Source organism: Homarus americanus, unplaced genomic scaffold (genome assembly GCF_018991925.1).
Source record: "Homarus americanus isolate GMGI-L3 unplaced genomic scaffold, GMGI_Hamer_2.0 scaffold46625, whole genome shotgun sequence".
Lineage (NCBI taxonomy): Eukaryota > Metazoa > Arthropoda > Malacostraca > Decapoda > Nephropidae > Homarus > Homarus americanus.
In genome coordinates, this window is record NW_024751849.1 from 216,836 (window position 1) to 342,839 (window position 126,004).

Below are 126,004 nucleotides of genomic sequence, written 5' to 3' on the forward strand. Positions count from 1 at the left end.
GAGTATGCTAATCAAATTTGGTGCCAATATCCTACAACAGCTTACAGCCCATATTTTGTCCAGAATATTTGCCTTGCACTCATTTCATACTTTTGCATTAATATTACTTAATACTATTCTTTCATTGTTTTCTTTTCTGTCTTGAGCTGCAGTTACAGTATTTAATTTATCTCAAAACTTTCTAATTTTCGTCTTTGATTTATCTTACTCCCTGGGGCATTGCTCACTTATAAAAACATGTTTATTCCTCCTTTACATTCAACCGATATCATTCTAATTTTTGCTTCCATATCCCGTTAATTTTTTTTTTTTTTTATTATCAGTGTTATAAGAATCACCCAACTTCTTTTCCCTTTTATAATTCTCACCCAATACACACCACACCACATCACATCTGCCCGTACATTGTTTATCTCTCTACGAGTCCTAACACATCTAGCCTAATATCTCTAAAATTTTACATTACACCTCCTATATTGCTAACCATTGAGAATAGGGCCCCAATTTGGTTAGGTTGACCGTGACATTGGGTAACTGGACTAAGGGTAAGAAGGCTGTGCAATTGTAATATATAAAGAAAAAGAGATGATAGTGTCAAACAAGCAAAGGCTGAACAACTGGGCTAGCACAACACAAACTGAACTAACTGGAACCTACTTAGCTACAGACTACCTTAAAGAAAATGGAGGTGGGGTGATCTTCTGTAACTCTCAAAGTGCTTTGAAATCATTGAACAGCCCGTCAGGTTCTATGTCTAAAGTTGTGTGTTATATTAAAAGAAATGTGATAACTGCCAATGAGAACAACTCTCGTATCGAATTTGTGTGGATTCCGTCCCATGTTGGAATTAGGTATCATGACCGTGCTGATAGACTGGCCAATGAGGCATGTAAGAAAGAAAATGTTGACCGTGACCTTGGCCTGTCCAATGCTGTACTTAAAAACATTCAAGTCAGAATCATGAACTCTGATCTAGAAGAACTGAGAAATGCAGAGACCTGGCAGTTGTAGCATGAGTAAATATGACAAATTTTGTGACGAGAGGTACCGGTATGGCCAGCATAAGGACAGAACCAGACAATGTGATGTAGCCGTGTCCAGAATTAGGCGAGGATACAGACACATCTGGCAAATTAGTAACGCTGTACCCATACCGGAACACACAGCATGTAAACTTTGTGATAAACCTTTAAAGCATACACTTGAACACTATATTATTGAATGTGACGCTGTCAAAGACTTCAGGCCATGTGGATTATTGTATCATGAACTTTGTAATTACTACATTGAATCGGGGGTGCTTGAGGACATTCTTGCTGTTTATCCCAAATTAGCTAGCCCACATTGATTAGTCTTCAATTAGAATATGACGTCCAATGTATATGAACCAATGTCTTGCATGGCAGCGTACAGTGACACCACCTACATGACTCTGACCTATATACACTGCTAATGAATATGATATATTTCTTTGTGTATGAACCTCCGTCCTGCGTGGCAGTGAGAAGTGATACCACCCTCAGTGTCAAGACCTGACTGAATTACTCACAATAGGCAAACTGTACTCCAAGCTTTGCCAATAAATTTGATTAACTAAAAAAAATCTACTATGGGGTGAGGGCAGGGTGCGAGGGCCCGTGCTGGATAGGGGTTAGGGGCGCGGTGACGGGTGGTGGGGACGGTGGGGGATGAGGGGTTAGGGGGAGGGGTCAGTGATCACCGCCTGACCCTGAGTAAGACTCCCGCCGTCTTTCCTTCAAGCCACAAGCCATAGCCGCACCACCCACCGCACTCCCGCCCACCCAAAAAAAACTCTAGCTTAGTGCGTTTAATCTACTTAATAAAAGGAGCTAACCCACTTACAAGATCAAAATTTATACAGTATATATCTGTATTTAAGTAAAGTCAGTAATGATACACATATTGGGAATTTTTGGGATATCATATTGAGTGCGTCGACATTGGTTTTATGTGTGTAATGAGCACAGAGATATTAGGTGCCGTGCACTGCCATGCACATATCTCCCTCCCGCACCAACCCTCCCTCTCTCCCTCCCTCCCACACCCACGCCTCCACCACCACCAACACTCCAATCAATACTTTGTAATCAAAAGTATTGTATGAATTAGTAGCTGGAGCCCAAACTGTCCCCGTCAATGCCTGGCCAAAGCTTAGGTTAGCTGCTCAATTCTCCCTTTGGCCTTATTTGTGTTCCGAAATGTTTAGTTCGTCAGTTGTTAATGGAAAACTTTTTCCTAAGTAAATTTTTATGAAGCACATCAGTAAATATATTCGGCAGTGTCACAAATGAGCAATAATGTTAACATATTGTCATAATGGGGAAAGGTAAGCTACACAAGCAAAATAATCTACACATGGAGCAGTGTTCTGGGCGCCAGTGAGCGACGGTGGTCGGTTGGCGGCCAGGTTGTGGTGGTAGGAGAGGGAGAGGAGAGGGAGAGGAGAGGGAGGGGAGGAGGAGGGTTACGATCATCGAGAAGATGCTTTGCCCCCATCCCACCCTCAAGATGTTCACCTCCAACACTCACACTCCTCACTAACCTTCCCTTCAATGAATGACTAAACCCTTATATTCTCCCCATTCTGTACGCTGACAATATAAAAATCATGTTACAATCACTTGAACATTTTTGTGTACTTCACTCTCCCGCTCGTTGCTGCGGCCGTCGACACATTTGTAAATGTTCCGGATTTCTGTCTCTTTGGGGCTATGCTTACACAGAAATGTTACATTTAGTGATGAAGCGATGATTGTAGCATGCTCTGAGACTACTCATTAATATACTAGCTAAGATCAGTTATTAACCGTTGATCACATTAGAACATTGCTAGAAATGGTGTAAACCCGTAATAAATGTTATCTAATTAATGCAATCATGATTTCTGGAAGCCCCGACCAGCTGCGACCGCGAGCCTCCCGCGAACATTTGACGCGTCAAACCAAAGACGGAAATGAATATTGGTAGGTTTTTATTTCGCGCGTCACCTCGCATGGTACACTAGATGGGAGTGTCATTGATCCGTCCATGTAGATGTCACTCAATATAAATTAGTGTTTCTAGAGTCTTATCAATGAACTGTCTCAATAAAACCCGGAGCCAAGACTGATCATGTCATTAATCTACTCATAATTTCCTGATATTCCTCACATAATAAGGGTTATTAGATATTTTAACAACCAGGAGAATAAACAATAAACGCATATCGAATTCAAATATACAATTAGCTGTATTTAATAATAAGATTTAGCAAATATAGAGGATAAAGTGGTAATGGCTTTGTCTGGCGCGAGGGATAAATGTGACGTCACGAAATTTATGTTCTGAACACCTCGAAGTCTCCCAAAACAAACCAACTCTTCTAAAAAATTATTACCTCCCCATTTAACCCACTAATACCAAATGATTCCCAACAAAATTACAATCACAGAACAATAATATTATATAAAAACAAAATACAGTAACTCAAACCATGAAGAATAGTTTTAATAAGATATAAAATAATTAAAACTATCTACTTAGGTTATTGTTGGAACGCGTCTACGGAAAGTGAGAAAATGGCGTATTGTCAGAGGCACCCATCACGTTGATTGTTTTAGGAATAGTAATGAAAACTCGGGATAACAAACAACTGTGATGTTTATTTGTTAAAAGAAGTGTTTATGTAGTGAACTGGGGTCAAGATGGCTAACAATATGTACCGTGTTGGAGGTGAGTTAGAGGTGATGGTGGTGTGTGTGTGGAGGCCAGGTCTCTTACCCTCTCGCCGGTCCCTCATAACAAACAACTATTACAACTAATGTAGATAATTGGAAGACTAGTTATTTTGATGCTTAATGACCACTGACCTTGTGAGAGACGAGGGATAGGGGCCTTAAGGACATGTATCACACTGGAGAGGTGGAATAAGACTGTTTGTCAATGTAAACAATCGGAAAAGTGGAAGGGTTAGATGAACGTGTGTATGTGTGTGTACATGTGTGTGTATATGTGTGTGTATATGTTTGTGTGTTCATGTGTATGTGTGTGTACATGTTTGTGTATTCATGTGTATGTGTGTGTACATGTTTGTGTATTCATGTGTATGTGTGTGTACGTGTGTGTATTCATGTGTATGTGTGTGTACATGTTTGTGTATTCATGTGTATGTGTGTGTACATGTTTGTGTATTCATGTGTATGTGTGTGTACATGTTTGTGTATTCATGTGTATGTGTGTACATGTGTGTGTATGGTGTATTGTATATTCATATGTGTGTGTGTTATTTGTGTATATATTAAAGTGGGGCTTATTAAACATTACCTCAGTGGCACAATTTGGTTCTTATAAATATGTTAAATGATTTATCAAATTGGCTAAACAATACTATCTTGTTTTAGCCTCAGTATCACCTCTCATGTCAAAAAGCATAAACACATTTAATTTTTCAACGTTTTTAATTATTTTTTGATTGATGTCACAGTTGATGAAGTCAGATGATTTATTTTGGGCATCTAAAGTTATGAGACTGACAGACAGTGTGAGCTGGGGCAACATGAGGTCAAGATGGCTTAATCCAGTCATCCTAGGGCAGGCTCAACTGTTCCACAAGCTGGTGAAACAAGTTAATGGCTTATTTTGGTGTAACATTTTCATTAAGCAGTTGGCATTTATGGAGGTCCATGACTATCGCCGCTGTAACCAACATAATGGGTTTGCTCAGTGCCATCTTGATCATCATATATAAGAACATAAGAATAGAGGAAACTGCAGCGGGCCTATTGGCCCATACTGGGCAGTCCCGTTTACACCCGACACCTATCGCTCATATATCCATCTAACCTATGTTATGAAGCTATCCAGTGTATTTGAGTTAATGATGATATTAGGTAACTTGTTCCACTCATCCACTACTCTATTTTCAAACCAATGTTTACCTATCTCGCATCTAAAGCTAAATTTGTCTCAATTTAAAAATCATTGTTATGAGTTCGCTCCTGGTTGGATAGTTTGAGTACCTTTGTTATATCGCATTTGTTAAGCCCCGACTTACATGTCATCGTGCTACACCGTGTTGAGAGGAGATGTGTATGTGAATTTTAACACACATGTCATGCCACAAATAGGTTTCACTGAGTAATTCTCAACTGCATGTAAATATGACTAGGAATCACATACTGGTTCACATTATTAGTACAGTACAATGTGGTAATTTCCTCCAGTTCTATATAAATAATTGTTGTTAATCCAGGGCTTCTATTGTCAACACTTAACACCTACAGTACGCTGCTACCTCAGACTCGTGTGTCTCACTTAATAGGGGAACTGTAGAATACGCCTTAAAACACAGTTTATGTTTATACTAAATTCGGGAATTTTGTTTAGTTTATTGAAATCACTTGTTAGAAATTAGTTCATTACTTCGTGTGGTAAAATTTGCCCTCTTAATTGAAGGTGTTTACAGTCTGTACTATCATAACCAAACTGTACCTTAATATAAACTATGCTGTATAGTACAGTACAGTATATATAATTGGAGATAAGTGTAGATTTGTTTTTGATTTATTTTTGTTTTAATTCAAGGTGAGCTTTATACAGTACTGTACAGGTATATGGATGATAATGTGGGTAATTGTGTTTTCAAATGTTTTCATTCGTTCTCTTCATCATTTGTTGCTATAAATTTAAAGGGCGACATTAGTGAAGATCAATGTTTACAAAATGCTGTGCTGTGCCAGTACTGTGGTGCATGATGTACTGTACAGGTATTATGTTGTACAGTGATATCTCCGTTAGCCGGAACAATTGGTGCAGAGCACTTCCGGGAATGAGAGATTTCCGGGTAACGAGACGACTCTGTCAAAGCCGGAAAAAATCCCACGTCCCCGGAATTTTCCGGGTCACGGAAAATTTTCTCGTAATTTTCCGAAAAATTCCGGCTTTGGGAACGATTTGCCGAGAAAATTTCAATTTCGGCTATTGGAGAGTTCTGAGTTTGAGGGGTTCCGGCTAATGGAGATATCACTGTACAATATAATAAAGATGCTTCTTATTGATATAGAAAGTTCATTAGCTAAAACATTCTGAACATTGACTGTAAATGAGACTGAGGAGCTAAACTTGCTTGATATTTACTGTACCCTGGTACATACAGTAGGTATTACAGTGCTGTACAGCAGATATGGGCAACCTGTGGCCTGAACCATGTCTTTGTGTGGCCCGCGGAGTGATTGAAAATTCTCTTATATGTGGCCTGCAGTTCAGGTAGATGCAGCCAGTTTATGGTGAGTAAAACATTTACTAAAAGAATAATTTTCAAACACAATTCATTACTGTTTCATCACATAAGAGTAAGTAACTGCAAAAATGTAGCAGTGAAATAAGTATAGATAGTCAACAATATAAACATTTTAACTTGTGTGAGTTTAAGGGCCAAGCTCGGCACTTTAACTGCTATGTGGCAATGGGTCACTTGGGAATTAACTAAGGTTGGGTAAGCCCAAGTGGGGTTACGGGTCAAAGGTAAAGGTCTCTTGTTGACAGTCTGTCTCTCTGCATAGTACCTCATCCTTCGTGCCTGTTTTATCTTTATTCTTGTCCCATTAGGTCTCTCCATGGGTTGTTTCATTGTAGGTCCTCATGCGCCAAGATTAACATTGACATTATTCTGGTGGGTGTCTCTCATAAGTAAGAAAAAAACTGTAACTGTAGGTAAATTAACATTAACATTTTACTTAAAAAATTATAACGATGGATTTGTTACATAAATGGGTAAAAGACTGATTGTAAATTGAAAATATCTTAAGGTGGACATGCAGGGGATGATTCAGGAGGGGTCCAGGGTCCGGATCCTCCCCTTTTCATAAAAAAATGCCAATACTTTTTCTTTAAAGCAGTATTGTACTCGGACATTTTTGTATAGTAAAAATTAATAAGTATTGACTTTATCCTTTTGATATTTCTGGATCTGCCCTGACGTTATGATAAACTGTTCCACTGTCCATGCTAACACAATATTACTTTTGGGTTAGGTTGGATATAAATTTTGATGAGTTGGCCCACAGAAAAATACCTAAATTGTAATGTGGCCCATGACTGAGGAAAGGTTGCCCATGCTTGCTGTATAGTATAGTATAGCTATTAATTATCTTTAAAACGGAGAAAGAAACAAAGAGCTCTTAAAAACTAGTAAAATACACCAGTTTATCTACAGTATAAGGTACCGTATATACCAATGCTGTACGTACATTATATATAATTTTGTAAAGTTATAATCAAATTAGATGTGCGAGTGAGCGGCCACCCATGGTTGGGAGTGTTGGAACATGGCCAGAGAAACACAAGTAAGAGGGAGGGACAAGGAAGCTGATGAGGGTTTTTTTTGTATGTATATTTTTTGTTAGCTATGGTACTGTACTTCTGTTTTGGATGGTCCTCTGAAGATGTATTAGTACATTATACATTACAGTACAAGTACCTGTACTGTACTGTATGTTTTTTTTTCTGTTTTTTTGTTCCCTGGACATTAACTTCTCATGGATTAACACAGTATTACCTATTTCTTCTCTTTTTTAATTTTTTTCTGTTCAAATTTTTTCGCCCCCTAGGCCCCGTTTTGGGTCGTCTGACCTGTTCTTTGGTGGGCTAATTCCCGTAAAAAAAAAATCTTCTCATGGCTGTGATCAAAGTTTATGTTTGTGCAAATAATGACAATTAACACTTCAGATTGTGGTGGACTTTGGTTAATTTTTTCACATCCTCATGAGTTTAATCTGTCGTTACATTTTATCATTTTTAGGTTTGTCTTTACTGTCCTGCTGTTCATTTTGATGTACTACAGTACAGTAGGTCTTAACATGCTGAATCATCGAAACTCCCCAATCTTTCTGGATGATCATCTTCAGTTTTTATGACATTTTACCCATGTGCACATCTCATCTATGGTTATGATGACTTCACATAAAAGTTCTGTCCAAATCACCAGTTACTTTACTTATGAAATTATTGTTAATTGAATATTGTCATTTTTCACACATGACTGGTTGGTAGTTTTGGTAGATATTTTAATGCAAATAATTTTTCTTTGAATATTCTAAGTTGCAATTTGGAACTACTGTACTGTACCTAATTCCTACTTGGAGAACCTGGGGCTTAACCTGTGTTTTGCATATACACTGTAGTGCAGTATACTGCACCTGTGATTGTTATAGTGGTAGAGACACTATGTTGGGCTGTTGTTCATTCTTCAGATTTACAGTTATCAATACTGTACTGTACTACCCTATCTCTTCATTAATCACAGACTATATGTAATCACACTTGTAGTACATTATATATGAAAGATTATCTGGATCATGTCCAATATTAAAGTGTGTGTTAGGTTCAAGTGAGAGAAGAGAACTGAAAATGCAAAAATTGTGTCCTTCCAGGGATGGATTAACTGTCTGATCAGTTACCAAGTATCATGAGATTTTACTGTGAATAATAAACTGTACAATAAAGTACTTATATTAACTGATACTGTACTGTACCAGGGCCTTCTGTTTAGCACAATTTATTCTTGTTTCTACCACATTTACTGTGCAATACCTGACTGCTTTGCATCGTGGCATATAGGAGGAACAACTGTTGTATTATTTTGCCCATTTACAAATAGTAAAAGCTAATGTTTTCTATAATTTAAAAACTACAATATTTGGACCCCAGCTACACTTTATTATTGGCTTTGATTAACACAAGCTCTATTTTAATTTAAAGTAGCACCTACTGGTACTGTACAGTACTGTACTTGAGATCACATTATATTTAGTGTCTTGTATAGTTAAGCTGGTAATAATGGTATCATCAATATGAGAGAATCTCCAAAATCAGATATTTCCACTTGTAAAGCTGTCAGAGATGTGAAAAAACCCAGTTCAGCTTCCCATGGTATAAAGTACCGGGGTATGTAACTATAAAAGTAAATTACAACTAAATATCTTCAATATAAAGAACTCCAAAGCCACCTTCACAGGTGCTCTTATGTGTCAAGTGTCACAAGAACTGGAGATGATCATCCAGGGACCATTGGGCAAGTAAGTTCAGATATTAACCTTATATTTTACAACAAATACAGTATACAGATTGGAAAAATAAGGAGACTGGGTAAAAAATTTCATTCCAAGTTCTGGTAAATTCTGTAAGTACAGTATAATACAGAGGAACACGAGGTTTGGGTAATACCCTAGATCCACAGGTTCTCCTACAGTACAGTACAGTACAGTACAGTAATTGGTGGAAACAAAATTTTGAAATTAGCGATGTATACTGTATATTCTTTGATTCTACTTTCTGACTCCAGAGCTTCCCTGGAGTAATTACAGGCTGAATAAAAAGTGCTATCACTTGAAGGTGGAGCATATTTGAAGCACTGTACTGTACCTACAATATGTGTTCTATATGAGATTGACACCTCCATCCAGGCATACAGTACAGTAGTCGCCATACTTGTTAAATCTCCTATATTTTGTCCAGCCTACCGTCCTATGCTGCATTTTATCTTTACTGCAGGGAGTTAAACCATAAGATATCTTTTTTAGCTACAGTTCAACACTGCACAGTATGACAGTACTGTACTGTACTTTAATCTGCTAGTCTGAGTCAGACTTGTCCTCAGTTATTGATTGAAAATAATGAAAAATAATTTTTTAGGTAATTTGAAAAATATAGAATAAAAATTTCTTGACACGGTTAACTTTACGGTATCATATTGTACACGCTCACATAAATACAGATTGTGATATTGTCTTGTGGTTTATTTAGTCAGTCTTTTATAGCTGTTAGCATGTCCTTTGAAACATGATTCTTAAGTAACTGGGAACAGAATGTGGGGAGAACTTATGCTGGGTCAATGCAACAACCAGGCAAGTTGAACATATTACCATCTGAGTACAGCACAGCACAGTACAGTACAATACAATACAGTACAGTACAATACAATACAGTATTCCTGTTTGAACCTTCAGATGGTCACACTTGAAAGTTCTGTCATTTTGTCTCTAAATACTTTACAGTAGAGTGCTGTACTCTATAGGTTGTCTTGTAAACAGTAGAGAGCCTTTTACTTAATACAATTTATTAAAGTCAGAGCAGTAGAATAGCAGTTGAGATGACACATAAAGGTACCATGTTAAAACATGGAAGCTTCTTTCTTAATTTTTTTCCCATTACTTTTTTATACCTGTAAATTTATTTCTGTAAAAGATTCACAATTAACACACTGCTATCCACCATGACTTGGTGGATATGTGATACCGAGACAGACTAAGCTGATATTAACTACTGTACTGACCTTTAAACCTGAGAACAGTCTTGTAGCTAGTATACATATAATTGTACAATAAATTATGCTGCATTAATTTCTTTCACTTTTTTTAGTCTTTTGTTTTTTTGCTATAGTGCATGATGGTAAAATTTAAGAACAAATGTACAGTACTGTACTGCATTTATTTTTCCTTTTGTCATTCATTCATTGATTCTTACCACTGCCATAGATGTGTTTTGTCATGGTACTCCCCAACCACAACATGGCACCAAATATGGATTACCCAGTGCTTGACACCCTGTACAGTACAGTACATCCTTTCCCCCAAATCATCTGATGCCTTGCTGTCTGTTCATTCATGCACATTTCTTCTGTACTGTACTTCTTTGATATCCATTCTCTCACATCTACTGCAACATTCCTTCTCCTCCTTGGCTATCTCCTTCCCAACTACCATCTGGCATCAAATAATTGCAACTGACCTACACAAGTGTGGAAAATGATAATGGCCTACCTGTGAATTATACAAATGCCTGTACAGTACCGTACTGTATATACTGTACACGCTTAACTTTATGAAATGCCTTAGACATGGTCCATTTCAGGTACTGTACTGTGGTGTATTTGAGAGATTCCTTTTATTTAAACCATTGGTAAAGAACATTCTGGTTCTTGTAACTTGGCTGACAGGAAATGGTTTCAATATTACTTGTATATTTTATTATTTTTTTACTTTCTTGCTATGAATATCAGTAGTCACTCACCAGGAAGCTTATTATGATGCCTCCCTCTAACATTTTAACTATTGTACATATCTTCATCTTTTATCTTCCAGACCTAAGTGGCCCATCTCTGTTCATCCATTTGTTGTTATAATTTATCTGAATAATTAATTCAGTTCTTTGGGCATCTCTGTACAGTACAAAGAAGTTTTATAGACAGGATAAAGTCATTAAATTTTGAGTCATGAGGTCAGAGGTCAAGGTTACCACAACACTATCATGAAAAATTGTGTTTGGCATCTTAGGTTTTACATTTTTTTTTGTCTGAGTTGTGTATGACCTATCCTGTTGCTCAAGGGTTTGTGATCTCACTTGGTCTCTCACTCTCCTATGAATGCTGATAATGTTGACACAAGGTGTATCATTACTGCTGATAGTGATCCTGTCTCTCACTGTATTAGTAGTGGTGACAGGTGTCCGCATTAGACATCATTGTTACCAAGGCCTTTCTTCCACTGACATGGGTGTTCATAATAACTCCAGGTGACTAACAGTTGATCTTAGTAACTTTGGTTCACAGTTGTTCACGATAATGTCAAGTGACTAAGGAACTCTTAATGACTGACCCCATGTGAATCACAGATGTTTGTCTTATCAAATGATTCGCAGGTGCTGATAACAACCTCGAGTAACTAATAGATCCAGTCGTGTACTGATAATAACCCCAGGTGTCTCACAGGTACTTTTAATTATCTCAGTTGTTTCACAGGTGTTCATAATAATGTTAGGTTTGTCCTCACAGTAACTTTATTTCTCCTTTTGTCATTTTCACAAAACTTCACACACAGCCTTTATTGGTCGAGGTAAAAGCCTGAAGATAATGTTAGTCCTTAGGTTATATACGTACAGCACAGTACAGTATATAAAACATCAGTGTCTTGTTGGTTTAGGTCTTCTGTGTATTCGGTTAATTTCTGTATTTTAACTATAGTACTGTATGAGATACACAGGATGTGTTTTATTTGTTAAACAGTGCATCACACAATACCAACCCTACCAAATTAACATCACCTCAGTCACAATGGTATGCATGGCTGTCTGACACACCGATCCTACTACATCTGGTAACCGAACATCATATTAATTACGCCCAAATAAATACACATCACATTACTTATGTTAAACTATATACAGGTTGACAACCCTTTATCCGAAAACCGAAAAGCTCTGAAAACTGAAAGTTTTTTTTGTGGGGCAATATTTTTTATTTATTTTTTATTTTTTTTATTTATTTTTTTAACAGGGATTAGCCCACCCGGGCATAGATCACTGACCCACATCAGGGCCTGGGGGGCGAGAATGTAATAGTAATGATAATTATAATAATAATTATTCATAGTAAATAAAAATTTCAATAAAAATACACCAAAATAAAATAATATAACATTAATAATAATAATAAAATTAATAAAAATAACAATAATACAGGAGTACTGTAATAATAAAATAATAATAATACTGTAATAATAAAGAAATACAAGAATGAAAAAAAGATCAAAAGTGAGAAACACGGCCTAGACCTAAGAATTATTATTATTATTATTATTATTAGTATTATTATTATTATTATTATTATTATTATTATAATAATAATAATATTATATTTTCGCCCCCCAGGCCCTGATGTGGGTCAATGATCTATGCCTGGGTGGGCTAATACACATTAAAAAAAAAAAAAACTAACCATTCTGAAAACAGAAAAATTCCGAAATGCCTCTGGCCCCAAGGATTTCGGATAAGGAATTGTCAACCTGTACCAAAGTAAATGCATGTCCCAATATCTAATATCTGTGGTCTCATAATGTTTCACACAGAGTGGACAGATACTTGTTTGAGATAGTGTACTGTACAGTAGTGATACATCCGTTAGCTGGAATGATTGGTGCAGAGCTGTTCCAGGAGTGAGAGATTTCTGGGTATGGAGACGAATTTTCTCTTCCAGGAAATTTTACCAATAACTGGGAAAAAGCATATTTACTAAAATAATAATCTTCACACACTGCGGTTGGCCCGCAGTAAAATGCCTATATTGTAATGCGGCCTGTGACTAAGTATAGGTTGCCCATGCCTGCTGTACTGTATGCTTTATATATTTCAACCCTTTCCTGTTGCTGTCTACACTTATCCTGCATGGATTTTGTTTCCCATTTTCAGGTCTCCCCCTTTTGTAATTTGTATTGTGTTATCCATCTCTCTCAAAAGCAGTCTATAGATATATATTTCTCTACTGGCCTGACCTAACCTAACTAACCTTGTCCAAACACTTTATATTCCTGCTAGTTATAAAAGTGGTAATTACTCAGTTGAAGTAGAAAATCCATTAAGATTTTAGGTTTGGGTGTAAAACCCACACATGGCATGATTGTATCTCACTGTAAAACTTTGAACTTGTGCACTAGGGAGTTACCCTGTTGAGCAGTCCAAGGAGACATAAAACCTTTTCCTGGGTACTGTACATGTATCAGCTGACTACTGTACTGTATGAACACTGTTATGACAATAAGTGACAGGTCACTTGAGGTCATTGACATTTGTCTTTTGCAGTACTGTAGTGGCCCTATGACGTGATCGTCTTCATATCAGACTCATGAATATGGACTTAATGTATGTTTGTCTGCACTTGTGTTTCAGTATTATGACAGTTTAAAAACAAAGGTGGGTCTTTTGCTCAGTGATGAAAGTGATATCTGTTAGCCGGAACAATTGGTGCAGAGCACTTCCGGGAATGAGAAATTTCCGGGTAACGAGATGACTCTCAAAGCCGGAAAAATATCCCCCATCCCCGGAATTTTCCAGGTAACGGAAATATATTCTCGAACGTTCCAGAAATTGCCCTGCTCCTCAAACTTGGAAAAAACTTCCCAATCCCGAGAATTTTCCGGCAACTGGGAAAATTTTCTCAGATTTTTCCGGAAAATTGGAGAGTTCCGGGTTTGACGGATTCCCGCTAATGGAGATATTACTACTTGCATCACAAGTGAAAGACCCTGGGTTTGATTGTGGCTAGAGTGGAAGATTTACTGTACCAGACTGTAAAGTGATTGTATGAAGAATGTCCTTGCTGGAGTTAGAACAATCTATTGGTGGACCAGTATTGTGTCTTGTCAAGGGGGATGGAAAACTCCCTGACAAATCCCTCAAAGTCCATAGCGTCACTGTCACTGGCTTGGGCTGGCTGTGGTGGGTTGCGGGCGAAGAAGTCCATGATGTTATGCTGACGGCTAGTGTTGATGTTGTCGTGATACACCTTGATGTACGGCTCCGTAGCTTGCAACAGCTGGTTATTGAAGACTTCATAGCAGTGATCGTCAGGGTCGTTGGAAAGGATGAGCTTGAGTTTCTCTGCACACTCGATGGCATCCTTAACATTACCATGCGTGAACCTGTGTTCTTCTCGGGATGACGCACCACCTGCATCTTCACTAACATCTTCGTCTTCTAACATCTCGTCGGCAGTCACCTCAGGATCCCTTACCACCTCCATAATGTCATCGTTGGTGGTCTCGGAGAAGCCTGCAGCTGTAACACTCTGCGCAGCTTCTCTTGCAAGGTCCACTGCAACAGACTGGACCTCACCAGTCACAGGTTTACTCTGCCTCCCACCTGGGATACCTTGCAACACATGCCGCCATGCGTGACAAGTCGTTGCTACAGACAGCTGCTCCCATGCCTCCACCAAGAAATCAACAGCTTTCCTGACGTTAAATTTCTTCCAAAACTGTTTGACGCGAACTTCTTTATCCGCCAACTCTTATTCCTCGTCCTCGTCGCTCTCGGTGTCACCCAGGTTACGCAACTCATCCTTGGTGTTGTTACAGTCGTTCACGAGCATAAACTTCTTTGGAGAGAATGCAGCCTTAATGTTGCATATCAAATCCTGGTCCATGGGCTGGATTAACAACGTAGTGTTGGGAGGAAGGAAGACCACTTTTACGTTGGGGTGACGATCCAACAGTAGGGGCGAGTGTCCTGGTGCGTTGTCAAGGAGCAACAAAATGTTGAATGGAACATTCTGTTGCTCGCAGAATTTCTTGACGTCGGAAACGAAACAGTCGTCAAACCAGGAGAGGGACAGAGCAGAGAACATCCACACCTTACGTGCGGTTAGCCAGTGGACATTTAGCTTGGTCATGTCCATGTTCTTGTAGGCGTGCGGCTTGTGGGCTGTGTGGATCACCGATAACTTGAGTTTACTGGTACCGGAGGCATTGGTGGTAAACAGGACGGTGATGTGCTCCTTCTGCAAATTCCGGCCCCGACACTTGCAGGCAGACTTGACAACGAAGGTCTTGGAAGGTAGCTTTTTCCAAAACAGACTGGATTCATCCATGTTGAACACCTGGTCGTCGGTGTACTGTCCTTCCTCCATAACTTCTCGAAAGAATGGAGGAAAATCACTAGCCGCAGCTTGGTCAGCACTGGCTCCTTCACCAACAATGTTAATGTTGGTGATCTTGTTCCTCTTCTTAAACCCTTGCAGCCACCCAGAGGAAGCATTGAAGGGTTTGGGCTCTGCAATTCCCATCTTACGTGCCACTGCTACGTACAGTTCACGTGCGTACTCTTGAACCGACCGCGTGTCCACCGCCATGTTCCGTCTTGCCTGACGAATCAAGTTGCTCACAAGTAAATTCTCCGTCTTGAGCAGCACCCTGTTCTGGCAGTACTTCACCATTGAAGCACCTGCAGACTTTGTGATGTTCATGTGTTCTATTTTCTTGGCTGCATCCTTCTTGATCGTCCTGATCATAGATTCATTCACGCCATGCTGGCGCGCCAAATCAACCTGTCTCAGTCCTTTTTCTAAATCTTGTATGATCTTGTACTTCACTTCGTAACTTAGGGCACGTCGTATCTTCTTTGGCTTAGGGCAGCTGGGTCCAGGTAATGCAAGGTTTTTCTGTGGTGGTGGGGGTCCAGTGGAAGCCATTCTTACGAGATTAGCGGGCACAATAGAACACAGTTTACACGGAGTGACTGGGAGGAGAGCAACTGATGCTGCTAGGTCAAGCGGCTTCTTCCCTCCCGTGGCAGGGCACGTCATATTACATTAAACCAATCACAGCTAGCGGCAGAAGGAGGTGAGGATGCGTGGCCCAATCACATTCCGATACGTCATATGACGTCACCGATAACGCAACAGGGACATACACTGCACAATCTACTCGCGCCGCTTACCCAAGCATGGCGGGAGGTTTGAATCCAAAAATGGCGCGGCGCGGCAGGACCGCCAGATGCTGTCTGCGAAAATGACCAAATTTACCGCTTAAATCAAGCATTTCAATTTTGGCAAGGCGCCGCGTAAATGACCAAACGCGTAAACCAAAACCGCGTAAATCCAGACTCAACTGACTGTAGTGTATGGTATTAAACTCTGGTTTGTGAAGTAATGTGGAACAGATTACCGTGTGTGTGCATGCATGTGTGTGTAATAATAATAATTAACGGTTTATAGAGATAACTTGACAGCCCGAAGGCTGAAAATATACAATGAACAGAGATGATAAGTTACAGTACATATGGTGAAATTGGGGAGTGTCTCATTTGATTGACAAAAGCTTTCAATTAATAAAATATAAGAAAGTCAACATATAGATTAACAATAGATCTGGTATTGTGGGAGCTGGTCTTGTAGACATTCTTGTGACCTGATATTGGTGCCACTGTTTGGAAGGCCGTCGTACCTGGGTGCTAAGCCGCTCCCTCACTACAGCTTCAGATGTTTAGCACATCCACCACGTGTTGGAGATGGTTCTTGTTCCTCGTGTTATGTGGTTAGGAATTCATAATATCTCACCTGGGTGGAGTAGGGAGTCCTCATTTCTCTCCTGATGTAGTTTGGAGTCTTTCTTGGCTTCTCATCCAGTGTCAGGTCTGCGTCAGGTCAACACTGACCGCTAAGCACTGGTTGTCACTCTTAACAGTTGTTTCTTTCTTTCGAGTGTGATCGTCAATCTTTGCACTGTGCTGTTGGTGGGAGGATGTTGATAAATCCAGATGGGGAAGGCCCGACAGACCAGGCTGGCAGTTGTCTCAATGGCCTAAAAGGCCACGGCTACCTTGGCGGGCAGCGCCGACTACACACTTTCCCACCCCATGAAGGCTGAAGATGGTGTGTGTAATAATAATAGTAACAATAATAATAATAATTATTAACGGTTTATTGAAATGTTTTGCAGCCCGAAAGCTGAAAATATACATTGGACAAAAATGACTTACTACATAAAAAGACATGGGGTGGTTGGGTCGTTTAACAAAAGCTTTCATTACTGAAAGGAGAAGGAACATGAATTGAACATACAAATTATTATAGTTTACAGTTGATGGCCCGGGCTGGTCATGGGGACACCAGGTGGTGAGGAGTCCACGTGGTGTAGTAACTCATCCTCTGGTGTTGATGTGAAGGACCTCACGTGGTCATGGAGACACCAGGTGGTGAGGAGTCCACGTGGTGTAGTAACTCATCTTCAGGTGTTGATGTGAAGAACCTCACGTGGTCATGGAGACACCAGGTGGTGAGGTGTTCACGGTGTTCACGTGGTGTAGTAACTCATCCTCAGGTGTTGATGTGAAGGACCTCACGTGGTCATGGAGACACCAGGTGGTGAGGTGTTCACGTGGTGTAGTAACTCATCCTCAGGTGTTGATGTGAAGGACCTCACGTGGTCATGGAGACACCAGATGGTGAGGTGTTCAGGTGGTGTTGATGTGAAGGACGTGGTCATGGAGACACCAAGTAACTCATCTTCAGGTGTTGATGTGAAGGACCTCACGTGGTCATGGAGACACCAGGTGGTGGTGTTCACGTGGTGTGTAACTCATCTTCAGGTGTTGATGTGAAGGACCTCACGTGGTCATGGAGACACCAGGTGGTGAGGTGTTCACGTGGTGTAGTAACTCATCTTCAGGTGTTGATGTGAAGGACCTCACGTGGTCATGGAGACACCAGGTGGTGAGGTGTTCACGTGGTGTAGTAACTCATCTTCAGGTGTTGATGTGAAGGACCTCACGTGGTCATGGAGACACCAGGTGGTGAGGTGTTCACGTGGTGTAGTAACTCATCTTCAGGTGTTGATGTGAAGAACCTCACGTGGTCATGGAGACACCAGGTGGTGAGGTGTTCACGTGGTGTAGTAACTCATCTTCAGGTGTTGATGTGAAGGACCTCACGTGGTCATGGAGACACCAGGTGGTGAGGTGTTCACGGTGTTCACGTGGTGTAGTAACTCATCCTCAGGTGTTGATGTGAAGGACCTCACGTGGTCATGGAGCCACAGTGTGTGTGTGTGTGTGGGATAAAATTGAATATGGACAAATTTTTGGATAAATTAGTCCTTTGTACAGTCTGTAGTTGAAAAGGGGGACATTAGGCTTTAGCAGAGTTAGTAAAATATAGATAAAATTTAGATGAAGTACTGTATGTGGTGAACACTAAAATGTTGTAAAATATTAAAAGATGGTGTCCAGTAGTGAAGAGTTTAATGAATTTGGTTTTCATATTTAAGTCCACTAACCTTAACTGCCTCGTCTTCACACCACAAGTTAATATCATCAGGGAATTCACACACAAAAGATGAATGTAATTGTCATTCATTAAATTACAGTACAGTCTAAAGCCTTTTCTTAGGTATGTTTGTCTTAAGTATGATACAGTATTGTTCTTGTATTAAAGTAATAATCTCTTTTTCAGATTATGTATATTTTGAAACGTCATCTACATCACCATATCAAATTAGAAGAATAGAAGAGTTAAATAAGGTAAGTGGTGTGTGACAATAAATAATGGACTGTTTTCATGTTTTACATAATTTTTAATTGTGTTTTGTAGAATATAAAAGTAAATTGATTACAATATTGGGTTTAATTTATGTTTTTACAAAAATGTATAAATGTATTTTATTTCCTCATTGGGCTGTAGCTTTTATTCAGACATCAAAATCGGAATTGGGTAGATGGAATTATACCAGGTGTTTTGGTGGTGTAATTACCGTGGCACAAGGTCTGGGTATAGCCCACTAATGTCTGGCCACCACTTCATCTAATTGGGTTTTGTTCCTGATTGCTTTCTGTTACTGATTGGTTTCAGCCTTTTGTTTCATGCCCATACAGCACAGTATAGTATATTGTTGGTTGGCTGTTAAAGTGGGTAATTTATTTGTTTCTTATTTTCTATAGTACAGTATTGTGGTTAAAAATATTTAATTGGCCTTTTTTTATGCTTTATGACTAATGTGAAGGATGTTTATGGTGTTGGATTTATAGGTGTGCATGTTGTTTTGTTGTGTAGGTACAGTACAGTGCAGTACACTACAGTATGGTACAGTGCAGTATAGTACAGTGCAGAGCAGTACAGTATAGTACAATATACAGTACAGTATAGTACAGTGCAGTATAGTACAGTGCAGTATAGTCCAGTACAGTACACTACAGTACAGTACACTACAGTACAGTATAGTACAGTACAGTGCAGTACAGTACAGTACAGTGCAGTACAGTGCAGTATAGTACAGTACAGTACACTACAGTACAGTACAATACAGTATAGTACAGTACAGTACAGTACAGTGCAGTACAGTACAGTGCAGTATAGTACAGTACAGTACAGTACAGTGCAGTATAGTACAGTATAGTACACTACAGTACAGTACAGTACAATACAGTACAGTATAGTACAGTACAGTGCAGTATAGTACAGTACAGTGCAGTATAGTACAGTACAGTACAATACAGTATAGTACAGTGCAGTATAGTACAGTACAGTGCAGTATAGTACAGTATAGTACACTACAGTACAGTGCAGTACAGTGCAGCACAGTACAGTGTACAGTGCAGTACAGTACACTACAGTACAGTGCAGTGCAGTACACTACAGTACAGTATAGTACAGTACAGTGCAGTATAGTACAGTACAGTGCAGTACACTACAGTATAGTACAGTACAGTGCAGTATAGTACAGTTCAATGCAGTACAGTATAGTACAGTATACAGTACAGTATAGTACAGTACAGTACACTACAGTACAGTACAGTATAGTACAGTGCAGTACAGTGCAGTATAATACAGTACAGTGCAGTATAGTACAGTATAGTACAGTGCAGTACAGTACAGTATAATACAGTACAGTGCAGTATAGTACAGTATAGTACAGTGCAGTACAGTACAGTATAATACAGTACAGTGCAGTATAGTACAGTATAGTACAGTGCAGTATAGTACAGTGCAGTGCAGTATAGTACAGTGCAGTACAGTATGGTGCAGTATAGTATAGTACAGTGCAGTATAGTGCAGTACAGTACATACAGTGCAGTACAGTATAATACAGTACAGTGCAGTATAGTGCAGTACAGTTCATACAGTGCAGTATAGTACAGTACAGTGCAGTATAATACAGTACAGTGCAGTATAGTACACTGCGGTATAGTACAGTGCAGTATAGTACAGTACAGTACAGTGCAGTATAATACAGTACAGTACAGTGCAATATAGTACACTGCAGTATAGTGCAGTACAGTGCAGTACAGTGCAGTATAGTACAGTATTGTACAGTACAGTATAGTACAGTATAATACAGTACAGTACAGTGCAATACAGTACAGTGCAGTATAGTACAGTGCAGTATAGTACAGTACAGTATAGTGCAGTGAAGTATAGTACAGTGCAGTATAGTACAGTGCAGTATAGTCCAGTACAGTATAGTACAGTGCAGTATAGTACAGTACAGTACAGTACAGTGTAGTATAGTACAGTGCAGTATAGTACAGTACAGTATGGTACAGTGCAGTCAAGTACAGTGAAGTATAGTACAGTGCAGTATAGTACAGTGCAGTATAGTCCAGTACAGTACAGTATAATACAGTACAGTGCAGTATAATACAGTACAGTGCAGTATAGTTCAGTACAGTGCAGTATAGTACAGTGCAGTACAGTACAGTATAATTCAGTACAGTATAGTACAGTACAGTGCAGTATAGTACTGTGCAGTACAATGCAGTACAGTGCAGTATAGTACATTATAATTCAGTACAGTATAGTACAGTGCAGTATAGTACAGTATAGTACAGTGCAGTATAGTACAGTATAGTACAGTGCAGTATAGTACAGTGCAGTATAGTACAGTATAATTCAGTACAGTATAGTACAGTGCAGTATAGTACAGTATAATTCAGTACAGTATAGTACAGTGCAGTATAGTACAGTATAGTACAGTGCAGTATAGTACAGTATAGTACAGTGCAGTATAGTATAGTGCAATACAGTATAGTAGTGGAGTATAGTACAGTGCAGTATAGTACAGTACAGTGCAATATAGTACAGTGCAGTATAGTACAGTACAGTGCAGCACTGTACAGTATAGTACAGTGCAGTATAGTACAGTGCATCACAGTACAGTATAGTACAGTGCATTATAGTACAGTGCAGCACAGTACAGTGCAGTATAGTACAGTACAGTGCAGTATAGTACAGTACAGTGCAGTATAGTACAGTACAGTGCATTATAGTACAGTGCAGCACAGTACAGTGGAGTGCAGTACAGTACAGTATAGTACAGTATATAGTACAGTGGAGTACAGTACAGTACAGTGACTTCCTGGACACTTGGAGTTAAGAGCCTCCACAGATGTACTGTATCTTTATGGTGAATGAATCCTCTTGTATTGTGATGGTTTATTCACTTTTTGGCTCAGTGTGAAACAATGGGACTACAGTACAAAGGTTGAGCCATCATATGATATACACTATGACCTTCTTGAATGTTGACAACTTTGATACCGTCTCATTTAATACAATGAATTGCTGACTCTTTTAAGACATAATTCTAATTTAACACTTAAATGTTATAAAGGAGATGTTGCAATACGTAGGTCATTTTAATGAACATTAAAATGTTTATTTTTTTATTTTTTTATTTATTTATTATTTTTCTTTTTATTTCACAGAAGACAGACATTCATTGCATGGTCCAATGCTCACTACAGTATATAATTTTCTTTGCCATTTAGCTGTTGTACTTTTTGGTCGTCCAATACAATACCTGTACTGTACAGTATTGTACTTTAAGTGAGTCTTCTTGATACTGTACAGTATCTTCCTGTTACAGTACATAGTTGATATTTCCATTTAATTTTTATTGCTAATAATCACTACTACTTTATTGCCAAAAGTATTTAACATCAGCTAGTACAGTATCTTTGTCATATACAGTAACGTATTTATACTAGGTGAGGGGTGTCATCGCCCATTACTGTAATGCCACAGTAAACCATCGTTAATACGCACTGTTGTGACTTGCTTCTCTCGTAAAAGATGATCGAATATATATTAAATTTTTTATATATAATAACTGAAAGGGTCTTTAAACTATACAGTACAGTACATGAGTGCATTTGTGAGCCAAACATTCGTGTTAATCACTGGTTGGTCGATTCAAGTGTCCCAGCCCAGTGATTGTGTCATACTGCACCTGCAGATATTTTTGTTCAAGAAGTCTTGTGTGTAATACTGTACTGTATTTTGAAAAGAAATTAACTCATAATTAATGTTGTACAGTACAGTGCAGTATAGTGAATAAAGGTCTACTGTACAGTATAAGGTATTAGTGTAAATACACTTACCCAAAATAACTTATCCTTGTTATGCACCAAGATGATTTATACAATTTGTTGTTACTAATTGGCAGGTGTTTTACTTAATATATGTTGGCAGAACAAGTTGAAGTCACTAGTACAGTAAATGCACACATAGCCTAGCCTAACTATACACAGTAGACAGAGAGGTACAGTACAGTATATCAGGAGGTTGAAGCTGACTTGTCAAGTTGGTTACTCTTATCACTTGGACATATTTCACTTCCCCAGGTGACAGGTTATGTTTATTGCCATAGAAAATTTTGCTTTTTCATAAATTCATCTGAAATCAATATTTTTGTTGACATTTTGCTTGGAATTTGAAGATGATCTGATAATGTTGGGACATTATCCAGTTAAGTTTGGCACCACTGGCCTCCAAGAACCCAACACTCAGCTGACAGCCACGGTGAAAAATATTGATTTTTTTTTAATAGAAACAAAGTGACTATTGAAGTCTTTTACCTTTGATTTTGCATTTTAGTGTTTATTTGCTGCTATAAAAGGACCTGTGGTGTAATGGTCAGCATGCTGAGTTGACCCGGGCAGGGTGAAACTATGGGCAAGTTTCTTTACACCATTTGCCTCTGTCTACCCAGCAGTTGGCGAGTTGTCCGGTCTTCTCGGACTATTTCTTGACACTGAGTCGTGCAACTCGTTAACTTAGGGTGTGGTTATTGTCTTGGCGACAGCTTCTACACCTTAAACAAATTCACGCTTAAGGGTAAATATTGCTTTATTAGGCAGTGCCCTAAGGCAAGTTAATATTTTCCCATTACTGTATTGAGAGAAAATGCTTGATAATGAATAATAAAGCTTTTTTATGCTTTATTATGCATAGTAGTGGACAGCTGATGTTCAACTATGGTTTATTGGGGGTAAAAATAATTAAATGGTGGTCTTGGCAGCTTTTAGAGGCCAGCCATTATTTTCACATTACAGTACAGTACTTAATGGATGTCCAGTTTAGCATCTCCACATTCCCTTGAGAGACACATCCCTGCATGATAATAAGGGTTTATTCTTTTAGTCACTTGTAGCATACTGCAGACTTGTATCTGTTCCATAGGTTATAGGTTGCTAGCAGTCATTATCCTAATTTATTGTACTGTGTTAGGTACTGTACAGTATGTTAACATAAAAGTGCTTGTTTTGACTCATCATCATGTGGGTTAGCCATGGCTGCCTGATAACAGCTCTCCATGCTGTGTGGTCTCTTGCAGTCTCCCTTGTCAAGTTCATAACACTTAATGTCATTTCTTACAACCTCATTCTGTATCATTCTTGGCCTGCTCCTCAGTCTCCTTTCCTCCACATTTAGACTCATGCTCCTCTTGATCCAGTTGGTCTCATCCATTCTCTGTGTATGCCCAAACCACCTCAGTCTGCCTCTACACATAATTTTGCCAATACTGTATAGTACGTACAGTACAGTACTCTTAATACCCTCTTAGCTCTAAACAGAATTTCTTGTCTTTCAGTTTCATGTTGCATATCCACTTCACCATTCTCACATTAGCTCACTCAAGCCTGCATATTCTAAGAAAATAAGTTCCCAAGGGATTTTCCGTGCATTTCTTGGAGATTTTATTTGTACTGTACATGTACTAAAAAATTTTATCAGCATGTTACAGCTTGCTTGCTTCTGTCTTATTTTTTAGTGTAAAAGAGCTATGCTTTTATGAATAAGGGTTTTTAAAATTTTTTTTTTACTTTTGTAGAACTGCAAAAGTGGCATATTACATAAATATATATTATGTACATGTATTTAATATTTACTGTATGCAGTACGGTACTGTAATTGTTTTCTCACTTCAGCTTTGTAGCTTAAATCACTACTGTACAGTGGTCTCTCGATTAACGAACGGTTCAATTAAAAAAAATTTGGTTAATAACGAATTAGCTCCCATAAGGATTTTCAGTTCCATTAACGAACAAAACTTTGATTAACGACAGCCTTATGGAAAACACACTTTGTTGTGAGCATCAGCTGATTGGCTAGTCTGCCAATACAGTAATCGGTTCTATGTTTACATTCGTTTCCAGTGGAGTAAATATCAAAAAAGTTGTGCTCTTGAATATTTTTTCATTTTTTATACAGTGGTCCTTCGGTTAACGAACACAATTCGTTCCAGAAGTTTGTTCGTTAACCGAAAATTTCGTTAATCGAAACCATTGTTTCAATGGGTTTTTGGTTAATTGGTTCCAGCTCACTGAAACTTACCTAAAGTAAAAAAATGCAGTAAAGTACACTTACTTTGAGGTGTGTATGTAGAAGGCTCCTGGATGATGATGCTGATGTGAATTTGAAGTGGGAGGTGGAGGAGGAGAAGGGAGAAGAGAAGGAAGTGGGGGTGGAGGAGAAGGGAGAAGAGAAGGCATTGGGGTGGAAAAGAAGTCACCCCATGCCGCCATTTCACCCATAAAATTTTAGTTCACTTGGTGTAATTCAAGATTATTTTCTTTACATCAACACTGCACTGTATTAAATATTGTCAATATGTAAAATAAACTTCAGAATGACCAATAATTTGACTGGAAACACAGAAAAAAGGCGTTTATGTTAAAGAGTCTCAAACATCTCAAACAAGATGTTCCTTCCTCTGAACTGATAAACAAACTGACGCCAAGTTTGGTGTGTTGAGTGGCTGTTTGGCGCGCAAAAAACTAGTTTCCTGTACTGTATACTTGTACTTCAATTATGTTCAATAATTGTTAAAATGACTAAACAAATTAATATAAAACTTTTAAATTGATTGAATAGTACAACCTTCTTGATATTTACTAAATTGGTAACGAATTTAAGCCCTAGAGCTGATTACTGTATTGGCGGACTAATACTACAGCTGGTGAACAGCCAAATGCAAGCGAAAACATGTTGGGAAAAATTTGTAAGGAATTCGTTAACCGAAATTTGTTCGTTAACAGAAGTGAAGAATCTTATGGAAGGTAATTCGTGAACCGAAATTCCAATAACCGAGGGATCACACTGTATTAAAATTATTGGTCATTCTGAAATTTAGTTAACATATTGATAATATATACAGTACAGGGAACAGTTTTTGTGTGCCCGTCAGCTGATCGGATCACCCACCAACGCTTCTCAGTTTAACTTTGTTTACAGTGGAGTGAACATTGAGTTTGTTGGTTTCTTGAATATTTTTGCATTTTTACGTTAAAATTATTGGTCATTCTGAAATTTAGTTAGTATATTGATAATGTGCAGTGCAGAAATTATTATGAAACTTGAAGAAGGCATTAGAACCAATGCACTGTAAAGAATATGGCATGTCATCATCAACTGCCTCTACAATCAGCTGTTTGATATGTAAACAAAGCTGTCGGGAATACGACATACACACCTCAGAATAAGTTAAAATACAGTATTCTATTGTTTTTTATTTATTATTGTACAGTATACAGTACAGTACTGTATATAGTTTATATTTAATGTTTTGTTAATTCTATTACCGGTATACAGTACTTTGTATGTACAGTGGTCCCTCGGTTAACGAACACAATTCATTCCACAGTCGTACGTTAACCGAATCTATTATTTCAATGGGATATTGGGTAAATGGTTCCAACTCACAGAAAAGTACATACAAAGTATAAACAAAATACAGTACAGTACACTTACCTTGAGGTGTGTATGTAGAATGTTGTTGGTTGATGATGATGATGGGAATTAGAAGTGGGGGTGGAGGATAAGGGAGAAGAGAAGCATTTTAATGCTTCTTGGAATGCGAGTCACCTTCCACAATAATGTCAGGGACGTCTGGACTGACAGATTCTCTAACATGAAAATCCTCTCTCCTTTTTGGAGAGGAACACTGAGGGGAATCATCTTTCTCACCTATGCTTGATGCAGTAATTTCACCAATAAAATTTTAACTTCACTGGCTGTATTTAAAGATTATTTTATTTAAATCAACACTGCACTGCGCTAAATATTATCAATATGTTAACTAAATTTCAGAATGACCAATAATTTTATTGTAAAAATGTAAAAATACTCTTGTCTCACTTTATACCTTAACATACATACTGTTCTGTACTGGAGGTAGTTTACCAGTCTTGTCTCACTTTATACCTTAACATACATACTGTTCTGTAGGTAGTTTACCAGTCTTGTCTCACTTTATACCTTAACATACATAGGTAGTTTACCAGTCTTGTCTCACTTTATACCTTAACATACATACTGTTCTGTACTGTTGTGGATTGATTTAAATGTTTCTCTCTTTTCTCTCAAAATCATAAGGTCATTAGTGTAGCTCTGAGGCCCTCCCTTTGATGATGTGTACAATATTTTCAGATGGAAAACTTATGAGATTTAACCAGATATGATAATATACCTGTAATGTTGATGCCACAAAATGTAGTGTAAGGCTGTAACATTGTACTGTACTGTATGGTCCAAAATTATGTGGGTACAGTATTATTAATTTTGCGGGATTGATAAATTATGTGATCAGTAAGCAGCATATATAACCCTTGAAGCTTTTCAAGTCTTGGGTTCTTTCTTTCATGGAGCTTTTTGGTACAGTATTTGAACATTGGCTTAACAAACTGGTGGTATAGAATACTGGGCTCTACTGTACCCTATGAAACATTCCTTTTTGTGGTGTGGCATTTTTCTCACAGTATCTGTCCTCATGTGGATTTTTAAGTCAGGTGATTACTGTACTGTACTATGTTACTTAATTAAAATCTTAAGATGATTGTATTCCTTCAAACAGTTTTCAGTTTAATCATGTTGTCTCAGAAGTTTCAATTAGTGCTGTGTTAAAGTGTCCTCCTGTCAACCACACCGTGCTGCTGAGCATATCTTGTCTTTTCAAGGTATCTTATGTTCCCTCATATTGAGTGTGTCAAAACACTCACACTGAGCACAAGTATAGGGGACTCATATCAACATTATGGAATAATTCTTTCAGGCGTGATTGTAATTGTAGAATAAAAACTACAGTACTGTAGTACAGTACAGTATATACTATATACAGTATATTATAATTTTAAGAGTTAACGTCTGGGACCCAATCTCTCGTGCACATAGCCAGTAAGTACAGAGCAGTACAAGAAACACTGAAGAGACCAGTGGATGCTGACAAGGAATAATTTAAGAAACCCATTCAGAGCACATGTGAACAACCCAGCCTGTGATGAACATGCAGGGCTGTACGTTGCAAGCATCAGCAGAATACTTGATCGGGTCATCACTTGGAGACCTTGGTCTCAGGCTTTGCCACAAAGGAGGGGGGTGGAAATACTGTACCCACCAGATAATTTAACTCATATTAAGCAATGCAATGATGAACATCAATTATCTCAAACATCTTGTAATTCCAATTTTCTATGCACAGTACAGTACACTAGAGAAGTCTTGTGTAATGGACTGTAATGTGCTTCCAGTAGGTAGACAACAAAACAGACCAAATTGTCCTCTTTGCATACTGGAAAGAGTGTGTTTGGTCACTATTGAGCGTTAGTAATGGTTCAACAGATTATGGTTGTAGGAGTGGAGGGTAGGTAATTTACTGTATAGTACAGCAAGATGATAAAATATAATTTTTTATTATTTATTGTAGCAGTACACTGTTTACCATCATGCTTTAGGAACAACTGTACTGTACAGTACCTGTAAAAAGTTAGGGTCATATATTAGATACAGAGTCTCTCTCTCTCTCTCTCTCTCTCATGTGTGGGGGAAGCTGGCCACTATCATTTCTTCCGGTGTATCAGTGAGGTGAGGTGGGACTTACTTCTGGAGGCGGTGATAATAGAGCTGGTGGTGGTGGTAGCTTGGGGGAGGGGGGCACACCTCATGTTTCCAAGTCATGCATTATTCTGTACTGATATACTTGTCATGGTGGCCTGGGTTAAGTGAGTTAGAAGAGTGGCCCACTTACTACCACCACCACCAATAATAATAATAATATCAGCAAAGATTTAAAAGAAGGAACAAGGGAGAGAGAGAGAGCGAGAGAGAGAGCAACTCCGAATATGAAGACTTGAGTAACCAAAAATATCAACCAATTCAGTATCATGACATAACTGAAACAACAGCTCTCAACACAATATATTATGTAAAGAATATAATGTGATAAGTTTGGCGTCAACAAAGAGTAACACTGTGTATGGTTGGGTGAGTAAGTAACAAAGAGTAACACTGTGTATGGTTGGGTGAGTAAGTAACAAAGAGTAACACTGTGTATGGTTGGGTGAGTAAGTAACAAAGAGTAACACTGTGTATGGTTGGGTGAGTGAGTAACAAAGAGTTACACTGTGTATGGTTGGGTGAGTAAGTAACAAAGAGTAACACTGTGTATGGTTGGGTGAGTAAGTAACAAAGAGTAACACTGTGTATGGTTGGGTGAGTAAGTAACAAAGAGTAACACTGTATGGTTGGGTGAGTAAGTAACAAAGAGTAACACTGTGTATGGTTGGGTGAGTAAGTAACAAAGAGTAACACTGTGTATGGTTGAGTAACAAAAGTAACAAAGAGTAACACTGTGTATGGTTGGGTGAGTAAGTAACAAAGAGTAACACTGTGTATGGTTGGGTGAGTAAGTAACAAAGAGTAACACTGTGTATGGTTGGGTGAGTAAGTAACAAAGAGTAACACTGTGTATGGTTGGGTGAGTGAGTAACAAAGAGTGACACTGTATGGTTGGCTGAGTAAGGAACAAAGTAACACTGTATGGTTGGCTGAGTAAGTAACAAAGAGTAACACTGTGTATGGTTGGGTGAGTAATTAACAAAGAGTAACACTGTGTATGGTTGGGTGAGTAATTAACAAAGAGTAACACTGTGTATGGTTGGGTGAGTAAGTAACAAAGAGTAACACTGTATGGTTGGGTGAGTAACAAAGTAACAGTAAGTAACAAAGTAACACTGTATGGTTGGGTGTGTATGGTTGGCTGAGTAAGTAACAAAGAGTAACAGTGTGTATGGTTGGGTGAGTAAGTAACAAAGAGTAACACTATGGTTGGCTGAGTAAGGAACAAAGTAACTGTGTATGGTTGGCTGAGTAAGGAACAAGAGTAACAGTGTATGGTTGGCTGAGTAAGTAACAAACAGTAACAGTGTGTATGGTTGGGTGAGTAAGTAACAAAGAGTAACAGTGTGTATGGTTGGGTGAGTAAGGAACAAAGAGTAACACTGGTTGGCTGAGTAAGGAACAAAGTAACTGTGTATGGTTGGCTGAGTAAGGAACAAAGAGTAACAGTGTGTATGGTTGGGTGAGTAAGTAACAAAGAGTAACAGTATGGTTGGGTGAGTAAGTAACAGTAAATGTGTATGGTTGGGTGAGTAAGTAACAAAGAGTAACTGTATGGTTGGCTGAGTAAGTAACAAAGTAACTGTGTTGTTGGGTGAGTAACAAAGTAACACTATATGGTTGGGTGAGTAAGTAACAAAGAGTAACACTGGTTGGGTAAGTAACAGTGTGTATGTTGGGTGAGTAAGTAACAAAGTAACACTGTATGGTTGGGTGAGTAAGTAACAAAGAGTAACACTGTATGGTTGGGTAAGTAACACTGTGTATGGTTGGGTAAGTAACACTGTGTATGGTTGGGTAAGTAACAAAGAGTAACACTGTGTGGTTGGGTGAGTAACAAAGAGTAACACTGTGTGGTTGGGTAAGTAACACTGTATGGTTGGGTAAGTAACACTGTGTATGGTTGGGTAAGTAACACTGTGTATGGTTGGGTGAGTAACACTGTGTATGGTTGGGTGAGTAACAAAGAGTAACACTGTGTGGTTGGGTGAGTAACAAAGAGTAACACTGTGTGGTTGGGTGAGTAAGTAACAGGTGTTGTTGTCCCCCGACAGACCCCCAGCGGTAACGTGGAAGCCAAGGTGATGTGTTTCTACAGACGCCGGGACATCTCCTCCTCCCTCATCATGCTGGCAGACAAACATCAGAGTGAGTACACTACAATACTCTGTGTTCTTTTGTTGATAACCGCGTTGTCTTGTGTCCAATCTACCTCTTGATTTGATATCATCCACTAAAACACACACACGCACGCAAACACACACGCAAACACACATACACACGCAAACACACATACACACGCAAACACACATACACACGCAAACACACACACACACATGCGCGCGCACACACACACACACACGCGCACACACACACACACACACACACACACACACATACACACACACACGCAAACAAACACATACACACACACACGCAAACACATATACACACGCAAACACATATACACACACACAGTCGCACGCGCGCGCACACACACTCACACACAGAGTTAAGGTTTGCAACATATAGTAGATTTAATGTTTGTTATATTCTCAACATGTTCCACACGATACCTCGACGCTTGTGTCTGGCGGTGTTGATATACCGTAGGGTGTCCATTATGCTCCCGATGTAAATCATACGTGTGTTCATTATGCTCCCGATGTAAATCATACGTGTGTTCATTATGCTCCCGATGTAAATCATACGTGTGTTCATTATGCTCCCGATGTTAATCATACGTGTGTTCATTATGCTCCCGATGTAAATCATACGTGTGTTCATTATGCTCCCGATGTTAATCATACTTGTGTTCATTATGCTCCCGATGTAAATCATACGTGTGTTCATTATGCTCCCGATGTTAATCATACTTGTGTTCATTATGCTCCCGATGTAAATCATACGTGTGTTCATTATGCTCCCGATGTAAATCATACGTGTGTTCATTATGCTCCCGATGTTAATCATACTTGTGTTCATTATGCTCCCGATGTTAATCATACTTGTGTTCATTATGCTCCCGATGTAAATCATACGTGTGTTCATTATGCTCCCGATGTAAATCATACGTGTGTTCATTATGCTCCCGATGTAAATCATACTTGTGTTCATTATGCTCCCGATGTTAACCATGCTTGTTTTCATTATGCTCCCGATGTAAATCATACGTGTGTTCATTATGCTCCCGATGTAAATCATACTTGTGTTCATTATGCTCCCGATGTAAATCATACTTGTGTTCATTATGCTCCCGATGTAAATCATACTTCTTGAAAATCTCAAGTTTTCAATTTTTCACTTAATGCTCCACACTATTAAAATGCTCCACGTGATAGTAAACCACTTGAAAATATCAGACGATGTAAATGTATGTTGTTATGTGTACAGTATAATGTTTCACACACACACACACACACACACACACACACAGCCTGATATACGTTACTGTACACAGCAGATGTCATTGCATTCACTAAGCCTCATATATACAGCACCACGCACAGTACTCTTACCACAACTCAAGGCAAAAAAAAAGTTAAAAAAAAATCATCCCCATATCCTCTGTGTACTAATGATGGAATCGCAAACACGTCCAGGCAGTTTATTCCCTCTGCCTCGTACAGCGGTGCTGGGGTGTGTGGTCCTCTCCGCCTCAGGGTATCTCGCCTCGCAACACACTAGTGCCACGTGTTCCTGTCCCTTAACCCCGCCATGCCTTCTGCGGCCCCGGCTCTTCCTTCTGACCCTCTCGCCCCGACACACCACACCCACACCCTGCCCCACACACCACACCCTGCCCTGCCACACCACACCCCTGCCCTGCCACACACCACCCCTGCCCTGCCACACCACACCCTGCCCGCCACATTCTCACCAATAATTACTAATGACCATCTCCACCATTTTCCGCCATACACCATCTAATGTCCCTCCTCCCTGCCCCTCAATGTTTGACTATATCTACTGGCCACGTGCTCCTCCTCCCTCCGCCATACACCGCATAGTTCCTCCCCGCCTCGCTTCCCCACTCACCTCACTTTCATCTGTAGCTTGATATGCACCTCCAACACACACACACACACACACACACACACACATACATACATACATATACACACAGTTCCCTTCACTCCCTTTCCTCCCCGCCTCGCTTCCTCCACCCACCCTGACGCCTAACCTTCGACAACATGTCCACCATTACCACCCACCCCCCAGCCCCACCACCACCCTTCCCAGCCCTGCCACCACCTGCCAGCCCCCCCACCACCAGTCCTGCCACCACCCTGCCCCCGCCACCAGCCCCCGCCACCACCCTGCCCCCCCGCCACCAGCCCCGCCACCACCCTGCCCAGCCCTGCCACCACCCTGCCCAGTCCTGCCACCACCCCTGCCCAGCCCTGCCACCACCCCTGCGAGCCCGCCAGCCCTGCCACCACCCCTCCACCAGCCTGCCACCACCCCTGCCCAGCCCCGCCACCACCCAGCCGAGTCCGCCACCACCCGCCCAGTCCTGCCCAGCCCGCCACCACCCTGCCCAGTCCTGCCACCCCTGCCCAGCCCTGCCACCACCCAGCCGAGTCCTGCCACCACCTGCCCAATCCCGCCCAGCCACCACCCCTGCCCAGTCCTGCCACCACCCCTGCGAGCCCCGCCACCACCCCGCTATTGATACCCTCACTAACTGCCACTACCTGCCCTGCCCCTCATGGCACCCTCCCTTCTCCCCTGTCGTCAGTGTCTCCCATAGTTTGTGTATCACCATTATCGCCAGTCCCCACCCCTTACACCTCCCACTGCCTGGCCTTACCTCACTGCCTGGCCCCACTGCCTTGCCTCACTGCCTGGCCCCACCTCACTGCCTGGCCCCACCTGCCTTGCCTCACTGCCTGGCCTGCCCCCACCTCACTGCCTGGACCCACCTGCCTTACCTCACAACCTGGCCCCACCTCACTGCCTGGCCCCACCTCACTGCCTGGCTCCCACCTCACTGCCTGGACCCACCTGCCTTACCTCCATCTGGCCCCACCCGCCTTACCTCACTGCCTGGGCCCCACCTCACTGCCTGGCCCCACCTGCCTTACCTCACTACCTGGCCCCACCTGCCTCACTACCCCCCACCTCCCCCCCGCTCCTCACCACACTGCTGCATCACCATCATTACCCCTCACCATACACCGCCCCTCACCACACTGCTGCATCACCATCATTACCCTCACCATACAGCGCCCATCACCACACTGCTGCATCACCATACACCGCCCCTCACCATACACCGCCCCTCACCATACCGCCCATCACCATGCACCGCCTATCACAGCCCATCATACACCGCCCATCACCATACACCGCCCATCACTATCCTCACCATACACCGCCCATCACCATACACCGCCTATCACCGTCATTACCCCCACCATACACCACCCCTCACCATACACCGCCTATCACCGTCATTACCTCACCATACACCGCCCCTCACCATACACCGCCCATCACCGTCACCCTCACCATACACCGCCTATCACCGTCACCCTCACCATACATTCACCCTCACCATACATATCACCGCCTATCACCGTCATTACCTCACCATACACCGCCTATCACCGTCATTACCCTCACCATACACCGCCCATCACCGTCATTACCTCACCATCATTCTCACCATACACCGCCCATCACCGTCATTACCCCTCACCATACACCGCCTATCACCGTCATTACCCTCACCATACACCGCCCCTCACCCACCCCTACACCGCCTATCACCGTCATTACCCTCACCATACACCGCTTCGTGGATGACATTTGGAGCGGCGCGTCAGTCATGTTTGGTGGTTTTTACCGGCCTAAAGTTGAACACTTATTCCCTGTGGGGTGTTACCGCCTCGCTGATTGGCTGCCCCCGCCGGATAACTTTCCCGTGTGTGCGTGTGTGTATGCGTGCGTGTGTGCGTGTGTGTGCGTGTGCGTGCGTGCGTGTGCGTGCTTTCTGAGTGTAACTGTATTGTGCACGTTGGTGTATTATGTTTTGTTGTGTTCGGGGAGGCGGGACTGTAGGTCTCTATGTTGACTGGCTAACAGGTCGAGTCGGTTGACTGGTTATATAGTTGTGCTTAACTTGGGGTGTGTGTGTGTGTGTGTGTGTGTGTGTGTGTGTGTGTGTGTGTGTGTGTGTGTGTGTGGCACTGGATCAATCAAGACCAACCTTGAGCAGCTGCAGTTTTAATGACTCGCGTGGCAGGCGGGTGTGTGTGGTGGAGACAGGTCACCACCCATATTAATGGAGAAGCCCACCCTGTAGGTCATCCTTACCTTGACCTCTTAATTCTGCCTTTCATTCCCAAGTCAGAGGTCTTCCAACGTGACCTCGCCGCGACCTCTTTTTTCACATTTCCCTCCCGACCTCTCACCTCACGTTACCTCTGATCCATCTTCCACTACGTAAGTTAACGTCATCCAGGTGGAACCTCTTCACCCAAGCGTAGACCTCACCGTCACTTCACCACCACCTGGAAACCTTAACACATTATCTGGATATTGTGATCCAGAGTCCCGGGTAACTTTAACGTACTGTATGGTAGTATCGGTACACTGACACAATAAAGCATCCTCTCAGCTTTGGCCCAAGTGTAATGAAACCTGACCAACCAACACAGTCACTTACCAAGGTACTGTACTGAACCACAGCTGTTTATGGGGGTCACACGTGCCAGTGTCCAATGTCGCAACCGTTATGTGATGTATTCGTCAAAACCTCGGGAAGGTACATCATTCTCTCACTGTAAATAGTACATACATACATACATACATACATACATTCATTATATGTATCTATTTATGTCGACATACGGGGATCAACTGAACTGGGGGAAAATTGTTTAGGTGGATCTGTGGGGCTGAGGCGTTTACGGTTAACAAATTTATTGGCAAAGCTTGAAGTACAGTTTGCCTATTGTGAGTAATTCAGTCAGATCTTGACACTGAGGATGCTATCACTTGTCACTGCCACGCACGACAGTGGCTCAGATACAGTAGAACTCAGCGAGGGCAGAGCCATACAGTACAAAGGAGGATGTTGAGGTTGTCCACTTACAGTGTTTGTTTTATGTAAGAGTGAAGAACACGGGGTGAAAAATATGGCATTTTGTGACTGGACCAAACCTCTCCTTACAATGTTCCCTGACGTAGGTAGTAAGTCCCTGTAGCCCTACCTCTACCTCCTGACTACAGTATAATGGTGCCTTGTTAGTGACCCCTTTGTGATGTTAATACTGTATAGTGATGCTCTACTGTTACCTTCTAGTTGTGCCAGTTTAATAGTTCGCTGTAGTGATGCCCTAAAGCCATGACTGACTCTAAGGGGTGACAGGCGGACTGACATGAAGGTTTACGACTGACTGACTGGCTGGGGGAGTGTACAGGCAGGGGGGTGTATGGTAGGTGGTGTGGTAGTGTGGGGTAGTGTACAGGCAGGGGTGTATGGTAGGCGGCGTGGTAGTGAGGGGTAGTGTACAGGCTGGGGGTGTATGGTAGGCGGCGTGGTAGTGAGGGGTAGTTACAGTGATGGCATGATGGTGAGCGGTCGTGGTGGTGGTGACGGGTGCTGTTGGGGTCAGTGTGAGTTACAAATGCGTGGGTTTGGTTACTAGGCTTTTGTAGCGGCGCGTGAGAGAGGTGATGTTAGGGGATAGGTGGTGGGGAAGACCGCATTGTGTGGGCAGATACTGTCTGTGTGGGCGTGGGGTATACGAGAGAGAGAGAGATTAAAAATAAAAACAGGGGATGTATGCATATACTATATGTAGGCGGGGTGAGGGGGAAGGCCATGATGCAGCTCTGTATTTTGCAATATATATATATATATATATATATATATATATATATATATATATATATATATATATATATATATATATATATATATATATATATATATATATGCAAGTAAATCACTGTAGGTGTGTGTGTGTTTTAATTGTTTTAGGTGTATGTAATTTATTTCCTTTATTTTGTTTGGTGTAATTTTTTACTTATTATTATTATTGTTGTGTATTTTTGTGAGGCAGGATGGAGAAGCTGGGGGGTGATGATGGGGGGTTGGTGGGGGTGTGAAGCGGGGAGTCAATTACCAGTGTTGCGGATCAATATGACAGTGAACGCTGGGCCCACCACCGGCGAGCTCTGTAGGGACAACAACCCCTCCCCCTCCCTGACCCCTACCCAGCCTATCCCCAAAACACCTTTCACCTCCCCCAACCTATTCCCAAAATGCGTTCGTCACCTCCCGGCCCACTGTACCCTGCCACACTACCGACCTGTCCTCTTCTACCACCCAGATGTGTCCCCGGAACCTTGTGGCACCATATGCTTACCCTCCAGGCCTCCCCTGTACCGTACTGCAGGAGCCTTCCTTCCCTCCTCGTCCAGGCTCTCACCACAGTGAAAATATTTCAAGTGCTTCTTTCTACCAAATGCTCGTATCACCACCACCACCACCACCTCTACCATGACACCACCACCTTACCATGACACACCACCACCACCACCTCTACCATGACACCACCACCACCACCTCTACCATGACACCACCACCACCACCACCTCTACCATGACACCACCACCACCACCTCTACCATGACACCACCACCACCACCACCCTACCATGACACCACCACCACCACCACCTCTACCATGACACCACCACACCACCACCACCTCCTACCATGACACCACCACCTCTACCATGACACCACCACCCTACCATGACACCACCACCACCTCTACCATGACACCACCACCTCTACCATGACACCACCACCACCACCACCTCCCTACCATGACACCACCACCCCCACCATGACACCACACCTCTACCATGACACCACCACCCCTACCATGACACCACCACCACCACCTCTACCATGACACCACCACCACCTCTACCATGACACCACCACCACCACTCTACCATGACACCACCACCACCTCTACCATGACACCACCAACCCTACCATGACACCACCACCACCATCCCACCATGACACCACCATCACCACCTGTACCATGACACCACCACCACCACCCTACCATGACACCACCATCACCACCATCTACCATGACACCACCACCACCACTTACCATGACACCACCACCACCACCTCTACCATGACACCACCATCACCACCTGTACCATGACACCACCACCACCACCCCACCATGACACCACCACCAACATCTGTACCATCACACCACCCCCACCTGTACCATGACACCACCACCAACACTGCAACATCACACCACCCCAATGTCCAACCACCACCACATTCTACCATCCACCACCATGACACCACCTCGCTATTGTACTATTCCAGATGATACTAAATGTTACATAATTCTTCCTTGAGATAAATGTATAGTATATATCAGGTGCCTCAAAAAGCTCAGGTTCTCAACTGGCTCAGCCATGTTAATATTGTTATTATTATCCACTTTGTATATATTTTCTGGCTAAATATCATCTTTCATCTAACCATCAAACTCTCCACCCCACCTGTACCGCACCACCACCTCCCTGTCACCCCCACCTCTACCGACACCACCACCACCCATGACACCACCACCACCACCCCACCACCACATGACACCACCACCACCACCGCCTGCAAGCACCACCACCTGTACCATGACACCACCCCATGTACTGTACTGCACCACCACCTCTACCATGACACCACCACCACCTGTACCATGCCCATACCACCTGTACCATGACCCACCACCACCAGACACACACCTCTCTCCATGACACCACCACCACCACCACACCACATGACACCTACCACACCACCTTTACCACTGACACCACCACCATCTTTACAATGACACCACACCACCTCTACTGACACCACCACCACTTGCGACACCACCACCACCTGTACCATGACCACCTACCTGTACCATGACTACCACACCACCTGTGCATCACCCCACCACCTCTACCAGCAACCCACCACCACCACTGCACCACCATCACACGCCCCCATCACCACCTACACGCGACACCCCACCACCACCTCTGACACCACCACCCTCTACCATGACACCACCACCACCTCTACACCCACCACCACCACCACCTGTACCATGACACCACCACCACCTGTCTGCACCACCACACCTGCCATGACACCACCACCACCTACTGCACCACCCACCCTACCCATCACCACCTGTACCATGACACCACCAACCCCACACACTGAGCCACCACCACCACCACCCTGGCTACCAACATACCACCTGTCCCATGACACCACCACCACCTCTACCATGACACCACACCACCACACACCACCACCACCACGACACCACCACCACCCACCGCCAGCACCACCATCACCACCTGTACCGTGACACACCACACCACCACCACACTCCACCACCACACCTCCTGCACCACCACCACACACCTGTACCTGACCACCACCTGAACACCACCACCACCACCACCACCTGTGCATGACACCACCACCACACTTCTACCATGACACCACCACCACCTCACCACACCATGACACCACCACCTCTACTGCAATACCACCACTCACACACCACAGCACACACACCACCACCACACCTCCCCTCTACCCGCCCCATCACCACCTGTACCATGACACCACCACCACCATGACACCACCACCACCTGCAACACACCTCTGCCCAACACCACCACCTCTACCATGACACCACCCTCTCTATGACAGTGGGTGGGGGGAGAGCTGTGGTGGGTATACAGTGGTGGAGGCGAGAGGTTGTGGGGAGGTGAGCTGTGGTGGGTGTAGTGGGTGGAGGTGAGGCTGTGGTGGGTGTAACAGTGGTGGGTGTGGCTGTGGTGGGTGTAAAGTGGGTGGAGGTGAAGGTGTGGTGGAGGTGTGACGTGGGTAGAGTGAGCTGTGGGTAACAGTGGTGGAGGTGAGAGGCTGTGGTGGGTGTAACAGTGGGTGAGCAGAGAGTGAGGCTGTGGTGGGTGTGACAGTGGTGGGTGTGAGGCTGTGGTGGGTGTAACAGTGGGTGGGAGGCTGTGGTGGGTGTGGCTGGTGGATGGGTGTGGCTGTGGTGGGTGTGGGTGGGTGAGAGGCTGTGGTGGGTGTGGTGGGGGTGACTGTGGTGGGTGTGTGAGCAGGGTGGCTGTGGTGGGTGACAGTGGGTGGTGTGAGCTGTGGTGGGTGTGGTGGTGGTGGGTGAAAGCTGGTGGGTGTAACAGTGGGTGGGGTGAGAGCTGTGGTGGGTGTAACAGTGGTGGAGGTGAGCTGTGGGTACTAGGGTATGCAGATCAATAGGGGTGCAGGCCTGGCTCGTCTTGGGGATGCTCCGTGGCTCTCACCGCCCTCTAGTGACCACACGCGTGTGTCTGCGTTCTCCCCGTCCTTCCGGTTTTTGTGTTTGTGCTCGACTCGTTCAGTTTCTTACTTCGACCTCTCCCCCCCTTTTTCCTCATTACGAATAATATATAACTGGCTTTCATTGTTTACAAACACACACACAGAGGTGAACCCCCACATCTCCCAGGACACATCTAAATATGCAAATCCTCGCCCACTAGACACAGGGGGTCAAACACACAAGCCACCACACTAACGCTGGTCTGCCCTGAGCTCTTGATAAGTGTGTGTGTGTTGTGTGTGTGTGTGTGTGTGTTGTGGTGGTTTGTTGTGGTGTGTGTGTGTGTGTGTGTGTGTGTGTTGTGTGGTGTGTGTTTGGTGTGTGTGTGTGTGTGTGTGTGTGTGTGTGTGTGTGTGTGTGTGTGTGTTATGTGTGTGTGTGGTGTGTGTTATGGTGTGTGTGTGGTGTGTGTTAATGTGTGTGTTGTGTTGGTGTGGTGTGTTGTGGTATGTGTTAATGGTGTGTGGTGTGTTGTGGTGTGAACGAGTCTGCCGTCACACTAGGGATCTTGCACCACTACTGCACAAGCTTGACTCATGGTAATAATCCACCAATGTTGTTCTCAGGTGATGGGGCTTCGTCTTGGACTGTTTCACTTTAAGTTTCTCAACATTTCAGTAAATTTGTTGGAGAATAATATTGTGTTGGTTGGTGGGAATGTGTTGAGATGTGTGTCTCTCTCTCAGGTCGTTTACTACCATCTGTGGGCTCGCACGCACGCACACGCACACACACACACACACCCACACTCTCTCTCTCTCTCTCTCTCTCTCTCTGGGTCGTGGTCCAGGAAAGCCCTGTACAGTAGACTTCTATTGTCCTTGACCTTTTATGTGTCATTCGCGTGGCATCCGTCCGCGTGTGTGTGTCGGTCTTCACTGGTTTGGAGGGGCGGGGCGGGGCGGGAGGCTAGAGGTCCAGGTGTGTCTCCTCGAGGAACAAGCCTCTTGCTGTACCAAGAGGTGTAAGCCAGAACCCTGACTCAGAGGTGTACAGTGAATAGTCTTGGTTAATACTTGTAACTGGTCAACTACAGTAGACAATTACTGACTTAATTACTGTAAGGACGGGCGCCCAAGAGGAGGAAAAGATCCAATACCTTAATGTTATCTCTGAAAGTCGTGTTAAATGAAGGTGTATAGTATAGTTAAGGTTAGAGTCTTAGTCTAATTTTAATGATTTATTTTTGGTAGATATTTTCATGCTAAAGCATCATTCAACCAGTACAGTATTAGGTGTATTGTTGTATCATATTTTATGATAACTTGGTTTATTAATTTTACCATCCGAGAGAGAAAGAATGTGTATATGGCTTCTCACTCTGGTGACAGAGGTGCCCTCAGACCTAGGTTGACAGAAGGTGCCCTCCAGACCCTGGGTTGACAGAGGTGCCTCAGACCTGGGTTGACAGAGGTGCCCTCCAGACCTAGGTTGACAGGGTGCCCTCAGACCTAGGTTGACAGAGGTGCCCTCAGACCTGGTTGACAGGGTGCCCTGGTGCAGTTGGCGGATGCCCTCAGACCTAGGTTGACAGGGTGCCCTCCAGGCCGGTTGACAGAGGTGCCCTCCAGACCTAGGGCAGGGTGCCCTCCAGACCTAGGGCAAGTGCCCTCCAGACCTAGGTTGACAGGGGCCCCAGACCTAGGTTGACAGGTGCCTCAGACCTAGGGTGTGAAGGTCCCCTCCAGACCTAGGTGTGGAGGTGCCTCCAGACCTGGGGTGACAGAGGTGCCCTCGAGCTGGTTGACGGTGCCCTCCGACCTAGGGTGACAGAGTGCCCTCCAGACCTCAGGTTGACAGGGGCCCTCAGACTAGGGTGACAGATCAGACCTGGGTTGACGGTGCCTCCAGACCTAGGTTGAGAGTGCCCTCCAGACCCTGGGTGACAGAGGTGCCTCCAGACCTAGGTTGACAGAGGTGCCCTCCAGACCTAGGTTGACAGAGGTGCCCTCCAGACCTAGGTTGACAGAGGTGCCCTCCAGACCTAGGTTGCAGAGGTGCCTCAGACAGGTTGACAGAGGTGCCTCCAGACCTAGGTGACAGGGCCCTCCAGACCTAGGTTGACAGAGGTGCCCTCAGACCTAGGTTGACAGAGGTGCCCTCCAGACCTAGGTTGACAGAGGTGCCCTCCAGACCTAGGGTGACAGAGGTGCCCTCCAGACCTAGGTTGACAGAGGTGCCCTCCAGACCTAGGTTGACAGAGGTGCCCTCAGACCCTGGGTTGACGGTGCCCTCCAGACTGAGGTTGACAGTGCCCTCCAGACCTGGGGTGACAGAACCTCCAGACCCAGGTGGACAGGGGCCTCCAGACCTAGGCTGACAGAGGTGCTCAGACCTGGGTTGACAGAGGTGCCCTCCAGACCTAGGTTGACAGAGGTGCCTCAGGCTGGGTTGACCTCCAGACCTAGGGTGACAGAGGCCCTCCAACCCTGGGGCGGTGCCTCCAGACCTAGGGTGACAGGGGTGCCTCCAGACCTAGGTTGACAGAGAGGTGCCCTCCAGACCTAGGGTGAGAGGTGCCCTCCAGACCTGGGTTGACAGTGCCCCCAGACCTCAGGGTTGACAGTGCCCCCAGGACCTAGGGTGACAGGAGGTGCCCTCCAGACCTGGTTGACAGAGGTGCCCTCAGACCTAGGTTGACAGAGGTGCCCTCCAGACCTAGGTTGACAGATGCCCTCAGACTGGGGTGACAGAGGTGCCTCCAGACCTAGGTTGACAGAGGTGCCCTCCAGACCTGGGGTTGACAGAGTTCCTCAAGACCTGGGTTGAGGGTGCCCTCCAGACTAGGGTTGACAGAGGTGCCCTCCAGACCTAGGGTGACAGGGGCCCTAGACCTAGGGTGACAGAGGTGCCTCAGACCTGGGTTGACAGGGGTGCCCTCCAGACCTAGGTTGACAGAGGTGCCTCCAGACCTAGGGTGACAGAGGTGCCTCCAGACCTAGGGTGACAGAGGTGCCCTCCAGACCTAGGGTGCAGAGGTGCCCTCCAGACCTAGGTTGACAGAGGTGCCTCCAGACTCTGGGGTGACAGAGGTCCTCCAGACCTAGGTTGACAGAGGTGCCCTCCAGACCTGGGGTGACAGTGCCTGACCTGGTTGACAGAGCCCTCCAGACCTGGGTTGACAGAGGTGCCCAGACCTAGGACGGCAGGTGCCCCCAGACCTAGGGTGAGAAGTGCCTCCGTAGTGAGTGCCTCATGTAGGATGTGTGACCTTTCCTCTTAGGTTACAGTAGGTAACACTAATGACTAGGGGCAGTATGCTCAGGCCGGAGCCACACGTTAAACTTCTAGAGTATCGATCTGTGGCGCCGATTGCTACCATCCCCCCCTCCACACACACATCCTTTCCGGATTTTTTCGCTGACCACCTAGTGTACTGTACTGTTAAGAGGGACGATGGAGGTGGTAGAGCCATTCTTGCTCCTATCATTTCCACTGCCTTACTCCTACCCAATTCTTCTTCACCATCCCTACCTCATACCCATACCCTTATCCTGCACGCCATACCCTTATCCCTCACGCCACCCTTATCCCTCACGCCACACCCTTATCCCTCACCCTGACACTCAGCCACCTACTGTACAGTAGATGTGTGTCGACGCTTTCTATAAATAACTCGCATTTGAAAGTGTGTGATAACCATTATAATACTTGTTATTTTTTTTTAATTTATTGGGAATACCTTGTTGTTTATTTACCCGTGAGAACTTTCCATGTTCCGGTGTACAATGGTTGTGGTATTAGAATAGTTTTATTGGTCGAGTTTTGGGGATTTGATTAAATTTCGTCTCGGCAGTTGAGGTGGGATCCTTCCACGTCAGCAGATCCGCTGCAGAAAATGAGCGCTTCATGGCATACTGTTGAAGTTTACCAAGGGGGGTTAATATTCTCGGTCGTTCACTCGTGTTTTATAAGACATTTTGTTGTGTGCGACGCCTGGTGAGGGTTAGGAAAGGGACTCATTGCTATAGGGAACGATTGTGCGCACACACATTGTCCAAGACAGACTTACACACACAACCAAACATACATACTCATTAAATCTTGCGTCATAGATAGTTAGATAGATACAAGTTAGTCTTAGTGACACATTTACTTAGTCATACAGACAGACATGTGTACAGACAGTATTTGGGAGGTGGGGTTGGGGGTGGGTGGTCACCTGGTGGAGGTGTGGGGAGGGAGGCAGGAAGGCGGCAATTGTCGTCCACCATTATGACAAGTGACGCTCAAGGTCATCACACTTCACTCCTCTTGCTGTTGGTTTAGTGGTGTGGGCCGGCTGTTAGTACTGTACTGTACTCTTGGTTGTACAATATCGTTGTTGCTACTGTTGCCTGAGCTAACTACCGTGTTGGTGCTCGATCTACTGTACTGTAGTTCTGGCGCTGCGGGTGTTGGTGCTGCAGTTACTATTTCAATTGTGCTTCAACTTCCTGCTGTTGGGGACACCACTGTTGCTGCAGCTGAGTAATTATACAGTACAGCACTGCACTGTACAGTACAGCACTGTGCTGTACTGTACAAGAAGATGGGGAGGAGGTGAAGTGTAGGGAGTCAAGAGGCCAGCGGATGGAGGCTGTTCATATATATAGCGTTTGCACAGTGTTGTTGATAACAGTAGTTGTAACCGGAGCCTCTGGGCTTAGATAAACACGGGATGATGTGATCGTATGTATCCCAAGGACATTTAATGTTGTAATAGTCAGGGAAGAGAGCGCTGGCTACATAATATTAAACTGAAGTAAAGAACAGCTTTCAAATGTTGTATCACTGCTGGGATGTGTAACATTGAGCTGGAGAAGTGGTCCAGGAAGTGAACCTTCCCACACGTACTGTACTCCTGCAGCTGTCCACGACGGCTAACACGGCTTTGTTAAGGAAATTGGCGGGAAAAATAGAATGGTCAAGTTTCCCCCCAGAGTGAGTTACGGTTTGAGTTGTCTATATGAAAGATGTTTTGGACTTGGAGGATAAACTGACAACTGGTTCATGATTTGTAGTGGGTGTGTTAGTGCACTTGGTGTGTGTCTGTGCACTTTGTGTGTGTGTCTGTGCACTTAGTGTGTGTGTGTGCACTTGGTGTGTGTTAGTGCACTTGGTGTGCGTCTGTGCACTTGGTGTGTGTCTGTGCACTTGGTGTGTGTGTGTGTGTGTAATAATAATAATAATTAACGGTTTATTGAAAGAGCTTGGCAGCCAGAAGGCTGAAAATATACAGTTACATATTTGGGGAATGGGTTACGAATTACAAATAATATACAAGTGACATAAGTGACACAAATAAGACATATAGTAACTAGATGGGATCAGCTCAAACTACAGTTCATTTCACATAGTGACAGTGTAGGGGCGTGTGTGTGTGTGTGTGTGGTGTGTGTGTGTGTGTGTGTGTGTGTGTGTGTGTGTGTGTGTGTGTGTGTGTGTGTGTGTGTGTGTGTGTGTGTGTGTGTGTGTGTGTGTGTGCACGGTGTGTCCGTGCTCTTGGTGTCCGTGCACTTGGTGTGTGTGTGTCCGTGCACTTGGTGTGTGTGTGTCCGTGCACTTGGTGTGTGTGTCCGTGCACTTGGTGTGTGTGTGTGTGTCTGTGCACTTGGTGTGTGTCCGTCCGTGCATTGTGTGTGTGTGTGTGTGTGTGTCCGTGCACTTGGTGTGTGTGTCGTGCACTTGGTGTGTGTGTGTCCGTGCACTTGGTGTGTGTGTGTCCGTGCACTTGGTGTGTGTGTGTCCGTGCAATTTGGTGTGTGTGTGTGTCCGTGCACTTGGTGTGTGTGTGTCCGTGCACTTGGTGTGTGTGTGTCCGTGCACTTGGTGTGTGTCTGTGTACTGGTGTGTGTGTGTGTGTGTTCGTGCACTTGGTGTGTGTGTGTGTCCGTCCCGTGCACTTGGTGTGTCTGTGCACTGGTGTGTGTGTGTGTGTCTTCGTGCACTTGGTGTGTGTGTCTGCACTTGGTGTGTGTGCGTCTGTGCGCTTGGTGTGTGCGCGTCTGTGCACTTGGTGTGTGTGTGTCCGTGCACTTGGTGTGTCTGCACTTGGTGTGTGTACGTCTGTGCACTTGGTGTGTGTATGTCCGTGCACTTGGTGTGTGTATATCCGTGCACTTTTTGTGTGTATATCCGTGCACTTGGTGTGTTTGTGTATGTCCGTGCACTTGGTATAACAATGTTGCATGCTGGGTGATGTTGCTGTCGTACACTTAGCGCAGCACAAGTGTGTTTCCACCTCAGTAGGGGAGCAGATGACAGTACTGACCGTTGTTGTACTGTACAGTTGACGGGGAGAGTTTTACCGCCAACTTCAAGGTTTTCCAATCATTTTTTCCGATAATATTTGTGCTAGTACAGATCAAGATTATACTGTATACGGTACTTAATGTATCTTTATTTAAACTAACAACAGTGTGACAGTCATCATTGTGATATTAAGGACATCCCACAACACAGCCCAGACTCTTGTGAGTGACAGCAAAAAGCTTTCTTCAAGACTGGTAACTCACGTGACAGTCTTAATTGATACACCTTATTGTTAACCAAGGTGCTCACAGGTCTGGCAAATAGCTGTCTTTATGAGGTCGGTGTACAACACATTTTCGTGATTCTAATACTAATTGGTACAGTATTTAATTATATTATCTAGACTTTATCAGAGTTGTTTGTTTGTAAAAGATAAGAGGTACTGTACTGACAAGAAGAGAGACTTGGGGAAACTCCAACAGGTTTACAAAACTTTTTATTACGTGATCAGTTAGGCAAAACACTTAGGTAAGGTCGGTCACACGAAAGAAAATTTTGGCAGAAAAGGCCGCGGCGCCACATTGTTCTAAAAGCGTTAATCTGAGTGAGGTGAGTCGTGTTGGGCAGTTTATATGAGAATGGTGTGAGCAGCGAACCCGACCACTTGTGTTAATACTGTACCGGCCACTTGTGTTAATACTGTACCGACCACTTGTGTTAATGCTGTACCGACCACTTGTGTTAATACTGTACCGACCACTTGTGTTAATACTGTACCGACCACTTGTGTTAATACTGTACCGACCACTTGTGTGCTGTACCGACCACTTGTGTTAATACTGTACCGACCACTTGTGTTAATACTGTACCGACCACTTGTGTTAATACTGTGGTGGTGACAGCAGTGATGGTGGTAGTGGTGGCAAGTGGTGAGGTGAGCAGGATGGTGGTAGTGGTGTTGGAGGTGTGGCAGCGGTGATGGTGTGGCAAGTGGTGGTGGCAGCAGTGATGGTAGTGGTGGCAAGTGGTGGTGGCAGCGGTGATGGTGGTAGTGGTGGTGGCAGCGGGATGGTGAGTGGTGGTGGTGGCAGCGGTGATGGTGGTAGTGGTGGTGACAGTGATGGTGGTAGTGGCAGCGGTGATGGTGGTAGTGGTGGTGACAACGGTGGTAGTGGTGTTGGCGGTGTGGCAGCGGTGATGGTGAGTCGCCAGTGTTGGTGGTGATGGTGAGTCGCCAGTGTTGGTGGTGATGGTGAGTCGCAGTGTTGGTGGTGATGGTGAGTCGCCAGTGTTGGTGGTGATGGTGAGTCGCCAGTGTTGGTGGTGATGGTGAGTCGCCAGTGTTGGTGGCGGCGGTGATGGTGAGTCGCCAGTGTTGGCGGTGTCGGCGGCTGGTGGCGTTGGTGGCGGTGTCGGCGGCTGGTGGCGTTGGTGGTGGTGTCGGCGGCTGGTGGCGTTGGTAGTGGTGTCGGCGGCTGGTGGCGTTGGTGGTGGTGTCGGCGGCTGGTGGCGTTGGTGGTGGTGTCGGCGGCTGGTGGCGTTGGTGGTGGTGTCGGCGGCTGGTGGCGTTGGTGGTGTCGGCGGCTGTTAAATACTGCTGTTGCTACCCTGGGCTAGACCCTCCCATCACCTCCCTCCCCATCACCTCTCCTCCCCCATCACCTCCTCCCCATCACCTCCCTCACCCCCATCCCCTCACCACATGGCTCCCCTCTCTATGCTTCCCCTCCCTCTCTCATTCCTCTCACTCACATAGTGTAGTTAGTGATGCGAGGCGAGAGATGGATAGGGTGTAACACAGTGGGTGGGGAGGTGGGTGTAACAGGTGGTGGGGAGGTGGGTGTAACAGTGGGTGTAACAGTGGGTGGGGAGGTGGGTGTAACAGTGGGTGGGGAGGTGGGTGTAACAGTGGGTGGGGAGGTGGGTGTAACAGTGGGTGTGGGGTGTAACAGTGGGTGTGGGGGTGTAACAGTGGGAGGGAGGTGGGTGTAACAGTGGTGGGGGGTGTAACAGTGGGTGGGGAGGTGGGTGAAACAGTGGGTGGTGGGTGTAACAGTGGGTGGGGAGGTGGGTGTAACAGTGGGAGGGAGGGTGTGTGTAACAGTGGTGGGTGTAACAGTGGGTGTGGGGTGTAACAGTGGGTGGGAGGTGGGTGTAACAGTGGGAGGGTGTAACAGTGGGAGGGTGTAACAGTGGGTGGGGAGGTGGGTGTAACAGTGGGTGTGGGGTGTAACAGTGGGTGTAACAGTGGGTGGGGAGGTGGTGTAACAGTGGGTTTGGGGTGTAACAGTGGGAGGGAGGTGGTGTAACAGTGGGAGGGGTGTAACAGTGGGTGGGGAGGTGGGTGTAACAGTGGGTGTGGGGGTGTAACAGTGGGTGGGAGGTGGGTGTTACATTGGGTGGGAGGATGGGTGTAACAGTGGGTGGGGGTGTGGACCAGCCTACCATGTATTGATCAACAAATACAACAACCAATGAATGACTCCTGTCCGCCTGTTGCCCCACCAAGCTCCTCAATGCTCCTTTATCTCCCTCACCTCCATAATCTCTCCCTCACCACCATTATCTCTCCCTCACCACCATTATCTCTCCCTCACCTCCATAATCTCTCCCACCCATTATCTCTCCTTCACCTCCATTATCTCCTTCACCTCCATTATCTCTCCTTCACCACCATTATCTCTCCTTCACCACCATTATCTCTCCCTCACCACCATTATCTCTCCTTCACCTCCATTATCTCTCCCTCACCTCCATTATCTCTCCTTCACCATCATTATCTCCTTCACCTCCATTATCTCTCCCTCACCACCATTATTCTCCTTCACCTCCATTATCTCTCCTCACCACCATTATCTCTCCTACCTCCATTATCTCTCCCTCACCACCATTATCTCTCCTTCACCTCCATTATCTCTCCTCACCTCCATTATCTCCTTCACCTCCATTATCTCTCCTCACCTCCTTATCTCTCCTTCACCTCCATTATCTCTCCCTCACCTCCCTTATCCTCAGTGTTTGTTTAGGTTAACATTCCTCAGTGTTTGTTCAAGGTTAACTTTCCCTCAGTGTTTGTTTAAGGTTAACATTCCCTCAGTGTTTGTTCAAGGTTAACATTCCCACAGTGTTTGTTAGGTTAACATTCCTCAGTGTTTGTTCAAGGTTAACATTCCCTCAGTGTTTGTTCAAGGTTAACATTCCTCAGTGTTTGTTCAAGGTTAACATTCCCACAGTGTTTGTTTAGGTTAACATTCCCTCAGTGTTTGTTCAAGGTTAACATTCCTCAGTGTTTGTTTAAGGTTAACATTCCCTCAGTGTTTGTTTAAGGTTAACATTCCCTCAGTGTTTGTTTAAGGTTAACATTCCCTCAGTGTTTGTTCAAGGTTAACATTCCCTCAGTGTTTGTTTAAGGTTAACATTCCCTCAGTGTTTGTTTAAGGTTAACATTCCCTCAGTGTTTGTTTAAGGTTAACATTCCCTCAGTGTTTGTTTAAGGTTAACATTCCCTCAGTGTTTGTTTAAGGTTAACATTCCCTCAGTGTTTGTTCAAGGTTAACATTCCCTCAGTGTTTGTTTAAGGTTAACATTCCCTAAGTGTTTGTTTAAGGTTAACATTCCCTCAGTGTTTGTTCAAGGTTAACATTCCCTCAGTGTTTGTTTAAGGTTAACATTCCCTCAGTGTTTGTTTAAGGTTAACATTCCCTCAGTGTTTGTTCAAGGTTAACATTCCCTCAGTGTTTGTTCAAGGTTAACATTCCCTCAGTGTTTGTTCGGTTCATTCCTCAGTGTTTGTTTAAGGTTAACATTCCCTCAGTGTTTGTTTAAGGTTAACATTCCCTCAGTGTTTGTTCAAGGTTAACATTCCCTCAGTGTTTGTTTAAGGTTAACATTCCCTCAGTGTTTGTTCAAGGTTAACATTCCCTCAGTGTTTGTTCAAGGTTAACATTCCCTCAGTGTTTGTTCAAGGTTAACATTCCCTCAGTGTTTGTTCAAGGTTAACTTTCCCTCAGTCAGTTTATTGACGTCTATCATTACAGTAAAGAATGTTTATACAAGGTAAATGTTGTGTAAGTGAATGTACGTAAAGGTAAACACTTTATCAGTGAATGTTTAATCGTGACAAACTACATCAGTGAATATTTATAAATCGACAACACTGAATTAGTCAATGTTTGAAAAAATTAACATTACAGAACTCCGCATTTAGTGACGTAACCTAACCTAAAGGCAAGTCGTATTGTGGAGAACTTTAACCTGGCCAGTGAATTTGACCTTTGATTTACCTTTATTATAAGTTATGATTTTTTCCTCGCACATCCTACATCCCGAGTATCATCATCAAAAACTCTCTCTCTCTCTTCGTCTTGTTATTTTACATGGTTGTATGGCCAGACTTGTATTACTAGAGCGTGAAAAATTCTAAAATTTATCATTCACACAGTTCCTGTGTCTCGGTTCTAAATATCTCTTCAATCTCTGAAATATTAGAATTAGTTCAATAGATTAAAATCGTTAACGTTACATAAATACAACATTGAAATATTACTTGTAATTTATAGCGTTATGAAAATAAAATTGAATGTCATCATGAACCAGACAAGTCATGTGGCCTTAACCTACGCCCTACAGGTTACCCCAAGAGAATTTTTTCTTCTCCACCCGAAACCAAAACAACGTCTTTCAACGTCAGTCATGCTGTTGTGGATATTTCTAAAACAATACTTAAGTAAAATATACCGCTATTACAACAACTGATGTAAAGTATGGAGGAAACGGGATTACAAAAAATGGGCGGGTCAAAATTTGGTGGGTATTGATCTGGCGGGAAGCAACAAGGTGGTGGTATTGTTGTCACCAGGCGTCGCGCGCGCCTCCCACCTCCTCTACTTCCCAAATGTGTCTTTTTTCAAATTATCTTTATTTCCTAAATTGTTGGAAGTAGTTTGTCTTTTTGTGCTTAATGCGAAGTAGAATTAACAACCTCACCCTGTTATTAAAGTTTTCTGACACACACACACACACACACCCCCCACCCCCCTTCACCCCCTTCCACCCCATACCTTCCACCCCCACCCCCCCCTTCCACCCCCTTGTACCTTCCCCCCCGCCCTACCCCCCTTCCCCCCTTCACCCCTTCACCCCCACCCCCCACCACCCACCCCCACCACCCCACCACACCCCACCACACCCCCCCCCCCACACCACCCCCACACCCCCACACACACCACCCCCCACCCCCTCCCCCCCACACCCCCCACCCCCCACACCCCCACACCCCACCCCCCACCCCCCCACCCCCACACCCCCCACACCCCCCACCCCCACCCTCCTTTACCCCCCACGAGAGAGAGTTATGTTTTATATTGAATGCAAAGTTATTTAAGTATACAATTCAGTACTACTGTATATATTGCTTATAATATGTCTGGTAAACCAGGACATATAGTATCTTGAGTAAGTTTTGTTTGTTGAGTTTCCTCTTTGTGTGATAATGTGTAGTCTGTGTACTGATAATTAATGGAACATCACATAACTTGTTCTAATTAGTTTTTTTAACTTATGTTATGAATAATTATTTATATTTTTATGCCTCATGTCCAGTTAACAACTTTGATAGTGTGCTCACATGTATAGGTCTAATTACATATACAGTAGCTGTTTGTATGTAATATTTTGATGTGTGTGTGTTTTGATTGTTCGTCTCCCAAGCTATCTGTTTTGCTGTCAGTTGGTAATTGCTGAAATGTAACCTATGCATTTTAGCAAAAAATGGCAGCTTAACTCAGAGTTGGGGAGCTCCTGTTCACTTGTTTCTTAACTGCTTCTCTCCCCCTTCCGTCAGAAGACGGTCACGGGAATTTGGACCTGTGCCGGGGGTTTAAGAAGCTGTTAAAGGGTCAAGAGACACAGGGCCCATGCCTGAGTGAGACTGTCACACAAGAGGCAACTCAACAAGGTAACTCTCCAGCAGTTTCTCTTCGTCTTTCCTTCTACTTGAAAGTAATATGTGATTTGTTTACTGTAGGCCTCATTAAGGTGTTCTGTACTGTGTTATTGTACTGTAGTGTAGTGTGGTGTGGATTGTGTTGTGCATATTAAATGTTATATTTGTGCTCAGTAGCTTTTCTTTATATGCTCATTCACTTTGGTCTAATTGCCATTATTTTGCCTCTTTTTCCCTCCAGGTGCCTTAGACGAAGATGAGAGTGACAGCGAGGGAACTGAGTTGGGAGGGTCTACCATCGTCACGCCCACCGGCGAGACCCTCAACTCCAATGAAAGACACCAGTTACGCCACCGTGAACTCTTCCTCTCCCGCCAGATAGAAACCCTCCCTGCTACACACATACGCGGCAAATGCACAGTCACATTACTCAACGAGACAGAGTTATTATTGGCCTATCTCAATAAAGACGTGAGTAATTACAAAATGCTCTTCATATTCTGTAATTACTAATCCTGTTCCGGGTCCAAAAAATTATAATACCTTACCATACTTAAGTTAAGTAATTTCTCTCTCTGCAGTTGTGGGTACTTCCTCTCCTTGCTGCTTATAAATGTCATCTTTGTTTTAGGCAGCTGATGTTTCCCTATATAACACTATACAGTACTGTATGCATGATTTACGTCAATTTGAACATGTCATCTTATTACTCTTTGTAGTTGTTGATGTTGTTGATCTTTTTTGCCTTGGTATGCAAAACCTTCATAAATATTCCCAGTTTCCTGATGCTTTCTTCATTAGCAAGAAAGTTATGTCTCAATCAGTACAGTACGGTACAGTACAGTGCGGTACGGTGCAGTACAGTATGGTACAGTACGGTACGGTATGGTACAGTACGGTATGGTACGATACTGTACAGTATGGTACGGTATGGTACGGTGCAGTACAGTATGGTACAGTACGGTATGGTACAGTATGGTACGGTACAGTACTGTACGGTACGGTATGGTACAGTACGGTATGGTACAGTACGGTATGGTACAGTACTGTACGGTACGGTATGATGCGGTACAGTACTTATGCGGTATGTGAGCCTGATATGGTACAGTGCGGTATGAGTACGAATGCGGTATGGTACAATGCGGTATGGTACAGTGCGGTATGTACAGTAGCTATGGTACAGTACAGTACAGTGCGGTACTGTACTGTACAGTACTGATACGGTATGTTACGGTGCAGTGATACAGTATGAGTGCGGTACGATGCGGTATGGTATGGTACAGTATGAGTGCGGTACAGTATGGTGCGGTACAGTGCGGTATGGTACAGTATGTGGTACAGTCGCGGTACAGTATGGTATGGTACAGTGGTATGAGTGCGGTGCGGTACTGTACTGTACAGTACGGTACGGTATGTTACGGTGCAGTACAGTATGGTACGGTACGGTACATTACGGTATGGTACGGTACATTACGGTATGGTACGGTACGGTACAGTACGGTATGGTACGGTACAGTACGGTATGGTACGGTACAGTACGGTACGGTACAGTACGGTATGGTACAGTACAGTACGGTACGGTACAGTACAGTATGGTACAGTACAGTACAGTACAGTACAGTACAGTACGGTACAGCACAGCACGGTATGGTACAGTGTATTTTTTTCTAATGTCTTACACTTGATTTTGCAGAAAGAAATACAATACAGTACTGTACTGTATTGTATTGTTTATTTTTAAGGAAATTTTTGCAAAAATATTGTCAAAAGCTGTGTGTATTAGTTGGAATGTTCATTTGTATTTATAATTTTTTTTGGCTAAACTGCAAGTTTGAATAGAAGTTAATTGTAGGGTGGGTATGTTAGTTAGCTACGAGCTGAGATGATTCAGTCATCTAAGAGTGACCTCAAAGTGGTGTAAAAGATTATAAGATCATGTATATGCAGCACAGTATAGTACAGTACTCTCACATGCCTTATAATACCATACAATTTATGATGACTATATAGAGCTCTCACTGTCATAAGATGTATGATATAAACAAATGGCATGTAACTGCTCAGTGATACAAATGACTTTTATGTAAGTTATGTTTTTAAGGAATACAATGTTTTGTTAATTGATGGGAACAGTTACCTCCATTCACACCACAGGAAAGCTGCAAGGACAGCAGCATGTGCCTGATCTTCCAAGTCACTAGTCATTTGTCATCTTGCTTCGGATTGGATGCCCTTAATTGTGTGGAGGGATTGTGAAAAAATGAGTTTCTCATGACATAACTGTAGGCAGTATAGTACTCTGTACTGTACAGCACAAAAATATAAGGTCACAGGCAGCTACCAGTTACTCACATGAACTTGTCTTTATTTTCAGGATACCTTCTTCTACTCCCTGGTTTATGACCCACAGCAGAAAACACTATTAGCAGATAAAGGAGAAATTAGGGTTGGCTCAAGATATCAAGCAGATATTACATCATTATTAAAAGAAGGTGGGTAAAGAGAATATGTGTGTGCGTGCGTGTGTGCGTGCGTGCAGTTCAACACAAAGATGCGCGAATTTATCAATTACACTAATACATTTTATGGGGCAATCACTCATGGCACAGCCCTTCTCTACTCATCCGACGGTATCTCTCTAATTGAAGATGAAGAAGGCATCCTTCAGCGCTGGAAAGAGCACTACCATTCGCTGCTCAACCGAAACACCGATGTGGATGTCCTGACAACCCATCAGGTCCCTCAGCATCCAGAGTTGACCCACCTTAGCTATTCTCCATCCCTGGAAGAGGTAGCTACTGCCTTCAAACAATGAAAAATAACAAAGCCACATGGCCTGATGGAATCCCAGCCAAGGTGTAAAAGCAGGAGGACCTTTGCTTACCAGCTGTCTCCACTCTCTCCTGGAGAATGTATGGAAAAAGGAGGAAATCCCCCAAGCTTTTAAAGACGCTTCCATCGTCAATATTTATAAGAACAAGGGAGACCGGTCAGACTGTGGCAACTACTGCAGGATCTCGCTTCTGTCCGTAGCTGGCAAAATTATCGCCTGAATCCTCCCAAACAGACTTCTTCCTGAGGCGGAAAACTTCCTCCCAGAATCTCAATGTGGCTTTATACCATCACTTGGCACCACTGACATGATCTTTGCTGCCTTCCAGATACAGGAAAAGTGCCGAGAACAGCGTCTTGACCTGTACATGGCTTTCATCAACCAAACCAAGGCATTCGGCTCGGTCAACAGGGAAGCCCTCTGGAGGACCCTCAGCCGTTCTGGCTGCCCACCAAAATTCATCTCCATTGTGAGGCAACTCCATGATGTCATGAATGGCAGTGTCCTGTACAATGGCACCCAGTCTGAGTTCCTCCCCATCCAATGGGAGTAAAACAAGGATATGTACTGGCACCAATTCTCTCTTCCATTTTCTTAGCTGCTTTCCTTACTTGTGGCAGTGCCAATTTAGCCGGCGGGATGGACATCCAATTCCGGATGAAGGGTCTTTTCAACATATGATGACTCCAGGCAGGAACAAAAGTGTTGGCAGCTTCAATTTCTGACATTCAATATGCGGACGACCTCACCCTTGTTGCTCACACTGTATGCGACTTACAGGAAATCTTGAACACCTACGCAGATGCATATGCACACTTCGGCCTTGAGGTGAATGTACTTAAGACTCAAATTCTCTTTCAGCCTGCCCTTGGTTGAGCCACACCTCCACCATCCATCCAGCTTAATGGTACTACCCTCTTTAATGTTACCCACATTCACCATCTCGGCTCCCACCTGTCCACCACCGTGGACATCGATGAAGAGATTCAACATCGGATCAGATGTGCATCTCGAGCTTTTGGCACACCCGTGTCTTCAGCTGTAGGGAACTGAAATTATCTACAAAGCTGCACATATATCGAGCAGTGGTCCTACCCACCCTGGTATATGGCAGTGAGACATGAGTCACATACAGGAGTCACCTCAAGGCACTTAAAAACTTTCACCAATGTAGTCTACGTTCCGTCCTCCGAGTTCGCTGGGAAGACAAGAGAACAAATGCCAGTATTCTTGCTGACACCAACTGTAGGAGTATCGAGGCTACCATTATCCATGAACAACTACACTGGACTGGCCATGTTACCTGCATGGACGACAGTAGACTACCAAAGCAGCTACTTTACAGTCACCTAATGAATAGTAAACGTAACGCTGGCGGGCAACTGAAAAGGTATAAGGATAGTCTTAAGACAAACCTGAAAAAGTGCCAAATTGACCCCCCTCACTTGGCAGACGATTACTCCACACCGTAACACTTGGAGGAGCACCACACGAGGCAGATAAGCGCGAATGCCGGAAAGACGCTGCCGCCAGCCCTCCCACACTAGGTGTAGCCTCCCACACGTGCAACATCTGTGAACAACTCTGCTGATCCCGTATTGGCCTCTCGAGTCACCGCAGAATTCACCAACAAAGGTGACATCCTTAATAACTCCTATCATTGTATCATAGCTGGATGATCGTCATACTCGATTCCGAGTGACAGCAAAGTAGTGCGTGCGTTCGTGTGCACGCTGAAACATATTCGTTCGAGATATTACTTAGTGTATTTTGTTTTGTGTGATTTATATTTGTTATGATTTACCTTTAATATCTGTAAAGGCTTTACAGCTTAGTCAGCTTCTTACACTTGAAATTTTTTTGGGTTTACTTTGTATTATATCCAACAAGTTTTTATTGTCATCTCCCAAGTAAGACACACTGCTGTCAACCCCCAGTTTTAACACCACGAACACAATAGATGAGTGAGATACACAATTAATTTAATCAAACTTTCCTCAACTTGCATCGTATCTCTTTCTGGCTTATGTCATCTACCACACTCAGGCCCTCTGCATTCTCTAACAGCTTTAAATCAGTTTGCTTTTTTTCATCCTTATTATATACTGTAGTACCGTATACTGTATGCCTTTCTGCTGTCTTGGAAATAAGTAGATCTCACTTAACACTCAGGGTCAGGGGCGACACACCTTGTGGTCCAGCTGCAGCTGCCTTGCTTACTGAGTCACTATCATGCAAAAGTGTTGATATTTTTTTGAATGATTTCATTTGTAAGAAAATGTTTTAAAGATTTACATTTTTCTATGACGTCGGAAATAAATCGACCTGATAAAATAATTCCCCAAAATGGGAGAAATAAACTAAAAAAACGGGATAAATCAATCGATGTGTGTGTGCGTGTGTGCGTGCTTGCGCCACTTTGGAATATTAGAAGAGCAGGCTGAGTATAGCCTATCACTGATTTTGCCTCAAGGTACAAGTATTGAACAGTATAGAAAATAAATATGAGTGAACTTGCTTTGTTTGTCACTTAGTCAGTGATGAAGCAAGATTAGCCCGAGTCTATAAATGATTATGTGAGTTTGATCACTAAATTTTTCTCGCTATTTCAAATGCAAGTTCTCTCATTTAATTTTCATACCGTAAAACTTATGGTTGTTAAAGCAAATTCTTGTTGCTTGAATACTTGTTCAGTGAGACCTTACTGTACTATACCCTGCATTTATGTTGCTATGGAGTGTTGTTGCTTGAATACTTGTTCAGTGAGACCTTACTGTACTATACCCTGCATTTATGTTGCTATGGAGTGTAATATATTGCTTATGGTGCTCCAAGTTATTATGTGGTGTAGTGCTAGAGAGTTCATGATGATTTATTTATGTACAGATGTAGAAATCCATTTTCTGTTCATTCTTTTAGATGCTTCCTTAAAGATATTAGGTCTATTTTAAACAGTGGCAGAATGTAGAATATTATCAGAGAAGAAGATGAAGAGCTGGATGTATAACATAAAGCCATTGTCCTGAATATTGAAGAAAGTAAATGCTGACCAAAGTTGTTTAATTTATGGATCTGTGGTGTAATGGTCAAGCATGCTTGCCTCGCAAGTGAATGGACCCGGGTTCGACCCTCGGGCAGGGTGAAACTGTGGGTAAGTTTCTTTACTCCATTTGCCTCTGTCTACCTAGTAGATTGACACCGAGTAATGCAGCTCATTAACTTAGGGTATGGTTATAGTGTTGACGACCGTTTCTACACCTTAAGCAAATTCACACCTAGGTGGCCCTTAGGCCAGCCATCCTCATACACAAGGGGCAACCATAACTACTAATTTATGGATATTATTCCTCCAAATTTTCTTGCAGTTGGTGCAGTATGCAGTTTTAATAGATCTATTTTTTTATATTTTCTAAATGTCTTACAGGTGAGGGTGATGGACGTAATTTGGAAGAATTGGAAAGCTTGGTATGGACCCCGGGGCATGGCCTCACAGATCGACAAATAGATCAATTTCTTGTGATGTCACGGTCAGTAGGGACGTTTGCCCGTGCCCTGGACTGCTCATCCTCAGTCAAGCAGCCATCACTGCACATGAGTGCAGCAGCTGCTTCTAGAGATGTCACGTTGGTAAGTGATCTGCTGTGCATCTTTAGTTTCTTTTTTTCAATACAAAATGTCCAGGAAGCAGCAGTTCACATGAATGATAAGAGCCCATGGTGTCCAGTGCTTTGTGGGTATTTTACAACAGTTAAAGTGGAAGAATAGAGAGTGAGAGTCTTGTTTTTGTTCTTGTTATGACTGTTGTATAAGAAGAAAAGGCTCAGTGAAGGTGATGGACATTCAGTTAACAGCAGAGTTTGTGGATGATAAGTGACATAACATGATAGGTGAGTTGTACTGATGGAGAGGGTGTCTGTGTTTTTTCTTGGTTCTGCAATATATTGGAAGAGGGTTTACAAGAATAGTACAGTAATTAAATAAAAGTTCTGTACTTCTTAGGCACAATGATTATATACTGTAATCATGTCTGGTATAAAATATGACTCAAGAGGCAGCATGAGGTTAAGAATAACATCACTACTTAGTGTAATGTGCTCTTAGTCTTGGACTTACTGTATATGGTATGGAACCCTTGTGTAACATAACTGTTCTTCAAGTCTGGTTTGATGAAGACTGCTATTTATATCATAAGTTGGGACCTACATTTGTAGGTGCTGTACATTACTTTATGCTGCCAGTGAAGGGTGTACTGATGTATCGTGTAATGGGAGGGATAATGGTGGTGGTAGATAAACTAGCTGTTGGAATATTAACTCATTCAAGGGTGGCACAGCCTAATCACCCTTGTCTCCCCAATCTGCCAGCTGTTTGGTAATTATATATTTAATATAAATAAAAACTTCATAAAATTGAGAATGCTGTACTATTATGACAACTTGGCATCTTAGGATATTGGCCATTCTTTTCTACAGAGATACAGTAAAGTCTTACCACAGACAATGGATTCTTATATGTTGAGGTCATAACTTTATAGCTTGTGCTGTTTTGTGAACCTCCTATTTGGGCCATCCTTTATAGGGTATGATTCCTTAACATAACGATAATGTGTGTGGTTGGAGGGATGGATGAGTGGATATATGGTGTGTCATTTGGGTGAATCAATGTATATTGGTAAATTCTGTATTAATGCTCTTGTACTATACAGTATAGCTTGTTAAATAGTTTGTGTTGAAATCACAAGTGCAGTATATTGTATTGTAGTAATATTGTATTATATTTTCCCAGTTTCATGCAATGGACACCCTACATAAGCACAACTACGACATTAGCAAAGCACTTTGTTCTTTAATACCTGCTACGGGGCCAGTACTATGTCGAGATGAAATGGAAGAATGGTCGGCGTCTGAAGCTAATTTGTTCGAGGAAGCGCTTGAAAAGTATGGGAAGGACTTTAATGATATCAGACAAGATTTTGTAAGTATATTAAGGTTACATTCCAGCTGTAAAACCTATTTGCAGAATATAGAAAATATAGTCATGATATTGTAGTTTGTTTCTTACTGTAACCAAATGCTGATAGGTTTGTTAGCTTTATTTCATGTCTGCTGCTTCTAAATATTCACCTAACTATTTTGTAGGTAATTCCTTGCCAGGTGGCTCTCATGATATGGGGTGACTTACAGGAGGTCCTTGAGTCCTCCAAAAGGAACTATCTTTGTCAACCTGAGTTAATCTGTTATTCCTATCATATACTGTAGTGTTGGCCTTAAATCCGGAGGCCACAACAGTAATTTTTTCTGAAGAACTAAAGGTCTATTTGGAACAGTGACTATCCACCTGCCTGAGCACTTAATTAACCATAGTAAGAGACTCGGGTTTCAGTGAGTCCACCTCAGCATGAATGAATCTGACCTACTCCAGGTCTGGTCAGTTGCCCACATTTGGTCCTAGCTGGTAGAGATCAGTCACAGCTGATTGGCTCTTTCTTACTCTGCTTTTCCTCAACTCAAAAAAGCAAAAGGTCTTCCTCATAGGGATAAGTAAGCCAAGTCTACTGTTAGAATGTTTTTATTTTGGTAAGAGAAATTTGCTCTTACAAATTTTGTTTTATTATGGTTAATATTTTTCTTATTAGTCCAGCCAAAAGGTAGTTGGCTTTAATATCAGTGTTTGTAGTCCTTATTCTCACAAACATACACCTGAGTGTACAGTGTATGTGTGAGAACTTGGACTTGCTGTTGTTGTGCAGGATAATGATAACCCTCTGTGAGTTTTAATGAACTTGTATATTATAGGGTACAGTAAACTCCCAACATTGATGGTGGTTAAGTTTTAGGAAATGGGAACAAATGTTAACTCCACAAAGTTAACCTTCCCACGCATGATGACGCGATTTGCGTCATAATCATGATAAGACCAACTTCACGGTGATGCAAATTGAGTCGCCAAACTTTAAAATATTCGCCCAAAAAATTAAGTTTTAAACAGAATTGCATCAAATTTTGATGTGTCATAGTAGCAAGTAAGTTCCACCAATTGAATTGGCAACTCTCGAGGCCCATAGGAAGGGAAGGCCGGAACAATAAATGCACAGTATTATCTCAGCAGCCAGACAGCGAGTGTGAGCCACGTCCATTCAAATTACCATAACTCCGTGCAGGCTTCCTCAACTCATGGATTACACTGCTTACTCTACTTCCTGAAATTTTTTTTTTTTAGTGTTAGTGAAGTGATGGTTGTGTAATGTAATGTTTTTAATTTTCAGAGAAAGTGTTTAGTTCCAAAAGCCATTACCATATCAGGCTATACAACCTCGTTATAGTGAGAAAAAAAAGTATCTGAAAGAGGATGATTTTCTAGACTTATATGAATTTTATCAGTACTATTCTCTTCATTATAGTGTTGGCTATAAGATGCAATATAATTTATATCGATATAAAACACAGGTACAAAAAAAAATTAAAAGATTTTACAATTTGAGAATCGTTTTTTTCCAGTTTTCTCAAAAACTGTTGGTCATATTAGAAATCTGATTACTGCATTGAAAAGCTCACAAAATTGTGCTTCTAGCAGTGTATAGTACTGTACTTAAAGGGGTATCTGAAACAATTTTGAGCTAGGAGGTTGTGAACGTATTGGTGTATATTTTTTTTGTCCTTGGGTTTATTAGAAGTGACGAAAAATACAGTAGCTATATATGTTATGAAGCCAAAGACATATGATTAATGCCATTAAAAAGTTTTTTGTGGGACATTGATAAAGCAAAAAAAAGAAAAAAAGTAATATAAAAAATTACTGTACTGTCTCGCCTGCCCTGGGGGCTTCAGAGATGTGATCTTGGAACTGGAAAACATAAAACTTATCTCCTGCATGAGAGGGTTAATACCTTAAGTCTATAGGAAACGGGGGAGTTAGGTAGACTGTACCCTTGGACATTTTGGCTAAGGTTAATGGTTGAAAAAGATTGAAGCTGGTAAATGGGTCTGAAAAGACACCTTAGCACTTAGGGAAGGAACACTTGCCCAAATATTAGCTTTATTTTTCTTTGCACGTCTCTCAGTAGACCAGGCGTCCACAACCTTTATATAGTTGGCCACTAAATGGTGCAGGTAATCAGCAATCAGCCGCAGGTGTACTAAGCCAACATAAGTCAGCACTGCTTTCCACAGAATTGAATGTAAAATCAGAAATGCAGTACAGTACTATATTTTATTGTCAGAACATTTTTATAAACAATACTGATATTTAACACAAAACATAGTTTTCATTTTCAGCATATGCATATTCTGCATTGAAATAATAGCACTAGCCAGTAGCCCAGTTAAATATTGTGTAAAGAAATTAGGGAACATAACTTTTAGCAACACAAAATATGGAAATATGAAACTGTCAGGCGGCCGCATACGTAACACTTCTCACAGAAAAATGGGGATTACGGACCCCTGCACTAGACTAACTGTGTAATAGCACCCGACTGATGCCACAGATGGGTTGAATGAGTCGGTAAGCGGATTTACAGTAGGATTGATCTTTATAATCGCAGGGTACGAGACTATTGACAGAACAGATGATGTACAGCTGGAGGCCTTGTTTTACCCTTGGGAGACACAAACTTTGTTTTATTTAGAACTTTTAATTTGACATAGCATTCATTGATAAGTGTGCTTGTGTTGTTGCTCTTCATATGATAATTACCTGAATTTTATCATTAGTACTGTAATTAGTCTTGCTAATACATACTAGATAACATCAGTTATGAGAGATTTGGTAAAAAATAAGTTTTTCATTGCAGTGACTTGTGTACAGTAATACTCAGTGAAGGTCCCTATGTTAGGTGTTGTACATATCATTAAGTGGGGATCTTCTCAATCATATTATTTAGTGTAAACTTATGGGAATTATTTTGTGTGGTGCATACACTTCTGTGCTTTATCAGTATCGTATGAGAAAGTTAGGTGTTGGGTAATGTCTTCTTTGAGTGGTTATGACTGTACTAAGCCTCAAACACCGCTGTGTTCAGAGTAAATGGTGAGGAAAGTAAGGCCTGTCTTGAGGCCCCTTCTGTTTACCATGGTGATAAAGGCTCTTGTGAGATTTGAGGACTGATCTGATATTATTACTATAATAATAATACAGTCGGCCCTTAACATACGCTGGGGTTAGGTAACAGAGATACCCGTGAATGTTAAAAATCCGTGTAAATTTGCTCTGGCTTGTATCCCTGCTCCTCGAGTATTGCTTTCAACTCTGCTGGGAAAGCTTTCGCGGCCATGGTGTCTGCTGACGCACCCTCCCCAGTCATCTTCACATTCTTCAGGCCGAATTGATGCTTGAAATTGTCAAACCACCCCTTGCTGGCTTGGAAAGGTGTCGGAGGTGTCTCAGGTGTGGGGGTAGCAGCACTGGTACTGGGTACGGGTTCTTCAGCTACAGGCGTGAAGCGTGTGTGTAGAGACTTTGCTTTCTCCCGGATAAGGATAAAGTCCACTGCTACACCTTTCCAGTGCTGGTCCTCTATCCACAGAAACAAGGCATTCTCCATCTTCACCATTGCCTTCTCCCTGGCTGACATGCTTAGCACTGCGTGGAGCACTGGCACTTACAGCATCACAGATATCTCTTTCCCTTTTCTTGATGGTACGTACCGTGCTTTCATTCACGTTGTACAGTCGCCCCACAGCAGCGAACGACATTCCCTCCCTTAACTTATTCAACAACTCCACCTTCTCCTGCAGAGTCATCACTTTCTTCTGGCGCTTGTTGTCTGGTGTCACAGGACTTCCTATCGTGGAGGGATTACACATAGCCACTTATTGGGTCTCATGGGCAGTTTTGGGTATGTGACATTCTGTGAAGGTTAACTTGATAATGACTTGGCTGCTACTGTTTAATGTTGATATTACTTGTGTTTGGCACTGTTTATCACCGATTCCACTCCTTTCCAAAACAAAATTGTAACTTCTGGGGTTGTATACTGACTATACTGACAACTTTGTGCTGATTGCATGTACATTTGAAGAGGTAATAGAGAAATTTAAGAAATTGAAGGGTGGAATTGAGTCGAAGGGTATGGGAGTGACTGGCTCACTTGGTATTAGATGTGTTAGAACCTTTTTTATGGTGAAATGAATGTGGAGGTGGACAGTCACAATTATAAATAGACTTTTACTTCTTTGGAACAGTCACTATTATGTCCCCCTTATTTGGGCTGAGAGCACCTAGAGAAGGGAGGGTAATCGGTCTGTTTCACCCTGGCCTATGCTATGAGTTTCTGTGTTGAGGACACAAGGATGTCCTGCAGGTCTCCCAGTGTGATGAGAGCTGCCTGGTTTTGTATTCCACTGGAAAAAGGATTTAACACTCATTCCTCCATTTTTTTCTAAGTAGACAGAAAAATGTCTGGTCAATTTTTTGTTTACTGTGTTTTTGTTGCTACAGCTACCATGGAAGACCCTAAAGAATATAATAGAATACTACTACATGTGGAAGACAACAGACAGATATGTACAGCAGAAAAGAGTGAAAGCAGTGGAGGCAGAGTCCAAGCTTAAGCAGGTCTACATTCCTAACTAGTAAGTGGTTTTCATATGTTCTGTCAAATGGTTTTCTTCACAAAACTCAAGGGAAATGATTTAGCCACCGGTCTAATTGAAAATCCTTATTTTTTTATGCGGTGTTGCGAGTCCTTCGCAGTTGAGTAACAAGCAGCATGCACTATACTCCACCACCACCATCTTTTCATCACATTTGATTTAACTTTGTGCTTCTGTATTCTTACTATTCATCACATCACTTCCTTCTTTTTAGCAGGAGGAACTGTAGTTCCAGGTAAAGACAAGTGAAGCAGTGCAAATAACCAAGTGTGCGCCACCCTCAATGTACAGTACCACATATCTTCTCTGAATAAAATATAACATTGGGCTGCAGTGGATACTAGAGAAATGGGTGGCATGAACCAAAGATGTTAGATTCCTGGAAGGAAATTGTCTTCTCTGCATTGTCACAGCCATTTATCAGACTTTTATTCTGAAATAACAGCTTCAGTTAACAAACCAGAATCATGTAGGCAATCCCTGCTACTTCCGGCCGACAGTCAAGGATTATATTTAATATACTCTTAACTCTATTTTGTGAAATTACACCCAAGGAAATCATTCATTAAAGTGTCCAATTTGATCAGGAAAGCAAAACAAAAAATACTGACTTAAAACAATTAATACTTATTGTATGTACAGTAAACAAGAACACAGGAAATAATACCACATACTTCTCAGACCTACATTGTTTCGTGATTATCCACCTCAATCCTATAATGCTGCTCTTCCCCTGTTCACAAAAATATTACCTAATATTCAATCAAAGTTCCAAATGGGTAAAATAATGCAAAATACAACAGTATCAATGGATGGAATAAGATTACATTCACTTTCCTGATCTCACTTCTGTATGCTTTGGTATCCCGCAGGAAGAGAGGGGACAAAACCAAGACAGATACATCATTACAATTAGATTATTCATAACAAAACTTCTTTATATATATTGTTACATGATTATACTAGAAGTTTTATAGAAGTACAGGTAATATAATTCATATACAGGTTGTACCTCTCTAGTCCGGCATTCTGTGGTCCGGAAACTCCCGTGGTCCGGAACGATTTTAGTTTGTCCAATAGGTAGATAGGCAGCTTTTTTTTTTTTTTATCTGAATTATTATTAATATTACAGGAGTATTAAATTTGAGCCCCTCAGGCCCCAATGTGGGTCAGTGACCTATGCCCGGGTGGGCTAATACCCTTAAAAAACAAAACAAAAAAAACAAAGCCCCTGAAAATTAAGGTTTGTTTACATCCAGCAGTTCGGCTGCTCTCTCTCTCTCTCTCTCTGCTTGTCTATACAGAGTACAACATTTAACCCTTCAATATATATGAGAAGTAAATAAGTGTTGCTTTCATATTCTTATGTAGAGTAATGACGATATGTTTTCACATGTGAGCACTTACATACGCGCAGTCTCACTTTTTTTTTTACCATTAATGGTTAGCTACTTATATTGTTCCATTTATTAACATTAAATAACATTACAGGTACTTCAAACAACCATATTAATTTTTTTACATTAGTTTTACTACAGTTAAAATCAGGGTCTTATTTTCTTCAGTTTTATATGTAGAACCAATCAGTCACTGGTTTTGTAAGCTTTAACATAAACAATGCCGGCAGCCGTCTCGTCTCCTCTAATATTCCACGTATTATTAATAAATTGTATTGTTAATTTTGCACAAAACATTAATTCAATAAAAACAAATTCAGAAACATTAATTTAAATATATATGAACAGTAAATAAGTGTTGCCTTCATATTCTTATATAAAGTAATGACGATATGTTTTCACGTGTGTGCATGCGCACTTACATACGCGATCTCTCTCTTTTCTTTACCATTATCGTTCGCTACTTCTATTGTTCCACTTATTAACATTAAATAACATTACTTAAAACAACCAAATTAATTTTACTACAGCTACAACCAGTCTTATTTTCTTCAGTTTTATATGTAGAACCAGTCGGTCACTGGTTTTTTAATCAACGAAAACAATGCTGTGTCATTTCCTCGTGTGTGTTGATATTCTACGTATTATTAATGAATTGTATTGTTCATTTTGCACACAAACATTAATTCAATAAAAAAGGCATTCAGTAATAAACAATAATTAATCTTTTGTACATAAGAGAAATGACGCTGTTTACACGATTATGCACGTCGTCTGCACGTTGACGGGCCGTTCAAACCCGTCGAAATTCAAGTTTCCGCCGTCAAAATTTTTATTTTATTTTTTTGTGTTCCAATAAAATACGTTAAGAATTAAAAACTCGCGAAATTTGAGAAGCTACTATACGACATTTAACCCTTCAATATGTCTTCAAAGAGACCATGATGCAGAGAAAGTGGTGCGAGTGCTTCCAAGCATAAGCACAAGTCACTATCTATCCAGGAAAAGGGTGAATTTCCATGGTCCGGCACCGGTCAGGTCCTGAGGTTGCCGGACTAGAGAGGTACAACCTGTACTATACACTGCAAACAATAAACTAATTATTACAAAAGCTACACAGCCTTCATATTTACTTGATAGAGAACCACTCTCACAACAGTGAACTGATACAAAACATATTTACAACATACATCTTAATACTATGAAAATAGATAGGCTAATGTACAGTACATTAAACATATATATTTTAACATTAATCAAACAAATTATGTAAATCATTTATATGATTGTATGTCGTGTCGTGTCTAGTACAGTACAGTACTGCGAGTCGATCTTCATACAGTACCGGCAGCAGAGAAGAAAAAGTGTCAACATCAAAGTTTACTGTTGGGGATTGAATTAAAAACAGGAACCGATGCCTAAATATGTTTGTTTTATTATAAGTTAGAAGTAGTTATCCTTAAGATAATGGCCTCAAAATTGTCATCCGTGAATGAAAATTATCTGTTAGGTAATCCTGTTTCACTTATCTTTCCTCCTCTCTTCTCTCATCTGCCAAACACCTCTTTTGCTCATTTCCTAGTTTCTGTATGATCAGCAGGGGTGGATCCACGATTTGATGGTGATGGGGGGGTTGGATTTGGGTGAATAAAAATAATGGAGTAAAAGTCACAACTTGGGGTAGGAAAAAAAGTCACATTCTATTTAACATTAAGAAGTAAGAAGAAACCAAAACATTTTAAGGCAGTTGTTAATTGACAATACACGACATTCACAGATTGGCAACACAATAAATCGTGGCATTATTAGTACGCGAAAGCCTCCGATAACTACGGTGCTACTGATGACGATTCATATTAAAGACCCCGGTTAATTTAGGACCCAATTCAATTTACGCCATTTTTGCTTCATATTTACGACGAAAATAGAATAAAAAATAAAATAAAATTACATTTTCATATAAATAATAACCAAATCCCGATATGTATTAAGAAAAAACAAACTTGTGCACGGAGGCTGCCAGGAGTGTTAGCGGTAACACCAGCATCACTAGTATAAACAGTCGCAGCTGGTGGGCCCTTTGTTTTCACGCATCTGAACAGGAAAATGGGAAGAACATTCTGATTTCTTACAGCATTTTTGTGTCCCTATTTAACAAGAGAGCAAGTGATGGTAGTGCTGGTTCAAAAGGTAAAAGAAAGTGTATAAGCTTGGCAGAGAAACTAGATGTGTTAAAACGACATGAAAAAGGCGAGAGGTGTGTGGATATTTTATGGAGCAAGCAATGAACATATTTTCGGAAGTGGATCCATTAACAGAACAAAGCGTTAAAATGAACAGGGACGTGAAAAATGCAAATGACCTCTACATAAAGATGTATAATGAGAAAAGAAAGAGGCTGTGCAAGGTTCTCTCGACAGCTTTATTACCGTATATCTCGGCCTATAAGACGGAATTTGAACCTTAAAAAAATCAGCCCAAAGTTAGGGGGTCGTCTTAGCACCAGATATAAAATTCTTACATCTTAAATACACAAACACATACACAAACAAGCTCCCTTACTACCACCCAACACCTCATCTCCTCTGGGTCTCTCATCTTCAACCATGTCAACACTCTACATACTGTATACGGGCAGACACACCCAATAAACATGCCATGACTTACAGCCTAACATAATGTTTGTTTATGTGTCGTCCTACACATTACTGCTTGCGGTAACACCCAGATTCCTGGACAAACTGGTTATGTAGATCATGAAAAAAGACTGGCTGATGTTGTAGTGGTGGATATATAAATAACATTGTCATTTTTACTTTGGGGACCTAATGACAAGAAGCTAATAGTTTGTACAGAGAGCATAGGGGGTTTATTCCTTAGAAAATATTGTATTGTTGGCACTTTAGTTCAGTATGGACACCTTGTGAAGGAATAGGCTGATGCAGTCTGATATTGAAACGGCATATTCCGCCAGAAAAATACTGATACGGAGTTGATAATAGTAACAATATTGACATGGCTGAGCCAGTTGAGAGCCTGAGCTCTCTTAGTGACACCTGATATATACTGTACATTTATTTCAAGGAAGTATTATGTAACATTTAGTATCATCTGGAATAGTACGTGTAACATGGCGGTAGTAAAAACATATCGGAATGTTACCACGATTATCACTTGGTTTTTTATTTATTTTATTGTAATATTTTTACATTTGTTATAAATACTGTACTGTATATACATATTTTACAGTGTAGTTGATATAATACTGTCCATTAATATGATAAGGTTAAACAAGAGGACAGAAACAGTCAGGATCATGTCTTGACGGCAAATATATAATTATTGCAATGGTGATCTATATCTACAGTATATGCCAATTTCTGATATAATGGTTTTGGTTGTACAATAAAAGTAGGAATATAAAGTAGGCATTACAAAAATATTAATACTTAGACAATCGATATTTTTTAAGAGATTATTATTTTAAGGGAAGGTAAGTACACTAGGTTGGATTCAGTGAATTAGTTACATTACAGTACTGTACTGGGCACAGTAATTTGTCTTACCCATTCTCCAGGAGGTATCAGTTCAGGTTTATATTTTTTCCATGGACATAGGATCAGATTTGTCAGATTTTTTCTTTTTCCCAAATTATTCAAGAGGTTGTGGAAATGAAAGAGTTTTTGGGGATCACTTATCTGGAGTCTTCATTGTGGCCTAGTAAGGTATGTTTCCCTCCTGACTCATCTTTGTCTTAATACTCTTCCACGTCCCTTAGTGCCTTTAGAACAAAATTTTAGAGGATGTGGTTTCATATCCTTGTTGTCAAACTTGTAATATACTATTGTTTGTCTTGTAGGTCTTCCTTTTACAGTATCTCGTATGGTGTTAGTCGAAGCTTCATGAAATTATTAGTTGGTAATACAGTATTTATCATATTCAACCTGGTTGCATTCTGTGGATTGCATGACCTCGAAGGCAGTGTGTACCAGTTAACTTTCAGGAGAGTAGGATCTCTTGAAGTCCTCCTTTCAGAGAAAGGACTTTGGCATTAGCTACTTTGTTAGCTGTTAACAAACTTTCACCTACGAGCTGCATGGTCATTGGGAGCTGAAGGTTATGTTTTTCAATTCTTCCTATAGAGACTAGTGTGTAGCTTGTTGTGAGAAAATTGCTGCCATAGAGATGCAGACTGTGCTTAGCACTTGGAGCATTTTTATGCCTCCTTTCTCCCTCTTCTTAAGGTGGCTTTGGTGTACGTGAGCTACCCAAAGTTTTGTTTGAATTTTAAGTGGAGGATTAATTCTGAAAATCCATTTTTTTTCTGAGATTTTGACCTTGTCACTTTCTTTTATAAATAAACAACAGCAAATGAAGTTCGTGGAGCATAAATGTGACCCTTGGCTGGGAAGACTCCCACCCTTTTCTCATAGTTGGAATTACCATACTAAGTATTTACATTTGAGGAGTCAGGTGTGATTGGGAAAGATATGCTTTTTTTTAAGTTGCTGTCAACAGGTTGTTTTGTGGGACCTAATGTTTCATCACTTAGACTTGTTTGGCTGTACTGTACTTTTTACAAATGCATATCCCCCCTTAAATTGAGGGCCCACTGTTGTTCATGGGTTAAGAAACATGCAGGATATAGTTTTTCAATAGTTTTTTGTGCAGTGAAATTTAAATATTAGTTGTATATTTTTTCAGCTTTAATATAGGATATTAACTGTTTCAGCAACAAACCCAACCCAGCAGCACTCTCAAATGGCAAGACACCATCGATGGTGAATGGTGCAGACATCTCTGTGTCTGGCAAGGCCTGTGAGTCATGTCATGGTAAGTCATATCATGGGCTCATTTTATGTCTTCCTTCTTAAACCAGAGAATGAAATATTTGAGTGTCTTTATCCCTGTTTGGCCCACACATACAGTATGATCATTAGGTATTAAATTGTATACAAAGGTACAGTCACCTGCACTTATACCTGGTATAGTGGGCGATGCATTTTGTGAGATGTGGCAACTGTGGAATGCTCATCTTGCATCCTTATCTGGTTACTATTGCGTGGTTCCTTGGGGCCATTCCCGGGAGTTTTAATATAATGAAAACAAACACACAGTTGCCACTGTAACATGTATAAGTGCAGGTTGACTAGTGTCTGGGATGCATGCCAGAAGACTGATCGCTAATCAAAAGTGTTAAATCAGGTAATTATAACTGCTTCAATGAATATTTAGGCCAGACAGCATCATTGCTCATCCAACTAAGTATTACCTATATGAGGGCTTCATTGCTAATATTACAAATAATGTTTGTGTACACATGATAAGTATTTTAAATGAATTTATACATAAATGTGGACTGTACAAGGGAAATATGTTGTCCTTATTTTTCAGAATTGTTGTAATTATAGTCACAGTCAAACCACTTACTGACACACCCATCTCCTAATTTTTTATATCCCACATTTTCACATCCATACTGATTCTTTTCCTTGACTGCTGTACCATCACTGCTGGAGGCATTTTCCCAGATGTTAAGGGTCAATTGAGTTAACAAAATTATGCACAAATATTGAGGAATGAAGAGTGTAAACATGAGTGTGAGGAGAGTTAAAAACTGGGGAAGTGGTGTGACGATTGGCTGAGTACTGATCAGCACACACTGAAAGGTTCTGGAATGTTACTTCCCTTTTGTTGTGTAAAACCAGGTTTGTTTTATGACGAATTAGACAAACTCATCTTTTTCCAGGGTCCTGTAAAATGAGGGACTAAATTGTATATGACTTGGAAAGGAGAATAGGAAGATTATATTGGAATGACAAGGACTCAGGGAATTAATAAAAATCAATTTAAAACATTGCAGGTTAGAATAAAGATAAACTAAACAGTGAGCTACCACATTCTTCACACAGTTAATAAATGTCTTGGGATACTTATGCTGTACTCGCTAAGTGACAAGATATTGTACATACTAGTTATGACCTCCTGATGGAAGTGGAGAGTGAATGGAGATGGAAATCTGAGCAAAGTTGTTATTTACAGAGTAATCAAGCATCTTGCAAGTATTGATTTACTTTGTGCCACTCAACTTAATCTCATAATTGCATTTATATATGGGACTGAGTGCACTAATTCCACACAAGATGTTGGGAGTAGAATAATGGTTGACGAGGAAGATTGGATAAAAGAACAAGAGTGAGAGTGTCTGTACAAGTTGATAATAGGGGTGGTTTGGAGACCCTGTGAATTGGTGTTAATAAATTGGAAGTATTGAGGGAAAATTTTCTTATTTTATTATGCTGTAAAACAGGATTTGAAAATTTGATAGAAGAGATTCTTTTGTTTATAAGATGAATCATAATTTATTGTGATTTTTCAGCAACCAACAGCAGTCAGTGGTATGCCTGGGGCCCCTCCCACCTACAGTGTCGTTTGTGCAACTCCTGTTGGCAATATTGGAAGAAATTTGGTGGCCTCAAGCTTCCCTCACGAATTGGAAAAGAAGAAGGTGGGTGGACAGTGATGTGTGTCAGTAGTGTAAAGCTCTTTGGGATATGACTTGAGGTGATTTTGCAATCTATAATATTGTTAGTTGATCTTTGGAGATGCAGTACCACCTCTGACACCAGACAAACTGGGATTTATAAGAAAGGAGTAAAGTACCTCATCTCGATGGAGATTGAATGTGCAAATGCATCCATGTTAATATTTGATTAAAATATACAGTATATATGACTGGTGATCATTGATACTCTCATGTATCATATTGTTTTGTATAAACATTGTGCTATGAATATTGAGCCTTAATCTCCAGTCCCAGGTTTGGTATTATGAGGTAGTACAGTACTGTACATTCTCAAGCTATCAGTATGCATATATTAAGTTGCATGATCAATAAATAACCAGAAATGTTCAGCATTAACTTACAACTAACCCCATCTGTGGTGCATTAATATATAATTATCAATTAATTTACCATTTTCCAAAACAAAAGTTATGATGAATATTTTAATGATGGAAACTTAGTTTTACTTGCTCTCCAGAAATGCCAAATGAAAATCATTGATCTGATAGGAGGATTACATCTCTTGGTGGGTTTTCATGAAGTTTAGCTTTTGGAATTTGTCACTTGGGGTTACATTGTTGCTACTGTGTCTGTGGATCAGTCTTGTTCTAATCATGTGCACATCTCAGACTAAAGGTAGAAGTAATTCTGTTAGTTGTTGATTTGGCTGTTATTTTAACACATTAAAAAACATGTTGGGAGCTTACCTGCAGTTTTCTCTAGATATTTATAAATCTTTTTGTCCTTTTGTTTTTAGACCTTCCCCTGAGTTTAGTGGTAGAACATTTTCATGATCTAATGTGATTATTGACATGAAAATTGTGGATGTGTCAACTGTTGGGATCATTTGTCAGCTTGGCTTGTGGTTTGTTTATCTCAGTTTAGAAAATGTTTCTAAGACACTGTCCTCAGGGGCGCCTCCAAATAAACATATCTATCAGTGCATCCGCTACTCCCTAATTGATTCCCTAACCTTGGTCCCTCTCTCCAACCACCATAGCTGATATTGACAGTGAAAGTGGAAGAAAAAGTGCTGATATATTTGGGGAAGGTGAGCCGGTCTTCCTCTGTGCATGATTGTGACTTGTTATCTGGTGATAAGTATTGGCGTCTGTTGTTTAATGACCCATGTTATGAAACTTACTACCAAACATTTTCTTCATTTCTGATTTAATTTTTTTTTATTATTAATTATGGAAGGTGTTCATAAGAGGTATTAGGAGCACATCTGATTGTCAGTCACTTTATGGTAATGTTTCAAATTAAATATGATAGTGGCAGTGCCCATGTAATTTTACTCTGCTGATGAAGAGCTTGTGATATATGCATCATTGCCTTGTAATAAATAAAAGATGATTTGTTTTATTAATAAATCTAAGGTGTACTGTATACAGTATTAAAGTATATTGTTGAACTTTACTACAATTGAATTCTTACCTTGGGATGAGTATTGTGTTAGTACTGAATTAATGTTACTTTACTTTATCTTAGATTGACATTACATCTAATGAAGGTAGAAATTTTTTGTTTTCTTATTTAGAAGAAGAGGAAGTATTTACTCTTCAAATGTAATTGCACTTTATCACCATTCTGTGATCTAGAGGTTGTCAAATATTACCACAAATAAAATCTCAGTGGCACCTCTGTTGATGAATATTAATTTATGTTTTGTCAGTCTTAAGGTATTTTTGTGTTTTATTGTATCATTATTTTATGTAATGGTTTTGTTCAGCATTTATCTTCTTTTGGAGGTCATACATGACTAGTGCAAAGACAGTTGTATCTTGGAATATGTAATGTAAGGAGAGGATGACCAAGAAGGAGTCACTTGACCTAAAATATGATTGGTTTTAGTATAACAAGTACAGTAAATTGTGACGGTGTCAAAATTTCCATTATTTTATTATGGAAGGTTTGTTGCATCAAACCTCTGATTTACATTAATTATCTTTATCTATATTTTTCCTTAGCAGTCTTATACTGATTATTAGGTTTTTAATGAAAATACGATTGGATTTTATTAAGTAAAGGTTTATCGGCATATATAGTGTAGGATATAAAGTGTATGGTGGAGTGAAAGATGGTCAGAGTGAGTTAATAGAAAGACACAGCAAATGTAGGAACAATTAGTATTGTGTACACTGCATCTTTTATTTGACTGATCTCATAAATGACGAGAAAATTTTAAAATTATTATGAAGAAATTATTGCAGGAAGAAAAGTACATGAGGTAGTAAATTATTTGTTGAAAGACTTCAACATGCTTCAGAAATAAGCTAGAACATGCTTGAGTAATAAGAAAAATAGGACAGGTTTATTACATATAGTACTGTATACTGTTACATATAGATTTGCATCGTCTTAAAACCAGTGTTATCAAATCATACAGTATATGTTAGCTCCAAGACCCATGTAGACTTAAAGACATACTGAAAATTAATGCAAATAGGATACTGAAAAAAACGAGAATTGCAATGAAGTGGAGAGAAACAGCAAAATAACCAGAATGTTTGGTAAACACCCATCAGGAGAGGTTTGTCTGAATGCCCAAGCATATGGTGCTTGAACTGTGGACCTGTACCAAAGCAAACAGTCAGGAAAGAGAGAGAGAGAGAAAGAGAAAAAAAAATTCCTATGTACAGTCCCCTTCACTAGTGCGTTTACAGGTGCTCGCATATAAACATTCCACAAATCAATATCTTTGAGATATTTGTTTTAATATTGTTTTAATTCCATTGTATGTTTACTATTGTGAGTTTCCTTCTGTCAAATGTTAACGAACACTGCTGCCACACTGCACAGAACCTGATGACCCCTGTAATACACTAGTGAAGGGGACTACTCTACACGCTTCCTCCACCAATTTGTTCTTTGTCAGAGTTTTCTCCTCGGTGAATTGGTCAGGGACACTGCACTACTGGGGCTCCAACATGCTCTGAGATCCTCCACAGACATAACATGGGTCAGCAAAGGCCGGTAAACACCCAACTACAGCACACTCATGCCTTGTGGTATTCCCCATCACTACACAGTGTGGTTGTGGTAATGAATCAAAATATGGTTATATTTTTGGCCATTTTTGTGTATGTTTTCCTTAATGGGCATTTGAGAGTGGTTATACAGTAGTCAGTAAAGTAGGTAGAACTGTACCTAGGCATCAGAGGATGTAGGAAGAGTTGGCAAATGAGATTGGATGAATGTTTTGCTTGTACAGTAGTGTAAATCGTCCACATCCTGAAAAGGGCGTGAAGATATTAAAGGCCTTTTGGTTTGTTGCAGCTGTTCCACATCAATAAGTTAAGAGTAAGATAGATTGATGGAATAGTTAAGTGCACAGTCAGAGAATATTGTTATATAAATTGTTTTTGAAAAGAAAGAACTAGAATTTAGTTACTTTAAAAAGAAAAGTCGAGAAAGGTCCTGAGTATATGGATTTTAGATGAGTGAAATTTGTAAAATACAGTACTGTAGGTGGGAAGTATTTGAGGTGGCCTCTTGGTGAAGGTAACAGTACAGTAGAGAAGGCTGACATGTTGAAGTACTGGAGCTCAAAGAGTAATTAAGGAAAACAAACCAAGGAAACATTTTATTGGATAAGGGTCTCAAAGATTTTTAATTAGAAAATGTAAAATTAAATGAGTAAAGATAAGGAGGTATCAAGAAATTTGACTGGAAAGACTTTATTAAAGAGAATAGCTGGCAAATTGACAGATACATTAGAGATACAATTAGTGAAGACATATTGTATTACAGTACTGTACTGTATAGAATATATTAGAAGTAAGATTTAAATGAAAATTTAACAATATCCTATTATGCAAAAGATAGATATTATAAGATATAGAATGCTGTGGTGCTATAATTCACAGTGAAAGAATGGGCATAGAAAAATTAGCGTATTTGGCAGAGTTGTGTTATTGTATGTGGTGAGGGAAAACTTATTATTAGGTGGACATAAATAAGGGTGTAGCAGGATGCAGAGAACATGTGGCTGCCACCAGTGTACAGTATGCTGGTGATAATGTCAAATTTTGAACCGAGTTTTTAATAATGATTTTATTTATTTTTTATTTTTTTGAAAGGTAATTCTTCATTTAGTGAAAGTTGTTAACTATCGAGCACTTTTTTGTCATTTTCTTCTGTGGTCAAGAGAGATATAGTGTAGTAATGATTTTAATAACCAAATATTGATTTTGGCAAATTATACTTTCCATTGTCTCATGTAGCTTAACATTAGTATTATAATGTTTATTTTTATTGGTCCAGTGGAAGACAGTTAGTTTACCAATACTGTGCTGTGCTCACTTCTCCAGCAGATGATTATGTAGCTTATATTAAGATAACAATTTACTCTTGGTGATGTTTTTCATCTCCAGCTTTGCACTTGTCATGTAGCGACTTTTTAACATTGATCTTCCTGCTGCTGTAGTGTAAACTTACCTAGATGGAGGAATGTTTGTTGCTTTACTGCAAGTGGATAAAATGTTAGTACTGTACTGTACAGTAAGGAGTCTCTCTCAAGAGAAATTGTCCTATTGCCTATTATGCCATATGTTAATTTATTTATATATTATTTTAATGTTTAATTATATTTTTATTTTTATTTCAAAGAATATATACACTTTTAAATTAATGTTATTTTGCACTTGACAAGTCCTATGCTGAATCAGTAATTTATTTACCCCCATTTTTTTTCTCCAGTAACCCTTTATTTTATGCTTTAAAGTTAATGAATAACAATTATTATATTTTTAAAATTAACTGAATTTAAAATTCCAGTAATAAATCAGAAGTCTGCTTCTTCTGTTTTGGTAGAATCACTGAATTGTCATGCACTAACTGCAACATTGACAATTGTCCAATTTCTTTCTTTTTATTCATTAATATGCTGTGATACTTTCAAGTAATAACTGGTTTACATAAAGCCTGAGAAAGAAATTAAGTTTCTTCATGTTTTTAGTTCCTAACCAAAAAGTTCACAAAACACAATATCAATTGAGAAGTACAGTGTCATGATGAGGGATATTTATGTTAATTCTCTGCTGTAGGTGATAAATGGTAGACCAGGTCATAGTGTTATGTACATACACGAGTTTGACCAACAAAAACGTGTAGGTGAGAGTGTACAGTATATTGTACGTAGTTGACATATTTGGGTTAGTTTTTGTTGAAGCAGTAATAACTCCAGCCAGCCAAGGATGAACGATAATTCATTCATAATTGAATTAAAGTGTGGTAACTCAGAAAATAATGAATAGATGTTGTGCAAAATGTGACTTTTTGAAGTCTTGAAAATGGAATTTAAGAGTATGATAATAAATGAAAAGGAAAATATTTGCAGTGGTTGATGACTGACGTCTTGATGAGGCTATTTTAGAATGTTGCAGTGGTTCCCAGACACCGGCGGTTGTGTGGCATATTAGTGGATAAAGAATGGATTGAACAGTAACAGTGACAAGAATAGAAATTTAAGATTTATGAAGTCTGTAAGTTTTTAATATAAATAATTATAAGAAAATATTAAGAATTGAATATTTAGTGTGATCAGCAGTAAGAACAGGCGTTTTACTTTCCAGAACGACTGCACAGTGGTGGCAGTCGTTCACAGCGGTGTAATGTGGGTGGGTGTGGCCGGGAGTACAAGACACGCTCGCAGTTAATTCGTCATGCTGCCCAGGCTCACGGTGTGGCCCTACGAGCTGGTTCACCGAGACCCATCATGAAAACAAGGGCAGCCATCATGGTCCATACTAGCCTTCCCATTCGCGTCATGCGACGGCTTTGTGAAGATTTAATCCAACCTAGGAAGGCTTGCCGCAATCCAACGTGGCCCGTGAATGCCACTAATATCCGGCAAGAGAGTAAGTTGTGTGCCAGGACAGTCTGAATTGAAATAGTTTGTGGAAAAGTTGGCAATAATATTCATTGATCAACATCATTAGCTTAGCAGTTGTGAAAATAGATATTAATAACCTGAAATCCTCAGAGAAGGGTTTTAGCTTATGAATGCATGGGCCACTTTATGGATAACGTTTCAGGTCTCCTGCGCATGGGTGGGAAATCCTTTGATGATTTTGCATACCTGGTGAAGCGTGGGACGGGGCGGCGACGAGGGAGAGTGTCTCAGGTCTCTGTCCGCTTAGGTCAGAAGAACTCTTCTTGCCCCGCCTGGATGCTCCCTACGGACAAGTCACTCCTTCCCAAACAACCCCACATTGCATTCCCAAAACCTCCCAAGGGACCAGGTTGGTTTGTTCATCACACACTATAGGTTTCACCATTGTTATAGTTTCATTCTGGGATCATGTTGAATTCCCCTTATTGCCTGAATGATTAATGATGGCAAAAAGCTGTCAGTCATGGTGGTTGGAGAGAATCGGCAAAGGTCCTTCAAGACAGTGGTTGACACTCGATCATGGCTTTTATGTCACACCCAAATCTTGTATTTCGTGGCTTGTTTAATATGTTGTCATTTTCAAGTTGCAGCTTGAAGGGCTTCTGCACATTTGTGATTGTGGGAAGGTTTTGTTATATGTTTCTCTAATTGCTGCTTGCTGAAGGTTCTTTTGAGGTACCTATGTGATTCCTGCTTATTATTCCTAATTTTTTTATTAAATTTTTTGTTTGTTGATTAATCCATTTAATGAAATGGTGTACAGGAGCTATATGACTTACAGATGGCAGCCTGATATACACGCCAGTGCCCAACAAGGAGCTTCCTGTTGTGAATAATACTTCCCCAACACTTCTAAAAAGGCGAGCATATGAAGAAACCAATGGCATGGACGGTAAGTCTGCCTCTCTCTTTTTTTGTTCACTTTTTAATTACTCTTGGTCATTCCTTTGACCATCTGTCTGGAATAATTGACCAAACATTATGGTCAGTATGAATCCAGGTACTTTTTGAGGCAAGTAAATATTCATTAGATATGTGGGCACTAAAATGCATTTCTTACGCCAACTTGCCTTCAGCAATTTTCATCATTGCATTTGATGTTTTGGCATATCTGTAAACATTGTTTTTATACCTTTTTGGAAAATTTTTATTAGTTTGGAAAACCTCCAGGTGAATTTTACATAAGTTGATAAACATTATAGTGTTAATATTAAAACTAAAAGAAAATAAAAGTGCTCAAATTCATTTCTTTGCTTGTATACCCCTTGTTTGGAGGTACACTATATAGTACAGTACAGTATAGTGTTTTTAGATGAAATAAATTAACTTACTGCAACTTGAAATGATCAAATAATAGAAAATAGGAATTGGAATATGAATTAAAAAACAATTACAGTAAATTGGATCTTTAGGCATCCTTAATATAAATTGCGGCTCCTTGTGAGTTTATACTTCTTTAACTAGAAGAGCTCACAATTCTTTCACCAGCTGTAAACCATCACCACATCAACTGTGTTTCTCTCATTATCTTTGCACAACACTGAAACTAGTATATCTTCATTTAAACAAATATAGCTTTGTGTACAGTATATATATATATATATATATATATAATTTTTTTTTTTTTTTTTTTTACAATTTATTTTTGTTCTGGAAACTTTACCTTAGAATCTTGTCATTTGGTCTGTCATACTGCATAGTACTATTGTCAAACTTGATTACAAAGAAGTTATATATTTTTGTATGTCAATCTCATCAAATTCCATGCAGTTGCACAATTTGTATCCCTACACTGTCTCTCCTGTTCTCACTTCTATCCTTTTACAGTTTCTGTACTGCTCCTTGCTTTGAGATGATGAACAGTCAAGTTACACACACACACACACACCTACAGCATTAGTTTACACCTCATGATTCACTTTTCTCCCACACATTTCTTATTTGATAAAATGGCTTATGATGATCGTCAGGCTTCCTTGCATGTCACACAAGGTAAATTACATTCCTTCATATATTCACTTTGACCACCTACATATTGTACTGTATATTAACAGTTATCTTTTCCTGTATTCTCAACAGGAGAACTAACTCACATAGTTTATACTGTACTGTACCACATTTCAGCACCAAGTTTTGTAACCAACAGGGAGACTTAAAGAATAATTGAAACTTTTTGCATGCTTGTCAGTTCTTCACTTAAATTGAACAGGTGCAATGTGCTTGGTTTAAAAAGTAAAGAGTTTTTAAAGGTAATAAAGATTTACTCAGTAAAATGGTTTCAGGAAATTCATGAACATAACAAATTCATTGGTGATGGATAACACTTCAAAATGCCCAAGTATTGTATGCAGTTGTTAGCTACATGATCTCCATATTCTTCAGATACAGATAATTCTGTTGTTTGTTCACTGTTATATACTGTACCATTTACATTTTTGTTGGGAAGACATATACAGTACCTTGAAAATTCCTGCTTTCACTGAAATTGTAATTACCATTACTGTATACAGAAGATCACAAGCTTCTTTCCACCAGTACCGAGAAGTCACACACATTTTCTTGCAGTTACTTATGTTCTTCAGTTTTAATTCCTTTAACACCTAAAGGGTAATTTTACTATGCCTTGTACAGTTACCAGTTGATTACGTTGAAGGTCAAGGGTAATCATGTAGTAGCTGTTATGCATTAACTTCTATATGTCTCAACTTTTGATTTTGGAACTGGTAACCTAAATTTAATCAGGCTTGATATACAGTACCGTTATTATTTTTGTAACAAGGTCTACAAAATTTCGTCTTTGGTATGTGTATCAACCAGTTAACTCTTATTTAACACTTGTTATTTAAAGACTTACTTCTACTGTTTACATATTTGGAACGGTGAAAGGATTAAAGCAAAATTTGGCATACTTGATCATTGTGTAAGGGAAGCTTAAATTTATTCGTACCTTAGTTGGAGAAAAATAATGAAATAGCCGCCTGTATTGTGTTCCCTTGCAATCAACATTTATTTTATTAATTGTCATTTTCATTGACAGAAAGCTAAGCATAGCTTTACTCTTTGATGCTTCCTTCATTTATATATTGCCAATGATGAAGCAACCTTTCAGTGGACTATCATTCTACCAGGGGGAGGGGTTACACACTGCCTTCTGAATGTTAAGAGACCAGGGGATGAGCACCTGTTCAGCTACCCTGCATCATAATTTTAAGTCTGGGTTGAGATTTCAGCTTCACAAGCTGTCAGCACCTCTTGTCAATCCTTCCATCACCCATTCATCTTGTATCTTCTTGTGTAGTTTCACCCAAATCAGTTAGTATGTGATTTTATTGATGTAGCAAAAGTACTATTAAAAATATTGTGGTAGGGGGTTTTTTATGTATAAAATACTTTTTTTTTAGGCATCTAAATGTTTGGCCTTCATTGAACACTAATTTGTATAGTTTCAGTACCATGAATGATATTAAGTGTTCATAATATGTCAAGTGGATATACAAGCAAAGATTGAAAACTTGAGAGATAAGGTGACGTGTTGCTGTTATAGCATTAAGAGTAACAGAGGTTGGCTGTGGCTGCTATCACAGACTTTGTTGTTTGGCAATAAAGTATTTCACTTACCTTTGTAATTGCTGATGAGGATCTTGATATGTGATAGGTACTGTACCTTGTAAGGGGAATAGCACATATTACTAAACTGAAGTGGAGTTAGTAAAAGCCTTGAAACCTGGGTGCAGTTTAATTCCAGATGATTTATTTCCTGTGGTTTTCAGTTTTCAAGTATAATGCTAGGATAATGTAATATTCCCTTTGACATCATTGTATTTATTTATTTTTGTTACAATATTTGTGTTCAAGATAACTTAAGTCCTTGTTTGTGTCAACCAGCCTTGGCATATATACACGCACTTGGCCGAGGAAGATTTATATTTTGGAATCAGTAGATCATAACTGAGGGACATAACGAATAAGAATTACTTTGCCCCAAGAGCTACCATGCTCAAAACACTTGCAAAAAAGGTTAAATATTTATGGCTCTTCAAGCGGCATTTATTATTGGCAATAGGAAATAAAAGAGTATGAAATAGAATAAGGGTTGCCTTAACTATCATGCTTAACTAAAAGAATGAAAATAAGTAAGATTAAATAAATGGAGAGATCCAAATAAGAGAAAGAATAAGAGGAATGGGAAATACAGTATACAATAGTGTTGTAGTGTGATGTTAAAACAAATTTTGGAATTAGAGGATAAAGGCAGACCAAAAGGTAGTTCTTCAACATAGAGGGGGAAAGGAAACACCAAGAGATGTAAAGTCTCCATGTTTCTCTATATATATTCATGCCACTGACTGCTAAGGCTGAGAGTGAGAGTGTGTGTGTGCGTGCGAGAACACTTTGATGTAGGGTAGTTCTATTTGTAGTTGTATTTTGAATTGAAACAGCTTAAGGAGACAAGGTAATGTGTACAATGAGAAATGGAGAGAAAAGACTGTGTCAAAGGAAGCAAAGATAGAGGTATAAAGGACATTGCTGAGGCAACAACAATGTGGTGAAAATGGTTTGCTCAAGAGTAATGAGATTCAAAGAAACCAAATGCAGATGTAAGGTGTTGTGTGGAAGTAAAAGCAGAGTTGGACAAAGCCAACCAGGGCATGCTAATGTGAGGGATGCAAAGTGGAAGATTGACAAAAAGAAGGAAGAGTTTAAAATGGATGAGGTGAAGGAGGTTATGGATGCAAGGGTGATCAGGAAACAAACATAATTGGAAACCATTAGGTTGAGTGACTCTTTGGGATGTACTGGTGGAGCATGATGCTAGGTTTGGTGAAGTAGCAGGTTACCCAGATGGAAATCCTGGGGACTTTTGGAAAGGAAATACCATGGATGAGTGTTTCTGTTACTATTGCTAAAATTACTGAAGGACGGTCATTAAGAGAGTTTATATTGCTCTTGATTCTGGCCACCGTACACCAGAGCATGAAAGTGTTTGCGAGAGTAAAGATACACATTTTTTTCTCTCTCTCTCTCTCTCATACAAGCTCTCACTTACCATGGTACAAGGTTGCTGGAGTCATGAGCAACACAAAATCTCCATTCACTTACCATAATTCTTTTTCTTTCTCATAACTAAAGTATTCTGCTGTGGTGTTCCTCATCTACAACAAGACCCCAAGTTGTCCATCTGGTTTACCTAGTTGCTCCATATGATAATTCAGCATAAAAAATCTGCAATATATCTTTCCCCTAATGTCACTTAGTACCATGTTGATCATGTTGCATTTTGGATGTCCAGTCCCTTAATACTGTACCCTCCATTCTTTCCTACCACCCACCTCAAAGTTATAGACTTTTTACCAGTGTTCCACTTCCTGTATTCTCTGACTTATTGATAGCACCTCAGCAACTGTGATTTAGTCCTGTGTCCAATGCTGCTTTTGCTTACTTTTTTCTAGCAACCTACAACTTTGTAATTAAGGAATATAAATGTATGAAGAGGAATCATTTTAAAAGTAGGATATCCCTTTTATGTGTTATTGTAGTTGCAACCATGCTACATGACACTTCTATTCAGCTTGGTCAACAAACTATGTACCTTGAAATTTGATATGGATTTGTTGGTAAAAGATCTCCAGGCAAAATTATTCTTGTGTATAAAAGTCTTAAATTATGTGAAATATCTCAGCTAGCCTTGCAACCTCTTCACAAGCTGCATAACCACTGACCAAATCATCGACACGTAATGATGAATGTTGTGTTCTCACCTGCTCATTACACGAATTCCAACCAACATTAGATATGTGTGTTTACATAGATAAGTAAGAAATGTGCGGGTAATGATAATTTGTAGAAATCTAGGCAAACATAGTATGTAAGTTAGTCCATAATTCAAGGGTTGTAATTGTTGGAATTTTCCCATTCTAGAGGGCGAATTGGAAGAAGGTGGGTGAGTTTTACTTCTTTATTTGTTTTGATGTTAAGTTGTTAAAGGAGCACGAATATTTTGGCCATATATTCTTCCTTTAATGGGCTCCACTACGGTTCTGAACCTTTATTTGATCTCAGTCATTAGTCAGTCTGTAATTGTCACTCTAAACCAGTGTTGTGATAATCATTTCTGGCAAATTAATTTTTAAAGTAGTTAGGATATCACAACATCAAGATGATCACAATTTATTAATCAGTAAATCAGTTGATCAGTTATGATAATCAGTAGTGAAATTAAATAAATAGTAAATGCATAGTCATGTGGCATATCATGCACTATCATTTATCAATAGAAAGTTCTGTGAATACTTCTTGCTTAAAGATGCAGTTGATGTGCTTGTTTGATCTACAACTTTCTGGTGTGTACATTTGCCAAATAGTCCAAGGAATCAACCAATACCACAATAGTGACACACATGGTTGCAACTCAGTAAGGCAGTGAAATTGTTCCTTGCCAATGTTGGTCCACAATCTGTACTCTGGAGTCCCACTTATGTTTGGTTGTATTATTGACATTATGGATTTATCAGTTGTTTTCAGTTACCCATTTGTCAAGGCCTTTTTTGCTATCACTGAGTTTTTGGGATATTGAGTTGATAATACAGTATATTGTTTGTGTTATAGTTTTGGTAATGTATATTTAATGATACTTTGATGCAGTAGAAATTTTTTTTCAAAAAAAGTAATGCAATAACTTTTAAATCTTGTAAAACTAGGATTAGTGTCATTGTTCTTAGTGATAGCCAATTTTTTCTAATGGTATTCTTTCCATACTTGACTTAATTGTTAAGTGACATGTAACAGAAATGCAAGTATTTACATACAGCTGTGCCAAAATGTCTCTAATATGAACCTAGTGCAGGTTTAAGGTTCCCTAGAGCTAAAACAGCATGAATTTTTTATTTCTTTATATTTTTTAACAAATTTCTAATTAGGGTTTTATTTGTAGTTACTGTAGTGGGGAGAAGAGCTCTGATAATATCAAATAACCACACTATAATGAGTAGGGCATTAAGAAGAGAACAACTTAAAGGCTGTGAAAAAATACCTCTTGATGAAACTACGGTTAAGTGAAATGGATTTAAATTTTAGTTTAGATTAGGTAAGGTGTTGTTTGGTGTAAGCCTAATTATACTGTACTTACATAATATCAAAATCTGTGTTTAAACCAAATGTTGGCAAATTGAATATATAAATTGCCAGTAAAAACAATTGGAATCATTCAGATTTGTGCACTGTACCTACAGTAGTTAGTTTGGAAATGCAAAGATTTAATGTGGTTACTGTATACTCTAAACCCTCGTTAGCATTGTGACAAACCTCGCAGCAATGTGAAGAACATTCACGGGACTTTTTAATTATCATCACACGGGTTTCTCCACATCAGTGACTTTTCATGATGACACTCGGCAGCAAAGCATCTTTGCATAACTGCATCACCAAACCTAGTGATTTTGCATCATGCAACATATGGAAACATCTGTTTTCAAGAAGTATGTCTATACAATTTTACAAAATTAAATTCATTCGTGATGAATATTGAACTACTGTACAGTATTAGAGTGTGTTATGTAAAGTAGGGTTATGGTCTACTTTTATTGTACTTGAGAAAAACATGTAAACATCTCTTTAAGATAACAATAAACTCGCCCCACACTAAGTTGAAATAGATCTGTTGAGTTTTTTGGGAGACACTGTAGCTCTTAATATAGGCATGATGTAACACTACAGTGAGAAATAAGCATCTGTATGACACACTACAATACTGTATATGTGCTTATATCCTCAATAGAAAAAAAAACTGTCAACAGGTTAAAGCACTGCGCTGCAGAAAGTATTGTTGCCAAGCTTACAGTTGATGCTAAGGACTATGGAAAATTCAAAGGATTTTATTGATATATTTATTAAAAATCATGTACTTAAAATAAACTTAATTCTTAATCTTTTGAGCAGTAAAACTTATGTTTAATATGTCTTTTAGTGTATAACAGGGGTGGCCAGACTTGCTTAACCTAAGAGCTGCGTATGATAATTTCAGATTTTCAAGAACCGTAAAACATGAATAAAATATACACACGTCTTTAGTGTTACATACACATTTGAATAAAAAAAATATGCAAATATTACTATTAAATACATGTATTGTATGCAGTAATATTTCCTAATGTATGAAGTTTTTAAATTGTTAAATTTTTTTTAAATAATCAGGAGTACAAATATATACCAAATGTTATCGAAAGAGTGATGTTTGTTTTAAATGTGCTGAGTATGTTTAATTCATAATGAACTACAGGCACATCTCAGGAAAAAAATGCAAGACTGCACGTCAGTAACATAAAATGGGATTGTTGAAGGAATAAAAGGTGAAAATAACTATAAAATATTTTTAATCACAGTGAAGTAATACGTATCTCCGTTGGCTGGAATCCCTCAAAGCCGGAACTCTCCAATAGCAAAATTTTTCCGGAAAATTCCCTAAATTCCGGGTTTGGGAACAAATTCCAAGGTTGAAAATCGGAGCATTTTCTGGAATAAAAAAAAAAGAGATAAAAAAGGAAAAGCTGTAAAAAAATTTATTTGTGTGTGGGAGAAAATGTCAATTATGAAATAATGCCAATTACTGGAAAATCTGACAAAAATGGTGAGAAAATCACTCCAAACCTTTCTGCTCTGGGCCTGGGGACAAAGGTTCCCAGCGTTATGAAAGATTGCATCAGGTTTAGCCACATCCTCACGTGGTTGGTGCGTGGGTGGGAAGACCAACTGTTTGGGTAATGCTGGATATTTCTTCAAATGTACTGTAGCTAACACAACTATCTGTGCGGGTGGGGATCAATATGCTCCGAAATTTTACGTGTGACTAGTGACAGCCCTCATATATCAAAATTTATCGTCCATGGTCTCATAATGTTTCCCACAAAGTATGCATAGATAATTGTTTTAGCTACTGTACATACAATACTAAAAAAGTAAAATATTACAGTAATAACTCATTGTAATTGCGAGCTGAGCTAACTAGGCAAAGGGTGAAGTGACGAGTCAGGGGGTGAGGTGGCATGTCAAGACACTTACACAGCACACACATTAACAACTTTACTAAACCATTGTCTTATAACTTTTTACTTTAAAATTTCTATTTTAAAATTATTTGATACATGATGACTCGATTTGGCTACTTTTGCACTTAACATTTGATCAGTCAATAAACCAGGGCATATGGAGACGCATTGTACACACGTGATGTCACGAAGCTTCGCATCTGCAACCACAACTGCTGAGCAACCACATAAATTATCACAACCTGTACTCAAATGTATAAGCTAATTAAAATTGTTTTGTCTAGTGCAAACTATGGGATGTTTATACTCAAATTAATTGCTATCTTACAAGAATTTCAGCAATGCAAGTTATATTCTGCTAAATAACATCAGTGACATTTTATAAGCAAAAAACTTAAACTCCCTGTTTTGTATAATTTATTCCCGAGTCCCTGACCCCTACCCCCTTCCACTGACAACTATGCTTTAATCTCCCCTCCAGGCTGTCAACACTCCACCTCCTCCCAGCTAGTTAGTGATAACAATTAATGGGATGAAGGTGGTTTTAGGCTTAAAGATTTCTCTTATAAAATATCAGACTTGACTTGGCAGAATATTACTTGCATTGCTGGAATCATTGCATGATAGCAATTAATTTGAATATAATCATATTATAGTTTGCATGAGAAAATTTTTTAGTCTTTTAGCTTAATACATTTGAATACAAAGTGAATATAGAAAAATGCTGCTCAAAATTATGGGTTTTTCACAGGGAAAAGTCTGTATAACTAGCCCCAGTGGTCAGGATATTATGGTATCAAATGTTAGAGTATTTCAAATAAATTGTTTGTTTACTTCTGTACATAGAGACTGGTGGTCGAGGAGACCCTTGGGGAGAGAAACTGACTGTGCACCCCCTAAAAGGTTCGTCTGCCTCTGTCATTCTTACTGGACAAAATGTTGTTTATTTGAGCTTATTAATACGAGTACCCTTTATATACGTACAGTAAAATGCTTATTTTTACCTTATTATTGAGCTTGTCATTTAAGGATATCTTATTGGAAATGTCTCAAAGTGAATTTATTATGGAAAATTATGGTATCAAATTCATTTCTCTAACACAAATAGAAGTTTATAAGAATGCTGTGAGGAAGGGAGGGAGAGGGGAAGGGCCCATTGGAGGGTAAATGTGACTGCCCCCCCTCCCCGGGTCGCATTGATTATTTTTCAGCAACTACTGTACTGCTTCATTCTTGATACAATACAGTATTGTTTATTTGTTTTTCATTAAACAATACGGATATGTTACTGTAATAATCTGTGCTTGTGAATACTGTACCTGTACCCTTCATATACAATACAGTACTATGTATATACCTCTTAGGTAAAAATATTGTCATTCAAGACATCTTCAGGTCGTAAGACTCACTAATCCCCCACCCAACAATAGGTGACCTAACAGTGCATCAGGTCAGGTTAGTAACATGGCCCAATAATCTCCCACCCCGAGTTTTAAGATGTGATTACAGTTATGTATTACAGTCAACTGAGTGAAGTGTTTGCCTACTCTAGGCTAAAGATGACAGGATCTGCTGGTGAGTACAATATATACAGAGTATGCATTATTTTGTTTACAGTATGAAGAATATTGTACTGTGGTGTTAGCATAAATAACTACAGCTCCTATGAGCTTCATCATTTACTCTTGGAAAATACCACACTGCTGTAACACACAATGCTATATTCACGTCCGTATCATATAGGTCTTTTGCTTTTTAAAACATAATTATTTAACCAAACTTAGATACAGTATTCAGGATTATTTTGATAAAAAATTAGTGTATCTAATGAAATAAGAACTGATTTTATTGACCCCGGTACCAACATTTCTTAGTTTTTTTTTTCTTTTATGGAATGGAATTCCCATCAATATATCGTATAGAAAGATTTCGTTTACGGATATCTTATTGGAAACGTCTCATAGAGAATTTATTGAGGATCATTATGGTATCAAATTCATCTCCCTATCAGCCATGCTTGAGTGAGGAAGGGGGGAAACTGACTGTGTGACCCCCAAAAAAGTTCACCTCCATCAACACACTCAGCCAACATTACCAACACTGCTACACACACACCAACATTACCCACATACCTACTCCAACACCACCCACACATCACACACATCACCCCTACATCACCCCAACATCACACACATGCACACACACAAACACTCTGTCCAACAACCACCCACACACCCTGTCCAACAACCACCCACACACCCTCCAACACCACCCACACACCCTCCAACACCACCCACACACCCTCCAACACCACCCACACACCCCTACATCACCCACACCTCCCTACATCACCCACACACACCTTCCAACACCACCCTCACCCCACATCACCCACACTTTCACCACCCACACTTTCACCACCCACACTTTCACCACCCTCACCACACACACGAGACAGCAAGCATAAGGAGTGAAGGTTTTATTGTTTGACACATCTGCATGTGTGTGACTGCATGGTAACAAGTTAAATATCAGCTGTTAAGGAGTGCTTGGCAACACTGAATTCCACTCCATCTCTCTAATTTCCCACACATTTCTGCTTCCTCACTCCTTATTTTAGAATGTTATGTAACTTAATATTGAAGGGATACAACTTTGCTCATTTATACTTAAACTTATCACAATCTCCCTAAAAATACTTTAGGTTTTGTGTTTATTCAAGACATCTTCAGGTCATGAGACCCACTAATCCCCCACCCAAGAAAGGGTGACCTGACATGCCACCAGAAGGTCAGTAATATGAGACCACCAATTCCCCACCCTACCTCCACCTGACATTGTGTCTGGTCTGGTAGTTACATGAGACCCACTAATCCCCCACAGCTTCATGGGAGTGGAAAATCCAGTCTTTGCTGTAATACACAGCATAATTCATGCCCTTATCATATAGATTTATAATTTTTAAATATATTTATTTAACCAAACTTTTAGATAAACTATTTACGGACTCCGGTAGTTTAAAACATCCCAGCACCCAAAAATGTTCTGGGGAAGTGGGCTAGTTTCTGTCTGCAAGATGTCTAGTTTAGACGCTCAGAAACTTTTCCCAATAACCGGAAAAGATTCCGGGTTTGAGAAATTCGTCTGGTGAGCAGGAAATCTCTCATTCCCGGAAGTGTTTTGTACCAGTTGTTCCGGCTAACGTGGATATCACTTTATTTGGCTTAGTAAACATTTGGTCAAAACTTGGAGGAAAATACCGTATAAAAGAAAAACCAGCAAACCAATAAAATAGAGGTATTTTAATCAGATATCACCTTAATAAGATTGTTTTTCCATAATTCTGATTTAGGTAAATAATCTCATGAATAGTTTTTGTGATTTGTTTTGTAGTGGAGTTTCAAGTTACTGGCTTTGTAGTGAGTGAGTAACACATTGCAGATAAGGCACAAAGGTTTACCTCCATTAACCCTCTCGTGTATGAGACAAGTTTTAAGTTTTCCAGTTCCAAGATCACATCTCTGAGGCCCCCAGGGCAATGTTCGGTGGATTTGGCATCCTGTGTACCGCCGGCAAGGCCGTGGGCTCGTAACACACGTTTTGCCCGCGGTGCCCACCGTTTTTCTGTGAATGTCGGTGACACTAGAATAACCCGTTAAACTACTTCCTTCTTTCCTCACACAGCCAAACTGTGAAATGCTCTGCCTTCTTCTGTGTTTCCATACTCATACAATGTCTCACTTTAAAAAGTGGTTTTCTGGCATCTTCGTGGTGTAGATTAATTTAGTCTTTTTCTCTTGTCTTTTTAATTTCTTTTTACTCTTATTTTTTTTGGCCCCCTCCCCCAGACCCTGTTGTGGATTGATGACCTGTGCCTGGGCGGGCTAGTCCCGTAAAAAAAAAAAAAATATATATATATATATATATATATATATATCCTCACTTATAATAAACATGTGAGAAAAAATACACACCAATACGTTCACAACCTCTTAGCTCAAAATTGTCGGAGCTAACGTTTTAAGTACAGTACTATACTGTACACTGCTAGAGGCGGATATTTAATTTTTTTTTAGCTTTCCAGAGCAGTAATCAGTTCTCTGGTATGTCCAATAGTAAAAAAAGAAAAAATAGCAAAAAACCTATTCTCAATTATTTATTTATTTTATTTTATAATTTTTTTTTTATCTTTTTCGATTATTTTTGTGCCCGTGTTTTATATCGATATAAATTATATTGCATCGTGTAGCCAACACTATAATGAAGAGAATAGTACTGATAAAATTCATGTAAATCTTGAGGGTTTTTGGGGCAATTTTTTTTTAAATAAGCTGGCAGGCGTGCGACTGTATCGCATGATTGTCATATAGTAAAAGAAAGTAACACAATAACTAATAATAAAATGCAATATAAAATAATAGAAAACATATTACAAAATAAATTCATTCTGTACTGATGTAAAATAATATTCTGTACTCACAACTTTCAATGAGGTGGAAGACTTGTAGATGGACTTTGAGGGAGGAAGTGAGTGAATGAGCCCCAGTAAAATGTGAGAGTGAATGATTGTGAGTGTGTGGGGATGTGGATGAGGGTGTGGAAGAAGGTGAGGGTGTGTAAGTGTGGAGTAGAGAAGGAGAGGGATTCCAATGTAGCATAGCTGATAGGTGGAGTATGGGAGGTGGAAAGTGCTTGGTGACCGTGGGAGGCATGTGGTGGGGTGGTGAGGAAGGGAGGTAGTGGGTGGTATGAGTCTTACATAATGCAGGAGATGCTTGGGATGTGGGAGATTGTGGTGGTAGAGGGAGTCTCTGGTGGTGAGGTGTGTGGTAACGTGGATGCAACAGACACAATTTCTCCCTCAGTTTCATGACTTTTTTTATTTTCATGATTATTTACACTACCAGGCTCTTTATTATCACTATCTACTTGATCCTCACTGTCCCTAAACATGAGTTATAGAAAATCATCCTCTTTCAGAGACATTTTTCAAGACATTGTCTTTATTAAAAACATTACATTACACAACCATCAATTCACTTCTATAACACTAAAAAAAAATTATTTCGGGGAGTAGAGTAAGCAGTGTAATCCAGGAGTTGTGGAAGCCTGCACGGAGTTATGGAAATTTGAATGGACGCGGCTCACACTCGCTGTCTGGCTGCTGAGATAATACTGTGCATTTATTGTTCCGGCCTTCCCTTCCTATGGGCCTCGAGAGTTGCTGATTAGTTTAATTGGTGGAACTTACTTGTTACTGTGAAGCATCAAAATTTGACGCAATTCTGTTGAAAACTTAATTTTTGGCGACTCGATTTGCGTTACCGTGAAGTTGGTCTTAACATGAATATGATGCAAATCACGTGCTTCATCATGCGTGGGAGGGTTTAGGGTAAATATAAAATCATCCTCCCACTCTGGCTTAAATTTTTTTTCATCTCCATACTTTTGCTTCTCACAATTGGATGATGCCATCTTCCTTCACAAAATTTTCAGACACTGCCATCAAATAAATTTAATGGTATTTAAAAGCAACTTATTTTTATAAACTGTAAACACATCTTGTATCTGAAGCATACCAGTTAAATCTGGACAGTTCAATGTCCTGTGTTAATGTGTCAGGTCTTGAACTGAGGCCCTGCCCCTCCCCCTCAGCACCGATGAACGACACTTGACAAAATTTTAGCAGTGAAATTAGGATTTAAATTCTTAAATATTTATACCTGTACTCACATTGAATATTTAACTTATGCTCTCTCAGTTTATAAATATAAAGCTCCAACATTTTTCTTATTTACCGGTACCTTTTATATTAATTACGATGTAAAAAGGAGTCCAGCCAAGATACTTTCGCGAGCCGCACATTAAATGTCAAATAGCTGCACGAGCTGCTGTTTGGCCACCCCTGGTGTATAATTTATGCATTAAGAGGTTTATGATGCTCATTATTAATGTGGGTGATGCCTGGAACCTAACTCATATTTTACAATTTCTTCATGAAAAAGATATATTAAGTGACTAATATTTTGAACAGTAAAGTTTTTGTTATGTTTAATTGAGTTTTTTAATGTAAATTTGATGCACTGTATTATGGGTTACTGTATAGTGAGTAGACATATCTGAATGATGGTCTCAGTGGCAACAAAAATATCTATAATTATTCCATTACTTAAAGGTTGTTTAATTACACATATCCTTCAGGAATAAAACCCATTGCAATAATGAGGGTTTACTGTATAGCTTTTTTGTATCAACATTGTCCTCCTTTTTAAAGCCCTGGTTACTTTACAAGGTTTAAGTACAGTACAGTACAGTACAGTTTTTGAGGTGAGATATTAGACAGTATTAGAAAGTTTCTTTCACCTCACCAACTGCATCATAAATATTCCTGTGGTCATCATCATTTCAAAAAGTATTTATGAAAAATCATTAAGTTTATGGCCTGGGGAACTGTAGAGAACCATTACTTAATAGAAATAAGGATTTGGGTGATTATAACCTTTAAGAATGTAAATGAGGTAAATTAGAAGTACAAGTGGTAGTGTCTGCTGATACATGAAGAATGACTGTGTCTTAGTTTTGAACACATGACCTGTGGCAGGTTTGCTTTGCAGTAAATGTAAAGTCACGTTGTAAGAGGTCAACACCAGTTATGTAGGTAGATATATGTGGTATTTGTTCTCTTTGGTTGTGTAGAGGATTGGCAAGCAAAGAGTAAATTATTACTTTTTTGTTGTATGTCAATCTCAGTACAGTAGTCCCTGTAATATACATTTTAGTCTTCAATCCACACACTTGTGCAATCAAGTTTTCCACACCCCGGGGCATATTACAGAACCAAATCTTTCCTGTACAGTACAATTACCTGTTCTCATTATTTCCTCTACACATGTCTCTAGACACCTATACTGTACAGTACAGTACCTATAGTATTTCCACGCTAAGCTGGCCTGTAGGCCACGCCCCTCGTAGTTACAAATAGCTGAATGGTTCCCCTGAGTGTTTTACCTCCCCTGGACTGCGCGTATGTAAGCGCGTATTTATATCGACCTTTTATAATAAATATTTAAAAATTTCTAACATCCTCTCTGCAGTGATAATGCCTTGAAATCATTTGCATTTTGATAGTTCAAATATTTAACATTATTTTAGATAATAACTGGTCTGCTTACCAATTGTGAACACATTTAGTTTGAATTTTCTATGAACCAATCGGCTATTAGAATAGAAGAGGGGCGGGGACTATGGGTCAGGTTAGCTTGGAAAGGGTACAGTGCAGTATGTCTTGTTTATGTAGGTAGCTTTCTTGTGATTTTTTTTTTACAGGCATTATGAAAATTTGGTGAAGAATAGAATTAGTGTGGAGCTTAGTCATTTGTACAGTATTCAGTTAATCTGGCTACTTTTTTTTATAATTTAGCAGTTACTGTTGTTTAGTTAATACCTATACTGTACTTCATCTCTTGTTAAACTCTTATCAAGGGTGTTAGTGTGGCCCCCTCTGTGAGCAAGTAACATACAGAGGCACTGTATAGATAGAATGATATCATGAACTTGTGCAGGAGATATTGTTTTCTGTGCATGTCTTCAGTGCTTAGTGTTGCAGGTTATAAAAAGTAATAGGGGGGGGATTACAAGTACTGTATGTTCATGAGTCTTAGATGTCAGGATGAAGCTAAATAAAAGGTGTTACTCCCATTAAGTTTACTATAGTTTGCCAGTGGAAGTGTGTCTTAGGGTAACACTCAACATGACACATTGTACATACATCTGTTTTTGCACCATTAAGTTTTTCTGTTATGAAATTTGATGATTGGTATAGAAATGAGAGTACTAAGTGTTCATGTGTTCAACAGTAGTCATGCAGTCATCACCAAAATTTTCATGATGAACTACCTATCATATGGCAGGTTGTCATGCATGATCTATCATATGGCAGATTGTCATGCATGGTCACCTAACAGACGTCAAGTTGGCATACAGTCTTGAAAAGTTAAATTTGGAATAACATTGTGTATTGGTTGTTCCTCCCTGTACCTCCCATACTAACCTGGGAAAACCAAACAAACACTTAATTGCTGTATTTAAAGAGTTAATGCTTTACTAGTACTGACAGGATCTACTTAGTAATTTATTAACACATTCTTGTGGTAAAGGACATTACTAACAAAGTGTCAGGGGAATGCCCATATAGACATATTACCTGGCGCAGTCTCCTAATAACTGTGACCAGCAGCAGGCCAATCCTTCCCCAGGAGTCCAACCAGCAAAGCGGCAGAAGGACTTGGAGGGGCTGGACTCTTTACATCTGAATCAACTGGGGGTCATCCCTCCACCAGGGCTGACGGTTACACCAGTGGGGGTGAATGGGGGTCCTGGAGTGCCACCCCCGGGAGTCCCAACACCCCCTCTGGCTGGAGTTCCCAACCTGGGAGCCCCAAGCACGCCAGGACGAGCCAAGATCGCCACAGTATCACGCGTGGGAGGTCGCCCTCGGATCATCTCCTGGATGGACGCCCCTGATGATGTCTATTTCTATGCTACAGACACCACCAAGTATGTTATGTTGATGTTTGTTCAGATCCATGGTTATTTAGATATTATAGGCAACAAATAAGTTAGAAATATCATATTAGAGTTAAAGTATTTGTGTTTTAGAAGGGAGAATATTAACTTTGCAAACCTGTTGTAATGCATTTCAGATATGTAATGCTTGTGAATAAAAATATGGCAAAAGGGGTGCTATAGTTGGATGGTCAAAAGGAGATGGGAAGATGATGTAAGGAGGGAGTGAAGTATGCACTAGTGAAGGGATCATCCTGGAAACAGTCTGTGTTGTGTGTTTTTTCTGTAATGGACAGGTGCTGATAAGTGATCTTAGGTTAGGTTAGGTGAAGGGCCACAGGTAACCCAAATTAGTGTTTTGGGTCTTTTTGAGGAAACAAAATAATATTACAGAACAAATCTGTTATAGTGTTAAGAGTGAGTGAATGAATAGTGTGTATATTTTCTCTTTTTTCTAACCAAGTAAATTAAATTTGTGAGTTTGCTTTATTATTATTATTATTATTATTATTATTATTATTATTATTATTATTATTATTATTATTATTATTATTAAGCAGCTATTATGTGTTTTTATTGAAAATGGTAATGTATGAAATATATGAATGGGTAATTGGAGTATTTGTTCATCTTAGACACTGGACTTGGTGACCTTGATTGGCTGGCCACATTGTTTTCTAATTAGTAACACCACTATGGCCTCAGCTTTAAACAGCCAACATGTGTGTGTGTGTACAGTACTTGACTCTCTCTACTGTTTGTGGTTATTTACCCCAATTTCTTACTATCATCATCTACTGTACTGTATTAACAGGTCTAAAAGGCTAGCAGGAAATCCACTTGCAAATGGAAAGTCCAAAGGAATTTATTTTTTATTTTTCCCAACAACAATTCATTGCCATAGTCTCTGTTTGTTTGGGTGATTCTCATTCTCACCAGCATTTTTATGAGTGGTTTGTGACAGTCTACTTGCCGCCTAACCTCTCAATACCAGAGAATGACTTATGAATAGTATGAAGAGCAGCTAATATCATGTAAATTAACCATTTTAACGATAGAACTTCCCATAACCCGCCACCAGTCAGCTGTGAGATGGCTATATACATTGCCAGTGTAGAAAAACCATTTCAGTACTCTAATGTGACTTAAAAATAAAGAAAATATAATATAAAACTATAAAATAAGAAAAGTGAAAAGCATTGGTGTTTATTCTGTGTGAGATGAACGTATGTATGGAGGCAGTGAGCAGTTTGTCAACAGTGCGTCTGCCAACTTTGTTAGTTAGGCCTATTTCAGTTTAAACATGTACACCTCTGCAGTAAGTTTACTTTATTCTTTATGTGTTTGCCCTTATGACAATTATTCCTTTTACTTGTACGTATTGTGTGTGTGTGTGTGCGTGTGTGTGTGTGTGTGTGCGTGCGTGCGTGCGTGCGCGCGCGCGCTTGCATGCACGTGCATTCATACAATACAGGTACAGGAAATTACTGTCTCCAGAATGAATGGCTCCCTGTCCCAGCCGCAAAAATGCCGGCAACTTTAAAACTACCCACAGACAATTTTGGGTGCATCCAGGGTGTCATCCGCGAATAAAAGAGGACCGGGAAATAAAAATCTGTGAATTACCTGGGCATACTGTATATTCTCTTACGGTTGGCCTCTTATGGTTTATGGTTCATCATGATTAATATAACATCTTCAGTAATAGAGAAAAAATACATTATCCTGTACTGTATGTAATTTGTAATATGACTTGAAAATAAAAGGATAAGCTGTATCAGAAGGTTGTTTACTCAAGATGTATTAGTGTAAGCTTTCAGTAGACCAGCTTACAACAGGGGTCGCTATATCACGCTGTATAGTATTTGATATGAAGATACCTTTCTAAAAACGTTATTTACGACCTTTGAGTGTTATATGATGACTCAGTTTGGCTACCGGTACTTGTACACTTAGACAAATGATTAATGAATTGACCAGGGTATATGCAGATTCATAATACCTGTACTGTACAGTACTGTGCACTACAAAATTAATTAAGTGACGATAAATACAATAGTATTTATTAAGTGGTGATAAATACACTGCATTAATATTTATTAAGTCATGATAAATACACAACTGTGATGTACTAATTTACTAAGTGTTGAAGACAGACATTGTGATAAGCCAATCAGCTGTTTGCTGTTTGTAAACAAATGAGTATGAAATGACTCATGGTGTTCAGTGTGGGATTCTTTTTTCAGGAAAGCTGATTCTTTTAGGATAATATTTTATCAACCTGGTACAAAATGATCATGAATTATATGAGAATTGTCGTGAAATTCCATAAAGAAGTGTTAAAGGAATCTTGTGGGAGAGAGAGAGAGGGGGGGGGGGGCACCCACCCTCTGCCAGCTGCTCCCAGATAAACATTTGTCTTCCACATACAATATACTCCTACACTTATTTATTTTTATCTTCATAGTACAGTACAGTGTACAGTTTTCTCTTTTTTCATAAGACAAATTCTGTGGTTACTTACATATAACACTTTACAGTAAATAGCAAGCATCTCGGTGACAACAGTTGTTGACAACCAGACTTACAATGTCTGATTTTCAACCCAGAGAGTTCTGTTTCATATTATTTTATTGTTGATGTAATATTCTTTTAATAACCTTGTTATACACTTGAAAACATAACAGCAACTGATTTTCTTTAAACAGTTCCAGAGAAGCAGTGTTATCCCCCCCACTCCATATACTGTATACAGTATTCGCTTTTTTCGGACTGGGGTCTGTCCCAATTAGTCTGATTTATCGAGGTTCTATTTGGAGATTCGAATGGGTTAGGTTAAGAAAATGCTATATCAAAGTTCAACACAGCTGCCAGCGGTGCCATTTGCATAGATACTGGCTGCTTCACAAATGCCCACCCTCAAGTGTCGCCGTAGCAGTCAGCCCGACCGGATCTGCTGACCTGCAACGCTTCTTCCCTTGACTCTCTCACACAAAGGAATGTTTATTCCCTTTATTCCCATGTGTAAAAAAAAAAAAAAAAATATATGTTTACTGTATGTGTTCAAAACTAGGGGTTGAAAAATAATCGTAACTCCCCAGCTTATCCTAACTCTCACTAATAATAATAATAATAATATTATATATATATATATATATATATATATATATATATATATATATATATATATATATATATATATATATATATATATATATATATATATATATATATATATATATATATATATATTTATAAATAATAGTAAAACCATGTAATCAGGCATTTCATGAAATGAATGTTTTTTTTTTAGTCAAATAGTGAAATTAATGTTTCAATTGAGTTAAATTCGGTGCTAACCTAGCGTAAAATAACATTACATCATATTACGTTTTAGGTGAGGACCTAACCTAACTTAACGTAAAGTAACAGTACATCATATTATGTTACGTTAGTTAAGTTAGGTTAGGACCTAACCTAACTTAACGTAAAATAACATTACATCATATTATGTTACGTTTGTTAGGTTAGGACCTAACCTAACTTAATTGAAACATTTATTTTGCTGTGTATTTTTCTTTGCAGTCCCTTTGCTTGTATTTACATGAATGAATTGCCTCTGAGGGTATGTACTGTATTTGTGTTCTGATATAATGTAGATGATGTAAATGTTCCATTGATTTTTTCATGGGAAAAGTATTTCCAAGTCCATGTATACAGTATATGTCCATGTTAGAATTTAATTTGTTTTTGTTTCTGCTGAATATATGCACATATATTTATATATGTATATTTTTTTCAGGAAATTGCGCAAAAGTTTAACGACCAACGACCTGAAGCGGGCAGCCCGACGACCTTGGAAAAAGATTCAGGAGAAAGAGCTCTCACCTTCCACACCAACGCCAGCAAGCACACCTATCACACATATTACCAGTGAATGATCCGAACAGAACTACAGGAAAATGAGGACTCGATCCCACCCCCCAACCCCCTGAGCTAATCAGCTGAGCGACAACACATTCCCTGCTGGAGTGCTTGGGATCATCTGTGGACGCTCCAAAGTGGCTGGTTTGCTGCATCACATAGGTAGTGACTTGTGTGCACAAGCTGAACACTTAAAAGTGCAGTGTGGTGTACCAGTGTATGTGGTTCACTGGTGAAGTGTTGCTGTGGAGGAAGTTATTCCAGAGAGGACTCTCCAGCTCTCTCGCCCCCATCCCCCAGTCTGCGTTAGATTCCAGTACTGTATAGAGAAACAGTGAGTGGCATGATCAGAATCCCCAAGAGGGCATGGTGCCCTAAAAAAGGGAATGTTAGCGCAAATTATAACTGGATACAAACTAAACTACAAAGTCAAAAGCCATTTTCTAGGCCCATGGTTTGTCTTCATTAATAAAAGGTTTATTAAGTAACGCGAGGAGTTTGGAGTTTGCTACAATTACCTTTTCCTCCTTCGGCCTCGTGGTACTGCAATGTGGAACTTCTACTGATGGAAGAATCAAAGTTCAAAAACCCTCTTATATTTGTTATGAGAGGCATATTGTATGAGTGGAAGCTTAAAGGCTTATGCAAGATGATGGATCTGTAGACTAGTTCTCTAGGCTGACTCACAGGTAGTTAAAAGTGTGAATCCGTGAGGAGTACCTGAGGAAAAAGCAACATCCAAGATGATGCTTCGTTGACGAGATGATCTGACTGGATTACTGAGGTAACAAATGTCATGGCTGAAGAACAGTGTTTGTTGAAGCGTTGTCGGTCTTCAAGATTTATAAAAGAGGGAAAACACATAATGTGTGATAAAATGAGTAACAAGAAAAGTAAATTTTTATCTAAAGATCATGCTGTGTGCAGAAATATGATGAGGAAAGTTGATTGCTGCCCAAGTTGGTCAATGAATCCCAAGTACCACCACTCAAAGTTCAAAGTGAAAAATAACAATAACTTTATTCAGCACCCACACTATTTTTTATTCAGACTTTTTTGTGTACATATGGTTGCCGCATGTTCATCATGAAATTTTCAGTGATTCGTAGTGATATTAGTGATAATTTGTGTACTTTGTATTTTGTCCAATTGAAGATTTTCTGCACCAGTATCAATTTTTGGACTGGGTATAAGACTTCCACCAGCGCTGTGTTGTGATCACTCAACACCTATCCCAAGGTTCAGGAATGACCCTTGGCCGGGTTGCACTCTGTGGTGGCAGTGTTGGTGCCTGCCCCTTGCGAGGATAGCAAGAACTCTTTGTCGAGGGTCAGTCTCCCTTACAATCCATCTTTTTACTGTAGTCTTTACCTGCACAGATCAGTTCACCTTTCTCTACTTCCATTTTCCCCCACAGGTATTTATTTTACAGTGACTCGTCAGACTTAAATTTTTATAAAGAATTTGTAAATTAGTAAAAAGAGGTTTCATTGCACTCAGAAGATTGTAGTCAAAGCTGCTCTTCAACCACTGATGTGTGGCCTTCCCACCAGTGCATCAAAGTATTAGAAAAATGGTTAAAACATCACCTATCAGTTATTCACCCATTTTTTTGTTTTGTTCATTTGTTGATGTGATAACTGTACATTTACACATTTATATGTCTTGCTGGGTTTATATCGTGCTGCTATATTCTCAGCGTGTATCTGAGGAAGGACTACTTTTATGTACAATAATTTAAATCATTAACTCTAGTCTGATTGCATAATTTACCTTTAGAATAGGAATCTGCAAATTAAGCTGAGTATAGGTATTTTTATAGCAAATAAAAAATATAGCTAAGTTTATAGCAGCAGCATTACCCAGACCTGTCCTAAATTGTCCCTTCTATGGACAAGTGATGCCAAGAGCCAAACCTCGAGTCCAGCAGAGGGATTGTGATGGATGGAAAACATGAGACACTCATCAGATTTTGTATGGATATGCTAATTTTTGTTCTGTACTTAGTTCATTCATTCATTCAGCCCTCTACAATACATAGATAGACTTTGTAATAATGGATTTTTCTTTATATTCCTTATTGCATACAGAGCAAAAATGTGTGATGACATTGTAGATTGATAATTTGTAAATTATTCCCATTTCCCTTAAACCTTAATCCAACAGGTGATATATATATATATATATATATATATATATATATATATATATATATATATATATATATATATATATATATATATATATATATATATATATATATATATATATATATATATATATATATATATATTATTAACTTCTCGCTTGAAGACAAGAAAGGAGTCTAATTTATCTTGTCATAAATATGTATTAAGTAAAGTGGAGAGGAAGTAGTGCAGTATATACGTATGGAAGTTAAATAACAAATATGGAAAAAATGTGAATATGTGTGATGTACAGTGACCATCAATCCATGCACACCCATGTGCTTAGTGACCATCCACCCATACATACCCAGTTACTCTACCTCTGTATATCAAATGTAGTGGCCTACTGAGGGGGACACCCTATATTAACAACCAGTTTACTGATAATTTAGCTGCTCCTGCAAGATCATAGTTCATCAAAATGTTTATGACACAGTATTACTATATCAGAAACATTATGCCAATGGACAAATCCCTTGGTCATCATTATAAACCTGATTAAAATACACTGATATTATGATAAACAAAACAAAATGACTTATAGTGCTAAGTGTTTCAAAGTAAGGTTGGAAGCCAGAAAGAATAAGTATAAGGGATGAGGGGAGATTTAATTATATTTTTTACCAGTTACCCTCACTATGCCACTGCTAATGGGGGTAATTCATTATGTTTTCATAAAAAATAAATAATTTTTTTTTAAAGATCTGAAAACATGTATTCCTCAACATGCTGATTAAAGATCTAAGGTCAAAAAGTTATAATTTTTGTAATTACCAGTAGTAATGATATGAAAACAATAATTCAATTTGTTTTACAACTAATTACTGTACTTGTTACTTAAAATTTTTCATATATTTTTCCCCCCAATATATTGGATGTACAGCACCAAAGTAGAAACACATTAATTTCCTTTTCTAAGAGAGGCTCCAATGACGACATATTTAGTGACCATCTACTGAATACTCCTCCCAGTGACAGTCTGTCCTTACACACCTTTTTCACATCCACCTTTATGTACACCCAGTGATCATCCACCCTTATGTACACCCAGTGATCATCCACCCTTATGTACACCCAATGATCAACCACCCTTATGTACACCCAGTGCTCATCCACTCATATACACCCAGTGATTATCTACACCATGATCATCCACATCCAGTGATCATCCACTCATATACATCCAGTGATCATCCACTCATACACACCCAGTGATCATACACACCCAGTGATCATCCACTCATCCACATCCATTGATCATCCACTCATACACACCCAGTGATCATCCACTCATCCACATCCAGTGATCATCCACTCATACACACCCAGTGATCATACACACCCATTGATCATCCACTCATCCACATCCAGTGATCATACACACCCATTGATCATCCACTCCTTACACCCATTGATCATCCCATACACATGATCATCCTCATACCCAGTGATCATCCACTCATCCACATCCAGTGATCATCCACTCTCCACATCCAGTAATCATACACACCCATTGATCATCCACTCATCCACATCCAGTGATCATCCATCATACACATCCAGTGATCATCCACTCATCCACATCCAGTGATCATACACACCCATTGATCATCCACTCATCCACATCCAGTGATCATCCACTCTACACACCCTTGATCATCCACTCATTCACATCCAGTGATCATACACACCATTGATCATCCACTCATCCACATCCAGTGATCATCCACTCATCCACATCCAGTGATCATACACCTTGATCATCCACTCATCACACCCAGTGATCATCCACTCATCCACATCCAGTGATCATACACACCCATTGATCATCCTCATCCACATCCAGTGATCATACACACCCATTGATCATCCACTCATCCACATCCAGTGATCATACACACCCAGTGATCATCCACTCATCCACATCAGTGATCATACACACCATTGATCATCCACTCATCCACACCCAGTGATCATCCACTCATCCACATCCAGTGATCATACACCATTGATCATCCACCATCACACCAGTGATCATCACCCATTGATCATCCACTCATCCACACCCAGTGATCATCCTCATCCACATCCAGTGATCATACACCCATTGATCATCCACTCATACCACCAATTGATCATCCACTCATACATCCAGTGATCATCACTCACCACCATTAATCACCCTCATACATCCAGTGATCATCCACTCGTATACATCCAGTGATCATCCACTGTTATACATTCAGTGATCATCCACACCGATCATCCACTCACCATCCAGTGATCATCCACTCATCCACACCCAGTGATCATCCACTATCCACACCCAGTGATCATACACACCCATTGATCATCCACTCATCCTTATCGTGACCATCCATTCATACACACTCAGTGATCATCCACTCGTACACATCCAGTGATCATCCACTCATCCTTATCGTGATCATCCACTCATCCTTATCGTGATCATCCACTCATACACACCCAGTGATCATCCACTCATACACAACCAGTGATAATCCATTCATCCACATCATGATCATCTACTCATCCACATCCAGTGATCATCCATTCATCCACATCCAGTGATCATCCACTCATCCACACCCAGTGATCATCCACTCATCCACACCCAGTGATCATCCACTCATCCACACCCAGTGATCATCCACTCATACACATCCAGTGATCATCCACATCCAGTGATCATCCACTCATCACACCCAGTGATCATCCACTCATACATGCCTACTGAAGAGGTCACATATCCACCCAGCCATATAACCACAATAAACATCCACCCAGACATTCCCACACTTTGTGACCATCCACCAAATGACCTTTGAGTTATTTACACCCGGTGACCACCCACCCATATATTACACCTGGTGGCCATGCATACATTCATGGATGTACTGTAATTTATATTAAAGCAGATACAGTATTCATATAGGGATACTTGTATACATCTGCACATACTGTACATAGACTTATTATGCATATGCAAATATGCCATACAGGTTCATGCATACACAAATCTGTCTTGTATCATGTTCACTTCCATTAAATCTGTCTAAATTTTAAGAGGGATGAAAGTTTTCATGTGGTTTGACTGCTAACCAGAATCCCTAGTTTAACACTCATCCATATTAGCATCTTAATCTCAGATGCTGACACCTGTACACAAGACTGTCACTGTAATGTATTAGTCATTATTACCGACAAACCTTAACCTTCTTCCTCACTATACTTGTCATCCATTCTCTTGGAACATTTCCTTCCCCATTTTATCAGTTTCATACTTGATACATTTGATTCTCAAGTAAAAGGTTCCAGGATCCACTCTGGGATGAGAAGCATGAGGTAAGTGCTCAAACACTTGATTTATTGAACGTGTAATATAATTTTTTTTTATCTTTATCATGTTTACCGTTTATGTGCTATGCAACAGTTTGACTAATATAAGCCTCCTCCATGCAATGTATCCTCAGTGTATTCCTGAACATTCTGACATTGTATTGTAACACTGTGTCCCTCACTCTATTATTCAGCTTGACCTTGGTCGCCCCATCAAAGATGTTCAGACTAAACTCCCAAACACACTTTTCATCAACCTTGGCTGAAGACATAGTGGATTTATTGCTATACAAAAAAAAAGGATGTCATACAACTAAATTTCCACTGACCTCAGTCATTTAACACTATTTGTATCAACCTCAAAAGACTATCTCCCAGAAGAAACTTAACTACTCACAAGATGGTGAATATTTGGAACTTGAAGATTGTTTACTACAATTATTGCCATATCAAGAGAAGTTTAATTCATTAAAAAGCATATTTTAAGCCTTATGTTGACAGCATGAAGTATTAGAGGCAATATGTTATTGATATGTAGAGCTAATTGTACTTTAGAGTAAAACTCATTGGTAATAAAGTTGCATAAGAATCCATTTCTGTAATGTACGTTATCATTCTTTCAATACAAATAGGAGTACAGGTAATTAGATCACCAAATTAAAATAATTTAATCTTTGAATATAATACTTTCCACAAATGAAAGTGTTTTTTACCTTTTGATAAAATTAATGTTTGTTATAGAAAATAATTTTATTTAGAAAAATAAAAGGTTAAAAATTTTCAAAGGTTTTTTATATCAAATTTAGCAAGGAAGCAAGGGACAGCGATCAAACTTAATTGAACAAATGTATTTAATGCTCATTTTCCAGTGAAATTGTAAACTAATGATGCTGTGGTGTGTAATCAAATGTCATCCTATTCTCATATTACAGTATACTGTTTACTGCATAAGCAGTGCCACCCTCTATGCAACCAATTACTGTTGGTTAAGACATTTCCACAAACCTCCAACTTTTGACTTTTCAGAGAAACAAAGGAGGTTACAGTAAAGAGATGTTAGTGGGAGGCTGATGGAAATTTAGCTTGTGTGATCACCGCTTTAACGTAATGAAACATTCACACATTTGCTTGTGAATATAACTGACTCACTGTAACCTCTTAGTGTACATGTATTAGCATCTCAGGATATCAAGACACCTTCTTGAGATTTCATGTGTGTATCATAACATTTGATCAAACTGTGTATCAGAATTGGCAAAGTTAAGCCATTCTTTTGTTGCTAACTGCTTTAGTGTCCCCCAATTGTCAATTATCCTCTTCCATCTTCCCTCAACTTATATTATATATATTATATATCTATATCTGAAAATTTTATTGAGCTCAATTAGAATTTTGGAATACTTGTATCAGTTATTTATGAAAGGTAACCTCTCCATAAAGCAAGGATGAGTTAAGGCTAACCTCCATGTTACCACAGGGTTGGGGTCCCAGACCTTTATTATCATCTTTGTTTGAGATTTCATCCCTAATCAATTCTGATTATGATATTCTCATTACTTTTTGTATAATATTCAATGAATAGTGTTTGTTGGTGGAGAGGATACCAGTCTGACTATTAAAGGAAAAAGTTATTACAGTACTTCAATTTTTTACATATTTTCGAGATTTCTGGAGATATGGCATCCTTGTTGGAGAAGATTTGCAATCTACACATGCAATTTACTAACAAGTTGGATTTTAGATTTTATTATAAAGGCTTGTGTATCAGAAAAACATGCACACACAACAAAATCTTAAACTCCAAAATACATAACAAAGTAAATAAACTTATGAACAAAATAAATAGTCACACGTGTCTTGTTAAAACTCTTACAACACTAACATCACATGAAAAGCCCCCCTCTGCTATTTTGACCTTGTACTGCTGAGATGCTTATGGAGCCACACACTGGTTCTTTTAGGCATCCCACAGTTAGCCAGGTAAAGCTGGAAAATTTAATCGTGAAGTGAGTATGGTGGTGATGGAGACCCAGCTATATGTGAGAGGTATGGTTAAGCTTGGGCCTTTACTTGTTGTTCCTAGTTGACCCCAGTAGGGGACTTGGTTAAGGATCAAGGTGGGTGAAGAGTTGTCTTCCTTAGCAACATGCATTCAGAAGGGCAGGGTTGGTCCAGCTAGCGTCTGTCTTCAGAATATCTGCAAAATTAATAATTATAAATTAAACAGTTCCAGTATTATTCAAATTGCTGTACTCCTGAATATGCCTCTCCAAATACTGTTCTTGGATTAGATTTAACATTTCATGTGAAGCAAAAATGCACCATTCAAAGGTCCTGATTTTTACTTTAAGCTCAAGACTGTGCAATTCTGTATCTACATATTATACAGAGCTCATGTACAGGTAATAAAAAAAGTGTTATGTTTCCTGGTAAAATTCAACCACTGGTAAATGACCAATCTCTTTTGGCAGAAATAAAAAAATATTTTTCCACACCCCTTTAGTGAATCAATTTTGCCTGTCATTAAAATGTGGGTAATACTTAAGCAAGAAAATTTACGACCTGTAAGATATTTGCTACAATTGTATGAAAATTAATACTGTAGTTCATTTCTTTTCCTTATAAATACCTAATACTGTATGTTGAACCATAAACTTCTCAATTCTTGTTTCTACCTTCCAGTCATTGCTCTGCAGCTGTAAATCTTGTGCAATTTGTGATATACATTTCCTAACTGCATGACTATCATCTTGAGTTAGTACTGTACTGGTGTTTTGAAGCCGGTCATCACAAGGAAAGTATTGTACTGTACAATAAGTGCTGGTACTGTATTATGATGTGGTGTCAACAATTACTGTACTCGGGTTGATATCAAAATGTTAGACAATGCGTATATTTTCTGACCATCTAACTTGATAATACAGTTCTCTACAATTATTCTCCATAATATGTACCTGAATTAACAATAACGCTCATAGATCACAACACGAGGTAAATGAAGCGATGGAATTCAAAAGTTGTCACTTAGCCACCAGTTTTTAGTTTTCCTTATTAACCTTGTAGTAACATACAGTATAAAAAACATGAAACCTATTCTTTTGAAATTGTCCAATATAGTATTATACTTTGGCATTATATTCTGGTACAGTGATCCCTCGGTTAACGAAATTTCCGTTAACGAATTACCTTCCATAAGATTCTTAACTTCAGTTAACGAGCAATCCCTCGATTAACGAATTCCTTACGAGCGCCCCTCAACATGTTTTCGCTTGCATACTAGCTGTCATATTAGTCTGCCAATACAGTAATCGTTCTAGGGCTTAAATTCCTTACTATTTTAGTAAATATCAAGAAGTTTGTACTATTCAATAATTTTAAGTCTTATATTAAAATTGTTAGTCATTTTAACAATTATTTAACATAATTTAAGTACAGGGAAACTAGTTTTTAGCGCGCCAAACAGCCTGTCAACGCAACATACAGGCGTCAGTCTCTGTGTCTTTTCAGTGGAGGTAACATCTTGCTTCAGACTCTCCAACATAAACGCTTTTTTTCTGTTTCCAGTCAAATTATTGGTCATTTTGAAATTTATTTTACATACAGTGAGTTCTGCTATAACGCGTGTTTTGATAACGCGAATTTGCTCTAACGCGATTTATGAATTCGGAACAATATTTGTATAACGCGATCGCTTGTTTGCTATAACGCGATTTTTGCTTACTATTTCTCCAATTTTGTGGTATTAACTGTGAATATGGTAAAGAAGAATATCTCCAAAAAGCATTCTGATGATAGAATTCCCGGTGATTATCGTAAAAGAAAGGATATAACACTTGAAGAGAAGCTTGATGTTATCAACCTCAAAATCACCCTTCTCCCCCATCAAGTTACATTCATATTTTTTCAAGGTAAAGTGTTAAATTTACTGTATGATTTCATTATTAGATATGACTGTAACATTTATTTAGACTGTGCTATCCTTTGTGTTAGGCTAACTACTAAATTTTTTCGATTTCGAGTAATCTGCACCTAACCCTATTTTCTCCATAAGCCCTGTTATTTCTATTACGCGATTTTCTATAACACGATATTTTACAAGAACACAATTATCGCGTTATAGCAGAACTACCTGTATTGACAATATATAATGCAGTGCAGTGTTGATTTAAAGAAAATAATCTTGAATTACACCAAGTGAACAAAAATTTTATGGGTGAAATGGCACCATGGGGTGACTTCTCTTCCACCCCAATGCCTTCTCTTCTCCCTTCTCCTCCACCCCCATTCAAATTCCCATCATCATCATCCAGGAGCCTTCTACATACACACCTCAAAGTAAGTGTACTTTACTACCTTTTTTGTTGACTTTAGGCAATTTTCGGTGAGCTAGAACCAATTACCCCAAAACCCATTGAAACAATGGTTTCGGTTAACAAATTTTTCGGTTAACGAGCAACCTTCTAGAACGAATTGTGCTCGTTAACCGAGGGACCACTGTATGTCACTGCAGTTGAAAATATGGTAATTCTGGGGTTGGTCGATCTTCAATCCATTTAAATCCTTAAGCCCCGGGTTAGGGTGCTGCTGGCAGTACCCCCCCCCCCCCCAACTTATGAACGTCCAATTTACGAATCCTGCTGATATGAACGAGGTCCCATAAGATTAATTATTTTTAAAATCCGACACAAGTACAACTGGTTCTTAGTGGTTATATGTATTATTTATTTATTTATTTTTATTTATTTATTAATATATATATATATATTTTTTTAAGGGGAATAGCCCACCCAGGCACAGGTCATTGACCCACAAAGGGGCCTAGAGGGCAAATATACAAGAATAGAAAGAAATAAAAAAGGAAAAGGTTATATTAATCTACACCACGAAGTTGTGCATGATCCATGCATATGCTGATAACCACATAGGAAAGAAGAAAACAAAGTTCCCATGAGCTTTAGTTAAAAACTATGATAGCATACAAGTAAAATAAGTTTTAAAGTCAAAATGAAAATAAAATAAAATACTAATTTAAAAATTACACATTAAGTACCCCAATTGCAGTTAAAAATATTCCTCATTGCCAGAGGTGACTAGGTGACTGTGCCTTTGGCTTAGGGTCACATCATACGACATGTCTGTAGCTTAGGGTCACATCATACGACATGTCTGTAGCTTAGGGTCTCATCATACGAGGTTTGATCTTTTGCGGTCCTATGAGTAAAAAGGGCAGTCCCTGGCTAGGCACAGTATCTCGCTCTCACATGAGAGCCTCCCAGTCTTCTAAGCTTTTGTGATGTAGGAATCTTGCCCTTGGACTTGCTCCCTTCACCATGTGTTTCTTCCTCTCAACCCCCAAGCTAAATTCTAGTACAGTATTGTGATCAATTACTGGAGCAGTAATAATGACTGTTAATAGTGTAAATACTGTAGTAATAACATAGTAAACTAAGTGTCCTGTACCTCATACATTAGTGTTTACCTCGTTACTACTGTCATACACGCTACTGTACCTCACGAACAGTCTCCACTCTTCCTAGCCAAAATTAATATAAAATTTAATTCACTGATAAATAGAAGTACAGTACTGTAAAATATTTCCATATATTTTTATAGCTATAGTTAGTTATAGGTGGTGTACTGAAAAAAAAGTCCAACTCCAAAATAGTGATGGAGACAAAGTTCATAAGAATATTTTTGGTCTTATAAACCACATTCATGGTGATCAAAATACACTATATTGTATATCTTGCTGGCAACGAGATGTATTACATACCATTTTAATGATGGTAACCTTTGTAGTCCTCTGGCTGCTGGACGTAGAACCCCCAGGGAGCGAATGTGTCATAGCCTTTGCCCTTGGTCGGTCCTCGGTAGACCTGCATCTTGACGCGGGCCAGCTGCTCCTGCTTGTATCCATCTGGCATGGCGACCACCATGCACACCAGTGCCACTAACAGTACCAACACCTGTGAGTGAACGTATGAGCAAGTGAAGAGACATAAAATTTATGTAAATTTCGAAAGATATGGGGATGGAAGAAGAGTACCTACTACTACACACAAAACCTAAGTTCAGAATGGACCAAAGTAATGTAAGTATATAATAGTTATCTGGTAACGTGGCCACCAATGGCTACATTTAGTTGCATGAAGGAGAAGAAATGTAGGAAACACAAGATGAGAAGAAAGAAATAGGCAAGTATGGTGTAATGTCAATCTCGAAATGGCTGGTGTTGTGTCGAGCTATAGATCCGGTCAAATATGGGCAATCTTTTAGCTGGTGGCTGCCCAGGACAACCATAAATAACTATGCAGTAATTTTAAAATGGATCCATTGGTAGGGAAAAAAATATTGTCTCGAACGATTGATAACTAAATAATTAAATCTATTATTAAAACAAGTTTTGGTGATCTAAAGGGTAACTTAATTAATGTAACTAGAGAAAGAAGCAACTATGACTTGTTATAGTAGTTACGCTATTTTAATGTCATTTAACATCTGAAGACGCAGAAGTATAAGAATTACCTTGCTGTGGTGCAGGTTTGTAGAACAAACCATTGATTGATTAGGTGTGGGAACAGTCACCCGTAAATAAGAAAAAGAGAACAAGCCTTCCCGCTGTGACCGCCCACGGCTCCTGAGTTGATGACGTCATGTGTCTACATAATGAAACATTCCCATTATGTCGTCGTGGTGAATGACAAGGTCCGACATAGTTAATTTTGTGAATAAAAGTTGCAAATCCAGTCGGGTTTCTATCCCGAGACCTCATGATCCAAAACAACTACTGTTACTATGTAGCATTTGTGGGGGGAGTGGGATGTATACAGGTGGAGTTGATATCCAATAAATTTTAATCATAATATTATTCAATAACGTTGTTATACAGGTTTACAATTGGATAATCATGCTTATAAACTATGCAGTTTTACAGTTCAGCATGAATATAGACTATCTAATTATGTATACAATGCATGTATGGTAGTTTTTAATAATACAGTGTACTGTATATACAATGCACATGGTAGTTTTTAATAATACAGTATACTGTATATACAATGCACGTGTGGTAGTTTTTAATAATACAGTATACTGTATATTCTTACTGCATAGGACCTCTTAAGGGCATAATGCTCAGATAGGGGGGGGGGAAATTGAGGAACAATAACATTTTGTAGCCTTGCTTATACTACAGACGAGCAAGGGGTGACCTAATTGAAGTGTATAAACATCTCAGAGGGAACTAGGTCGAGTGTACAATCCCTGGAGCTGGCGGACACCCGCCCCACAAGGGTCACAGCTCAAGGTTGAAGTAGCTACAAGTCCAGAAAACAGTGAGGGTAAACTTTTCGGGGTGAGAGTTGTGAAATCTTGGAACAATCTGCCAGGAGTGTTGTGACGGCACCGAGTGTGAGCTCTTTCAAGACCAGACGACTAGCACTGGAGCAGGTTCAGATACATTCAAGAGCCAGTTCATGTCCAGTACCTTCCAACAGTGCGCAAGAGATGTGATCGGCTAACGAGCCGATCAGCGGTGAAGAGGACTCATAAAAGTAAGAGTAAAAAGCTATACGTGAAGGGTAATGGTGGCAGACACGGGGGGGTTCTGTCAGACGCCACGTATTTCAAGGTGTTGCTACTGGAGAGGAAAGTTTTTTTTTATATAGTATAGTGATTTACTGTGTTTGTGGAAGAGATATTGACTATGTAAACGAGAAGACTGCACCACTCTCTTACAGTCCTAGGGCTAGAGAGGAGTTTCTGTATGAGCATGTATGGTACGTATTATACTGGTTTTAGTTTAAAAGAGTTGCACTGTTGTGCAAGTTTTTGCTTTTTGTGCCTTTTTTATTTTGTATAAGTGTGTGCTTGTCTGCGAAGCTGGAGAAACAGTGCGTTGCAAATTTCTATGTTTAGTGACACCACTGAAGAAAGTCTGTAGATACCATAGGGTAATCCTTACACCATCATGCGGCCCATCATGATTCACATCCTATTACTGACATCAATTTAATTTTAAGTAGTCAGCTCCACTTACCGTCAGTCGGAATATAATTTATCTGTAGAGCAATACAACCAGAATCGGCTATTTATGAAGGATTAAGCTGGACACCGGCAATAAATGCCTTTGTCAACAAAATTTCGACACGGTTATGTCTGATTAATTATTAACTGGACTGCGAATTACGTATTGAGTCAATACTATTGACACATAACTAGATAGCACCTTGTGTGCTTTTTATGACCCATTTCATTAAGTAACTGTATTGTACTCATTGTTCTTGCAAAATACATCTCAACACGAGTATTCTCTAAAATATATAGAGTACAGTAAAGTATAATAAAAGCTCCATAACTTACGGTGGAAGGGGCGCAATACCTCTCGGTACTACATTATTGATGTTGCCTCTATTCTACGATATTACTCATTAAACTGGGTGATTCCTGTTTAAAAACTTTAATATATTGAACTATGACAGTTACAAAACTGCAGTAATCATTGTTTTGATCATTGGGAATTGTTAGCCATTTTTGTTATGGTCTGATTTTGGAAGCCGAACTAATTGCATGTTCAACAACTATTTGTAACAAAAACCAAGCTTAGCCGATAATTTACTCCATTCCTTCATATTTTGGATAACCAAACCAAATAGCTCCTTCATATTGTTCTACCAATATTAATAACAGTACTATTACTGCAATTAATACTCTTACAACTGCTTCACTTAAAAAAATCTATGAGTGAATTGTGACGATGGCATGTGGCAACAACACTGGATTATCATCCATCCTAGCACCTATTCTAAGGTAATTTGTGTAAAAGTTAGTGTTAAAATATATGAAACTAAGATGGGTTTACTTAACATAAAAAAGGAAACCCATGGAGTATAGAACAAAGTCGCCACGTGTAAACTACTCTAATAGCGATTTACTGAATACAAGGCATCATAACACTTACAGGTCTGGTACTACAAACCTAGTTAAGTTTTGATGTTATTTATTAAATTACTATATCAACACCTTTGACTGATAGCTTTGCAGTGGATTTCTCCCCTACAAACGATGTTTGTCGCTGCGTAGTCGACCCCACGAATTCCACAGTGTGCGCCTCGTGGTTTCGGTCAACCAGAGCCGCCATACATCACGGAGCGGGGGTCAACTACTAAGCCACGCCTACCCCCCGCTATTTAAGACCTGACCTCGTGGTGACCTGTCTCTTTCTACCTACACCAACCAGCCAGCAACACCACCTCCTCCTCCGCCTGCCTGGCGGTCCTCACTCCCGCCGGCGAGCATGGCGACCCACAAGCTGGTCCTCTTCTGAGCATCCTCACCAACCAGCTCTCTCTACATCACGCTAGTAACCACGCTGCCTTCCCAGCACCAAGCTGCATTGTACATCCAATACAACATGTATACATGAGAGCACATTGTGAGTTTCCTTTCTCCATTCCATCCTGAGTGTGAACCAAACAACCCAAAAACCCCACAGCTTCATTTGCCGTTAACCAAAAGTACCAGAAGACAAACTTATACTCGCCTCACCACCACAACCCTTTTTTTTTTAGCGAAGAACAAAGCTCAGACTTACACTCTTGAACGCCACCATGCTGACTCTCAGAAGACTCGTAGGCAACTGTACTAAAATCTTCCGCACATGTGTTTATATACCCGTCCTCCCGACGCCACATGTGAAAGCTGAACTATGATTTTCTAACTGGAAACTGTATGTGTCAGTTTACTTCGATCACTTTAGATTGATGGTATCCTGTAAACAGCGGTTCTCTAAAGATATTTCATTTTTATTTTGTACGTATACTGAAGTTTGACATTCGTTATTGTCATAAAGGACAACAGCGAAAAGTAACACGAGTTACCCACTTTCGGCCGCTATAATTCCAAGAGCTCTGTGGGGCCTGTCGCCTGGATTTTCATCAAGCTATTTACCTACCTAATTCTCCTTACGGCAACACCCATCAAAATTAGTGGTGGTCACGTCGGGGGAAGGAGGCCTATATGGTCCACGTAGGATCCCCCATTGCTCTTGATAATTTCATCCACGACTATTTTGAAGCCCATTATTCATTCTGCATGTCAACTTAGCGAGCTTGAAACTATGACCACTGGTGCCTTTAGCATTTGACCTAACCTAAACGGCAACTTACCTGGGTGCATCCCTCCCTCATCCACCTCCAGAAACACAGCCCAGATCTGTTTTCAATACATAATTGAAAATACTCACTCCAAAAACGAGCCATTATACGAACTAAAATATTGACATATAATATTGTGTAATTCACTGTATTGTGAAGCTGGATATAGGAAAAAAAGCTTGAAAACCCAACTGATTCCTGACCATCGACCGTGTTTGGCTGCTGCTCGACCACTGTTCCACCCCGTTATTCGATCTCCCGACTCGATGTTCCGGACCTTGAGTCATGGATCGTGGATTCATTGGATGGTCCATACAATATTCAGGTCAAAATGAACTATTTCTTTGTTGTAAAGATAATTATTGCATTGTTATAAGATTTATAACTTTATGTAAGCCCCAGAAGGGGATTTTAAATGTGAGGGTGGGAGTAGTATACTACCCTGTCCTTTTGATGTAATAGTTTTATTGTCAATAAAGTATTTCAATTTCAATGGTCCATATTTGGGTTCATGGTTAGGTATTCCGGAGCCCCGTATCCGTGTTGTTTAGATCTCGAACGGGTGGTGTTATGAAGCAATACATGAGGGAGGAGGGCAGAGCATTCCTTGACGGACGAGGAGCTAGTCGGCGGAACCGGTTGTGGTTGATAGTAAATTGTGTTACCCTGGCTTAGAATGTAAAGTAAGTTTGTAATATTTATGTGCCTTTGTATGTGGTAGGATTGTGGTGATTATGTAACTATATGTTGTGATAAGTGTGGCGATCGTTAATGTTTGACTATTGCTGGTTGTTGGTGTTCCTTGTCATTATATTGTACACTCCAACATCGCCTTTACTATTCCTCTCCGATAGGAATATAGAACACCTCAGTAATGGTGAATATTTAAGGAGAAATATACTACACATGACCATTAATTTAAGTGAACAATCCGTTTGAGTCTGTGGGGTCTGTTGCCGCCCGGTTCCTGGTAGGGTGTTTAGTACAGGAACAACAGCTGGTAACATAAATTATAATTAGGACAGGTAAAGACAAAGATCTTTACATGTGTAGAGAAACGAATGAGTATATAGTATAAAACTTGGTAACTCGCTACGGACAAGATGGATTAATTTCTGGATTAGAGTGAGAACGTAAATTATGGCAGAGTCTTACTGGGCAGTACTGGACGTGTTGATGAGTCAGGTACTTCAGAGATCAAACCAGTTTAACCAGTATTTCAGATAATCAGTCTGTTAACTTTGGGGGACTTTAGAAAACGACGTTGTTTTGGGGACACACACACACCAACTTGTTTATGATGATTCAGAGATTCAATGTCCACATAACTCCAGATGGAAGACTATAAACATTTATCTGCGACTGTATGTGCCAGGTGGGGTTATGATGGTGTTTGGGTGATAACGTGATAAACTGATGATGGTGTATCGGTAACATAAACTTATCATGAAGGTCTGCTATAAGTCTATGTTACGGTTATGTGCATAAAATGGAGAATGTCCCGATGTTTTGGATCTGTAACTCCTCAAGCGACTGTAAACATAAAATAAACACTCTGTACTACTTTTGGAGTTGACAGGATTAACAACTGAAATTAGGTTAGATTAGTGAAGTAATTTGGTTTTAATTTTTCCCGATACAAAATTTACCCGCGAGAAAGCAATTACTTCTAGTTTTCCTGACAAAAGTTAATTTCATACCCAGGATCCAATAAACCAAATTACAACAATACTCCTATCGGTAATTGAAAATTGTCTTATCTATTTAATTGCTTTAAATCTAATTTAACATTTCACCGCTTACCAGCTGCCAAGCCGTTAGAGCTGTTGATCTGTTCCATGTTACATTGTTATGAACTTTATTGTCCAGTGTTGGTACAGATTCAGATTTGCACAGCGAGAGGGCTAGTTTATTGGACACAGGAGGAAACCTGTGATGTTTGGTAGCAAGGGTCACACTGGATAACACCCTGTCAGGTGTCTCGAGCTAGGACTCGAATCCACCACAATGGTGAGATACTCACGTTACCGCTGTACCACCAGTTCCACTGTCCCACTTATTGTACGCATCATTGCTCGCCCGGTGGCCAGTAACTTTCAGTGAGAAAAAAGAATTGAAAAAGTTGACACCTCTGTGATTCCGGACACCAACTCTCTATCCGCAGATTATTCAACTTTCTTACTTATTTTCACTGCTTGTGAGGTGACCTCATCTCTTTGTTTTTTCTTCAGTTTTTTAGAGTAGAATATAGCCCTAGCGTACGAGAGAGAAATACTGTACAGTACAACATAATTCGTCGGATCACTTGGAGAATCGCCACCTCTCGTGTCCACCTTTAGAATCGGCACCCCAGCCCGCTATGGGGTGACGTTTTTTACCTGATGGTTAAAATAACACACCACAACTTGGACCTGCTTGAAGTGCACTTACACACTAAAGTCTGATTTATGCAACACCTAAATAATACAGAGTTTAAATATTACAATCTACCCTTTACTTCTCAGCTGCTGTACTTAGCGACCATCCTCGATAAACATTGTGCAGAGGTCAGCAGGACAACACTTCCCTTTTCTCCGCCTGAAGACAGAGGTTCATATTTACATTCTCGCACACAATTTCTAATTCACTGCCAAACGATGCTTTTAGTTGAGAAAATTTGGATGGATTTGTCGTGGAAGTCACAGGTTATTATTACTATACTTAGTCAATCTTTTTATTACGAATAACGTGAACTGGTAACCTGGTGTGTATTTAACTAATAAACCCGTGATGGATGGACAAATAAAAACCTGGTTTGAAGAAAACGCAAGCCATAATAAAACTTTCCGGGAGGAATCTAATACAACCGTGTACGAAAGTGAGTTGTCCGGGTTAGTGTTGGGCGTTAACATCCCTGGAAGTGGAATAGAAAACGGAGCCAGAGGGCGATCGAGCGCCAGCCAGGCACAGCGAACACTTTCTATTTTCCACAGAGTAGAAGACCATCAACCCTTGACCACCTCAACCATCAATAATGTTTACGATGTAATTAAGTACATCTTCTAAATTCAGTGCCCCCGTACTCTTAATCATTGGCTAGCTAAATTAATTCATGAATTTAATATTTTTTATGATAATCATATTGAAAACAAGTGGTTTTCAAAATGCAGTAACTGCAGCGTGCAAGATCATGCGGTGTGTAGCGTGTCTTGTAGGGAGAACTTCCTAGGATATCTTAGCTTAACACGGTTTTAGACAGGAAATTTCTTACCTAACCACGTGAAATATTTAGGGCCGAAACGTCTGTGGGGTATGAGATGTTTGTGTTCACACTCAGGATGGGATGGAGAAAGGAAACTCACAATGTGCTCTCTATATACATGTTGTATTGGATGTACAATGCAGCTTGGTGCTGGGAAGGCAGCATGGTTACTAGCGTGATGTAGAGTTGGTGAGGATGCTCAGAAGAGGACCAGCGTGTGGGTCGCCATGCTCGCCGGCGGGAGCGAGGACCGCCAGGCAGGCGGAGGTGTTGCTGGCTGGTTGGTGTAGGTAGAAAGAGACAGGTCACCACGAGGTCAGGTCTTAAATAGCGGGGGGTAGGCGTGGCTTAGTGGTTGACCCCCGCTCCGTGATGTATGGCGGCGCTGGTTGACCTCGACCACGAGGCATACACTGGGGAATTGGTGGGGTCGGCTACTCAGCGACAAACAGCGTTTGTAGGGGAGAAATCCACTACACGTCCATTTATTGTTACGGGGAAGTGATGATGCGGAGGCTTTCTCCCTCTGTCATCATGTCGGTGTACGGATTTTAGTAACTCACTTTTTTCTGGATCCATTCTTTCCAAATCGAGTTTTCCATCTGAAATGAATTTATAGTTGTCATCAGGTGACACGAGTCACTTTGGGAAGAAAGTTTACACATGAATACCGTCGAGATGCTTTTTAGAAAAATAATGTGCAAGTGATAACACTTTCTACAATCACTTTGTATACCGGTACATAAAATGACACGAGCCACTGGCAATACACTGTTCAATTAAACTCTCTCCAACAGACATCATGGGCCTGGAGTCACTCGGCACACCGGGTGAAGGAGGGCATGTGTATCAACTTGTCTTTGTCTGGACATCTGCGAACCATTCCAAATTTTCGATAACTGTTGAGCCGTATGTGACGGTACCAGTTACAGAACTGATCGAACACGTAGGCTACCTTTGCTGAACATAGGCCTACGTTTGCTAACGTAAAAATATTAAACACACAAGGCACTATTACACTGATAACGATGCAGAAGCATATCCTGTCTGAGAAACTTCCTTAAACATTGTTTCATCCACAAACGTTTCCACATTTAATCTAACCTAAGTTAGTTAACAGGCTAAGTTATGACGTCTGGGATTTAAAAAGCTTGTCTTCCGTTTTCAACTAGGTCACTGCGACCAAATACCGCATTTGAAAGACTGAACACGACCTGTGAGTAAAGTTTCACTCCCCAAGGTGATGCTTTCTCATGCCATGGCGATTCGAAAGTTACGCGGGACTTGGTCAAAATACCAGCGGAGTAACTTCCTCTACACAAGTTTCCAAGAAATGAAAAATAATCACCAGAATAATAGTCTTAAGAAATACTTTTATTAATACGTTATTTTGAGTAAGTAACACACTAATTCCCTTAATATAAGAACAGATACAAGTGAGGAATTTAATTTTAATAAGTCAACAAAATGTTTAAGCGTCAATAGGTCGTAGGATTTAGCTTAATACACATCTGCTATTTAGTACATATTAAAGAGTTCTAATACTGTTTATGAAGTATATGTTATTTATATAAACGCGAGGTTGGAAACTGAATGTTTAAAATAGTTCATGCCTGAAATTTGAGAGGCTTCACTGCTTTGGTTAGTAAAACCTCATTACATTATTCCGTTGTATACAAATTTTGATACCCTTAAAAGCTTGGTACTGTACCATCAAGATCACTCTTGGTCTTAGATGCAATTTAGCCACTGATTGTAACAAGTTTCCTTAACTATTTTCCAAGTGATCTGTTTGGTACATCAACCACTCGTCAGTCAGTTCATCCGCAGGCATAATAACTGTTTCGTCGAACATTATTAGGCTGTGATACAGACCTCTCTCGAGTGTCTGCGGCGTGTGATGCCCGGCTCACGGTTTTCTCGATTGTCCCGCTGCCAGACCTCATTCTACAGGAATCACTGATCACAATGTCACTACTTAATTATACTTTACTTGATAAGCTAAGTGAATTTGTTTTTGATTCACCTAAGTCGTGGTTGACTCTCACCGACAGGACGTAAAAAAAGGGGGGGGGGTTGTTAAAAAACTCTGACTGCTTCCAACTTTATATACTTTACGTCACTCATAAAGGTTGTACCTATACAGATGACCACAAAATAAGGCTTAAGTACAGTATTTAATTTAATTCAGTAAAACTGTATTAATCAAACAAATGGTAGGATTTCCAACACTGACTGCGTGTTAGGTTATACAAGCGATAATGTGGAGAGGCCACCACCAGTTCCCTCCCTTCCACATGACCTTGCCGGCATAGGGTTAATACGAACTTCTTTGGTGTCGGGAGATATTCGAGTGTTTCCATTGCGTTCATATCATCTTCGATTGGTGGATCCATGGGAAAATACAGGTTTCATTACCTGTCATTACACTCTTGGTCTTAGAACCGCTCAGCCGCGTCGTGATGGCTGGCTTACCGACTCGCCCTGAACGTGTAAACAAACGCTTTCCTGTATCTGGCGGAGAAAGTTACAACAATAGTCACATATTCTTATGTTCCGTGGCGTTCTGTTATATCCAGGGTGGTGGCGAGTCACCAAGCCTTCGTTATATTAGTCATCTTGTTTTTCTGGACATTTTATTAAACCACAGTAATTGGCTCGAAGTGATTTGGCTTGCTAATATATTAAATGATCTTCGACAATTAATGTGTATACTGAAAATACTGTATACTTTAAAAACCGTGACATCAGACCCGTCATGGAAAATCGCAATATATTATTTTGATAAAATTTCAAAACTTCACCTATTTATTTATTTGTAAATTTAAAAGAAACTTGCCATAACAAGTTATGCATAGTTGTTTTAGAGGTTCAAATACTTTACGAGCGACAAACTGACGAAAGTTATTGACTTCCCAACATCATTGCCAAGTGCCAAAGCGTTTTTGGCACCGATGATTAGAAAAATATCTGGACTGTTATTTTACCAGGAACAGACCATTGAGCTATATATATACTTGAGTTTACTCCGTGGTCTGTAGGCCCTACTTGCTAAAATAGGATATAAAGTCTTTTTTTTCTTAAACAATGATGGCCCGAAAGTACGTAAGCAGTGTTAGAGTGAAAACAACCAATAGTTCATTTTCTGTTCATTTTGTCGCTGGTAACTTATTAAGATTTCTAAAATAAATTTGCCTGGGCTATTCAGAAATTTACATATTTTTTTGTATTGTGTATTATTTGTAGAAGGCAATGTTAGATATAAACTAGGTTACCTCATATTTATGTTTTGTGTTAGTTGTGGAATAAAGCTCCACTTTGCTGCGCATGTTATGTTTGTTTTGTTTTACACTTGGTCCCAAAATATACTGGAAAGAGCAACAACGTTTGTGTCATTGTCTGAGCCTCGCGCATCATATTTCTTTGACATCCACCAAAAATGAACACTGTAACTTCAACAGGTAATGCTTACCTTTCTGTGTGCATATAAATTTTGTTCACATTATTATATTGGTAGTTAGATTTTGTTTAGTTTATTCGTATTATTTTTTTAGTAGGATTTACCCCGGTAGGATTCGGTTCCTTCACCGCCATTGTCTTTGCTTTCTGCGTCTGTGTCGTAGTTTTTAATTTTATTTTAATCTTAAGATTTATTTTTATCCACAACACAAAAACACCTCTCAACATAGCACCAAGCCAATAGTAAATAATTGTATTTCGATAGTAGCAAGACTGTTTAGAAGAGCTGTCTTTATATGGTCGCGTTCTATTTTTCTCAAACCATTTAAGGTGTGGGTATTTTTGTGACACTACACTTTCCATTTATTGGTGATCATCGAGAAATCGTTGTTTTTATCTGTGATTCTCTTCCTGTCTCGTCATCAACTCCATCTGTTGGAATTTCTCCAACTGACGAACATCTCATGTGCTGCGACATACATAAAGATTATACTTGTCACTTTCCTCAGCATTACCCCAGAAAACCGGGAGAAAAAATAAATATGTGCACTATATCTCATATAAAAGAAAAATAACTCGAATAAAGATACGTATATCAAGGGCTACACACAAAAATAATCTGTTAGACTTTTTATAAGATAATTATACCGGTAATATTTACCCAACATGTCACAAAAAGTCTCCCATGGAGATAAATAAACATCAGTGTAAAGAAAGTCCATCATTTGTCACATGAAAGTTTTTGTTTTAATATCGAAGGTGGATAACAGGTTGTGTGGGTTATCGATGGGGACGTCGGGCCTCTTAAGATGTTATAGTATGAATTTTTACACGTATAATCATTGACACAGAAAAGATGACATTTCCGCATACTTATGACATGAGTTATGAATCATGTAAGATATTGGAAATGCTAGAGGGTGATCATCACAGATAGAGCAGAAAGTGTTGTTGACATCTGTGCTCTTAACATTAACCACCTAAAAGTTTTCACTAAATAGTTTTACTGCTTTTTTATCCAGTATCAAAGGCTTATAAGTTAATGGTTTTGATAAGACCCATACGTATTTTAAACTATGACCACATCGCCAGAATAAATTCAGAGGAAACATCTAAACTTAATTCGGATGATAAAATCCAATTCTCTTGACTCGAATGTCATTTCGAAAGCTCCTGGCGGAAGACATTTCCTACAATTATAGAAACAATCAGAACCCTTGGGTGTGTGTGTGTGTGAGCCATGGCGGTAAGAGTGCCAAGTTTACCGTGTTTATGGCCAATTACTCGGAAGGGAAAGTGTTGGAAGGTCGGCGTGACGTTTTTTTAGTGAGAGTCCCAGGTGTGTTGTTTGAGGACCCGGCAGATAAATATGTTATAATCCACTCGCACAGGGCAAACCCGTGCGCAAACCCCATTTCGAATCCACAAAATATACTTTTTTTTTCCTCGGGACTTACAAAAATACATATCCATATTAACAAAATATTCCAAATCACCCAATAGTTGTCTCTGGTGTTCCTCATACCACACACACACACACACATATATATATATATATATATATATATATATATATATATATATATATATATATATATATATATATATATATATATATAGAAAGAGAGAGAGAGAGAGAGAGAGAGAGAGGTTAGTTTATGATTGGTTAAATTGGAAATTGGGGGTCAGTGTTTCGACAAAAAGGATTACAGTATCTCCATTGCATTGAGCATCAAATATTGAGCAAAATGAGACCATAATTGTCCACCAAACTAGCAATAGTCAAGTTCCAAATAACTGCCTTAAATCAAATTGCTTTGTTTATTCAAACCATTTGTAGTTATTAGTATTTTTCGTATCACCCACTGTGTTTTTCTTGGCTAGACTAAATAACTACACAGATGATATTCTCTTGTGGTTTACGCAGATTAAAGCTGACAAAACTATTATGCACCAAAAATGTTCTTTAAGTTGCCCGGACAACCATTCTTTCTGGTAATCTCCTGACTTGTACGGAGAGGATTAAGGCAAGCTAAACTGGAAGACCATATAGAGATTCATGTAAATACTTGTAATAAAAGTAGTTCTCTTCAATAAATACGTTAGGCATTACGTGTGAAATTGTGACGAAGTCCCTAACGGCTTACGGCGTAGTAGCAGTGTTGGGGAAAAGCTGTAGAGAGTTGTGGGAACTGTCCAGCTCATCCCGCAGGTCGATGTGTTGCCAGATATAGAAATATTTGTTGTGAGAGTCGACCAAACATTACGTTGATGCGCGAGGAGGGGTGTTTACGGCACTACAAGACCATTATATCCAGTACTTCTTATATTATTCAGTATATAGAACGATCTTACACTTCCATCACTGGATCTCTGGTATGTTTGTACAAATACACGCTAGCAGTGAACACGGAGAAGTCTGGAGAAAACTGTGATGTCCCTCGTGTATCAATTCTTAATGAATATAATGATAATGTTCCTTAATTCTACTTTGTTTTCAACCAAATTGATTTTTCAAGTGAAACTTAACAAACAACCCAGAGTCCGTAAAGAAAATATAGATTAAGTAGTACGTAGACATTAGCGAAGGTAAATTGAAACCCGTCTTCGTAAGCATGGTTCAAACTCACAATTTTCAATTGTTGATAGACCTTAGGGTAATTACTAATTTTGTGACTGTACTATACTATTTTTTGCCAAATTTTGCAGGTACTGTTCAGTATTTTATATTGTTTGTACATAAAAGTTTTAGCATGGTAGGATATTGTGGGGTATATAGATTGTTTGGTTCACACTCAGGATGTGATGGAGAAAGGAAACTCACAATGTGTTCTCTGTATACATGTTGTATTGGATGTACAGTGCAGCTTGGTGCTGGGAAGTGGCAGCGTGGTTACAAGCGTGATGTAGAGAGAGCTGGTTGGTGAGGGTGCTCAGAGGAGGACAGCTTGTGGGTCGCCATACTCGCCGGCGGGAGAGAGGGCCGCCAGGCAGCGGCGGAGGAGGTGGTGTAGCTTGCTGCGGCTGTTGCTAGGAAAGAGAGAGTTCACCACGAGGTCAGGTCTTAAATAGCGGGGGTAGGCGTGGCTTAGTAGTTGACCTCCGTTGATGTATGGCGGCGCTGGTTGACCCAGACCACGAGGCATACACTGGGGAATTCGCAGGGTCGGCTACTCAGCGACAAACAGCGTTTGTAGGGGAGAAATCCACTACAATATATTAAGATTCTGGACAATGAACATTGGGGGGATTAAACAGCACACCGACTTCCTTTATCCGTCAGTGGTAAATTAATCCACCACTACAATATACTGTAAGTTAAGGAACCTGGAAACATGTGCACGCAGCGTCACGAGACAGTGAATATGATTTTACACCAGTTATGTTACATAACAACAGTACGCTGCTGTGCATATGCTGTGTCTGCATAATTATGCACTCTTGTTGATTGAAACATGATAGTTGATGCATGTATTTTTATTGGTACACCAAAAAGAGTATACAGTATATATATATATATATATATATATATATATATATATATATATATATATATATATATATATATATATATATATATATATATATATATATTTAAGTAAATCACTAGGTACACGTGATCTAGGTATATGCTGATAACCACAAGGAAAGAAGAAAACACGAAGT

At 40.0% G+C, this 126,004-nt stretch overlaps 1 protein-coding gene and 1 long non-coding RNA gene across 14 annotated transcripts; one reads left to right on the forward strand and one right to left on the reverse strand.

Annotated features, from left to right (window-relative positions):
* Positions 1-3,560: 3,560 nt before the first annotated feature.
* On the forward strand, positions 3,561-101,989 carry LOC121854857 (metastasis-associated protein MTA1-like). 13 transcript variants are annotated; one of them, XM_042349649.1, is made up of 19 exons: positions 3,561-3,732; positions 18,776-18,843; positions 30,547-30,640; positions 52,020-52,133; positions 52,363-52,592; positions 54,496-54,613; positions 58,379-58,581; positions 59,740-59,928; positions 64,393-64,526; positions 70,677-70,777; positions 72,324-72,452; positions 73,510-73,560; positions 78,086-78,370; positions 78,548-78,754; positions 79,187-79,297; positions 84,325-84,342; positions 88,293-88,349; positions 95,702-96,002; positions 99,814-101,989. In XM_042349649.1, the coding sequence occupies exons 1-19, from the start codon at positions 3,705-3,707 to the stop codon at positions 99,950-99,952; spliced, it is 2,577 nt and encodes an 858-aa protein (XP_042205583.1). In that variant the 5' UTR covers positions 3,561-3,704; the 3' UTR covers positions 99,953-101,989. The 13 variants fall into 13 exon arrangements, with proteins under 13 accessions (XP_042205583.1, XP_042205584.1, XP_042205589.1 ...); XM_042349650.1 differs by having other exon boundaries at positions 52,023-52,133; XM_042349655.1 differs by having other exon boundaries at positions 84,325-84,346; positions 99,814-99,950.
* Positions 101,990-106,930: 4,941 nt separating this feature from the next.
* Positions 106,931-115,168, reverse strand: LOC121854855. Its single transcript, XR_006086652.1, has 3 exons — positions 115,077-115,168; positions 111,258-111,450; positions 106,931-107,681 (listed from the first exon to the last, which is right to left on the reverse strand). It is a non-coding gene; the product is annotated as an uncharacterized LOC121854855 (long non-coding RNA).
* Between the last annotated feature and the right edge of the window lie 10,836 nt (positions 115,169-126,004).

Coding starts and splice junctions, on each gene's coding strand:
- LOC121854857 (XM_042349649.1), top strand. CDS start 3,705: ATGGCTAACAATATGTACCGTGTTGGAG. Junction 18,844..30,546: donor GAATAGAAGAGTTAAATAAG/GTAAGTGGTGTG, acceptor GTCCCCCGACAG/ACCCCCAGCGGTAACGTGGA. Junction 78,755..79,186: donor AAAACCTCCCAAGGGACCAG/GTTGGTTTGTTC, acceptor TATGACTTACAG/ATGGCAGCCTGATATACACG.